This window comes from Callospermophilus lateralis, chromosome X, assembly GCF_048772815.1.
Source record: "Callospermophilus lateralis isolate mCalLat2 chromosome X, mCalLat2.hap1, whole genome shotgun sequence".
Taxonomy (NCBI): Eukaryota; Metazoa; Chordata; class Mammalia; order Rodentia; family Sciuridae; genus Callospermophilus; species Callospermophilus lateralis.
Genome location: NC_135325.1, coordinates 101,682,273 through 101,826,451, shown reverse-complemented (window position 1 = coordinate 101,826,451; position 144,179 = coordinate 101,682,273). Strand labels below are relative to the sequence as shown.

Below are 144,179 nucleotides of genomic sequence, written 5' to 3'. Positions count from 1 at the left end.
GATGATTGCAACCCATCCTGATCAAAACTGTTCTCCCTGTCTTCTTAGGCTGTGTACCTTATGGGCAAAGCCAAGCCTGGGAATTATTCATCCACTTCTACTTTCCTTTGTGGTGCTTCCCTGGTGACTAGCAGTGTTAATTTGTAGCTGCAATTTGCTGGAATTTTCAGCTGTTTCACTGGTTGGAAGTGACTAACACACAAAGTGGAGCTACCAGGGTAAAAATTGTCTCCAGAGTTTTTTCAGCTTCAAACTCTAAGGGCAGAGCTAGCACTTACATTGAAGCAGGTCAGCAAGATAGTGGGGAAGGCAGAACTCCCCTAAAATTATCTCCAGAGCATTTTGGACTGTGTGCTTTGAGGGCAGGGTTAATACTGGCTCTGTGGTGAATCTCCAAGTGCTCCCTGGAGTAGAGGGAAGCAATACAGACACTACAGATCTGGCTGGGAAGAAGTTAGCAAAACTTAAGATCTCAAAGATATTCTCATGAAAAAAATATTCAATAACATGAACCACCAGAGAGAGAAATGGCATTTAAAATCATGATGTAATAGCAGTATACACTCATTAGAATTGCTAAAATTAAAAAAGCTAGCAAAACTTAGTATTCATGATGGTGTGGGACAGTTTCATTTCTCATGCTCCCAGTGGGAGTGGAAAATGGTACCTTTGACAGTTTCATGTACCTGTAATACAAAACATATACTTAACACTTACCATAGGACCCCAGAAGTTCTTCTCCTAGCTATTAGTTGAAGAGAAAATAAACATGATGAATATACAAAAGCAGGTATAGAAATGTTTTTAGCAGTTCTATGTACAAGATCCCCAAATCTTGGAAATTACTCTTATATTCATCAACTGGTGAGTGGATAAACAAACTGTTTCCATAAAATATGATAGTACACAGAAATAACCAAGGAATATACTACAGAAACATATAACAACATAGATGAATTTATAAAACATTATACTTATTGTGGAATGTATATTTGTGTTCCTCCAAAATGAAAATGTTGAAACTCTAACCTCTTGGTGTAACTGCATTTGAAAATGGGACCTTGAAAGAAGCAGTTAAGGTTAAATGAATTCATAAGGGCATGCACTTGTCTCATAGGATTAGTTTATTAGTTTCCTTATATGAAGAGACATCAGAGATCCTCCTTGTCCCACCTTCTCTCTTCTCTAGGCATGGCCACCCTTGAAAAGCCATGTGAGGACTATTATGGTTGAGAAATGAGGTGTCCCCCAAAAGCTCATGTGTGAGAACATAAAATTACCTTCAGAGGTAGCATGATGAGATTATGAGAGTTACAAACTGGTAAGTGGATTAATCCTCTGGTATGAATTAACTAGGCAGTAACTGTAGGCAGGTAGGATGTGGCTGGCAGAAGTAGATCACTGTGGATATGACTTTGGGTTCATATTTTGTCCTTGGTAATCTTTTTCTACTTCCTGATTGCCGTATTCTGAGCTGCTTTTCTGCACCACACCCTTCTACTCTGATATTCTTCCTCATCTCAGGCCCGGAGGTACAGAGTCAATCATGGAATGAATCTCTGAAACCATAATCCAAAATAAACTTTTTCTTTTCCAAGTTTTTCTTATCAAATCTTTGGTTACAGTGACAATAAAGCTAACTAAAACACGAACATAGTAAGAAGGCAGCTTCTGTAAGCCAGTAAATGTGTCCTCACTAGAAACCAACCCTCTCCAACCTTGATCTTGGACTTTAAGCTTCCAGAATGTTGATAAAGTAAATTTGTTTTCTTAAGCCATTAGGTATATGTTTTTAAAAAATGAAAACCTGAAGAGACCAATAAAATGCTTGTAAAATTAAGCCATATACAAAAGAATATATAATGTGTCCTTCTACTTATATGACGCACTATAATAGAAAAAAACCTATAATTACACAAATAAGATCAAGGATTGCTTGAAACTGGTGATGAGGGAAAGGGAATTGAATAGGAAAGGGGATAGGGAAACATTTGTGGATGATGGGAATGTGCTACAAGTAGTTACACAGACTTATGCATTAATTAAAACTCAGAAATTTACTCTTATAGTGGGTATATTTTATATGCAAATTACACTGAAAAAGTTTATTTGAAAAAAAAAGTAACTCAAATTGAGAATGAAAGGAAATAGATTATAGAGATCAAAGAATGAAATAATGAAATAATCACCAAACTTTCTCATTTTCATGATATATCAAGATCTATTTGTGAAAGAAAAAAAAGATTAAAAATATCCATAGGAATATGATGAAGATTCTTAAGAGCTTGAAAAACTTACCTATGATTAACAATTGAGAGAAACTGGGTTACTCAGCCTAGAACAGGGAAGACATGAGAGTGAGATAAGAAAAAGGTAGATATTTCCAAAATTGGATAACTGCCATGTCAGAAGGGAAGTCTGTGGAACTGCAGAGTAGATGAAAGTTTAAATGGGCTTTCAGGTTCAAAATGACAAAGTACCTTCAAATAGTTACGGTTGTCTAACAATATGCATGACCCCAATAATAAATGATTTGTTGAGAATAAGGTAATGCCAATTACTGTCATTTAAAAAATATTTTTGAATAATTACCATGCAGCATATGAATAATGTAACATATCATTAAATTTGTGTCAATATGACTTTGATGTTTTATTATGACTCTAAACCTTATTTTTGCATTCTCAATTTTCTAATTCTTATTCATACAAAGAATGATTATCCACTCATAGGTTAAAATAATTAAAGAGAATATTGCTTAGTAATATACTCTTGTTCAATGCTGTGGAAGAAGTTAAAGATTCACTGGACATTTCTGATCTTGGACTTTAATTTCTGTGATGTGCTAAATTCAAGTACATATTACATCAAATATATATAACTCATTGTAAATATTTGAAAAAAATATCATCACAGGCTGGTAGTGTTATAATGATACCACAAATTAGAAGAAATGTTATTACAATAAATAGCTCAAGTTATTCGTTATAACACTTTGTATTACATTGTAAATTTTGGCTGGGTACCATGGTGCATGCTTGCAATTCCAGCAACTCTGGAGGATGAAGCAAACAAATCACAAATTCAAGGGTAACCTCAACAACTTAGTGTGACCCTGTTTCAAAATTAAAATAAAAAGTGCTGGAGATGTAGCTCAGTAGTGAAGTTCAATCCCTAGCACCAAGATAAAAACAAATTAAAATTTTAAAATACAGATTTACTCAGACCAGATGTCAGGAAAAAGAAAAATAGCTGTTATTTTTTATCACCAGAAAGAAGATGGTAAACCATACTTCAGTTGCGCAACTAATTTGATTGTTACTCTTATTTTGAAGTTACACAAAATTTTCCAACAAATGTAGATGGATCATATATATGTATTTACATGAGTCACAATATACTATCCCACATATGTTTCTGTTTAACTCTTGTCTGTATCACTTTGACCATTTTTAAGTATACAGTTCAGTGTAATTATCACATTCACATCATTGTGCAATCTACATTACCATCAACCTAAAGGACTATCAACATCTTGAGAACTGAAAACTCTAAACTAATTTAAACAATACCACCCTGATTCCTTTTTCCCAAATCTTGGAAACCACTTTACTCCTGTCTGTATGATTTTGGCAAATATTGTAACTCTAGCAAGTGGATCATGCAGTACTTGTCTTTTTGTGAATGGCTTATTTTATTTACCTAAAAATTCTCAATTTTTATCCGTGTAGCAGCATATGTGAAAAAAATTCCCTTTCAGGTGTGAATAATATTCCATCACATGTATGATACCACATTTTGTTATCTACTCATTCACCTGCAAATGCCATGATTTTATTGGCTTTTAATGCTGAAATAATATTCCATTGTGTATATATACCACACTTTCTTTATCCATTCATCTACTGAAGGGCATCTAGATTGGTTCCACAGTTTAGTTATTGTGAATTGCTCACCAGGGACAAATTATGAACCTTAAAGTCATGCCCCTAGTGATCTACTTCTGCCAGCCACTTCTTACCTGCTCACAGTTACCACTCAGTTAACCCATAAGAGAACAAATCCACTGATTAGGTTATACTTCTCATAATCCTATCATTTGTACTCTAAATCTTCTTTCATTATCTTGCACATGAGCTTTAGGTAGACACCTCAGACTAAACCATAATACCAACCCTTCCCTCACATGAAAGGGTACAATTGAAATCATTGTTATATGTAAATATGGGCCAAAATTATTCATTTTTAAAATTTTAATTTTATTTTAAAATTTTAAAACTTTTTATTTTAAAATTTTCATTTTAAATTAAAATCATTCACAAAGATTTTAATCACTATTTCCCCTATTCTTGCTTAGTTGATAGCCTTACTTCCAATTTCACAAAGAATAAAGAAGTAATCAGAAGTGAATTTCCACAATTCTCACCACCATCTTTCTACTGTACCACCTATCTGTACCCAATTACTATCATCCCTTTCATAGATGAACTGTGTTTTTAGAAGAGGCTAACCCTCTACTTGCCTACCTGTCCACTAGACCCTGTTTCTTCTAGCATGCTAGAGGACAAGCTTTCAAATGTGTTCCCTAGTTACTCCCACATTATTAATTTTCCCTGTTTTAGTTTTAGTCAGCTTTTTCACTGCTGTGACTAAAAGATCTGGGCACAATATTTTTTTAAGGAGAGAGAGAGAGAGAGAGAGAGAGAGAGAGAGAGAGAGAGAGAATTTTTAATATTTATTTTTCAGTTTTTGGCGGACACAACATCTTTGTTTTTTGTATGTGGTGCTGAGGATCGAACCCGGGCCGCACGCATGCCAGGCAAGTGGGCTACTGCTTGAGCCACATCCCCAGCCCCTGGCCACAATAATTTTGAAGGAGGAAAAGTTTATTTGAAATTGCACATTTTCAAAAGTCTTAGTCCATAGAAGGCTGGCTCCATTCCTTGAGGCTCAAGGTAGGCAGAACATAATGGCAGAAGAGTGTGGTGGAGGGAAACTTCTCACAGCATGATGAGGAAGCAGAGAGAGAGGTTGCTACTTGCCAGATGCAAACATATACCCAAAGTCATATCCCTAATTTCCACTCCCTCCAGCCAAACTCTACCATATCAGTTTCCATTAAATTAATCCCCATCAGGGGATTAATTCACTGATTGGGTTAAGACTCTCATAACACATAATTTCTCCTCTGAACTTCTTGCATTGTCTCACATGTGAGTTTTTGGGGGACACCTCACATCCAAACCATAACAGTGTGTGTGAGTCCATCTAACTACAAACATCCTCTTATCTCAGGGAAACATCAAACCAAAAAAAATTCATGACCACACATCCCTTTAAGTTGCCCTCACATTTTTCTTCTCTTGACAACAAAACTCTCCAAAAGAATGTTATTTTACTTACTACCTTCAGTTATTCTTCCATTCATTTTCCTCTGGCTCCTAATCCAATCTGGTATTTGTTCCTGTCATTCCAGTCTTGAATTTTGTAACAAAAGTCACCTACTACCTTCACTTTACTATCCATTGTTTACTTCTCAGTATGTGTATATCTTGATCTATCAAAGATGTTTTATATAATTGATCACTTCTTCTTCTTGAAGCACATATTTCATTTGGTTTCCGTTTCTTGGTTTTCTTCCCATTTCACTTATTGTTTTCATGTCTTATTGGTTCTTTTTCTACTCTCTGGCCTCTATACTTTGGAGTGGTCCAGAGCTTAGTTCTTGGGACACTTTACTTTTTTGTTTATCCTTATTTTCTTGGTGACTGCATTCAACTTCAGGATTTAAATGTTATCTATATGTTTATCTCATATGTTTAACTCCAAAACTATATGTACAACAGCCTAGCTGATCTATTCAATGTGATATCTGTTACACATTGCAAATGTTATATATTTAAAAGTGTTCTCCATCCTCAAAGCTACTCCTCAGTAAATAATAATTTCTAGAATTGTTTAAGTCAAAGTCTTTACAGCCATCTTTGGTTCTTCTCTTTCAATCTTATCCCACACTGTACAAATATTTGCAAATCCTCTTGTTTCTACCTCCCATATCCACAAACAACATCACACTGTCACTACTGTGCCCACCATGATCAAAGCCATTTTTGTTTCTCATCTTCATTATTACAACAGCTACTCTATCATCTATGTTTTATTTCTCATTACAACATCCATATTATGTCATTCCGTTCTGAAAACCTTTTAATGGTTATCTACAGCAATGAAAATGGGGTCATATGCAATCTGGTTCTTTTTAACTCTCTGATATCATCTATTACTCTTCCACTCACTCTTATTTGGGCACACACACCAACATTTTGCCCCATGAATCTAGGTAGTATACTCCTGTAATTAGGTCTTTGCCCTTGCTTTTCCCCCTGCCTATAATACAGATAAATGCAGATACTCTCTATCCCTTCTCTGCTTCATTATCGTTTCTAGCATTCATAAGCAATGACTCCCTATATATTTTACCTATATGTATTGTCTTTCTTCCCATTCCAGAATATATGTTCCATAAATGGATTTTTGTTTGCTTTACTCTCAGCTACATTTTCTTTGTCTACAACCATAATTGAATAGTTACTAAATAAATAATTATTGGGTAATGAAGTGTTATTTAAATTTTTTTTTGAAGAGAAAATGATCAGTAATTGCATGCAAAGTTTTGGAGTTATTGTCCCATTCTCTTCCCCATATCTTAATATTAAAGAATACTTTATATGCAGTAAAATATAAAGTTGAATTTATGAGAATTTTCAAATATGTATAATTGTGTGACCACCATCACAATCAAAAGAGAAGAATTGTATCATCCCCTAAATAGTATCATTCCCTTTGAAGTCTACTCTTCTTCCACATTTCCAGGACCTGGCAAATAGTGAGATTTTCATATTGTTTTGAAATAATGTCATATAAATGGAATTATATGCTATATAGTCTTTTAACTTTTGCTTATTTCACTCAGAATAATGCATCTGAAATATACTCATGATATTATATATATCATGTTATCACAGGTATTGCTTATTTAACCATAATTTATTCATTTTCAATTTGGAAATTTGTATTCCTTTTAGATTTTAATGATTACCAATTTATATATATATATATATATATATATATATATATATATATATATATATATATACATATATATGTATACATACATATACATATATATTTTTTGTATCAATTTAAATTTTCACTTTATTTTGCTGAAACCTATGGTTAGCTTTCTGAGTTATGCAGTAAGCTTATGTTTAACCATGTAAGAAATTTCTACTTGGAAAAGCATTTAAGATCATGCTCATGAATATCAGCTCAACATTCTTGAAATTGATATGTACAGGCATTTTTTTAATTTAAATTTTAATTTTTTAGTTGTTGATAACCTTTATTTATTTTTTTTATTTATATGTGGTGCTGAGAATCTGACCCTGTGCCTCACACATGCTAGGCAAGTGCACTATTGCTGAGCCCTAGCCCCAGCCCTGAAAGGCATATTTTTAAACTTTATGTTATGTGTGTAGTAATAACTAATTTTATAGATTTAATTCATCTTTCTTTAGTGGGTAATAATATTAGACATAATTTCATAAGTTTATTTTCCATTGATGCATTTTTTATTTTAATTTTTTTTTCAAATTCTTTGACCATTACTTTTTACTATTTTTTTGGTACTAGGAATTGAAAGGTGTGCTTAACCACTAAGCCACATCCCCCAGAACCTTTTTTTTTTTTAATTTATTTTTTTTAAAGAGAGAGAGAGAATTTCAATATTTATTTTTCAGTTTTTGGCGGACAGAACATCTTTGTTTGTATGTGGTGCTAAGGATCGAACCCGGGCCACACACATGCCAGGCGAGGGTGCTACCGCTTGAGCCACATCCCCAGCCCCCCAGAATCTTTTTAAAAAAAATTTTGTTTTAGTTGTAGTTGGACACAATACCTTTATTTTATTTTATTTTATTTTGTGGTGCTGAGGACTGAACCCAGCACCCCACATGTGCCAGGTGAGCGCTCTACTGCTGAGCCACAACCCCAGCCCCATCCCCAGAACCTTTTTATATTTTATTTTGACACAGGATCTCTCTAAATTGCATAGGACCTTGCTAAGCTCTGAGGCTGATTTTAAATTCATGATCCTCCTGCCTCAGCTTCCCAAGCTGCTGGGATTATAGACATATGCCACCACACTGGCCTGGTCACCATTTCTTAATTAAGTTGTGTTCTCTTTATATTACTGAGTTTTGAGAATTCTCCCTAATTCTGCATTCAAGTCCTGTATTAAATTTATGATTTGACAAACATTTATCTTAGTGTGTTGCCTGACTTTTCACACATTCCTAATTTTGATGAGGTTCAATTTATTCTTTATTCTTTTAAGGATTATAATTTCTAATCTTTTCCTCAATTAGTCACAAAGATTTTTCTCTTGATTAAAAAACATATATGAGTCAAATGTAGCCATGATCTGAATTTTGTGATTTTTTTGGTCTAAAGTTGAATCCAGAAGCTGTCAATGGAAAAATAAATTAATCAAATAAATAAATCACTTTTCTTTGGATATTTTTAAAAGAGCATATATTTTATTTCAATAATAAATATTAAATTGTTTTTCATTAACATGATAGAATGTATACATTTATTTCACTGATTTAGAACCTGGAAAAGACACATTCAAAATCGGTTAATATAAATAAAGTGATAAATGTTTGGAAATTAAAATTTACTTTAGATGTATCATTCTATTTTATTTTTCAAGTTTTAATTTTAAATTTTTGCTTTTTGCAGGTTATTGGTAGCTTTCTTCTTATTCTCCAAAACATCAAATAAAAAATTAATTTACTGTTTGCAGTCTATACCTGTAATAATTTTCTCTTATAAATATGTACATTCAGGCTGGGGGTGTGGCTCAATGGTAGAGTGCTTGCCTAGCATGTGTGAGGCACTGGGTTCAATCCTCAGCACCACATATAAACACAATGAATAAAATAAAAATCCATCAAAATCTAAAGAAATATATATTCAATTTTATATACATATTAGAAAGGGGAGACAATATTGTAACCACAATTAGGCAATAATTCTGGTGTTCAGATTCCTTACTATAGAGTTAATGACCAGCTCAAGGAGTCATGAAAAGCAGATAGAGAATGATATTTAACTATCCAACAACTCATTAAATGCCTAAAAAGGACCCACAATGCCAGGCATCATTGCCATTATGAATGTCCACTGCAATAAAAATAACATTTGAAGTTTATTTGCATATATATTTCCAAGTTAATATAACTCATTCTTTCAGAAAAAAAAATCAAAAATATTTCTGGAGCTTTGCTCTGTCTCTTAGCATTTTTGTTCTTCACTTATAATAAACCAACCAGTTTCACTCAGAATAAAATGTTATCTTTATAGTTAAATTTTAGGTGACACAGCAAAATCAGTAATGAATCTTAGCTTGTAGAAATTCTACTTCCAAATGTCAGAGGACTAAAATTTAATTTTAAATATGTTCCAAAGATATGAAACAAATATTTTATTTTAGAGGCCAAATAATGAATAGTTTAAAATGAACACATCTAAAATAAAGTGGAATGAATCAAATAGTCATTGAGTCATAATATATCAGTTCCCTCTTTACACATTCCTAAATTCTAAGACAGCCCCTACCTTTGGGGAAAAAGGAAACAATTCTGCCTCAGTTTAGACTAGATTTGGAAGTAGCTAAAAAAAGATCATTCACTTTATTTTCAATGTGACATGATGATAAATACTGTAGTTTATTGTTCCAAGAATGGGAAGTTGTGATCTAAATAAGAATTTATAACCTGGTATATACATTAAATATTACCATTTGTATATAATATTGAATAATGTCTAGAACAAAAAATATGTAAAACACATTATATATGCTCACTGCTCCCCTAAAAATCAGATCAATTATTAAGATTTTATTAATTGGCATGGAATGTACTTATTTTATATTATTCTCCTTTATATCTACCTTATTTTATTATTAAAATTCAGTCTGTTTAACAAAACATTTATAATTTATTAATATTTATTTGAAAAATGCAAGACAGATTTGGAGACAGATGGAGACAAAACTGTACAGGAAAATCATCAGCAGAATATATAGTGGATGAGTATTAGCCAACAAGCTAAGATCATTCAAATTATTCAAATCAAGGCAAGGAACAAAAGAGATAAAAGTTTTATTTCTTCTTTTACCGAAACTACCTGTAAATAATTTAGATATTTTTTATTAAAAATTTAATATTCAACCTTATTTTTAAAATGGAACTAAAAAAAATAAAGCAGACTGAGATAATACATTTTATCAAGTCATTACTGAACCAGTAAAATATTTAGATTTACTATACATCAAAATCAAGTTATCTCAGAAGGTAAAATATAAAGTTATGAAAAGTTAAACTTAGATATTCATGAGAGGGCAATCTAATGACAATTAAGGATGAATAGTGATAACTTTAACAATTATTGTACATTGAGCCCTATTATTTACTAGCATTTTATTTATGTAATCTCTCATCATACAAGTCTTATTATTCCAGAATTGTTTTTTCCTTTTTTTAAAATCAACATATATTAAGTTACATATTAATTGGATTCAGCATGATGATATATACATGTGGCATGCATTGATCATATCTGACCATCCTTCTTCTACCTTCACTCCCCTCTCCCCAGCACTCTTTAAGTCTCTAGTAATCAAGTAATCACTATTTATATTTAGGTTGAATTCTATTTTTAAAAAAAATTCCACAAAAAGAATATATAATAATGAAATTCTTGTCTTTCTGTGTCTGGCTTATTTCACTTTGATTATTTTGTAATCTTTATCAATTTGTAGATCTCTACTTCTTTAGGAACTGTTACTGGAGTTTTTCTAATATGGTCATAATTTACTTATTCTTTTGCTCTTTGTATCTTTGCTTTGTTACTGAATATTGTAAGAAGCAGCCAACTTTACAATTCTTTCCAGAGTGATTCTTTCCAGAAGACCTTCACTAATCAGCTCATCTGTGGATTATTAGAGCCTTTTAGACATTTTTTGTAAATAGTTGGCCACATTCTACTCCTTTTCCTTCCTCCTGTGGCAGAACTTTCAGAATTTTGTCCTTTTTTCCTAATCTCATAGAATTTTTCATGTGTTAAGAGTAATCTTTTACTTTTCCCTAAAGTAGTGTACTGATATTGGTATATTTGATGCCACCTTCACATCCTTTCATGCCTTATGAAGAAGAAAAGTCAGGATTGCTCACTTTCTTCCAATCTCAATAAGTAGTGCTGGGTACTGAGAGCTACTCTCCAGTTAAGATGGTACACTGAGAAGACAGGATGTTGGGTACAAGTTGCATTTTCTTCCTCTCTCCTAAGGAAGAAATCTCAAGATTGTGTCCCACAGTGGTGACTTGGCTGTTGAGAATTGCAGTGATTGACAAGATTTGCACTATTAAGATTCATACTTTCAGGCTGTGATTGTGGCTCAGCGGTAGAGCGCTGGCCTAGCACGGGCGGGACCCGGGTTTGATCCTCAGCACCACATAAAAATAAAAAAGGCATTGTGTTGTGTCCATCTACACCTAAAAAATAAGTGTAAAAAAAATAAAGATTCATACTTTCTGTTGAGAACTACAACATTGGTTGTGATCTATGCCGAGTGCTGGGAGATCACACTAGCTGTTTGAAGAAATACTGATTACTATAAATCACATGACTGCTGCAATCTGTTTCAGCCACTGCAACTTCACTGGAAATTGTGACCTGCACTGGATGCTAGGTGCTACAGGTGCTATAGCTTCTGGTAGATGCCATGTAGTTTCTAGAACCCATACAGATAGAAGTGATTCACTTTCAGCAGCTACAATTTAATTCAGTTCTTGATTCCTGTGTTACTGGTGGGGGCTCTGATTGTTGTTGGGGGATTTGCCAATTACTGGAAGCTCCACCAACTGCCAAGGCTGCATGGCTTCTGGGGATTGTGCATGATGCTGAGAATCACCTGTCCCTCCTCTCTAGCCTTACCTACCCCTAGATGTTCCAGCTATACCATATCCCTAACCATTCTAGATGAGGTGATACAGGAGTGGGAGTGGGTCTTTTGGGTACTTATACAACTGTTGTGGACATCGGGTACAGCCCTTACACTCTCTTTTCCCTAGAGAAGAAATTTAAGTTTAAAGTGATCTCTGTTGATGTTGAACTATTCCAGTTTGGGGAATGTGAAGTTGATGCTTTCAATACCCATTTTAGTGGGGCTATTTTTGGTCCTGTACTATTCTGGGGTGCCAAAACTTCTTCTGGGGTTTTCCTAAAGATACTATGGTGTATATTTGATTGTTAAACCAGTGTTTATGTGGGGAGATGAGAGTTAGTACCTCCTGTTCTTCCATTTTGATGATATTACTCCTCCAGCTGTGGTATACTTTAAATTGTACAATAAATGTAAGCATGAAAATGATTACAAATGTGATATGATAAAGACAATGATAGCTGATCTGTAAAAGGAAATTATTAACAGTAATCTATCATCGAGTATATATATATATATATATATATATATATATATATATATATATATATATATTGCACACTATATTATGTATAATGTATCCTATTTCATACAGTTTCCTTTTAAACTATCTATCCTATTTGTCCTCGTAATTTTACTTTTACTTCTCAGGTCTTACATTCTTATTCTTAGTTCAGAAAATACAACAGTAGTAGCACTAGAGTACTTGAGACTATAAGGTCTGATTTCTTCAGTTTAAAGACACATAAACATTCAGAAACACAAGAAGAAAATCATGTTGCATTAGTGATTTTCAGTTTTGTGTCCATTTTAATTTTGTCACTGGATTTTTTTTTTCTTGTCTTTCAACTGTAAACCACAGTGCATAGTTTTAAGCAGAAATTCACCATCATGTCCACTCTAGGCCCTCTATAATTACTATTGTTTTTGAAATGTGGCACCTAAAGATAAAACACAAGTTCAGATACAGTCAACAGTAAAAAGAAGGCTGTTAATGTCTATGATATAGACATCATAATTTTCATTAGCTTAATATTAAACATATATTGGTACTTTTCATAAATCAATGATGTAGTTGGTTATGTGGAACTTTTCTACAAAGAAAATCTATGAAATTTCTTTACCAATTATAGTCCAGCCAGCAGTATATGAGAATTTTCACACATCCTCTTCAATTCTTGGTTCTCTCATACTTTTTCCAATTTCATAGAAAAATAGTATCTTATTTTTATTTTAACCTGTATTTTCATAATTCCTAATGACAATTCAGTTTTTCTTACAGGTGTTTTGGTCTTCTTATTGTTTTATGCAAATTCTTTATATCTTCTGAATACTAAAAATTTGTTTGATCCATAGCAAATATTTTCTGTTAGTAGCCAGCTAGTCTTGTAAATTTTATATATATTGGTTTCTGGTGTTGTGTCCATGTTTTCAAACCAGGTGAAGTACAGGTTTTGGCTGGGTGTGGTAGTGCATGCCTTTGATTCCAGCAACTCAGGAGGCCTGGTAGGATTGCAAGTTCAAGGCCAGCCTCAGCAAACTAGTGAGGCCCTAAGCAAGTTAGTGAGACCCTGTCTCAAAATAAAAAAATAGTGCTGGGGATGTGGCTCAGTGGTTAAGCACCTCTGGGTTCAATCCCCACTATCAAAACAACAACCACAACAAAACAAAAACAAAAACAAACTCAGGGTTTTCTTCATGAGTTGTATGTTTTTGTCTTACATAAGAAATCCTTTCTGATAGGTTAACATAAAGGGCCAATCAAATATATATTAATAAATGAATGAAAGGGAAGAAAGTTTAGTAGGGTAGATGAAGGAGAATGAGAGGGAGGGAGGATGCTAGGTTAAAGGGGGAGGAAAAAGCGGGGGGACCATGAACTGAAATATATTTCTATACATGTATGAGTTTATTAGGATGAACCCAACTACTATGTATTACTATAAAGCTCTAATAAAAAAAATTTAAAAAGAGAGCATTACATATAATAAGCAGTATAATATTGTCTCATTATATAGTGGAATTTTTTAATGTTCTCAAAGTATTTAAATTAGATAGAATTGGAAAGCTAAAGTGACAGGCTATATAGTGCAACAGATGACTAAGATTCTTCAGGACTAGAGAATTAGGTTTAAAAAAAGGAAAAGAAATCCTTCCTTATTGCATATGTTAGTGGTCAGAAAATGATGGCAGGGAGTTACATACAGACAGGAAACAACTTATTTATGAATAACCCATGAGATATATTTTTTTTTTTACATTTTCAGAATTCTAAAAATACATGACAGCAACTGTACTTAGCATCTAAAGTCTAAACTATTGAATATCTTTTTACCAAAAGTTGTACTGACTTCTTCCATCCAGTATCACAGTGTTCTCCTAATATTTATTATAATGGTTTTAATCATTTTCATGTGGAAAACTTTAAAACTCCTGTATTTTATTTGAGATACATTATATGAAGCAACCTATTTTCCCACTGGAGGGCCAATTTCCCTGGTATGATTGATCAATAGTTTCTACTTCCTATTGATTCATAAACCATTTCTCTCACATACTCATAAATTTGAGTCTATTTCTAGTTCTTCATTGTGTTCCATTGGTCTCTTTTTCCATTGTTGTACTAATATCACACTTTTAATTAGTATAGCTTCATGATAAGTCTTGATTTGTGGTGGAACCATTCTTCTATACATGTTTCTTTTCAGAATTGTTATGGCTATTTTTGCCCTTCACTCTTCCATATAAATCAGTTTAGAACTAATAGGTTGCTGTGGTTCTGGTCACTGATGTGGTCAATTAGTCACTCAGCTACCTTGTTGCAGTGGGTAGAGAAGTGGAATCAACACACAGACTCTGGGAGCTGGTGAGAGAGCTGGCTGGAGACCCACCTCAGGTCTTTGTCCAGTAGCTCAGTTTCTTTTTGGAATGCACACAACTGTTATAGGGTTCGAGTGGGGAGTGCCTCTAAATCATACACAAGCAAGATAGTATCCATAAGCCAATCATCTTCTGCCTAATGTAATCCGCACTATGAGGATGCTCTAAACATTGCTGTCATGGCAGAAAGCAATCTGGAAGGGTCTTTGGCCCTTACTGAGTCAGAGGTTTCAGGCCCTGAAGCCCCTGACTCTCAGTTTCCTGGCCTGTTAGTTTGGCAAGGCTAACCCCAAGTGCTGAGGATGTGGTTTCACCCCATCCTGCAGGCCCTCCTGTCAGGCCTGAACAAACGTGGGTATTTCAGGCACTTCTGAGCTGCTCCTAGCTTCTAGCTGCGACTGAAAGTTATTCCAACATCTCCTCCCTTTTTATTAAATTTTTGCCAAAAGAGAACCATGATATGAGAAGAAAGGAAAAGGGAAAAGCACAGAGATAGGGGGAAGAACCAAGAAAGAGAAAGGGGAAAGATGCAGACATGGCCCATTCCTGTAGCTGCAGTTGTTTCCTGCTGTGGTGAGAGGGCAGCTGCTGCTGACTAGGTCTCTGTCTGTCACTTGGGTTCTGATCTGAGCTGGACGTGGGGAGCAAAGCAGCCATGGGGACAGGAGACCTCTCTCAGATGGGGTGAAGACTTAGGCCTTTGCACAAGTGGGGGGGTGAGGTTCTGTGCCTCACTTCTGTTGGTCCCCAAGTTTTCTCCTGATGGCCCCTCTGCGACTGTGCCTGTCTTACGTTGTCCCTCCCTTGAGGAATCTTACACATCTTTGACTAACTAGCCATCCTCTGGGGCCAAACAGGGTGATGTGGAGTGTGCAAGGCATTGTCCCTGAGAGAGATCTCTGTCTCCTTGAGAGATAATGTCCCCGTGGCCTCCACGCCAGCATTTACCTTAGGATCAGGAAATTCAGGGTTCTTCTCCATGGAGGGCCCAGCTCACAGCACTGGGCTGATAAGGCTGCATTCAGGAAGGGAGTAGAAAGTCCATAGACAGACAAACAGTAATATAGTGACAGAGCTGAGAGACACAGATATGAAAAGGAGGGCAGTGCTAAGACTCAGGGCATGATCCCTCATAGAAAACTGGCCCTTAGTTGGTACTACTTAGATCTTGTACATAGCCACCATCCATACAGATGCGGGGGAATCATTATTTTCCTTTTGACTTTCCTTATATGCATGAACTAACATACCTTGTTTTGTTTCTACTTTGTTGAGTCTTTTTTGGAAGCATCTTAAAATAACATACACTAAAACAAGAAAAACTATGCCAATACCAGGGAGGATCCAATTAGTAGGGTCAATTAAAGCTGACAGTTTATCCCATAGAAGCTGTAAGATTGAGGGGTTAAGAATTAGCCCTGCTCTGGTTTCAGTTAGGCTGAGAATCTGAGCATGTAGCATCATAGTGAAATTTCTAAAAGTCATATCCCAAGGTCCCTTAAGTCTACTTGCCAGTTCAAGCTGAGCTTCTGTTACATTTCTTATGGAAACAGAAGTTTGACAAACATACAGAAATTGAGTACTGCAGGGTACTGTAATATTCAACTGAAGCATATCAACTTTCTCATCAATTAGGTCAATCTGTTGTTGTAACATTAAGATACCTCCTTCAAGTGCAGGTTTAGTCGCCCCTGGGTGGCCAGGGCTTTAGTGGAGCACTGAACTACCTGATTAATGGTTGCAGCATTTGCTGTGGACTGGGTCAGAGCTACACCAGTCGTGGTAGCTACTGCGACCGTAGTGAGGGAGGCAGCTTTAATGGCAGCAGTAATCCCAAAATCTCGCCTAACTCTGGGAAGAGAAATATCTTTCGTAAAGTGAACCTCTTGAATGGAGGAGTCATCCTCCATTGGAAACCATAACCTGGGGGGTGTTCTCATTAGCACTACTGTCTTCACAGAGGAATTCCAGCAATTGGTTAACTCACATTGGGAATCATCACAATTAAGACTACCATTTTTGTGATTTTGGGTGGAAGTTACAAAGAAGAAGGGTGGTTTAACCCATACATGGCCTTTAGTAGCACGTTTAGCTGAGGGTTTTTCAAAAGAACCATTAAACCAAATGGCACCCATGGGGACAATAGGACTGATATCTATACATTTGTAACCACCACATAACAACTGTTTACCTAATTGCAAAAAGTCTCCTGACTGGCTTTCTTTTATATTTTGAGCATTTGTTCTCCAATCTGTATGGTATTTAAATATTAATGTATTTGTTTCTGTTGAAAATTCCATTTTCCGTCCACCTTTTCTATAGGGTCTGGTCCAACTAATAAGCTCATCAAAAGTGAAATAGGGTCTGGAAGGGAGAGACAATCTCTCCAAGATACAGCTCTGAGAGGTATACCTTCATTGATGTCCTTAAATTTTCTCCATGGACATCTCTGCAGAAAGGGTTGGGGCCAATAACATGAGTCTTTAACATGAGGGGGCATAGTCATGCCACTAGGCAGATCACTGACAGAGACTACTTTTGCTTCTCCTTCTAAGGAGAGTAGCTGAAAACCTATAATGCCTCCTATTCCTGGCTCCCAAAGAATATCATTGTGAAGGCAAATTGTAGACTGACACAACCTCTGTGCCCTAGACACATCCCTTAATATAGTAAAGGCCCATGAATGATCAAGTGAGAGTGACATATTCCAAAGGTGCCTTGCTATTGGGTCAGATGTAACTGGGCATCATGAGGAAACATTAGTAGCAAACAAGAAAGGCAATACAGTACCATCCAAACCAACAGGTAAAAGAATCCTGGCATATGGAGCCCCCACCCACCAAGCATGTACTTGCGGGCTAAATGACAGAATGATGCACAGTAGCATAAAGGGGGTCCTTTTCTGCGTTGATGGAAAAGGAGAGGAAATGCAATTAAAGTCCCAGCAACAGCATAGATTGTTTTCAGTCAGTTGGGTGTGGTCCTTTTGGACAGGTGCAGGGGAGCGATGAATGCAGCAGTTGCAGTTGTGGCTGTGAGGACCATAAGTCTTATGATGATGTTGATCCGGGGGGCTCCTGTTGTCCTCCTGAGTTTTTATCTTGGGAAGCATTCTGCAAGATTTGAGAGAGAAGTATGTACAACATCCTGATTGTGATTAATTGAGCATGGATCGCTCTCTTGGTTTTTTAATTGCAGTGGCATGAGTATTTTGCTCACTGAAGGGTTTTTGCCACTAGGTGGTGCTCAAGGCTTTCCACTAGAGGAGAACTGTCCCACAGACAGCCATTCATGAGTGATCACTATCTGCAAAGCAATTTTCCCCTCATGGGACATACTTTGAAGTGTGTCCGTTTTGCTTGGACAGGCCAGCATAGGGCCTTGAGTTATCAGGCCGTTAGGCAGAGGCCTTTCTTCCTCCATACTTACCAGTTGTGTACTTACCTGTGAGTTGCAGGTTATAATTGCACACATAAGCAATAAGAGAGTACCAGGACTCTGGTCTCCCGCAGGTGATATGGTCTGAGCTTGATCTGATAGGGCTTTGATATCACCCCAGATTATCTTGTGAGCCCTCCAGTGGGGTGGTTGTGATGATCTTTTTCTTTCTTTCTTCCAGGCTCAATTTCCAGAGCTTGGCAAATCAGTGACTGATCTGACATTTCTTGTTGATACCCAGATGGGGTGAGGCTCCTGTTAACATATGTAAATCCTCCACCCATGGTTAAATGGAGCCTAGGAACATCCCATGCATTTGTTATGGCATCCTTTCATGAGACCATAGGTAATGGGAGGACTCTGATAGGGGGGCCCATTGCATATGGGCTGCTATTTCAGTAGAAAATTTTGAAATTGAAAGAAAATTTAAAGCAAATAAGATTATTTTCAAGGCATCATGAGGGGACTTAGTATAGTTTCTTTTGTGTTCTTACTATAATGCCTTGAGTCTAAGGGATATAGGGAATCCCAATCAAGTAATGTATATGCCAACCATTGCAAATTGCTTCAAATGTCTTGTTAGTATAGGTTGGCCCTTTGTCAATTAATAGACATGGGAACATCCATAATTTTAAAACTTTTAAGTAGATGGAAGATGACTTTTTTTTTTTTTTTTTGCATCTAGGGCAGGGTGTCTTGGGGCCAGGGAAGCTACCATTCTTAGGACAGTACTGTTTAATATGGCCTGGCTGATTATAGCCCTAGCAAATGGGATCAGATCTTGGTTGGGAAGGCCCACCATTTTTGTGAACTGATAGTTTGTTAATGGCAGCTGTTAATGCCTGAATGGGCCCTGAAGAGGGGGCTATTTCCTTTGTAGCAGAGATACATTTTGAAAGGGATTCTCTGCATATTGGGAGGATTGCAGTTCTAATTCCTGTAGTCCCATGCCAATTGTTTAACTAATGAGCCTTGAGTAGGGCCTGGATTACTCTAGATAAGAAGTCAGGAAACCATTCATGGGGGCCTTGGATCATATTCCTGAACAATTCCTCATATTTTTTTTAAGAGTTCTTAAAGCAATGTCTTTGACTTGACAAGATGCCAAATATAGGGGTCCAAGATGTTGACATGGAGGGCCCTGACTAAGTAAACAAAAGATGTGTTTAGGGTCCAATGTCTTGTGCTAGTGGGGGACTTCCTTGACTTGTTAGATCAAGGCCTTATACCTACATGGTGTCTCCAGAGTGGAGTTCCCTTTAACAGAAAACCCAGGTTCCGAATTCTGGGAGGACCAGTCCCTTATGTGAATTCAACAGGTGAACCAGGGGGAAGGAGGGGTCATAAGGTATTGCCAGTCCTTATGACGGTGTGTGCCTGAACTCAGGGTACCAATGGTATGACAGGGACAAGGAAAGGGGGTAAAGGAGGGGGTACCTTTCTCACCTTCAAGGAACCCTCAGCACACGGAACACAAATGGGGTCTACTACCTGAAATCAACAGGATGGCCAATCCCGAGGTGCGAGGGTGCGAGCAGACATGTTGAGGCACCAAATTGCTGTGGTTCTGGTCACTAATGTGGTCAATGAGTTGCTCGCTACCTTGTCGCAGAGGGTAGAGTTGCAGAATCAACATACAGACTCCAGGAGCTGGTGAGAGAACTGGGTGGAGACCCGCCTCAAGTTGTCATCCAGTAGCTCAGTTTCTTTTTGGAATGCACACAACTATTATAGGGTTCGAGTGGGGCGTGCTCATCAATCATACACAAGCAAGACAATATCCATAAGCCAATCATCTTCTGCCTAATGTAACCGCACTGTGAGGAAACTCTAAATATTGCTGTTGTGGTGGAAAGCAATCTGGAAGGGTCTTTGACCCTTAATGAGTCAGGGGTTTCATGCCCTGAAGCCCCCGACTCTTGGTTTCCTGGCCTGGTAGTTTGGCAAGGCTAATCCCAAGTGCTGAGTATGTGGTTTCACGTTTGTCCGGCCTGAACAAACGTGGATAGTTCAGGCACTTCCCAGCTGCTCCTAGCTGCTAGCTGCGACTGAATGTTATTCAACAATAGGTCTAGTCTATGAATTTGTTTTTAGGATTTTAATTAGAACAGTATTAAATTTACAGCAATACTAGGGAAAAATTAACATTTCATCATATGGCATCTGTCCAAATATATTTCTAAGAATACCATAGTTCTAGAGTTTTTTGCTATTATAAACAAGGACATATATTTTACTATTACAGTGTCAAATTAGTCACTGATAATGTCTTATATTGTTATAAACCATTATTGGATTTTGTATTCTTCAAATTTGATAAAATATTTAATTGTTTATAGAGATTTATCAGTAGATTCTCTTAAATTTACAATTTTAAGATAATTTCAATGGTAAATAACAATTTGGTTTTTCTAATTTCTGCAAATTTATTTCTTCTATTCCTGAGTATTAGTTAGCCTGTTTAATAAAATGTTGTATAGTATGACATTAGCAGGAATCTGGTTTGTATTCTGATTTTCATTGGTATACTCGAGATTTCTCATTAGGTATAATGTTGGGCACAGAATTTTGGTAGACATGGCTTATCAGGTTGGTGAAAATTCTTTATATTTATAATTAAAAATAATTATTTAAGTATTCTTTATGGAAGATTTTTCTATTTTGTGAAACTTCCTAAGAATGAATTTCCCACTTGTTTGTTACTTTCCATGGCACTCACTTTCCTATCTTCTGTGAAATTTTACAGGTTTATCTTGGATAAATCTTACATCTCTTGTTTAATTTTTGTGATTCTTTCATGTTTAGAATTTTACTCTTGACTCCATCAAGCCCACCAAGTTCTCAGAATAAAACTGCATCTCAACTATTTGGTGAATTCCCATTCTTGAGGAAAATTACAGACATGGTTCTGAAGCAGATGATGATTATCACTCTCCTGCCTCTTTTGTCAACAGATTGAAACTGGCAATAACCACTTAAAGTGACTACAGAAATTGGTAACAATGTTGTGAGGAGGTAGGAGACCCCATGCCCCAGATACCCAGCTTCAATCTCCAGAGAAAACGGAGAGTTTTAGTCTCTCTGAATATGCAGAGCTCTGTGCCACCTATCGCTGCTTATAGCCTCAGAGAGCAATGTACCCAAATACTCCATTTACAGATCTATCCCCTCTGTACCAAGGGATGATTCTGATCTCTTTCTGGTCCATTGATGCTTATGCTATTTTTGAGCATGACTTTGTTATTTGAAAATATTTTAATTGCCTAATATTTTGTAAGTTGTTTGGAGAGAAAGTGATCTTTAATTGTTTTGTACAGCATAATTATTAAAAATTTCAAACATGGCAAATTTGAAAGAAATATATTTATTTAAATGCTTAGCACCTAGATGTTACTTACCATTGCAATTTTACTAGTTTTATCATTTATCAACATCTCTTCATGATTCTATCCATCTCTGTTACTTAACTTTTCCCAACTTAGGAAGGAGCATAATATCTCCTCTAACACCTCAGACCTTCAATTATGATGCTGGTTCTTTCATATATTTATGAATCTTTAATTTTAACTCTAAAATTCATATCAAATATAAAACATCCAGAAGTTTAATTTCTAACCAGTAGCCAGTGTTCCTGTAAAAATATAATTCAGATCATGTCATCCCCCCAAGTTATTACATTGGCCTACATTGTTCTATATGATCTTGCCCCAGGGTATCTCTCTGATCTCATCTCCTTTCACTGTTTTTGTTCTTTGACCTCAAACCATGAAGACTTTGATGTGTCTTAAATACACCAGGCAGGACACTATCTTGGGACTTTGAAACTGGAGTTTTTTCTATTCAATAATCTCTTCCCCAGATTTTTGCATGGTTTGCTTCCTCTTTTCATTCAGATCTCTGCCTAAAAAATCAGACAACTTCTCCAACTTTCCTTGACCACTCTCTTCTCTTACCCTGTTTATTCTTCTTTATAGTTTGTATTATAATAAGCCTGTACTTATTTTTATTATTTATTGCATTAATTTGAATGCTAGCTTCGGAAAAAACAGAACTTCATTATGGACACTGCTATATATGCAGCACCTGTAACAATACCTGTCACATAGTAAAGGCTCTATAACTATTTGTTGCATGAATAAACAAAGTATACAACTTAACTCTCAATGCCTGTGCAAGATTGGTGCAATTATTCCCAGTGTTTCATAATCAGTAAAGACACTAAGATTCACAGAAATTAAGTACTTACCTAAGGCTATGTTGCTAATAAGGAACAAAGCTCAGTAATTCTGTTATGTTGTATGTCTTCCCAGAAAGCTAAAGTAACCAAAATTTTATTACAAGTAATAAAACTTGTAACTTCAACTTTTTACTTCAGCTTCTGCTGGCACCTTGATTGTGGACCTCTCAGACTCCAGAACTATGAGCAATAAATTTCTGCTGTTTACAAAATACCCACTCTAAACTATCTTGTTAAAGCATCCAGAATGAACTAAGACAACTTCCCTGATTATCCTATTTAATTATCCAACAACCATTCCCAACACTCTATCTCAGTATCCTATTTTATTTTTCCTTATGTCAGTTAATTCTAGTTAGAATTACATTTTCTGGAGATGCAGCTCAGTTGTAAAAGACTTGCCTATAATTATGTTTTATTTTTATTCATTTAGTTTTGTTCTTCTGTCTTCATTCAAAAAATAGAAATCTTGTCTGTCTTCTTATTGCTATATCTCTAGCATGTGGAATAGTGACTGGTACAGGAGAGATATTTAGGAATAATTATGAGATTATGATGATGATGATAAGATGACAGTAATTTGTTGCTTTCTTACTAAATAATATGTACTATGCTGAACTATTTATCTGTGTTATTCCTTAAAACTCCCATGAGAGAGAGAGAAATGATTTTTATACCTATTTTGCAGACAATAAACCAAGAAACAGAGTACCAACAATTTACCTACAATCACACTGCTAAGGAGTGGATGCATGCTAAAAATCCAGGCAATTTAGTTTGACTGGTAGTGTTCTTAACCTCAATTTAGAATGAAAGAATGAATAAATAATTTAGTCAGTGGGTTTTCTACAATACATTGTCTCAGAATCATAATCATATCTCCATTTTGCATTCCAACTTAAGTGGAGAGACACATTTAACATTGGGTGGAATAATTGGTTCTGAGTGCCACAGAGAAAAGTACATTAGAAGAAGTTGTTTCAATTCAGCTTTCCTTTGAATTTTTAACTTATATTTAAAAACATAATTTTATTCATTCCACTATGAAGGGCTTCTATGTTGCTTCCACAGTTTAGCTATTGTGAATTGACCTGCTATGAACATTGATGTGGCTGCATTCGTATAGTATGCTGATTTTAAGTCCTTTGGGTATAGAACCAGGAGTGGGATAGTTGGGTCAAATGGTGGTTCCACTCATAGTTTTCTAAGGAATCTACATACTGCTTTCCAGATTGGTTGCACCAACCAGCAATGCATGAGTGTGCCTTTTCCCCTACATCCTCACCAACATTTATTGTTGTCTGTATTCTTGATAAATGTCATTCTGTCTGGTGTGAGATGAAATCTTAGAGTAGTTTTGATTTGAATTTCTCTAATTACTAGAGATGTTGAACATTTTTTCATATATTTGTTGATTAAATGTATATCTTCTTCTGAGAAGTTTCTGTTCAGCTCCTTAGCCTATTTGGAGGAACTTTGATTGGGCAAAGGGGAGGGAGGGTGGGGAGGGTGTACTGGGACAGGAAAGATGGTGGAATGAGATGGACATCATCACCCTAGGTACATGTATGACTTCACATATGGTGTGATACTACATTGTGTACAACCAGAGAAATTAAAAGTTGTGCTGCAATTGCGTACAATGAATCAAAATGTATTCTGCTGTCATATACACCTAATTAAAATAAATTAACAGGATTTGATATAATGTTTTGGTATATGTTTATTGTGAAATATTTAATTCAGATTAAACATTGATCACCTCAATAATTTCTTCATAAAATAATACACATCTTTTTTCTAGTTTTTTGAGATATACTGTATATAAATATAATCTATAGTTACCCTATTGTTCAATAGAATACCAGAACTTCTTATTCCTGTCTAAAATAAACTTAGTACTCATAGCCTCTGACAATCAGTCACCATTCTACTCTTAACTTCTATGAGATTAGTCATTTTAGATTCCACATATGAGTGATAATGAAGTACTGGTCTTTCTGTCCCTGGCCTATTGAACTTAACATAATGATTCCTGGTTCCATCCATATTGTTGAAAATGACAGACTCTATTTTTTTATGGATGAATAGTTAGTCCTCTCTGTAAGTGAATATTAATTTGTGTGTGTTTCTATGTGTACCACCTTTTCTTCATTAATTCATCAATTGTGGAAACTTTGGTTGATTCCATAGTTTGGCTATTGTGAAGAGTGTTGCAGTGAATATGGGAGTGTGGATGTATCTCTTATATACTGATTACTTTTCCTTTGAATATATTACAAGTAGTGGGATAGCCGAATCATATGGTAGTTATATTTTTCATTTTTAGAGCAACCACCATACTGTTTTCCATTATAGCTATAATTTACATTCCCAGCAATAGTATATAAAGATCTCTTTTTCTCCACAGCCTTTCCAATACCTGTTTTCTTTTGATGTTTTGCTTGAAGCTATTGCTATTGGGGTGAGATGATATCTCATTTTGGTTTTGGTTTGTAGTTTCCTGATGATTAGATATATTGCCATTTTTTTTTCATATAGCAGTTAGGCTTTTGTGTGTGTTTGTGTGTGTGCATTTTGAGAAATATCCACTTAGATTTTTTCCCATCTTTAATAGGGTTTTTTGTTAATATTTTTTTCTGTTCCTTATATATTCTGGATAGCAATCCTTTAATATATACATAGTTTGAATATATTTTCTCCTATTTGGAGAGGTTATCTTTGGTAGGTTGTCTTCTCATTCTGTTGTTTCCACTGATGTGAAAATTTTTAGTTTGATGTAATACCATTTGCCCATTTTTATTTTGCTTCCTGTGTTTACGGGGTCTTGCCAAAAAAAAAAAATACATCCATTCTAGTACCCTAAAGATTTTAGTTTTTTGGTTTCTAGATCCTTCTTTATTTTCCCATTGAAATTGCCAAGTTTCCAGTTTGCCTGTTGGTGAATCAACTTTATTCTGAGAAAGAAGGAAATCAGGGATATAGTTACTTTTACATCTGCATATGAATCAGTTTTTCTTTAATTTGCATGTCAGAGATTTTGGTTAGGCAACTAATTTATACCTGTAGGTCTCTGTTTTGATAACCCTATATTTGACCTTCTCTTTCTGTTGCAAGATAGTGAACACTGCATGCAGTAACCAAATATTCTCTTATCCTAAAACTTGTAGCCATTTTTCATTGAATTTCACTTATAGGGTACAACTGGAAATATGCTAAGAGGGAAGAAGCAGTTTACAAGCCTGCTTTCATAGCTCTTCTCATAAATCCTGACTATGTTTCACTTATAGTGACTCCACCAATTTCACTTTCTGGCAATTGCTTCCTCTTACCTAATATCAATTACTGCATTAAGACCCTTTTGTTGTAAGTAGCATAAAACCAGACCACACCAGCTTAAACATAAAAGGGGGAATAAAATGCTTGGATAAGGAATAGTCCCAGTAATCTAAAGGACAGGGATTTACCTAGGCCTCAGAAAGGAACCGGGGCCAAAAAGTTTTCAGAAGTGTTAATCATCCAGTTGTTATTTTTTATTATATTTGATTATCTGTTTTATTCTCTTTCTCTCTTCTGCTTCTGTTCAATATACTATACCTGCCCCTCAACTCCTAATGTACATTTTACATTTCCAGGTAAAGACTTTGTTAATTTTTAATTCCAAATTCTCCAGGGAATAATTCTTATTAGAGAATTGTAATCAGGATTCCTCCATTATTTCTAATAGCCATGATCAGGACTGTATGATCCTAAACTAGTAAAATGACTTCTGTAAGCTCCCTCCACACTTGTGTTAGTAGCAAGTGTAGAAGTAAGCTCTTTCTAGAGAAAGGTAGATGGACTAAGGATGTATATCAACAGCTCACTATTTTTGATCTGTATGTCAATATGCCTTATTTAAGAAAATAAAATTGACATATTTCTAAATTAAAAATACTGGTAAAATAGATTATAGTTAATCACTAATAGTTTTCTTGTAAATTATGAAGCTATCTCAACATATTTTACAATAAAATGTACTTGCATATCATTTTTCAGGAATTCTTCCATTTCACAAAATGAAATTCATCTTTAGAGAATTATAGGTAGTGATGATAATGATCCACTTCCTAAGGAACTAGGTAATATTATTTTATTCTATATTAAAACTGTAACTCTGTAAATTTATTATTATTATCATTCCATTATTCTATGGAGTTAAGGAAGGGGATTTTGGGGGAAGATGAAGTACAGAAGAGAGAAAGGAGGAACTACAGAATAAAATTTACAAAATTATCTATATACATGTATGAATATGCCATAGTGAATTCTACCTTTATGTATATCTGTGAAACTCTAACTTTTTAAACATAGTTTTACTTTAGGTGAGTGACACAATGTCTCAAAAATGAGTACTTTATTATTGTTTACTTTATTCATGTAAAGGCAATATCTAGATTGGAGTACAATTTGGGCAATTGTTGCAGAGATCAGAATACACCATTAGACAGGTTGTTCATGTTGATTTTATTATGCTTATGTTATGCATCTCATTTTTCTCCTCAGTTGTTTGAATAATTTTATGTAAATCAGCATTCTTCATTCATCCTGAAATCCTCATTTTCAGATCCAAGTCTATATTTTGAAACAAGTACAGCTTTTAGAAGCTTTCAGAAGGAAACTGAGATTCATACATGATTTTAGGAACTACCTAAATACAGATAATTCTTAGATATTGCACATCCAATGCAAAATTATCTTTCCCTGTTTTATTCCACATTGTCAGTCCTATAGAGGAAATTTATCTTCTGTGTTTAAATGTCATTTCAAATTTAATATACTCTCCAATGTCCTACCAAAAATTACCCCTTACTAGTTTTTTCATTGCCCAAATTGGCTCCACAACTTTCCAAGCTTCCCCAATTTTTTCTTTCATCTTTTACAGAATACCATCTAACATTTCCCCCCTCCCAAAATCTATTTTACTTTATTCCTTCCATTGTATAAATTTTTTGTTTGTGATGAGGAGAACTGATTTCAGCACCTCATACATGCTAGACAGGCACTCTACAAATGAGTCTCACCCTCAGCCCCGTTCTACATTTTTTTTTTTTGCCAATTCTATGATCCATATCATCAAATTCTTAGGTTATAGCAGTAGTGCCATCTCTAACATCTCTCTATTCCAACATATGCAATAAATTGTGAAAAGCATCTGTGGAAAATGCAATTTTCATTAGCTTACTCCCTATTTACATTACTTTTAGAATTAACATTAATAATAATAATAATAAACATATGCTTGCATATTACTTTATGTTCTGATTCAGTTTTAACTGCTTTACATATATTGATTCTTTTAATTTTCAACAACCAGAGGGTAGAATACTGATATTAGTCTCAGTTTGCTGAGGGGAAAACTAAGGAACAGAGAGGTTGAGGATAAGATTTCATAGCTAATAAGGAAGATTTTTCTGAATTAATTTTTTAAATTCTTCTGCTTATTACTCTTAACTGTTTACTATATTTATTCCCCATACTCTATCTTACTAGTGTTGTGTCTTCAAGAGCAAATACAGGTCCCATTGAAAGGCTCTTCAAACAGAAGGACCCATTAGTAAAGACAGAACAGTAAATGGAAAATATGAGCCATCCAAATTACTTCATATATTGCACACTTGCATTTACTCTAAGACAAAAGGATTTTCCTGGGTTTTTACGTCAGCGAGATATGCCAATATGCTTTCAACTTTGGCCTTGACAAATCTATCCCTTATTTAAAAGGAAGTGAAAATACTAGATTGTTACACAGATTTACAAACAGAGAGCTTTAGTTAGCAGATGTTGATGTGTCCATAACCTCTCCAGGTTCTTTAGTAGCTGGACTCGGAGAATGTGATGATTGCCATTGCATGACACTCTCCAATTTGTGACTAACTTAAACTACCCCCTGTTCTTGGGGGGGGGGGGGACAAGTCATCTGTGAAGTAAATGATTGGTCATATCAATTTTATGTTTCAAAGTTCCCATTTGCAAAGACCTATCCCTGCCAGCTCCCCTAGAGAAAGCTGTCTAACTCCTACTCCAAATTCCCTAGAGTCGGCACTGTTAGCACAGAGGAGTCCTTCCTTAGTCTGTACCCGGTTTGTCCCTTGGCTTACTTCTAAAAAATGTTAAGTTTCTTACCAAGTAGCCATAGATGAGATTGGAAATTAGGTGATCTGAACTCCTGAAGAGATGCAATAGAGCAAAGTAGAGAGAACAAATAAAAGCAGATAGGACTAGGTTTGATTTTAGTCTCTTCCATTTACTACTACCACTAAAAGCTATCTAATTTCCCTGAGTCACATATCACATCTGTAAAATTGGGGATAGGTTCTAATTTATGCACAGCTATGTAGATTAAGTGACTCACCACATGTAATTTACCTTACAAAGTGCCTGACATTTAATAAATGAAGAATATTATATAAAAACTGTATAATTAAAAATGGGTGCATATTGCAATTTCCATTTGAGATGTAAAAATCTGAGAGGAGAATCATTTACTTGGCCCCTTATAATACAAAAATGAAGCTGGGCAAACTGCAAGTTCACAAGAGTTATTGATCTCATCAAAATGCTGAGGTCACAGGGTAGGCAACATATCTGCAGTCTAGGGAAACTCAGATGTGTACAAGGTTAGATAGGACAAAAGTAGTTTTTTACATGAGGCAGACACAGTTGGGCATCAGTAAGATTTCAGTCAAAATTGATAACAAACTGGTAAGATTTAAATTGTGACTAGTGAGAGAATATAGAGCATTTTAGGCAAAAGATGTAGGGAAATGTGCATTCACTTGAAGGCTGTGCTTTACAAAACTAATGAGGTTAGAATAACAAGAGTCCAAAAGAATATCACTCATTATAAAGGCCTGGGGGGAAGAACAACAGCAAGTGTGGGAAAGACATGGGAGAAAATCCAAGATCCTGCTAACATCATATTAAAAAACACTGAAATGGTGAGAAAAATGGCCACAAACACTGTCCATTGTCAATCATAGGTTATTCTTTTTTATTTTATATTTTTGGAAAATTCATGAGGATCAAAATGTTTTCAAAATAAATATTTTATTCCACATTTTCAACTTGGCTATCTATTTTTTTTTTTGTTATTATGTTTTGAGTATTCTTTAAGTATTCTGGATAAGTTATTTGTCAGATATGTTATTTGCAAATATATTCTCCTGGTCTGTGATTTTTCTTTTTCCTCAATGTATTTCATGCAACAAATTATATTAATTAAAAAATAATATATTTCAATATTTTGGAGTTATTTAAAGCTCAACAGCAAAATCTTGGTGGTGTATATTCTATGGATTGGGAAAAATATATAATAGCCTCATTATAACATCATCATGCAGAGTAGTTTCACTATAAAAATCCTCTGTATTATGCTTGTTTATTCCTCACCTTACTAAATGCCTGGAAATCAATGAACTTTATATTCTCTCCATAGTTTTGCCTTTTCTAGAATTCATGTAGTTGGTATCATATATTATGTAGCCTTTCCAGATTGGCTTTTTTCACTTAGTAATATGTATGTTCTTTTTCACCGGTTGAACTGCCATAACTTGGTAGTTCAATTCTTTTAGTGTTGAATAATATTCGATTATCTGGATGAACTAACATCTATTTGTCCATTCACCTACCTTGTAAAGGTAAAATTTTTAAGCTGATTCTAAGCCGCAGAGCCAGAGTTAAAGTGTAAAAGATCGGACATTGTGAAGTTTCTAAACTGCAAGGCTTGGGTTGTAAAGTAAAAGACCATTGTTATGTTTATTATTGTTAAATTCCTCGGCTACCCCCGGAGCCTGTGATCTCTGTAGCTGTTAGGACAATACCCGAACTGCCCAGTAAACATTCTCACTGGCTCCTCTGGTGGTCTGATAACTTGGGACTTTGAGTAGCCTGGCACATAGGCACCTCGGGGGCCCAGAACCAATCAGTTTAAATGTTCACCCCACTTAAAAGTAACCAATCACCCCCGTCCAATCTGTTCCCGCCAATGAATGTGCTAATCATGACTCAGAGTTGTTGTTCAATTTTCCCTCGCCTCCTGATGATTTGTTCTGATGTATGCAAAGCCCCCCCCCCTCTCCAAAAAGTGTACTTAAGCTCTGCCTGACCTCTGCTTGGGGCGCTGGTCTGCTCTATCTTCCTGAGTGAGCCTGGAGCCTCAGCATGCTGAATCAATAAAACCCCTTCTGCCAATTGCATGGAGCCGGTCTCTTGTGGTCTCTCCCTCTGACGCTTCGCCGGACCCTTACAACCTAAAGAGGAATAGTTTTTTTTTTTCAGATTTTGGTCATTTTTTTTGCAGAGATAATTTTCAAGTCTGTGTAGATCCCAATAAGCCTGATTGCTTGTTTGTATGACAAAAATATGTTTAGGTTTGTAAGAGATTACTTAACTGTCTTCCAAAGTGAATGTACCAGTGTGCATTCCCAGCAGTAGTGAAAGGGAGTTCCTGTCACTTCACATTCTTGCCAGTGGTATTGTCAGTGTTCTATATTGTAGCCATTCTAAGAGTTGTGGAGCAGTATCTTGTTTTAATTTGCATTTCCGTTATGACATAACTATAGCATTTTTGATGTCTTTATTTGCCATCTGTATATCTTCTTTGATGAGGGATCTGTGAAGGTTTTGATCAGGTTGTTTTTTTTATTTTTGAGTTTTGAAAGTTCTTAATGTATTCTGGAAAAGTCTTTTATCAGATATGCCTTTTAAATTTTTCATTTTCAAATTATTTCCTATTTTAATTGATGAACATAATTTTATATATTTATGGCTTATAATATGCTTTCATATTTATATATACTGTCAGATGGCTAAATCATGTACATTAACATATGTATTGCCTCACATGATTAGTATTTTTCATGATGAGAACACTTAAAATCTATTATTTTAACAATTTTCAGGTGTAATTAATTATAGTTACCATGTTTTAAAGTAGATATTTGAGCTTAACTCTTCTTGTCTACATGAAATTTTGAATACTTTGACCACCATGTGCACAGTACTCCTATAGCTCCTGGTAATCATGATTCTATCTTGTGAGTTAAATACTTTTTAGATTTTGCCAGTAAGTGAAATCATGTGGTATTTGTCTTCCTGTGCCTGTTTTATTTCACTGAATTTGATATCTTCCAGGTTCACCCATATTATCATAAGTGACAGGATTTTTTGTGTGTGTGTATGTGTGTGTGTATATGTGTGTGTGTGTGTGTGTGTTTACAGGATTTATATATATATATATTTAATGTGATATATATATGCACACATACAGAAATATAGGCACATATATATTTTCTTCATCTATTCACTCATGGATAGACACTCAGTTTGATTGTATATATTGGCTCTTGAGAATGCTGCTATAATGAACATGGGAGTACAGATATTTGACAGACTGCTTCTTTTTTATAGTTACCAGGTATGGTTGAATCACATGCAGTTCTAGTTCTATTTTCATTTTTTGAGGAAACTCCACACTATTTTCCAAAATGGCTGTACTAACTGACATTCCCACCAACAATGAACAATTGTTCCCTTTTCTTCACATCCTCACCAGCACATTTTTTTCTCATTTTGATAAATAATTCCAATAGGTACAATGTGATAGCTCATTGTGATCTGCATTTCCCTAATGTTTCCTAGTGTTTAGCATCAATAGGCCTGTTGGCCATTTGCATGACCTCCCTTGAAAAGTTCTATTCAGGTTCTTTGCCCATTTTTAAATTCAGTTGTTTTGTTAATATTGAGTTGTTGACATTCTTTATATATTTAAATATTAGTCTCTTGTTTGATGTTTTGTCTGCAAATGTTTTCCCATTCTCTAGGCTGCCTCTTTACTATGTTGATAGTTCCCTTTTCTGTGCAACAGCTTTTTTAGGTTGATACAATCCCATTTGCTTATTTTGCTTTCATTGCCTATATTTTGGGCATCATGTTTTGTTTTTTTTTAAATAATAGCTGAGAACTGTCAAGAAACTTTTTTCCTGTTTTATTCTACTAGTTTTATGATTTTAATTTTTAACTATTTAATCCATTTGCACTGGTTTTTGTTTATGATGTGAAGTAATGGTCTGAATTTCTTTTCTACATATGGATAGGCAATTTTTCTATATCACTTTTTGAAGAGACAGTCTTTCTCTTGTTATATGTTCTTGATAACTTTGTTAAAGATTAAGTAAATGTAAATGAGTGGATTCATTTTTAAGCTCTTGATTGTATTCCATATGTCTGCCTTAGTAGGCCTGAATCCTGGATCCAGGGGTATGGAACTGGGTCCTGGGTCCATAGGAGTCAGCTTGGTACTGGGGTCCACTGGGTTAGGCCTGGAGGCAGGGTTCATGTGAGTATGCTTGAAGCCTGGTTTCATGGGAGCTCATTAGATTCTAGGGTTTACCATTGTGGGCCTGGATCTTGGGTCTGCTGCAGCAGCCTGGCCCAGGAGCCTGGCAACACAGGGATTTTTCTGTTACTGGGGCAGAGCTCATGACTGGATTCACACGTGCTGTCCTACTTTCTTGGGCCATTGTGGCCAGCTTTGAGCCTGAAGCTATGAGGGGAGGTCTGGAATATGTAGTTATGGGGCCCAGCCTAGCTTTGGGGCAGACATGATGTTAGAGTCCACAGTAAAGTCAGGTGCCCACTTCTTCCTCTTTATTGATATATAAAGCTCACCATTTAAAAGGATCCAATTCAGTGTTTTCTTTTAGTATTTTAACAAAGCCATGCAATAGCAACTATCATCTAGTTCCAGAAAATTTTCATTAACCTGAATAAAAACACTGTACTTATTATAACCATTAGCAGGTACCCTTATTAACAGCCCTCTTCAACCCCTTTCTCTGTATCCGTAGGCAACCAGTAATCTACTTTTTCTCCATATGGATTATCTTATTCTGTACATTTCATATGGTCTTTTGTGTCTGACTTCTTTTACTTAGATGATGCTTGTAAGGTTCATACAGGTAATAGTGCTGAAGAATGTGGAAAAACAAGAATCATAGTTAAACCAAAAGCAACACTATTATTTTGAGCCCAAATATACTTTACAGTCCCAGTAGTGTCCTTTGTAGATTTCCTTCTTGGGAGAAGGATGTTTAGAGTCTGGTTTTAGCCCAGTTTATTTTCTCCTGAAACCAGTTACATATTTTACTTCATGCTCAATCTATAATAGTCATGGAGTACATTTGTTTCATGAAAGAAAGTAAAAGGAATGAATTGGAAAAAAGACTATTATTTACTGAGGGATTATTATTTCCCAGGATTTATACATACATGATTGTATTTAGTGTCATAAAAACTTTATGATATAAGTAATTGGTGTATTTACACTTTTATGAAAGCATGCCCATATTTATACAATCAATAAATGGAGGAGTTATGTAATACACACTATATTCATTATAATGCAACATATCCAATCAGAATTTTAAAATATTACTGATAAGTAACATAAACTAAATCAGAAACAATAAGAAATATAGCATAATAACAATATTATAAATGGAATAAAACTAATTATACATTTCTCAATAGGTTTGTACTACCTAGTTACACATCACAGTTGTAAAATAAAGTTATTATTGTAGACTTCTTTTTAATAATTGGCTCCTCTTGAATTTACCTGAGCCCTGTGCTCTTGTAAAACAGAAATAATCAAATATTCATTATTCTTTCTCTTCTAATAAAGGATTTACTTTAAAGACCCACATTTTCTGAATACGACTTAGACACTTATAGATAAGACATATGGAGGGTCTGGGGTTGTGGCTCAGTGGTAGAGTGCTCATCTAGCATGTGCTAGGCCCTGGTTTCGATCCTCAGCACCACATAAAAATAAATAAATAAAATAAAGATATTGTGTCCAACCACAACTATTAAAAAAGAGATATATGGAATGTTCCCCTTGCTTACCTAATACTATGATTTGGATTTTGGATGAGTGTTCCTCCAAAGGTCCATGGGTGGTGGGAACGTATTGCGTCAGCGTGCAGCAACCTGGCAACCTTGCGACCTTGTGTGCCTCCTCCATCTTGGAGAGGGCATAAGTGCAGAGTGTGAGCACAGGTGCTCACCCAGATCCTTCAGCGGGTGCCAGGAGAAGGACGCGGGAGCTGTGGAGGAGTTAGGGCCTGGACCGCGTTCAGCAAAGATCGCGCCATCCTCTCAGGTGGAGCTGCAGGCTGAGGCTCTTTGTTGGGAAGCGACCCCTCTCATGCTCCGTAGCAGGAATCCGGCGACTCAGGCCAGAGGGCGTGAGGGGCCCTGAGCGCGGCCTTCCTCGACGTGCTTAGGCGGACCCGCGGCAGATCTCATGCTCCTCCAGAGAGTCGGCAGCGGCCCCAGAGGGGACGTCTATGGAACATTATTTTGGCTTTTCATCTTATAAGAGAATCATTAAGCAGAGACAAGATTCAGTGAATGAGCGTGTGTTTTGGACATTGGACTGGTTGAGCCCATCTCTATTTTAAAAATGTCTCAGAGGAACCTGGAACTAGTGATCGACTTTCTGTCCCACACGCTTTCCCAGAAAGGATACAGCTGGAGCCAGTTTGGCCACGAGGAAGAGAACCGCGTTCAAGGCCCAGAAAGGGCTGAATCAGAAGAGGGGTCCAGCAATGCCACCAACGGCAACCCATCCCGGCATGGGGGGGGGGGGCAGTCCCATGGTGAAGCAAGCGCTGAGGGAGGCAGGCGACAACTTTGAACAGCGGTACCGGCAGGCATTCCGTAACATGACAGAAGAGCTCCGCCTCACCCCGGAGACAGCACATCACACTTTTGAACAGGTAGTGGACGAACTCTTCCAGGATGAGGTAAGCTGGGGTCGCATTATGGCCTTTTTCTCCTTTGGGGAAGCACTGTGCTTGGAAAACATAGACAAGGAGCTGCAGGTATTGGTGAGTCAAATCGCAAGTTGGATGGCCACTTAACCTGAATGATCACCTAGATACTTGAATCCAGGACCAAGGTGGCTGGGACACTTTTGTGAAACGCCATGGGAATAATGTGGCAGTGAATAGCTGGACTCACTTTCTGCAAGATCATCCTGTGGCATCATTGTGTTGGGTGGCTGCCCATCAGGTACAGGGATTTAGGGACCTCACCCCAGAGTTAAAGGGGAGATTAGGGAGCTGCAGTAGGAACTCTGGGGTCTTCTCTACCTCAGGAAGGAGTGGCAGGAAAGAGACCTTGGTGCACAGGACAGTGGGTGGGGGGCCGATTGGAAGGGCCTCTCTTGCCTGATCAGGTAGATATTTCCCCTCTGTCCAGCCTGAGCATCAGGGCTGCCAAGGTCAAAGTGACCTGGCCAAGACCCCTTCAGGCCTCCCTGGGCTACAGCCTTGTCCTGTCTCATCCCTGCGGGTCTCAGCACAGCACTGGCAACTCCAGGCTTTCTGCTATACATATTCCTGTCCCTGGCCCCTCAATGGCATGTCGTGCGGGTGGCACTGAAGCGGCCCATGGAGTTTGAAAGGGCGCTGAGGCGGGCAGTGGAGTTGGGCGGGGGGTGCTGAAGTGGCCTGTAGTGTTCCAGGCAGCTCTACTGAGCCCCAGTTCCCTGAAGCGGCTGCGCTCCGCCCTTCTTCCCGGCCCTACTCTGGGCCTTTATTCCTTGTGAAGATGAAATACTATTTTTGTTAAGCATGTGTGTATTCATGTATGAGGAGCTGCTGACTTTCTGTGCAGGTGGAGAGTTGGTGCCTGGAGATTGGCATCCTAATGCTCCTTCCCCTGCCCTGGTCCAGGAAGCCTGTCCCAGGGGTCTTGGCTATTGAGGGGCACCTGTTCCTCCTCCCTCCCCCACTTGTCGCAGCTCTTTAAATGTCTCTGTGAAAATGAAAGTGCAGTTCAGTAATAAACTATGTTAGTTCAGTGGGAAGAAAAAAGTTAATATTAGAAGCTGAGGTATACCTCATTGTTAGTTTATTACTACCTAGAATACATGCAGCCCTGGGTCGAATCCCAAACTCATGCAATGTGAATGCTGCTATCATTGTATTTGGCAGAAAACTTGCCAAAGTCAGTAATAGGGTCTTGAAAGCTAAAGAGTAGTTTAAATATTTAAACATTATTTCTGTAGTTTACTATTTCAAACTTAATTTTTCCTTCAGAATTTGTAAAACTGAGCTGGGTTATAGCTCAGCATAACACCGCTTGCCTCACATGTGAGGCACTGGGTTTGATCCTCATCATTACATAAAAATAAATAAGATAAAGATATTGTATCCATTTTTAAAGAAAAATGCTTTCCTTTAAAAACAGAATTTGTAAAAGCAAATGGTGAGCTTTTTAATCTTTGTAGGATTTGGATGATGTTAGATTTTTGTACTCTTTGTTGAAATTAGTGCTTATTGGGAAAAAAAATAAAATTAAAAATTTTAGTCCTGTAGACAAAACTAATGGAAGGTACTGTGGGGCCCAGAGGGAAGTCTTTAGGTCACTGGGGTCCACTGAGGTCGCAACATAAAAGGAGATTGATTGTTTGAACTTGGTCTCTTCCTTTTTCTGTCTTGCTCTGTTTCCTGGCTTATGAAATGGTTTGTTCCACCCGAAACTCCCACTATGATGGGTTACCTCATCAGAAATCCAAAGCAAAGGGGCCATTTGAACATGGACTGGAAACTCCATGGTGATCTGAAATAAATATTTTTTCCTCATAAGTTGTTTATTTTGGTCATTTCATTATAGTAATACTAAATTGATTAACACACCTAGAACAAAAGATGTGAAATTTTACATACTCAAAAGAACAAATAAAAAATTTAAAAACACAATTACCTCAAAAAAAGATCAGATGCAGATAATGTAAATTCCCATGTTTTGTTGTCACAAAAATGATTAGTTGAACTAATTAGTCTCCACTAATAAATGGGTACAAAATTCCCTTTTATTTAACAAAATTTAAGCTTCTCTATTCCCACAGGACTCTTAACTTTGACACATCCTTAACCTTAAACAACATTAGAATCATAGAATTTGGACTAACTCCTCACTAGGGTTTTTCAGAGAAGCAGAAGCAAGTGTGTGTGTGTGTGTGTGTGTGTGTGAGAGAGAGAGAGAGAGAGAGAGAGAGAGAGAGAGAGAGAGAGAGAGAATTGGCTCATAGAGTTATAGAGGATGAAATGTACAAAATCTGAAAAGTGGGTTCACAAGAGTACCACTTCAGTTACCATTCAGTTAATCCCTATGAGGGGATTAATTCACTGATTGGGGTTGAAAGAGGCCGCACTGCACTAAGAATGGAAGACACCACATGACACAAATCACCGGAGAGGTTCCGTTTTATTACAAAAGGCTGTGGACTTATATAGATCTAAGCAGAGGTGGCAGGGCTTAGGTAAATGACGGGTCGCCCATTTATTGGTAAGTTCTTCCAGATGTCAGTTCCGGAGCCCAAGAAGTTAGTTCTTATTGGGGCTAAGGTTTCCCGCCAGCGGGATTTGAATATTGGCACCTATGGGAGAATTGGCACCGACGGGAGAATTGGCACCAGCGGGAAAGGGAGAGGCAGGAAGAGAAGCTCCTCAGACGCCATGTTGGGGTTTTTGGGGGTGTGGCTGCCATTATACTTTTTCCCAACAGGGGTGAGTTTTAAAAATCAATAATATCTCCTGAACGTTCTTGCATTGTCTCACAGGTAAGCTTTTGAGGGATGCCTCATATCTAAACCATAACAAGATTCATGGAATAACTCATGCTATATTTCAAGTTAAGAGCTTTGAATGGTAAAATTTCCTTTTTCTTGGGTAAGGTCAATCTTTTGGTATAATTGAGACATCAGTTGATTAGATCAATCTATTTTACTCACAGTCTACTGTCTTAAATGTTAATATCATCCTAAATATTCAGAATAATCGTTGAGAGAATATCTGGGTACTATAGCCCATAATACCTTTCCTTAAGGACTTCTGAAAAACTCGTTAACCACAAAAATGAAGATCCCTAATGAACTGTTGAATGTTGAATCTTGCTTTTTTTTTTTTTTTTTTTTTTTTGCCCTTGTTTTCTCCTCCCTGTAAAAGTCACGGGGGTGGTGGTGGTTGTGAGTCCCGTTGAGGAGCCAGAGCTTGGGCTGCAACAGCCGCCCCTGGCCCCTGGCCCCTCAACGGCCTGGCTTGGGGGGCGGAGCTGAAGCTGTCCGTGGAGTTCCAGGCAGCGTTGCTGAGCCACAGTTCCCGGAAGCCGTGGTGCTGCGTCCTTCTGCCCAGCCGCACTCTGGGCCTCAGGACCCCTGATGCGGAGCAGCCACCACCGCTTCAGATGCAGACCCCACTGCCGACTCTCCAGCAGCCCATCCCACCTGGCTGCCAGCGGCACCAGAGCAAAATTTTCAGAACATAAAGCAAGAATATAGTCGTTATCAGAGCTGGTGACATTTAGAAGTTGTTCTCAATAAGAATGAATCTTGTACTTCAGAAAGCCAGCCTCACTCTAAAGCCAGATTTACAGATAGGTAGTTAGTGTAGTTAGGTGAATTGGGTCTAATATGGAGTATGATAAAGAAAATGGAGGCCATTGTTGAGAATGGAGTCCAGGAAACTAGAGCAGCACTTGGAGAAATTGAAATGTTAATGTCTCCAAGGCCCAGAGCCCATCCTAAGGAACTGTTCATGAAGCAGCTCCCAGCAAACAGGGAAGTGCTAATCCTGCCCAGACTACTCCTACAGTCCACCTAACTCCCACCTTTTGGGGCTTCCCACCTGCATTCTATCACTGCAGGATAAAGGGGAACAAAAGACAGGAGTGTGGGAAAGCTGAAAGAAGACCTTAGCTATACAAAAGGGAAGACCTCCCCCTTCCCCGAATTCTGCCTTTCAGGTCCCCTTCTTCCTCTGGGGAGAAGTCTTTTCTGCTGCCCTTTAATAAAGCTTCTACTTTCCACTGTTACACTTGCCCCAGTGTGTTTCTCTGGTGTTATACTTCAGTATTGGGGAAGCAAGGACGTGTTACTGGTAAACAGTGATAACAACTCCTCAGCATTAACAGCACCTAGTTCTCCAAATTCCTCCTGGATGAAGAAGGACCAACCCACCTTTACCCTTCCACAAGTTAGAATACTATGTGAGAGGCTTTTAAAAGACTGTGAAGATAAAATTCTGAAGGAGTATGAGCAAATCCTCACAACACCAAAGTAGCAGAACAGTATGAATCTTTTGTGAAATTCACATATGATCAGATTGAAGCAAGATTTACAGATAGGTAGTTAGTGTAGTTAGGTAAATCGGGTTTAATATCGAGTAAGATAAAGAAAATGGAAGCCATTGTTGAGAATGGAATCCAGGAAACCAGAGCTGCACTTGGGGAAATTGAAATGTTAATGTTCCCAAGGCCAGGAATCCACCCTAAGGAACTGCTAATGAAGCAGCTCCCAGCAAACAGAGGTGCTAATCAAACCACCCCAGTCCCTTCCTGCCCAGATTACTCCTTCAGTCCACATATTTCCCACCTTTTGGGGCTTCCCACCTGCATTCTATCACTGCAGGATAAAGGGAAACAAAAGACAGAAGTGTGGGAAAGCTTAGCTATACAAAAGGGAAGACCTCCCCCTTCCATGGATTCTGCCTTTCAGGTCCCTTTCGTCCTCTGGGGAGAAGTCTCTTCTGCAGTCCTTTAATAAAGCACTTGAGTTGGCATGCTTCTTTGGTGTTATACTTCAGCATTTGGGGAAGCAAGTAAACACTGGTAAACAGCGGTAACAAGATTATGAGGTAATAAGGGGCAATACCAACAAGCTCTATATCCTGAAGCTTTCTTGAATTATCTGGGTACCAAGTTTGACCTCAAGAGATGGCTGCTGTACACTTTTTGCAACTGGTTTGATATCACATTTCAGCTCCAAAACTTTGCATCCTGAGAACACTTAAACATTTCTGCAGGTCCATTTTATACAACTTGAAATACCTTAAAACTTCTGGTTGCCACAAGCATATCTAACTTTTCTGCTCATCCAAAAAACAGCTGTGCCCTATTGTGATAGATTTTCCAAACAAAAATACCTGGAGCAGCAATTTAGTAAAATATGCCTTCAATGGCACTCAACAAACGGAGTTTTCCCAAGCGCAGTTCTGTAAGAAGTGTGTGTGGAAGTGTGTGCATATGTGTGTATGTATATTTTAAGTTATTTGTATTGTGCAATTTTTTTTGATCTTGGGGATTCTGCTGTGATTTTGATGCATGACAATTATGGTTAAAAACATTTTCTTGGTCTATATAAGATCATTAATGTTTTGTGACCATATAAGTTGTAACAGTGCATTGTTTTATGTGTATGTATTATTGTTAAATACATGGACTGTTTCCAGGCACAGAATATGAATCATAAGTTAGGATGGACATTAGATGTGATTATGATGATATCGCAAAGGTCTGCAGTCCTAGATCTACAAATGTGTGGTAAGAAGTTAGAACAAACTGGAGACAGGTCATTGACACATGGACTCTATCTAGTCGTATTAGAAAAAAAAATCTTTTGACTTCAAGCCTTAAAATACTCCATGGAGTTGCCGCTCACCTCATTCATACAATCAAAGAGCTCCCTGGACACTGAACCTTTAAAGGGAAACAGTCTCTCCTGGAGCAGAAGCATTGGGATTTGCTCGGGAATATAGTATTGGTGAGCAAGGGACTGGGCCAGGCCCCACCAGCACTGCTACTTGGGAGGAACCACTTCACCTTTGTATTAGTTATTAAAAGTACAATTCAGATTTTTGGTCAGGTTCCCTCAAATTCTTCTGAGGTGTCCATGTTCAACTGCTTAAGCTTTGTTTTGGCAAACCCCCCCCACCCGAAGTTGCTTATAGGCTGTTCTTCACCTTGTTTCCAAGGCTGCAGAGCAGAAAATAGCCTCTGTTTTGAGGAGGTGGAGTTAAGTATACATTTATTTTTCACTGTGACTTGTTCAGGACCAGATTTTACAAAATGCCTAGTTTTCTTTATTGTTTCTGTTATGCTCGAATTCGGGAACCCCAAAGACCACCAGAGACCCAAGAGCCATGCAAGCAGCAAAGAGGTGATTATCGCGACCTAGCTCGGTCCTCCGCGCGCGCACACACACACAGCAACTGGTGACGCTGAGAGGCCCGGAGCCCAGGGTTTGCAGCATTTTTATACATTCTCTGGAAAGGGCAGGGACTTCACATACATCATAGCCTCTTTTAGCAAATCATCACACACCGTGGGAAAATCAAATAACTCTAAAACATGATTAGCACATTCACTGGCGGGAACAAGTTGGGTAGGGGTGATTGGTCAGTACAAAAGGGGTATTTGTTTGAATTGATTGGTTTAAGCCAAGAGGGGTGTACATGCTGAACTACATGGTTTCCCAACTTGTTATCAACCACCATAAACTACTGGGAGGGTCATCTAGCATCCCAGGTATTTCCCTGTCTCATGCTGATTGGTGGCTGCTAGGGGGCTGCTATGGATCCCCACCTAGCCTGACTGAGTCAAGGACACCTGGCGCAGCAGATCTCTCCTGTTATTTGTAGATAATCAACTTAGCAGGGTGGGGATGTGCCTAGGAGTGCTCTGTGGGTTTTTCCAAGGACAAAGGCCATGTCCCTCCCTTGGACAGGCTTTGCTCTGAGGTAGAGGCTGTTTTTTCATTTCTGGAAAGGAAAGTTCTATTAAAATTGTTTTAGTTTGAACATAGAATAGTTTTTTAAATTATGGCTTACTTTGAAAATTTTTGAGTTTAATTCAAATGTATGCCAATACCTTCCAAAGTAAGGTAATATTCAGAGACAGTTGTTCTGATCAGATGTCTTAGAGAAATTTCTTATTAATGAATGTCTGACTTAAATCTAACCCAAAACTGCAACATTATTCTTTGTACATTTTCACTATAAAGTGTTAACAAGCTTAGTTGCAAATAAAATACTGTAAGGGTCCGGCGAAGCGTTGGAGGAAGAGACCACCAAGAGACTGACTTTATGCAATAAGCAGGAGGGAGTTTATTGAGGATCCGATTCAGCCCGCTGAGGCTCCAGGCAGGCTCGCTCAAGAAGGGAGAGCAGCCCAGAGCCCTGAGCAGAGGTCAAGCAGTGCTTAAGTACACTTTTTGGAGAGGGTGGGGGCTTTGCATACATCAGAACAAATCATCATGAGGCGCGGGAAAATTGAACAACAACTCTGGGACATGATTAGTACATTCATTGGCGGGAACAGATTGGGCAGGGGTGATTGGTCTCTCCTAAGCGGGGTACACATTCAAACTGATTGGTTTAGGTCCTGCAATGCCTACGTGACATACTACACAGAGTCCCAAGTTATTAGGCAACCCGGGAGTCAGTGGAAATATTTACTGGGCAATTCAGGTATTGTCCTAACAGCTACAGGGATTACAGGTTTTAGGGATAGCAGGGGCACTTAACAATACTTGGTCTTTTACTCTTTAACCCAGGCCTCAAAGCTTTACAATGCCCGGTCTTTTACACTTTAACTCAGGCTTTGCGGCTTAGAATCAGCTTAGAAATTTTACCTTTACAATACTTAAGCTATTTGTTTAAAAAAAAAATAAAAGTCATGTTTTTAGTCTGAACTTTAAGAAGTTTTATAGTCAGAGCATTATCCTTATTTTAACAGTCCCCCTTTCCCTATTGCAATAGTGTTTCTGAATGAAGTTTCTCTTTATCTAGGTCCAGATTTGTTATTTTACTTGACAATCACATGTATCAGAAAAACTTATGAATCCCAAATTTGACATAATTATAATTCTATTTTATATTGGTTATCTCTGAATATATTTCTGAATTAGGTAGTTCCATTATTGATTAATCAAAATTATATAAAAGTAGATGACTGAACCAAAGTGAAAGTTCTAAGGATTTTTTTTTAGTTTTTTAGTCATAAATGGACACAATACGTTTATTTATTTATTTATTTGTTATTTGTTTATTTTTATGTGGTGCTGAGGATCAAACCCAGTGCCTCACACATGCTAGGCAAGTGCTGTACCACTGAACCACAAACCCAGCCCTCTAATAGTTTTTTGAACTCGTTTACATATAAGCTTTGACTAGACTTAGGTACCCTAAAGTTCTTTTTTAAATTCTGCTGGTGGGAAATGAATATAAACTACACTTAGCCAATGTTAAGGCCTTTTCTGAGATTTATTCTTTGACAGTTGACAGAAATACTCAAAAATTAGCATTTTGGTAAAACCTTTATTTGCTTAAGATGCCTCTTAGCCAAAGAAACTCTCTGTACAAAAGGATTAACCTATTGACAATGACTTTCTACATCCAAACCCATTGAATAACAAGTACTGAATATGTTTACCTTCCTAATGCATCACAATTCACTATGAAGCTGGCTTTTTTGAAAAGGTCAAAATGCATGAAGGGCTGAATTTTAATAAGGAGACATACAGAAATTTAAAGCTGAGTAGAATTGGGCTTGTGAGTACAAATACAAAGTTAATTATATGAACCTAGGCCATATAAATGGGTAACAACCCCCACCACAATAAGAAGTTTTTTAGGGTACTTTATTTTTTAGTGAAGCACTAGTCCACTGTCAACCTTACTATTTGTTTTCTTAGATAAATCACTATATACTGTTCCAAAGACCTCAGTGACTGTGGTGTTATTCCTACACACCAAGTTTTAAAATGTTACTATGTTAAAAGACCAATAGACTTTATATATTAAATATTTTCACTTATATTCTGTTATTCCCTACAGAAAATGCCACTCTTAAATAGATAGCCCAAGAAAAAGATTGATGAACTTGCAGAATTTTATTCTGACTTTTTCCTGGGCAACTCCTTTCCTGGTCTAATTTATGTGGTTTGGCTAAAGCTGATTTCAAAAATGTTAAGGATAAATATGCTATTATCATAGTGCATCCAAAAAATGTTTATCAAGACTTTCACTTATAGGAAAAGTGGGGTGATTTTTTAAAATTTGTATAACTAGCTTCTGGTACAGAAACACTAGCTCTTCTAAGGGGGAGAAAAAAAACAGACATTCCCAAATCCATAAACATATCTCTTTCCTGTGACAGTAAATGTAGCCTTGTAGTAATTTCCTAATTCAGTGGTAACTGATTAATTACTTATGTGATAAGACCAGAACTCTGACTTTGGACATTAATTCCTCAAGATTTTTAAAAAATATTTTTAGTTGTCAATGTATCTTTATTTATTTATATGTGGTACTGGAGAATTGAACCCAGTGCCTTACACATGCTAGGCAAGCACTCTACCACTAAGTCACCACCCCAACCCCTCCTCAAGATATTTATAGAAAAGAAATCAGACTTATTTCCCTCTTTTGGTAGTCTCAGTTGTGAGACTATTCTGTGGATTGCACCATGTACCTAGTTAAGCCGTTGGATATCTCAGTATGTACAGTGCAAAACTCATATTCCAATATACAAAAAGATATGAGTAAAATTAAAGACAGCAAAGTTTAAAAGGCACATTTACTAATCAAGTTGTATATACTGTTTGTGACATATATCATCCAACCCCCTTCAGCAAAACATGAACTAGCTAAGAAAACATACATACCTGTCTGGAGCCCTTACTTGTTAACACTGACCCATGATTTCAAAACAGCTGGCTGGTATGAAATGTTAAATCTGTAATCCTGGAACAGGGATTATTTTTGGTAAGCAAAGTATCTTAAAAGGAGGACAAATGCAGAATCTTGTGGGTTTCTTTCTTTCTTTCTTTCTTTCTTTCTTTCTTTCTTTCTTTCTTTTTTGGCACTAGGCTATAAAAAGTTGAGCTAACTACTTCAAAATTTGATGGTCATGGAACCATAAAACCATTTTATAGGCTGTTCACATTTTAAAAATAAAATTTTCTGCATATGCCTTCACACTATTCTATAGAATTTCTACTTTTTAGTATTGTAAATGACATGACACTAAATCTTTTAAAATTATGAGATGTGTATAAAATTATTATACATATTTGTAAGATTTAACTAGGTCTTTGAAGAGAGGCTTCTCTATTTAGTTAAATCATTTTTATTTCACAAAATTATGAAGTGTAAGGGATCGGCGAAGCGTCGGAGAAAGAGACCAGCCTCATGCAACACGCAGGGGAAGTTTATTAGGATCCAGTTCAGCGCGCTGAGGCTCTAGGCAGGCTCGAACAGAAAGGGAGAACAGCCCAGAGCCCCGAGCAGAGGCTAAGCAGAGCTTAAGTACACTTTTTGGGGAAGGCGGGGGGGGGGGGGGGGGGGGTTGCATACATCAGAACAAATCATCACGGGGGCGCGGGAAAATTGAACAACAAATCTAAGAATTGATTAGTACATTTATTGGCGGGAACAGATTGGACAGGGGTGATTGGTTACTTCTAAGCGGGGTGACTTTAGATTGATTGGTTCTGGGGCCCCAGGTGCCTACGTGCCATTTTACACAGAGTCCCAAGTTATCAGACCACCAGAGGAGCCAGGGAGAATGTTTACTGGGGCGGCTCCAGTATTGTCCTAACAGCTACAGAGATCAAAGGATCCGGGGTAGCCGAGGAATTTAACATATCAATGGTCTCTTACTTTACAACCCAAGCCTTGCAGTTTAGGAACTTCACAATGTCTGATCTTTTACATTTTAACTCTGGCTCTGCGGCTTAGAATCAGCTTAGAAATTTTACAAAAGCTCCAGAATTTTCAATTGTATTTCAATGACAAACCATATCTGAGATATGTAGCATTCCACTTGTGTGCATGTGTGTTAGCGCGCACGCGCACACACACACACACACACACACACACACACTCTCAAATAAAACTCAGTGTTTGGGACTTTTAACCTAAAACATTGAAAGGTGGATAAATGGCTAACAGAATTTTCTCAGAGGTGTTCTGTTGTGTCCAACCCCAGCCAAGTGTTTTGTCTACATTATGACCCACTGTACCTAAAGGGGTAATAAATAGAAAATGATACATTATCCAATTTCTATCTGTCTGTGGCTCATATTCTAAAGAATATGTAGCATCTCTTGATACATTGTTGAAGTAAGTGTAACTTCTACTGACAAATCATCAGACACGAGCATTGTATAATTGTATACCAGTATATAAAACACATGAAATAGACTATGTCTGTAAAACTTTTTTAAAAAATACACTAAGATTCAGCAGTGAAGAAGTAGTTTTTCATCAAGCTAAATCCAGAAAATTCCTCTTAACCTATTCTAATTGCCTAAAATTTATTTTTATATTTCTGCATATCTGGATAGATATGTAAAGTGAAATTGAAAGTAACAAGGGGTCCAGTTCTCTTTTTACTTCTGCCATCCAAATTTTCTGTTCATTTAGAAATTTTCTTATTATGAAAAGTTGTTCAGTCTGTCATATTGGCCTGGTTTGAAATAGCTATAAATGTGCCATATAAATATAAAAATAATAAAGAACACTAAAATGCAGGAATTAGGAAAATTTTAAATTATTTTAAATGCCATAATATTTTTTATAAATGCAGACATAATCATGCTATATTTTATTCCTTTTAAAACATTGGGACTTATTGGGTCAGAATAACAAAACTTGATGTACCAAACCACAAAATGAACTGGACTCCAGATGGTAAATATTTTAAAGCAGAATGCTATAGTTACCACCCAAATGAGAACTATCTTTAATGAGAACTATCTTTATCATTATCCTCACCAACATGTTTATTTCAGAATAAAAACTTGATGTTACTCTTCTAACTTGGAGAAAATGGACTTAGTAGCAGGTGGCTCCAAAAAGGTTGGACTCTAAAACACAATAATCTCTATTTTCATGTTAGTGACAAGTATAGACTATATAGCATTCATAATTATGCTGAAAACTTTTTGCTGAAGGACTTCTGTGGTTATGGGTCTGAATTTGGCTGACTTTTCAAAGAGCTAGTTATTTTAAAATAAACTCTGCCAATAATTTTCTTGGTAGTGAATGACCTCTTTGTGATAATGAAATCATATACAATTATCAATTCCAAACTATTCATACACCAACTGAGGCTTCACAGTACAGGCTATTCTGTTCAAGTGTAAAATACTGTTTTATTTATTCTCTTCTCATTAAACATACAGTGTGTTTAAAGGTACACATCAATTATTGTAATGTAGAAGTTAATGGTGAGCAATTAACTCAAAATTCTCATTGGTTTTTTGCAATTCAATAGAAAGGGAAGGTCAAAAAGAGGTGAGAGGTTATGATTCTAGTTCTGTGCTACTCTAATTGTGTGACTTCCTAGGGATTTTTTTTCTTTTTACCAAGCCTCTTAGGTCCCTCTCCTAGGTGTGATTGAGAGGCACTTCCCAGCAGACATTTTAATTTTTTTTATTTGTTCTTTTTAGTTATAAAAGGCAGTTGAATATATTTTGATATATTTATACAAGCATGGAATATATCTTAATCTAATTAGGATTCCAGTTTGTGTATATACACAATAATAGAATTCACTGCTCTATATTCATATGTGTACACAGGAAAATTATGTCAGATACACTCCACTGTCTTTCCTATTCCTATCCCCCCTTCCCTTCATTCCTCTTTGTCTAATCTACTGAACTTCTATTCTTCTCCTCTTTGCCCTTGTTATGTGTTAGCCTCCACATATCAGAGAGAATATTTGCTATTTGTTTTGGGGGGATTTGCTTATTTCAATTAGCATGATAGTCTTGAGATCCATCCATTTACTAGTGAATGTCATAGTCATTCTTCTTTATTCCTGAGTAATATTCCATTGTGTATATGTCACAACGACTTCTTTATCCATTCATCTGTTAATGGACATCTATATTGGTTCAATAGCTTGGCTATTGTGAATTGTGCTGCTATAAACATCGACATGGCTGTGTCACTGTAGTATGCTGATTTTAACTCCTTTGGATATATACCAAGGAGAGACAGAACTAGATCAAATAGTAGTTTCATTCCTAGTTTTTTTGAGGAATCTCCATACTGTTTTCCAGAATGGTTGTACTAATTTTTAGTCACACCAACAATATATGAGTGTATCCTTTTCCCCATATCCTTGCCAACATTGCTATTTTTATTAGAAAAGAGGAGGTCAAATTGTCACTGTTTCCACATGGCATGATGCAATATATAGTTAAAACATAAAGATGCCTCCAAAAACTATTATAAATGTACAAATTTAACAAAACTGCAGAATAGAAAGCTGACATACAAGTGTTATTACAGATCAATAGTGAATTATCAGAAATAAGAATCAAGAAAGCTACCCCTCTTCCAATAACTAAAAAAAAAAACAAAATAAAACACAACGAAAACAAACAAACATAAACTACCTAGGAATAAATTGAACCAAAGAGGTGACAGATATTTATAATGAAAACTATAAAGCACTGAAGAAAGAAATTGAAGAGGACAAAAAGAAATGGAAATAATCTAGGGGCTGGGGTTGTGGCTCAGTGGTAGAGTGCTCGCCTGGCATGTGTGAGGCACTGGGTTTGATCCTCAGCACCACATAAAAATAAAATAAAGAATATAGTGTCCACCTAAAACTAAAAAAATAAATTCACATTTTTTTTAAAAAAAGAGATGGAAATCTAAATATCCATCAATTGATGAATGAATAAAGAAAATGTGGGCTATATTTACAACAGAATACTATTCCATCATAAAAGGATGAAATTCTGTTATTTATAACAACATGGATGGAAGTGGAAGTTATTGTGCTCAATGAAATAAGTAAGGCACAGAAAGATAAATACTGCACAATCTCACTTATATGTGAAATCTAAAAAAGTCAATCTCACAGAAGTTGAGAGTATAATAATGATTACCACTGGTCAGGAGACTGGGAGAAGTGGTAATTGTGGAAATTATCAGTGGATATTAAACTATAGTTAGGTAAAAGAAGTTGTGATATTCTATTCTGCAGTAAGATGAATATAGATAATAACAGTGTATGATATATTTTTAAAACCACGCAAAAGGGATTTTGATTATTTTCACCATAAAATGATAAATATTTGAGAGCATAAATATGTTTATTCTTATTTGAATATTACAAATGTATACGTATATTGAATCATCACATAATATCCCTAAATACATACAATTTTTATGTATCAGTTAAAAATAGGAGAAAGGAAATTTTAAAATGTCACTAATGAGTTTATGCAAGACCTCTCATAGAATGGTGACAAGCATTAATTTGGGAAAATACTAAGACAAATATTTCAAACTTTGAAATTCTAACATTATAATCTAACTAGTAAAATGCAGGTTCTTATTCACTAAAATTCTTTATTAACTTCAATAAAAGGAGAGGTTGAAACAAATAAATTATTTAAGTTGATAAAAGAATGCAAGCAAAGCTCTAATTGATTAACTTTATACTTGGTCTTTCCTGCTTGGATCATTTCCCACTCTCTTACTTAAGTGTTGAGAACATATCATCTTCACTGGGATGTCTATAAGGTGTCATGAAAAGAATAAGTGTAATGATTTTTTAAACAAAAATATAAAGAAAGAAGAGATTGTTCTAGGTATGAAAAATGCTTCAGAGAAGGAGTACACTTGTACCAGAGAAGAATAGTTTTATTCTAGAAGAGAATATGAGCAAATGAATGCTAAACATTATCTGCCACATCACAATAGTTCCAAGTAACCAATGAAAATTGTTTTTCGTATGGCCTCTATCTTCTATCCTATAATTTTACAAATATATACACACATTTTAAATTTATTTTTTAATGCAATCAAAAAGCATTCATATTATGCTCATATTTTCTATTCTTTTCACTCAAGATGTCCTGGGGTGTCACTTTAGGTAAATTTGTATAAGTATAGCTACACTCGGGCTAGGGTTGTAGCTCAGTGGTAGAGTGCTTGCCTTGCATGCATGAGGCCCTAGGTTTGTCCCCAGCACCACATAAAAATAAACAAATAAAAATAAAGATAAAAAATATATAGGTACACTAATATAATTGATTACTTTGCCCTTGTAATACTATTGTTTTCTCTGAAAGTGTCTTCTTGGGACTATTTAGGGTGATGGTGGAGTTTCTTATAAAAAATGGTTGAGATAATTGTGTCATTGGCACAGTAGATAATGACTTTGCTGCTCCAAAATATATATGATGATTATAGATGCATTAGGGTGATTTTTGGCCTGTCACTGGCACTCTTGGTAAAGCAAGGTAGAAATAGTCATATTCTGTGGTGTTTTCCCAAATAATCATCTGCAATACAGAGGTTGCTACTTTTAATATGAAGTAAAAAAATTTCAAGGTGGTATTTTGAGAGAAACCATGAAGATTTTCAGCGATGTAAAAAAAGGAATGGTTCAAATGGCTCTTTAATATAAAGGCATTTTTTGAAAGAGGAAAATACTGAATAATGACATGATTTACTGAAAGGGCATCTGAGATTGAACATGAAATTCAAATCACTGAGAGCTTGTAACTTCATAAATTACAGAAATTTAATTTGGAAAACAGAAAGAAAGCTTTGGAAAAGGACTAATACAATGTGAATGATGTATAGTACGTGATTGGTCTCTTATGTTATTCTAAAAACTTCCAGTAAATGGAACACTTTTCAGAAATGAAAGCCGAGACAAAGAATCAAATTGATTATGTGATTACAAATGATATAGCATTCTTATTTATGACTTCCAAATGAATAGCAACTGATTATACCTATGGATTTTGCTTTTAAGAATAGTAATGTCACTTTGTAGTATTTCAATGAACTTCTGTTTCAACAATACATGACTAAAAATGAAATTCAAATATGAGAAAACAATGAAAATCAACAGTTGACTTTACCAATATCATAGAAGGCAAAGAAATTTGCCTTTTAAATCCTTGATATATCATGTTTTTCATTACTTCTAACAAAATTAAGACTTCCTAACATATTATTGACAAACCAAGTTGAAAACCTATCATAAGAATTATAGTATTTAATACTGCCACAGCCAGCAATAAAACCCTAAATATCATATGATTTTAAAGTTAGCACTAACCTCACAGATTCAAACAAAAATTAGAAGATGTGCAATTTTGTACATGATTCAGATTTTATGGAAAAAGGGAAATCACAACCCTTATTACAATCACAAAAAAACCAATGCTTCATAATTCTAAGTAGATAGATGCAGGGACAATTATGTATATTTCAGTAATATTTTACTTATGCATCACCCAACCAAAAAAATGAATCAATGTAAGCTGCCATGAAATATTTAAAACATGTACTTCCATGCCTTCAAGAAGTTGCAAATTAGTAGAATTAAAAATGACACACAACATACAAGTAAAAATACAATGTGGAATGTAATCCCATCTACACAAAGGAAGAAATAAAATTCCAGAGGAGGGGAATACTACTTTCAGCTTGTTATAAGTTGGGCTTGTTGGGAAGCAGTCTTGTAGACAAAGATTAGTGTGACAGAACTCTACCGGACATTTCTCTTGGCAATAATATCCATTGAGGGGAAGAGAAGGAAAAAGGATCGGGCAAAGAGAAAAACTGGACTGCAAAAGCTGACCTAACAGTGGATTTCAAAATAGGAATGGCCCTTCAGAATTTTTCTGAAGTTGAGTTAGGGACTGGTCTTTCATAAGTTCATGTCTATAGGTTATTGGATGCAAGGACATGACCTTGGGTAAATAGACTATCTTTGATGAGAGTAAGTCTTGGAAAAGAATATTAGCAACACTTTAAAAAAATTTTTTTAGACATGCATGACAGTAGAGTGTATTTTAACATACAAAACTGGAATATAAATATCTTATGAGATATTTAGAGATATCTTATTCTAATATGGATCCCATTCTTGTGGTTGAACATGTTGTGGAGTTTCACTGGTCATGTATTCATATATGAACATAGGACAGTTATTTCTAATTAATTCTACTGTCTTTCCTATTCCTATCCCCTCTCACTTCCCTTCATTACTCTTTGTCTAATCCACTGAGCTTCTATTCTAGCAGTCATGGCAAGGGAGAGTGATTAGCAGAAAGATGGGTTATGGGGACACAGCACAATGTTCACTACACAGCTAGAAAAGCCAAAGTACACTTTGGGGAATCTTATTATTAATTCTCTCATCCAGCCTGATTATTTTTTAAGTATTTTTTTAAAGAGAGAGAGAGAGAGAGAGAGAGAGAGAGAGAGAGAGAGAGAATTTTTAAATATCTATTTATTTATTTATTTATTTTTCAGTTTTCGGTGGACACAACACCTTTGTTTGTATGTGGTTCTGAGGATCAAACCCCAGCTGCACGCATGCCAGGCGAGCACGCTACCGCTTGAGCCACATCCCCAGCCCAGCCTGATTATTTTATGTGATAAAACAAGTGTGGCTAAATTACTTGTTCAAGTTTACAGAGTTAAAGATGAAATTGAAACTAGAACTCAACTGTTCTTTCCATCACTTATCCCACTACGCCTAAAACTTTCACTGTGAAGTTAAGTCAAGTATAAGTAAATAAAAACCAAAAAACTAAAATAAAAATAAAAATTTAATTAAAGTTGAGTCAGTCAACTCATTGAAAAAGGACAGGAAACTCTTTGGGTTTACATAACCTATTTCATTATAAGCAAATCCCATGTAAATACAGCTTAAATTTAATGTTTCTGAAAAATGCAAGAAACATTGAGATAAAGTAGTTGAAAATGGAGTTGTTAAGAAAAACAACAAACATAATCATCATCATTCCAAATCAATGACATTATATCTTTAGATTTCTTTGAAAAACGTGATGGATTAGAAGTCTCTACATGCGTGCTGGAGTTGTAACTCAGTGGTAGAGCACTTGCCTATGACATGTGATGCGCTGGGTTCTATCCTTCGCACCACATAAAAATAATAAATAAATAAAATAAAAGTATTGTGGGAAAAAATAAGTCCCTACATGTTTCACCATACATATCCAAATTCACATACATGTATACATATTATTGTTTTGATTAATATGGCCAGGTAATTCAGAAAGGAAACATAAACACATGCATTGATTTTTTTTTGTTTACTACAATTGACTGATTTTTGCATTGAGTCAGCATAAATATGATATTTATACAAGTAAAAGGGTTCATGCCACAAAGTTTGGGGATATTAATCTGACACTTCTTCCTTTTTCAGGTAGCTGTTTCATACCAAGATTCCACATCACAAAACTATTGAATATGTCTCTTACCTTTTTAACCTATGCTGACTTTTTCTTTTCCCTTTAGTACCTCTCCCCAGCACCAACACAATTTGACTTTTGTGATGCTTTTATCTGTAAGTAGTGGAAAACTCAGGTTGGAAATCTCAGATGATTCATTTAATGTGCTCATCATTTTGCACCCCCTATATCCAAATCTTTCCTATAATCATTACTAATATCCAGTGATCTGTCAATTGACAATATCACATCTCTCCTTGATCCTCACACTGTCATTATTCATACCCCTTCCTGGATTATTTTAATGGTTTGTTAACTAATTTTTCTTCTGCCCCTAGCTCTTCTCCCTTGAATACCTCTCATGAAGAATGCTATGACATCAATCTTTTTAAAACAAACGTATTATTAATTAAATTTCTCTAAACCTTCAGAGGGGGGGACTTTCAATTTAAAATGTTACCTGGCTGACAAAACTTACCATTGCTTTTCCTGATTGTTCAAAAAATACTAAAAAAAGGAAAAAAATAAAATTAGCAAAAATAAATTCTCAGACTATATTTTAGTGAACTTTCAACAAAAATTCTAAAAGGTCTGATTTTTTACTTACATTAACAAATTGGATTAATTATAAATAATTTCTGGATTGCTTACCTGTGTGTCTATAAACAAATTAAATCTGTAGGCTGAGTGATACTTTTAGTTGCCTTTCATTCTGTGGTCACTAGTTTAGAAATTCAAAGTCCATCAGGCATCAGAGCTCACATTCCTAGCAGCTTTGGAAAAGCATCAACAGATTTTCTAGGGGTCTACTTTTTGACCCAAATATTTTACACGTTATGATACTTTTTCACATATGACGGTAATCAACCAATTTCCAGACAAGCAAATATTTCTATTATACCATCCGTGCCTTCTTAAAAATTATTTAAAGTTATATAATATTCACTTGAAAAATAATTTGAAATTTAGGAATCAGGATTGAGAAAACTATGGTTAAAAAAGTGTCTACAGTTTTACTCTTAAATAATTTGTCCAAATTTGTATATCTCGTCAGATCATTTCTGAAATCTGGCAGTTAAGCTATTCCTCTTCTATACCATTGTGGTTGTACAACATCAAATCTGATTGCATATCCAGCTAAATATAATGATGACTAAAGCAACCACTTCTCAGACACTTTCTCAAAGAACTAATTCCATTATTAAAATATGGTGTCAATAGAACTAACAGCATTTTCAATTCTACTTTTCCACAAAGTAGCACAATATCTCATTTTCATTGCCAAGGAAATAGAGTTGTGAATTTTTCTACATATTAATAATGAATGCTTAACTTCTGGGAAAGATAGTGAGGTAACTTCTAACCACATCTTTTCTTCAGATATCAACTAAAACTTTCAAGGCAAGACAGCATACTAAACATCTCCCCTGGAACAAACAAAATGTAGCCTGAAATCCAAAAGTTGGCACTCTGGAACAGAAAGAGAAAGCTGCAGAAGTCCTCTATTTTTAGTTCAAGGAGAAGGAAAGGCAACATCAACAGTTAGAAAGAGTGCTATGAACTCTGGTTTGTGTTGCTTCTCTCCATTGTGTTTACCCATCCCCTAGATAGTCTCATGTAGGTGGCAACAGAGACCTAGGTAGCCCACAGGGTTAAAAATAAGAGGTGGAGTGAAGCAATTTTATTTCATTTTTTTCCCTTATTGTACTTCAATCCTTAGTTCAGGATGTGGGTGCCATTGTGAATTAGGCATTAAATGGGGTAAATAAAGTTCCAGTTTTCTGGATGCTGGTCCAAAATGGGGAGCCTCAGGAAACAATTGAGCTCGGGGAAGATAACGGAGAAAAAGAATTATGAAAAAGTGATTCTATAAATAAGTTTATCAAATCTGGGATTTATCCTTGAGCTGCACATGTAGAAAACTAGACCCTATTCTGAATACTGGAGACTTTGATACCCCAGAATCAACAAGTAGAATATAACCCACATCCTATACTGAGTACTGAGTAAGTTACCCAAGACACATCTAAATAAAAAATTCAGCAAACTCCAAAAAGGTCAAGTTCAAAGAAAAACATCCCAGATGTATCACAATTTGCTGAAAACTATAAAAAACAATTTGAATGCAGACAAAAAAATTAAACTGTAGATGAATGTCAAGAACTAAATTGTATCTCCCAGCTCCTCAGAGTGTAACTGGCAAGAGGTATTTAAGATAAAATGTGGTCATTAAGTTGGGCCCTAATCTAGTATAAACTGTGTTTCTATAAGAAGGGAAAATATACATACATATATGTACGGAGATTTTCAACAAATCGTGTTGAAAATGCAGGGAGAAGGGCTGGAGTTGTGGCTCAGTGGTAGCATGCTCGCCTAGCATGCATGAGGCACTGGGTTTGATCCTCAGCACCACGTAAAAATAAAGAAAATAAGTCCATCAACAACTAAAGAATATTTTTTTTTCATTTTTAAATCATCTTTATTTACAAAATATTACCCTGAGAATTATAATTCCATTTAGCTTCAATTAGAGCAAAAGTATAATCACTTAATAAGTAATAGCAGTTACTTAAAAACTAAAAATGAGAATAAGTCAAATTACTTTTGAAGAAACATCAAAAACATCAAATTTCTTGTTGTGGTTCTGGATGTTTAGTAGCAGGCTCATTTGTAGGTGAAATCAGCCCTGAAGGAAACTCACTTCTGTTTTCAAAATGGGGGTCTGGAGAGAAATCCATCTCTTGGGGGAAGGAAAACGCCTCAGTGAATAGACATTTTGCATTGGGGAGGGAGCGGGTGGTGGGCCCGGTGGAAAATAATCTTGAGATGCTTCACAAGTAACAACTAAAAGAATATTTAAAAAAGAAAGAAAGAAAAAGAAAACGCAGGGAGAACATGCCCATTAACAAGCTAAGGATAGAGGCCTCAGAAGAATCCAACAATTCTAACACATTAATCTCAGATTTCTGACCAATAGAATTGTGAGGAAAAAAATGTTGTTTAAGCTACCCAATTTGGGGTAATTTACCAATGAATGATGATAATTACTAACAGTGAATTTCACATAAAAACCATTGAAGCCAAGGGAAAGTGGCATAGTATCTTTCAAAATGCTGAAGGAAATGAAATTTCAGCCAGAATTCCATCCTCAGGAATTTGGGTGAAATAAAGACACACTAAAGTTAGGGAAAATAAGAAATTCCATCAACAGAACAATCTTACAACCATTGCTAATGTCATATCTTCACACCAAAGGGGAATGACACCAGGAAAAACCTTAGAATATCAGAAATGAAGGAAAACTAAAAGAAACTGTAAATATAATGTCAAATGTAGTAGGGTATTTTTCTTTTCTTGGGTTCTTTAAAATACAGTTGACATTTGAAATTAAAAGTCTAATATTTTTATAATGTTTTTGATGCATACATAAAAATAAGTAAAATCAAAATATAAGTGGAGACAGTAAAGAAACCTATTTGATGTTGACCTTTTTACATTTTAATTGAAGTGATAAAATACTAACTTTTTATGCATTGTAAAAATTACATATGCATATTACAATGTGCAGAGCAATGACTAAAATCTTGTATTGAAAATTACAATCAAAAAATTAGAACAAAAGTCTGAAAGTATTCACATATCTAAAACACAGAAGGAAGGGGGCACAGAAAAATTAAATCCAAAAGGGCCAAAAAAAAACAAATAATAAAATAATAAATGTAAATCCAAGCTTATCAATAAACACATTAATTTCCTCAGAAGGCTAAATATTGTTACTATATAATTCAGCAACTCCACTCTGTGTTGTGTACAAAAAAGAGTTGAAAATAGGTGTTCAAATATTAACTAATACATACATTTTGATGGAAATATTATGCCAATTAGCCTAAAAGAAGAAGTAATTCAAATGTCCATCACCTGATGAATGAATGAATAATACAGTATATTTTTTACAATGGAGTACTGGTCAGCAAGAAAAATCATGAGGCCATGATACAGGTTACCACACAGATAAACTTTGAAACATTTTGTAAGAGCAAAACTAGCTAATAGAAGCCAGTCACACCCCCCAAAAGCACATACTGTGATTCCCCTTACATGAAATGTTCAGAATAGTCAATATATAAGAACACAAAGTAGAATAATGACTCCCTAAGACTGGAGGGACTAAGAGGAAGTGGAGAGGTGACTGCTAATGTGTATAGAATACATTTTTGAGTTGCTAAAATGTTCTAAGGTTAATTGTGGAAATGATTGAGCAATTTAGTTGTTAAATCTACTAAAACTATTGACTTTTATATCTTAAGTGTATAAATGATATGGTATGTGATTTACTAATAATATTGCTCTAAACATGAACACATAAATTGAAGTATAGAGATTCTTCAGTGGATAAAGAAAACATGACCCAACTTACACGATCTACAAGAAATCCAAAATCAGATAACTCCTGGACATATTATTGGTTTATATTTTTAAGAATCCATAATAATTTGAAAACATCATCAGTTAAAAATGCACTTAATGCACCTAACCTACCAAACATCATAGCTTAGCAACATAGTGTACTATAGAATATTAGTTGTTTCCACTCATGATCTTAGGGCTCATTAGAAACTGTGCTGGCTGCTCAGCATAGTGAGAGAATATTCTATCATATTTCATTACCACAGGAAAACATCAAAATTTATAATTTGAATCAGTCTCTGTTGAATGTGCATACTTTTTCATTGTCATAGAGTCAAAGAAATTGTACATCAAATGACTATATGCCAGCACTGTCAATATAATGATATAGGTGGTTTGAATATAAAGGGATGGAAAATATTCTATGCAAACACCAAGTGAAAGAAATCTGAAATGACTATATAAATATTAGGCAAAGTAGAATTTAGTGGAAAGAAATTTTCCTGGGGGTAAAGAGCAATAATACATTATGAAAAATGGGTGAATTAACTAAGACATAACAATTCTAAACCTGCATGCATGACAAAAGAGTATTCAAAATTCATGAAGCAAAAACTGACAGAACTGAAAAGGGTAATGAACAATGAAAATTATAATTGACAATATAAGCAGTCCTTTCTAACTAATTTATATTTTAGTAGACAGAAAATAAGCAATGATATAGAAGAATGAACACCAGCATCTTCAAATTTAATCATATTGGCATCTACTGAAAATTCCAAACAATACAACAGGATATACTATTGCTTGAAGTACACATGGAACACTCACCAAGATAGATAATTTCCTTACACATAAACCAAATCAAAATAGATATAAAATAATAAAAGATAAAAATTATTCTACTTAATAACATCAAATTGAAGTGGAAATCATAATCAACAATATCAACAAAACTCAGCAATATTTCTGAGTATGCATGCTTCTAAATACTGCCCCAAAGAGAAAGTCTAAAGGCAAATTTAAATTTAAAATTTATAAAATATTTTAACTTGAAAAAAGTAGAAAGTTTGTGGCATACTGCTAAAACAGTGTTTGAGGGAAAGTAATAGCAATAATTATATATTCAAAAATAATGCAGGTCTCAAATAATTACTCTCCTATCTCAAGAAACTACAACAGCAAAGGCTCATTAGAAACTGTGCTGGCTGCTCAAAAAACAAAAAAATAACACAACAAAGCAGAAAGAATGAAATAATAAAGATGAGAACATATTTATGAGATTGAAAATACAGATTTATAGACTTTAAAGTCCATAAAGTTATAAATATTTATGATTTCCTTATAAATTTCTAATTGCATTCAGTTTCTAATGATATTAAGTTGCATACAAAGATGTCTATTACATTTCTAAATATCACAAAGTGACTTTGTAACAATAATAATGACAGTAATAATAATCATTCTTTAGCAAAACTTACTTTTGTTTATTATAGTCCATGTATGTATTTTCTGACTTCTGGCCTTTTGTCCATATTGCAAGCTTGGAAGCAATTCACTTGAATTTCCGAAATAAAGCAAAACTTTAAATTTACAAAAAAAGAGAAATAGTCTCAGAAATGACACAGACACTGGAATTAGCAGACAATGACTTTAAAACAATTATCATAAATAAGTTTAAGGAATTGGAGGAAAATATGGACAATGACTGAAGAGAAGAGAGATTTCAGCACAGAAGTTGAAACTATAAAAACCAAATGGAATCCTAGAAATGAAAAAATGTAACATGTAAAATGGAAAATTTATTGGGGGGGTTTAAGAGAAGATTGAACACCACAGAAGAGGGGAGCAATGAACTTGAAGACAAGTCAAAAGAGAATTTTAAAAATTGAAGCATAAATAAAAGAAATAATAAAAACATCAACAACAAAAAGAAAATACAGAAACAATAGAGAAAATTAAAACTAATAGCTGGAGTTCTGAAAAGATTGATAAAATTGATGAACATCTGGCAATAGTTAAAATGAATAAAAGACCTTGGATTACTAATATCAGAAATTTAAAGACTATGACTATAGATCCTATAGACATTAAGTGCTATATGAAAAATTCAATGTATACATATATTTTTACACATTAGGTAAGTATCCCAATTCCTGAGTTCCTCTAACACAGCAATCTGAAAAAGAGATCAAGATGGTGGAGTAGAAGCAATATGTACTTCTTAGCTTCTCTGCAGTTTGGAACACTCTTGGTGAGTGTTCCATGTGTACTTCAAACAGCTGCATAATAGTTAATCATCAAGGTTGATGAATGAGGAAATGATCTAGGCTTCAGTATTGGACAGTCAGAGGCTTAGACACAGAGATTTTGGTTATTAGAACTGAGAGTCAGAAGTTGTTAATCAGAGCTGAACCTGCACATGTGACACTGGAGCATCGTGGCGGTTTGTGTGTGGGGGGGAGTAACACAAAGAGAGGCATATTTAATAAAATTGTTACAGAAATATCTGTAGAAGAGAAATTCAGTATGAAATAACTCATCAGGGATCTGCAAAGTTGGCTTGTGCATGAGAAGTGCTCCAATATTTTCAACTTAATATCAAGAACTGTGGTGTACTGTGGAGCCATTTGCATGCTTAAGCTTGCAGCTTTGGGAAACACAAATCACTACATCTTCTCTTTACCTGGAGATCACAGCAAATATCTCCAAAGAGATACACCTATGAATCTATATGTTTAAGTTATATTTGGAGTGAGATTGCTGCAAGGTAATCTGTCAGGAATAGAACTAAGCCCTCTCCACTGCACATTTTCCAATGCACCAAGGACTACCCAAGCACAAAGCTACCACCTGTGCCAGAGGGTGATTTGTCCACCAGGCAGGGGATAACCTGGCACCATTTCTTCTGTGGCTCTAGGGGACCACCTGAGCTGGGCCCTCCATGGATCCTCCTGAGCCACCTGGGTTCATATTGGAGGAGGATAAGGGAAAAATTTGTGTATAACTCTAAGAGCATGATGCTTCTCTCTGCACATTGAAGACTATGTAGGGCACAAAAAGCCACTGCCTGTGCCAGGAAGGGATTCAGCTGCAGTATGTCTGTTGTCTTTTGGATATTTTCATGTCACCCCAAAAGCTTATGGTTTATATGGGAATGTTCAGAAGTGAAACTATTACATTACCATAACTATAATTTCCAATGGATTAATATTTTGAGTGGACCACTGTAGGCAGATGGTGAATGGCAGGAGGAAGTAGGTCAATGGGGTGTGCCCTTGGAGATTTTATCTTGTTTTACCTTGGTTCCTTGCACTCTCTCTCTGCTTCCCAGCTGCCATGAGCTGCACAGCTTTCTTCAGTCATGCTTTACAACCATTATGTTCTGCCTTATCTTAGTCCTAGAGGAATGGAGCTGATCATGGATTGAACTTCTGAAATTATGAGCCCAAACTAATCTTTAACTCTTCTAAGTTATTCTTATCAAGTGTTTTGTCATAAAAAATGAGAAGTTCACTCAGTCACTTGGAATGCCCTAGTGACATCCCTTTTGTTCTGCCAGCGAGCATCAGCTTCCAGACTTGTCACAGACATTCTAGAGTAACTTAGTTTTGCAACCGAGGAGGGAAGGGGGAAGACTGTGTGGATAGTCTGGATTCTGAGCTCTGCATAGGAGTTTGAAGCAGAATACTGATCTGCATGTGTTTCACACACCATCATGGAGCCATTTGGTTCAAGTATCACTTCCATTGCCTGTTGGGGTTTAGACATTTGCCAAACATACAAATATGTGGCAGATTTCAAACTGGAAGAACCTGAAAGAAGCCTGCCCATATTATTAAATAACTTGACAAAGAAGAATTTTCACTTTTTAGGTTTGTTTTTAACTTCACTTGTACTGTCTTCTGTGTTGGTTTGTTTCCCATCAGTATTGACTATTTAATACTTTAAGTACAGTGTTTTAGTCAGCTTTTACAAAGCTATGATCAAAGGGATTGACAAGAACAATTAGAAGAGAAAAAGTTTATTTTGGGGTTCACAGTTTCAGAAATCTCAGTCCATAGAAGCCAGCTCCATTCCTCAGGACTGGAGGTGTGGCAGAACATCACGAAAGAAGGGTGTGGTGGAGAAAAGAAGGTCAGAACATGGCCACCAGGAAGTAGAGAGAGATGGAGCTTTGGTTAATGAAATTGTACAGAGCATATTCAATTGTTATTGTATGTTGATATATGTTTTTCTTTCAAACTCTCAATATTAATTTGGATTTTTCTCTCTTCTCTCAAAGGAATAGGGGGGATTGAACATTGCACCTTGATCATGTTGAATGGGTACTTTCATGCTGAGACATATCCCCAACCTGGGGCACAATGTGAAAAGAAAGCAGAACACTAAAAAGACCCTTACTTAACAAGGGAAAGAGATATCCATTCCAACAGATAAATCTCAACAAAGAAATACAGATAAAATGAAAAAACAAGTCAATAAGATGCCCTACAAAGTTCACAACTCCCCAATAACTGAATACATAGATATCAAAGAGGAAGAAGCAGGACAAAAATTTTAAAATTGTTAAAAAAATCAATGAATTCAAAAAGATACAAATAAACAACTGAATTAAATTAGTAAGTCCATACAGGCTATAAAAGAAATGTCAATAAAGAGAGAGATTCTGAAGAAGAACAAATGAAAATGGTAGAAATAAAATGCACAGAAAGTCAAATAACACCTCAGAGAAAAGTTTCACCAACAGACTAGACAGAGGAAAGGGAAGAATATCAGGCCTTAAGCACAATATAGATATAAAATATGAAATAGTTTTTTATATTTCTTCTTTCTCAAGAGCTAGAAGTGTTAAATTTGGTCTTTAAATGTTGGTCTGGAGCTTTTGTTCAGAGTTTTTTTCTACTTTTTTTTTTATTACTCTCCAAATATTTTATATATTACATAGATATAAATATATATAATATTTATAAATTATATATATATAAGATTATATAGATTATATGGACATAGATACTTTATACATTATATAGATATAAAATATTTTATATAATACCTCTATAAGACATATTTTATTCAGGATAAACATCTCACTGACAAAAATATTCAAAGTGACGATGAAAGGATGAAAAATGATATTCAGTGCAAATGGAATCTGAAAACAATAAGGAGTAGCTATTATTATATCAAATAAAGCATACTTGAAAGCATAATTACTCAAAAGAGACAAAAAGGACTTTACATACTGATATATCAGCATTTTTAGAAAGACCTTCATACCCGTGTCTATCAATGCACAATTTGCAATAATTTAGTTATTAAATTTGCATAGGTGTCATCAACAGATAAATAAATAACAGATGAGTATATAATGGTATATATTCAATGGAGTATTATTTAGTTATGAAGAAGAATAAAATATGTCATTTTTAGGAATATAGATGTAGCTGACATTAATCATTTTATGTGAAGTATGTCATGCTCAGAAAGACAAATGTTACAAGTTTCATTTGTGGAATCTAGAGGAATAACAAAAAGGAACCTCATGAATATAGAAGGCAGACTATTAGTATATTGGGGGAAGGGCAAAAGGAGGTAAGGGAAATAATGAGGGAGGGATACTGATCAAAATTATATTGTATACATGTATGAATATGTCACTATGAAACTATTATGAACCTAACTATACTGTAAAATTTTATAGTAAAGGTTACAATAACAAAAAATTAATAATATTAAATTATTCATATTAAAGAAAAGAAAAAACCTCTTAAGTTCTTACTGTGTGTCAGATATCATGATAAGTTGTTACATACACAATATCTCATTTAATCCTCATATTAACAAATGGCTTAATTAATTCCATTATTATCTTCATTCTACAAATGTGGGAGCTGATTCAGAAATTTAAGAACCTTGTGTGAAATTACAAAACTAATCTATGGCAGAATTAAGATTTGAACTTAGGTCAATTTGACTCCAGATTCCATGTATTTAAGCACTTTGTCACATTGTGCTTTAGGAAACAACATTATATACACAGTATGATGTTAATTTAATAGTAATGTAAGCATGCATGCACATGAGTATATGTATAGATGTAAGGGGTAAATACTGGAATGAAATATTCAAGATATAAAAGTAGTCATCAACAAGGGTCATATTATGGGTGATTAATTTTCTATACATTCTGTATTTCTCAATTTTTCATTGATGAATAATTAATGAATTAACTTTCATTAATCAATAAAATATTAATAATATAAAACAAATAAAAGTAAATTAACATAAAAGACAATGATCTATCAAAACATTCCTAATATTAAATGAATAATTGCAATTGTCTTATAATCATTAAAGAAAGTAAATTCATAATTTCAAACATCCTTGGTGTTATGGTTTAGATCTGGAATGCACCCTACAGGCTCCTATGTAGAAGGTTTGGTCCCCAATGAAGCAATATTCAGAGGCAGGTATTTGGGAAAAAGAATGTTTAAATATGAAGGCTCTGGCCTCAGTAATAGATCAATTCATTCATGGGTCAGTAATTTGAGGGTATTGTTAAAAGGAATTGAAAATTGTGGGAGGCAGAGTCTAGTTGGAGGAAGTAGCTCCTTTCTCACTCTTTTTCTCTATTTCCTGTCTGAAATGAGATAAGCATCTTTCCTACATCATGCCCCTCCACCATAATGTTTTGCCTTACCTCAAGCTCAAAGTCAAGAATCAGCTGTCCATGGACTAATATTTCTGACTCTCTTAGCCAAAATAAATCTTTCCTTCACTAAGCTGTTTTTCTCAGGTGTTTTGTTCTAGTGATGAAAATCTAACTAACACGGTTGGTAAAGAAATTGTCAGGCCCAGCTAGTTTCACCAGTACAAAGGGAGAAAAAGACTAGATACAATAAAATGTTAAAGAATCAAATTTAAATGTACTCAAACATAAATAACGTGCTATGTCCAAGTGGATTTATCTCTGGAACACACTAGCCTGTTTCAATATTTGAAATTCAATCAATAAGTCAAGTATTATATTAACAGACCAGAGGAAAAAAAACCAAATAACACATCAATTGCTCTATGAAATGTTGACAATACTCAACACATTTCAGGATATAAATTCCTAGCAAATTCTTTAATATAATAAAATTCATTTGCACACACTCTACTGATCATAATACCTACTGATAAGAGACTGGTTTTCCACAATGTTTTGAAGAAAACATGTTTTTCTACTCTTACCATTCATGTTAAACACTTTTTTTTTAGTACCAGGGATTGGACCTAGGGGTGCTTAACCACTGAGCCACATCCCTAGCCATTTTTGCTTTTTATTTTGAGACAGGGTCTCACTATGTTGTCTAGGGCCTCACTAAGTTGATGAGGCTGGCTTTGAATTCACAATCCTCCTGCCTCATCCTCCCAAGTTGCTGGGATTACAGGTGTGCACCACCTTGCTTGGTTGATTGAACATTTTATTAGAGATGCAATACAGCAAGAAAAAAATAATGAGGATATATAAATTCAAAAGGAAGAAATAAATCTGCTCCTATTTTCAAATGACTTTATTATTTTTAGAAATTCCTAAAAATATCCACAATCATGACCTCTTGGAACTCACAGATGAATTTAAAAAGGTCATAGTATACAGGGTCAACATGCAGAAATATATTGCATTTCTACATATAAATAAAGCACAAAGAAAAATCAAAATTATATATATATAATTTGTGTGTATAATTATGTGTATTTATTATATACATGGACAAATAGATATATACATATAGTCTGCATTCATATTTATGAATTCTGTTATATGTGGATTCAACCACCCATGAATTGAAAATATTTGAAAAAAATACCATTAATACTGAACATGTACAGACATTTTCTTGCCATTATTCCCTAACCAAAAGAGTCTATAATTATTTACACTGTATTAGGTATCATAAGTGATCTGGAGGTTATTTAAAGTATGTTGGAGGATTTGCATATATTATATGCAAATATGATGCCATTTTATATAAGGAACTTAAGTATTTTGAGATTTTGATATCCACAGGTTGTCCTGAAATCAAACTCTCTATAGAAAACAAGGAATGACTATGGATACACACCAACACACACAAACATTCACACAAACATGCATACATGTATATGCATATGTGTGTGTGTGTATATATACACACATGTACACACACACATTTATGCAAAGATCTTATATCTTGTTTCTAAATAGTTAGATATAAATTTAAGAAGACATATGGGATCCATATGCTGAAAATTATACAATGTTGATAAAGAAATCAATGCAGGCCTGAATAAATGGATAGATGTGCTATGTTCAAGGATTAAAAGACTCAACATAAGGAATATATGTGTATCCCTAAGTCAAAACCCCATTAGAATTATTTGTAGAGATATTCATATGTGGAAAAGCAGAAGAGTTTAAGATACTATAGATAAAAAGTAATAGGATTTGAGAAATTACACTACCCAATTTTAATATTCATTATGAAGTTACAGTAATCAACTGATTGTAGTGTTGCTAAAAGGAGAGGCATAATAAATTAATGAAACAGAATATACAATCTATAAATAAACCCAGAGATATGTTCCCAGCTGATTTATGACCAGGGGGGTAAAAGCAATTGAAAAGATAAACTATGACCTTTTTGACAAACAATACTGGGGCAATTCAAGACCAAAAATAAAGAAAAAAAACGTTAACACCTCACTTCTTATAAATAATGAACTAAAAATGGATTATAGATCTAAACATATATTTACATACACCATATATGTATCTCTGAACTTAAAACTAGTGTTAACAGAAATAGAAGTAAGAAAATATTTTTGAATCGGGGTTAGACAAGAAATTTTTAGATAAGACACCAAAAGTAGGATCCAGAAAGTAAAAATAATGGTAAATTTAACTTTGTAATAATGAAAAGAAAAATTTACTTTGTAAGGACATGGTTAACAAACAGATGAGCCAGGTGCAGTGGTGCATAACCATAATCCCAGAAGCTCTAGAGGCTGAGACAAGAGGATCACTAGTTCAAAGCCATCCTCAGCAACTTAGCAAGGTACTGGGCAACTCACCAAGACCCTTTCTCTCTATAAAATATTTTAAGGACTGGGAATGTGGCTCAGTGGTTAAGCATCCCTGGGGCCAATCCTTGGTAAAAAATATAAAATAAAATAAACAGATGAGTTATAAGTTGGGAGAAAGTATTTGCAAATAACATATGTGGCAAACATCTTGCAAGCAAACAGTACTAAAATAGACAGCACAATATAAAATGAGCAAGAAAACTGAATAGATGCTTAAATAGGATCTAGAGGTGGCAAATAAGCAAATGAGTGATACTCAATATCATTAACCATTAGGCAAATGCAAATGAAAACTGCCAGGAGACATCAGGACACACCTATTAGATTTGGTAAAAAAAAAAAAAAAAACAGAAAATAACAAGAGCTAGAGGGAGAATGAAGATCAAAAATGCTGATATGTGAGAATACAAATTGGCATAGTCAATGTGGAGAGAATTTGACAGTTTATGAGACTACAATCAGATTCCATAGAATTTACCCTTCAAAAATGAAAATAGGTGCTCATTTAAAAACCTGAATGAAAATGTACATATCATCTGCACTCATAATTGCTAAAATCTCTAAACAATAAAATTGTTTATCATTATGCAAATGGTTAAACTGTAGATGATCCAAAATGAAATACCACTCAGCAAAACGAATGAACAAACTATTAATACATGCAATAAGTTGGATGGACCTGACATGCATTAAATTGACCAAAAGAGACCAGTCTCAACATTGTTATACAATATATAGTTACATTTATATGATCTTCTCAAAATGACAATATTATAGTGATGGAAATACATCAGTGATTGTCAGTGTTTAGGGATGGACAATGTGTATAACTAGAAATAGATAACCTGAGAGCATTTGGGTAATAGTTCTGTATACTGATTTTGACACTAGTTACACAAATTCCTTTATGTGTTAAAAACTCATGAAAATTGTAAACTAGAAAAAGTCATTCCTGAAAGATCCAAGATGGTGGGCCAGAGGAGGCATCATTCTGTGTAGCTCTGTGACATGGGATTAAAGTAGTGAGAATACTGCTTCTTTGTGAGAAATAGAGGACCCCCCATGGCTGTTTCCACACAGGAATTAGAGCTGACATGCCTACACTGAGCTCCAGGCCTCAGTGTCAGAGTAGGTCTCCCAACTACTCACCCATGCAGGACTACTGGGTGCCCCAGTGTGACCACAAGCATCAGCACCTACACAGCACTTTCAGCCCACCCAAGCAGAAATCCTGGATGCTGCTCCCACGCAGGACACCTGGCAGCTACCCATGCACAGGAACTCTGGCTGCCACTTCCTTGTGGACCTCCATGTACCAAGGTGGGGCTCCCCTGGTCACCTCCATCTTGGGACTTTGCAGCAACTGAAATAGTCCCCTACCTGTGGTAGCCACCTGCACCTGGGGACATTGCACAGGCTCTGAAGACAGCTGACAGCCACACACTGCATGCCACAGAGCTCATCTCTGAACACATTATCCAACGCCATAGCCTGGCTCCCCCCACCCGACTTAACACCCTATCGCTAAAAGCAGCTACCTCCATCTTGGATCACATTTATCACCATCTTTGGGGGGGGCAACTTCCAGTTTGGAACTCCAGCTGGCTGGGCACCCATAGTTTCTAATCACCCCCTTTTCCCAGCAGCCACTAACCCAGCACAGTGACTGCCCAATACAAAATAGCTCTCAGCGGAAGGTGTGACAGGTATGTAGCACACAAAGCACAACACACAAAACCCCCAGAGAGAAAAGTTTCTTATTAGAAAGTAGAAAGGTAGAGCGTGAGTGTGACACAGTTTAGAGACTAACATAGAGACCAGTAAATGTGAGGTCTACAGGTGAGATAAGGAGATAAGACCAGGTACCAACATCATATGAGTGGGTCTCAAAGGAAATCCTTGAGGTGCAGTCTCCTTTCGGGGACTGGCACATATTACTCCCCACTTCCAGGTGCCCTCTGCCCAAAACCAACCCCTCCCACCCTTGTTACATTCACCATCTCGAGGGCAGAGATACCAGCAAAAAGATAACACCACCTATTGGATGAGAAGGGAAGCAGGAAAGAACCAACCAAAACAATCCCGGCTTCTTCCTTCAAGATTTTTTTTTCTCCCTCTATTCTCCCGCCCTCACATGCCCAAAATATGTGAAATCAAGTACTTTGCATGAATTAGGATATTGAGGACTGGGATGTCTGAAAAGTATATTACAGTTGTGTTGTATATTCCTTTTTTCTTTATTTTTCTTCTTCAATTTTTACTATTTTAACATTCTTTAAGTTTTCCTTAGTATATACGTAAGATTGTTTAATGTACTCTACTGTCTTCCTATTTACTTGTCGACCCCAAATTACTTCCTCTCTCTTCTCTGGCTACTAACTTTCTTGTTTAGATTTCTCTTTCACAGTTTCTAAGATATAATTACTTTGTACCTTCACCTCCTACCTCCTCAGCATATCATTGTACACCTCACCTCTGGTCCTGTGTCCACCATCAGATACTGTAAACCCTTATGCAAACCTACTGATTATATTGTAGATAATAATTGAAGTCACCATTTCTGTACATTATGACCAAACTTTAAACATCTTCATAGCACCTATTTGATTTAAGCTTGTATATCATTTATATTGGGACCTGTTAACATTGTCCTTCCCCTCAAAGGAGAGATATTGGAACCCTACAGGGGCACTATAATCCTATAGTGTCAAAATGATATTGCCTCAGATCCACAGTGCTAGAAGGGAATACACACTAGCCATATGAAAAGACAAGGGAAGAAGCAGTGCCTTAAACAAATCAAGATACCACATTATTAGAACCCATGGCCAGCACAGCAGAAGAAATGACAGAGAAGAAGTTAAGTTCAGTATTTACATAATTAAAATTTTCTGTGATTTAAAGGATGAGATAAGAGAGTAAATACAGGCAGCAAATGATCATTTTGATAAAGAGCTACATAAGCAAATATAGGAAACAAAAGACCTTTGATAAGGAGATAGAGGTTCTAAAAAAAAACCAAACAAACAGAATCCTTCAAATGAAAGAAATATTTCATCCTTCAATGAGTGAATACACTTTATTCTCATCAGCACATTGTTCCTTCTCTAAAATAGACAAATATTATGCCACAAAGCAACTCTTAGCAAATAGAAAAATGTAGAGATACTGCACTGCATTCTATCAGATCATAATAAAATGAAATTAGAAATCAACAGTAAAATCATAAATAAAAACTACTCCAACACCTGGAGTCTAAATAATATGCTAGTGAGTGAACAATGGATGAAAAAGACATCAAGGAGGTAATTAAAAATTCTTAGAGGGGCTGGGTTGTGGTTCAGCAACAGAATGCTCACCTGCATGTGTGAGGTGCTGGGTTTGATCCTCAGCACCACATAAAAACTAACTAAATAAATAACTAAAATAAAGGCATGTGTCCAACTACACCTAAAATATATATTTTAAAAAGTTCTTAGAGGTAAATGAGAACACTGATACAACATATCAAAATCTCTGGAACACTATGAAGGCACTATTAAAAGGAAAGTTCGGGAGTTCATGACCCACTTGAATCAAATGTATGGAAGATGATATGTCATGAGCTTTGTAATGTTTTGAACAACCAATAAAAAAATAAATAAAAAAAGGGAAAGTTCACTGCATGAATTTCATTCCTTAAAAGAAGAAAAAGTCAACAAATAAATGACCTAACATTACATCTCAAAGCCCTGGAAACAGAAGAACAAATCAACACCAAAAGCAGTAGAAGACAGGACATAATTAAAATCAGAGCTGAAATCAATGAATTCAAAACAAAAGAAACAATTGAAAAAATTGGTAGAGCAAAAAGTTGCTTATTTGTAAAGATAAATAAAATTGACAAAACCTTAGCCATGCTAGTGAAGAGGAGAGAGAAAACTCAAATTATTAACCTATGTGATGAAAAAGGAAACATCACAACAGACACTACAGAAATTCAGAAGATAATTAGAAATTATTTTGAAAACTTGTACTCCAATAAAATGCCAAAGGCAGTGACAAATTTCTAGAGTCATACAATTTGCCCAAATTCATGATGATATACATAATTTAAACAGATCAATTTCAAGCAATGAAATAGAAGATACCATCAGAAGCCTACCAACTAAGGAAGACCTAGGACCAGTTGGATACAATGCTCAGTTCTATAAGACCTTTAAAGAAAAACTAATACCAATACTCGCCAAATTATTTCATGAAATAGAAAAAGAGGGATCACTTCCAAACTCATTATGAGCCCAAAATTACCCTGATTCCAAAACCAGGCAAAGACACATCAAAGAAAGAAAACTTCAGACTAACATCTCTAATGAACATAGATGCAAAAATTCTCAATAAAATTCTGACAAATAAAATAAAAAATATCAAAAAGATAGTGTACTATCATGATCAAGTGGGGTTCATCCCAGGGATGCAAGTTTTGTTCAACATATGGAAATCAATATATTTAATTCATCACATCAATAGACTTAAGGATAAGAACCATATGATCATCTCAAGAGGTACAGAAGAAGCATTCGACAAAATACAGCATCCCTCTTCATGTTCAAAACACTAGAAAAACAAGGGATAACGAACTTATCTCAACATCAGAAAAACTATCTATGCTAAGCCCCAGGCCAATATCATTCTACATGGAGACAAATTGAAAACATTCGCTCTAAAAACTGGAACAAGACAGGGATGTCCTTTTTCACCACCTCTATTTAACGTAGTACTTGAAACACTGGTCAGAGCAATTAGACAGATGAATGAAATTAAAGGGATACAGATAAGAAAAGAAGAAGTCAAAGTAGCACTATTTGCTGATGATTTGATTTTATACATAGAAGACAGGAAAAATTCCACCAGAAAACTTCTAGAATTAGTAAATGAATTCAACAATGTAGTAGGACATAAAATCAACACTCATAAACAAAGGTATTTCTGTATATCAGTGACAAATCCTCTGAAATGGAGACAAGAAAAACTACCCTATTTACAATAGCATCAAAAACCAAACAAATTAATTAATTAAATAAAAAAATCCAAAACAAACAAACCAACAAACAAAAAACTTGGGAATCAACCTTTCAAGAGAAAGACCCATACAATAAAAACTACAGAATGCTAAGTGAAGTTAGCCAATCCTTAAAAACCACGTGCAGAATGTTTTCTCTGATACAAGGAGGCTCATTCATAATGGGGTTGGTATGGACCATGGGAGGATTAGATGAACTCTAGATAGGGCAAAAGGGTGGGAGGGGAAGGAAGGGGATATGGGATAGCAAACATGGTGGAATGAGATGGACATTATTACCCTAAATACATGTATGAAGACATGAATGGTGTGACTCTATGTACAACCAGAGATATAAAAAATTATGCTCTGTATGTGTAATATGAATTGTAATGCATTCTGCTGTCATATATAACCAATTAGAATAAAAAAGTCAAAAAAGAAATGTTATTCATTTTTCCATGTACAATTCTTTAATCTGATTAAAGTTGAATAAGTTTTTAATTTAAAAAAGTAAAAATCATTCCCACTGACTGATAATTTAAATATTAAATTGAAAATGAAACATCATATATTCACATTTTAGGTAACATGACAAAAATTGCACTTATAAGAATAATTCTTTTTTTAAGAAGACAAAAGATAACAAGTGATGGTAAAGATACTAAAAAGTTAGAAACTTTGTGTACTGTTGATGGGAATGTAAATTCACATAAGCATTTTGGAAAATTGTTTGGAGGTTCCTAAGAACATTGAAAAGAGAAATAATAGGCATGGTGGCACATGCCTGTAATTCCAGGAACTGGGAATTGAGACAAGAAGATCTCAAGTTCAGAGCCAGGCTTGGCAACTTAGCCAGGCCCTAAGAAAATTAGTGATACCCTGTATCAAAATAAAAAATGAAAAGAGCTGGAAATGTAGCTCAGTGGTAGGTCACCATTGAGTTCAGTCCCCAGTACTTAGAAAAAAAAAGGATGATATGGTCCAGCAATCACAATTTTGGGGGATATACATGTTAAGGAAATCAAATCAATTTATTGAAGGGTAGCTGAACTCCCATGTTTATTGCAGTATTATTCAAAATAGTCAAGATATAAAATAAATCTAAGTCAATCAACAGATGACTGGGTAAAGGCCTGATGGAAAAGAAATCCCATTATTTGTGACTCTGTGGATAAAATTGGAGAATTTTAAGTGCAATAAAACAAGCATAGAAAGGAAAATACAGTTATATCTTACTAATATGTGGAACCTAAGAAAATCACTTACAGAAACAGAATAGAGTAGTGGTTCCAGAGGCTAGGGATAGAGAGGACATGGGGAAAGGGGATATACTGGATGAAGATCACAAAGTTTCAGGTAGACCTGAGAAATAAGTTCTGGAAATCTACTGCATAGTACCATGATATATTACTAGTAATAACATATTGTGTAATTGAAAATTGAAGAGAGTGGATTTTAAATCTTATCACAGAAACAATAATTATGTGAGATGATTCATATGACAATGACCTTGACATAAACTTCTGCAAAGTCTAAACATTGTGTTGTACACCATAATACATGTAATTTTTATTTTTCAATTAGAATAATAAACTAATAACTAAAATAAAAATGCAAACAAGAGAAATAAGAGTAGTGATTATAAGAAGATATAATTTTATAGACAATTATAAAGATAAATTAATATTAAAAGTTCTAAATAAATGATTGCAAATTTTTTTATTTTTTTATTTTTTTTGCAAATTTTTTTAAATTGATGAGTTTTATATTCCATAAGTTATAGCTTTCATGAGCTTATATGTAGAGACAAACATACATAAACATACCTACATCAATATATATAGAATAAAAACAGTAAAATAAAGTATAACAATATTAAGTCTCAGCATACTTTCTCAGTATTTGAGTTGTATAGATAAAATATTTAGGGATATAAAAATTGGAATTATGAAATTGTAAAAGTTTAGTAGACTTAACATTTACTTACAGGAGGTACGTGAGATTTTTATGGACCATGGAACTGAATCCATAAATCAAATATATAATAATTTCAAATTAAATATTAAGATGTTAAGTTTAGATATTGAATATTCAGTCCAGTAAAGAATTGAAAATTTCCAATCTATTTTAAAGCTTTAACTTTTGTCATGAAGAAGGGCAAATTTTTTTACTAAAATCCCCATAGTTATAGTCTGCTGCTATCTGTTGCTGCTACTCTGGTTAATCCTAATTGAACTATGCCTTCTATGTGTCAAATGTCCAAATGTTGAATGTCTTCAGAGGTCCATTGGTGAGATTTTTTTGTGATATTTTTAAGGAACTTTTCCTCTATATACTTTCCTAATTAAAAAATGTATAGCTCCCATGTGAATTATTATCTCACTTCCTTTAGCTCTACCATCTGTTTTACAACCCAGAGTTTCTTCTTCGTGAGAACTCTATGCCTATCTATATAGATAGCTTTTTTGTTGGGGCACCAATAAGCTCCCTCAAGCTTACCTATTTTCTTCAGTGTTGCCTTTATCCTGTGGAATCTCAGGCCTATTTACTTGCCCAAGTAACTTTATTCTGTTTTGTTAGGCACACGGAAGAGCAACAAGTTTGTTTCTATGTTGACATCCAATTGGACTATTAGTTCAGATTTCACTTTCTTTTAGATAGCCCTAATGAGACACCATTACCTAGTGATATGGTCTCAATGTTTGTTTCACCCCAAAATTCAAATATTGAAACTTCAGGAGGAGACTAGGTCATGAGGGAAGAATCCTCATATATGGTATTTGTGCCTTTATAGAAAAAGTCTGAGGGAGTTTATTCACCCTTTCCTCTGTGTAATGGTATATAGACTAAGGCACTGTCTGTGAAGAATGGGCATTCATGGGACCCTAAATTTCCTGGCACCTTGACTTTGAACTTCCCAGTATCTAGAAGTATGAGTAATAAATGTCTGTTGTCTATAAATTACTCAGTCTAAGGTATTTTGTTATAGCACTCCAAATGGCCTAACACACTTAATTGCAGTATTTTGTTGATAACTACACCATTTTCCCAAGGACAATATCAAAAAAGCTACTGTAACTTATCCTTAACTTGAGGAATCATTTTTGCCTTCTCCATTGATTTTCAAAACTTAGGGGATATTCAGTGATAATTGACAGTAGCTGTTTCAAAATTCCACAGCAATAAGATCAACTTATCACTCTTTACACAGAAATGTATGAATGTCTCAAAAAAGTTGGAAAGTTGGATAAACATGTTAGAAATTTATTTAGAATTCTATATTACATATATACCAAATTTTATTCAATATATATTTAAAATATAAATGTAAAATTCCATAAATTCCAAGGAAGGAATATATGTGGAAAGCAAAATTATCATATCAATATTTGGTCCTTGATGAAAATACAAATTAAGAAAAATGTGTAATTTTAAATGTTCAATTCCGCCATATAAATACAATAGACTATTAACATTGAAGAGTGTTATCTTTCTCTCTCATAAGAGGTTGAGCCTGTCTTTGTTGCTCAGCAATCTATCATAGTCATCCATTTTCTTTTTTATCATTAATAACTTATTAATTATACAATGATGGGTTCAACTATGACAATTTTATATATGTATATCGTATACTTTGATCCTATCTACTCTCCCTACAACCCTCATGTTTCCTGCCGTATCTCCCACTTCAATGCTTCCTTCTTCCTCTTCCCTATCACAAGCACTTTTAAAAGACATGATGCTTTCTTTTAATATTTGAATAATGATCAATTATATAGTTGTCCCAAATTTTATATAACTTGGATAAGTTGGTAGGTAATTATTGCTTCCAATTTTCACTATTAAACCCATGTTCAGGACAAATTTGGAGAGGAAAAATAGCTGTCTGAAAGATAACAAACATTTTTAAGTGCTGTTTTTCTTTTTCTAAATACCAACTTGAGTTTCACAGAACATACAGATTTACAAACCCAACAACAATGTATGAAAGTTATTGTTTCCTCATCATTGATAATAGCTTATTAATATTTATTTCTATTATTGACAAAGTGATAAGATAAAAAAGTTGATGTGTTATTTTAATCTTATTTTTGTACTTCTAAAAGTATTAAATATATTTATTTCAAAAGTTTACATCATAATCTTCAATCCAGTTCAAATTTATTTTGATATAAAATGTGATCTAACTTGATATTTTACAAATGGCTAGACAATACTATTTATTGGCTAATCTATTGTTAACCTAATGATGTGAAATACAATATTATCATATAATAAATTCGTATTCTATACTTGTGTTTCTGGGCTTTTTATTCTACATCATTATAAAATCTAATATCGCTTCATAATGTTTATTTAAGTTTATTTTTAATTTTTGAATATTCATTTAAAAATTTCAACCATAATTTTCCAACTTTGGTTTGTCACTTTCTAAAAAAATGCCCTATTGGAATTTTGATTTGCAATTTACCAAATGTATCTATTATTTTGAGGAGAATTGTTCATTTGTATATTTTTTGGAGATTATAAGGTATACGTTTATTTCATAAACTTTAAAAAACTTCACTAATATACCATATAATTCATTCATTTGGAGTGTAAAATTCAACATTTAAAAATATGTTTGCACAGCTGTGCATCTAGCATAGCTATTTAATTTTAGGGCATTTGTATGAATCTCAGAAGAAACTTTATACTCAATAACATTTGTTCCCTATTTATTTCTAACTCCCACAACCTTAGGAAATTACTAACTTTTTTGTGTGTGTCTATAGAAGATTTTCTTATTCTGGGCACTTTATATAAATATAATCATAAAATATATGGTCTTTTGCAACTGGCTTCTTCTTAGCATAATTTCAAGATTCTACTCTAGCATCTATCAATCCTTTAATCCATTTTTTGATTCAATAATATTCCATTGTGTGTATATATATATATATATATATATATATATATATATTGCTTATTATTTATCCATTCATCAGTTGACATTTTAATTGTTTTTACTTTATGTCTATTATGATTATTGCTTCTATGGACATTCACAAACTTTTTTGTTGATGTGTGTTTTCAGTTCTCTTGACTATATACTTAGGAGTGATAATGCTAGATCATTTGGCCATTCTATTTTTAACTTTTCGAGGAACTTCCAGACTGGTTTCCGAAGTGCCTTCACTATTCTTTGTTCCCACCAGCAGTATATGATAGCTCTGATTTCTTTACCTTCTTGCCAACACTTCTTATCATCTCTTGTTTTATTATTCTTGTTAATTTGAGCATGGAACATCATTTTATTGTGGTATCCCTCCCTCCCTCCTTCCCTCCCTTCCTTCCTTCCTTCCTTCCTTCATTTATTTATATCAGGGATTGAATTCAGTAGTACTTTACCATGGAGCCACATCCTAGACCTTTTAAAATTTTTTAAATTGTTTTAATTAGTTATACATGACAGTAGAATGCATTTATGCACTTTGATATATCACACATCACACATAGATGGGATATAATTTCTCATTTTTCTGAGTGAACATGTTGCAGAATCATATTGGTCAGGCAGTCACATATATATATACAGTAATAATGTCTGTTTCATTCTACTATCTTTCCTAACCACACATCCCCTCCCCTTCCCTCCCATCACTTCCCTCTACCTAATCTAAGGGAACGCTATTCTTCTCTTGTGTCCCCCCATCTCATTGGAAATTAGCATCTACATATTAGAGAAAACCAGACTAACCCTTAAATTTAAAACAACCATAACATTGTCATTTTTAGAGGTGAATATAATTAATGATTAGTACAATAATATGTTAATAATTGTATCACACAATCACATTGAAAAAATAGCCATCTAAAATAACACAATGATTCTTTGTGGTTTTATTCTATGTCTTGGGGACAAATATGAAGTTAGGTATTATTATCAGTTACTTAAAATTATTTATTACCCTTATAGGTGCACAGAATGTTCTGTTATAATACACAGAGAGCTTTATCCCAGAAAACAAGTTATTTGGTTTCCGTGTCTTTAAATTAGAACCGTTAAATTACATGTTCCTCATGTTCTCTTCTACACCAAATCTATGATTTTACTGCTTTTCTGGATTGTATGAGCCAAATAACTATTCATAGTATATTTTTATGTCACCATAAAATGATAATTACTATTAACTTTATTAAACATTTTATTTACAGAACTAATTATTATAAGTTCAGTGCTCTACTAATCCTTTTGGATCACTGATAATAAAATAACCTCCTGTTTAATACCAAGGTCTAATCCTTAATAGTACCATAAAAGTTACTAGTGAAACACAAAACCACTGATAGAAATGAGGAAATGCCATGCTCAACACCTACCTTCGGAACTAAACACAGAACCAATAAAATATTTCCTAAAAAAACTGATATAGATAACTGCTTTGAATATGGCTATGGAAATCCAGGAAAGATAACAAAATGTTCATTTGGAAGCACTTTTAGATAAATAAATATACACACACAAACACACACACACACACACATATATAATGTATATATATGTATATATATACATACATATATATACATAATATATATTATATATATATTTGTAGTTGTTGATGGACCTTTATTTTATTTTTTATATGTGATGCTGAAAATCAAACTGAATGCCTCAGATGTGCTAGTCTAATTCTCTAACACTGAGCCACAACCCCAGCCTATGGAAGCACTTTAAATAAAGTATAGACAATTAAGCTATTAATGGGACCACAGGAAAAACCTACAGCTACCTACTACCACAGTTGTCATTGAAACCATGGAAAAATAAAAACACCAAATCAGCTGATTTTCTTAATGGCTATGGAGAATAACTAAGAGAGATAAGTCACCAATATTATGGTGGTTTATAAGATAGGTTCACAAATTCTTTGATATTCTACTTCAAGAGGCTAAGGCTAATTTTCCTCCACTTGAGTGTGAACGAGAGTTAGTGACATACTTATATGAAAAGAATAAAATATTTTCTTAATCCTTACTCTAATTCACAAAAGCACTTCAACTTCTGAATTCCTTCTCTCTCTCCCTCTTTCTCATTCTCTCTCTCTCTCTCTCTCTCTCTCATCTCATCATTCACTTTAGATGATGCCAAATGCTTAGCCTCAAAGACACTCATTCAGAGTTTCTCATGGTAATAAAAAGAGACTTTCAACTAAAAGCCACTGAGAAATTTAAGGACTCCTACCAACAATCATATGAATAAACTTGGAGGTAGATCATCTAGCCCCCTAATTAATCCTTCAAATGACTGCAACCCCGGCTGGCATCTTGGCTAATATATGTATTTTTCCCTCAAAAATTAGTCTTTTAATATGGTTTTACTCTGGATTATTTTGTTGGTGACTTTTAGAAATTCTTTAATAAAGAAGTATTATTCATACAAAATAAGTAGCTTCCTACTAAATTTTTATTCCTAGGCACTGATTATTTCTTATTCCCCCAAGACAAATAATCATTTCTAAAACATTTGGTATAATTTAGTATTTCTAGAATCATAACCCTGGCTGGAAGTGTAAGAACCAAACAAAAAGTGCTTTTAGATATCACAGAGGCATAATGTTACCTATCTGTAAATAAACCTTTAAAAATGCAGATAATTGCTTTCCCAAATGAAAGCTACTTAAAATGCACTCCCCCATCCATTTTGATTGCCATCATCATTTTTCAAATTGACAAATCAGAAAGCTGGAGCTTTTTTCCTTCCTTTAGCTATTGTATTTATTCAAAGTGAACTATGAACAAGCTTGGAAAAAAGGTAAATTCAATTGACAAGGTGACAGTTGGGCAATGTTATAAAATACTATACCTGCCTTCATCCACCTCACCACCTCACTTTTAAACATCCCTTGTGTTCTCATGATATACATTTTTATTCCTTTATTCTTTTACCTGCAATGTAATAGGAAGCTTTTGCATCTAATTGTTATTAGATAAAAATAACATTGAAAAGTTTACACTGTCCATTTCATTTCTTGGTTCACTAAATCATCACCATAATAAGATTTGTCATATGGAAACTTCTACCTTCATGTAAATACGTGCTGAAATATCAAATACCTCAATGTGTGAAAATTTGAGCTTTCATGGTTTCAAAGAATGAAATGAGGCTATAATAAACTGCCAGAGTTTTTATTTAAACCATTCAAAACAATGCCAGAAGATTTCCAAAAATGTTGGCTAAAAACAATAGTTTATCAATATGAATACTCAAGTTTGAATCCTTATTAAAATAAAGTTGACTTTTAATCACATTGCAAGTCACTTAATCTACATTTATGAGGCTTTTGAAAAGGAAATATAGTAAATGCAGTTAGAATAGCTCATGATATGAGCTCAATAGATGGTACTTACTCCTGCCATCAGTACTGTTGCTGCCCTCATTTCAATTAGAAGTAATGATATTAGAGGCAGTAATGATCTAGTAACTCCACGGTAGTTACTTCTCTGTCCTGCCCCACTCCTTTTTATGTGTGCATTTGTTCAGGAAGGAACATTGTGTTAATTATAGAAGGGCAGTCACTGATGCACATTACCAAGATGATCATTGAGTCTTTATTGTACATAATCAGCAAAAAGGAACCATTTTTATGCAAAACAATGAAATACCGAAGTGAGAACAGAAAATAAGGAAAGCTGGAGAATTCCACCCTACTTTTGCAAAGGAAGAGAAGCTCATATTTCACCTACTGACACATGCAAAAATGCTAACCTATTGTGAGATCCATTGCTTTGAGCTACAAAACATATTACCATTATAACCTACAGAAAGAAGAGAAAAAAGAGAAATCAGCATAAAAATAATCATACAATATGAAGAAGTGTGCAGACAGGAATATACTGACAGTAATTGAAAACAAGTTAGCTCATTGTTCAAACATATTGATAGGAAGAGCAGAGACCAAATGTGAATCCCTCCTCCAAGGCTTAATATCCTACTGTTCTGGGCATTTACCCAATCTATTCTGGCTAAGGGAATGCCTCTTATCCTAATTCCATGAAACAAGTTGAGTTTATAGAGGGACTACAGTTCTCCAAGAGAGGGAATTAAAAGAAACCTATAGACAGATATCTGGGTTATAGGATTCTTTTTTTTTTTTTTTAAAGAGAGAGTGAGAGAGGAGAGAGAGAGAGAGAGAATTTTTTTAATATTTATTTTTTAGTATTCGGCGGACACAACATCTCTGTTTGTATGTGGTGCTGAGAATCGAACCCCAGCCGCACGCATGCCAGGCGAGCGCGCTACCACTTGAGCCACATCCCCAGCCCCTGGGTTATAGGATTCTAAACCTGAGGGATCTTCAGTTCAGTTACTGAAATACTCTGAGGTTTCTCTTTAATCACTCAGTCTCTTTGCCCTATTATTTTACCTAGGTAATGTTACCAGTAGAAATCGAGTCCATGTTCCACGGAGTTGAAGAATGAGCACCATGAACACCAAGGTAAGCAAGCAAGAGAGTTTATTTAAAAGAGAAAGAAAGCTTCTCCAAAGATAAGGGGACCCCAGAGCTACAGGAGCATGGTTGGGGCACAGCTTTACCTTTTTATGGTTTCTGGAACTTCCTTTCTCTCTATGCTTCCTCCCCTGTCCGCACCATCTACACTAATTATTATTGGTGTCCCTGTGTCTATTGTCAGTCTTAATCTTTCTATTGAAAATGTTTACTTGATAGGGTCCTTAGTTTCTCTCCACTAGCACTTTATCAGCTTAGGAAGGTGATGGTAATTTTGAGCAATAACTCTTTGTTCCTTCCTTTGAAAAACAAATGTCCTTTGAGGCCCCCTTCATTGACCGCCACTATCTCCTCCTACACTGACTGCCTACTTCCCCTATTTCAGTAAGATACCTTTTTTAAATTCCAAACAATGCACACTCCTATATGTCATAACAAACACTCCTTCAAAAGGCAAACTTTGTGTTTTATAATTTATCGAAAAATTAAGCTCCAGTGTCATCTAAGATCAGAATGAAAGTGAGATTTAGGTAGAAATGCAAGAGGAATTTAGAGTCCAAGAGATTTATTTTTCTCTGTCCTCAGCATTTCTGAAGAATTCACAGAAATATTGATATTTGTTCATTAAAAATTAAAAAATGGAGTAGTATTTGAGGGATAATATAAAAGAATTGGGTTTCAGATTTAGTATCATTAGTTCTCAAAACTCTTTCAAAACAGTTTACATGGTAATGAGTTACATGTCCATATCAGCAAACATAGGTAAATTAAGATACTTTTTGTACTTGGCAATAAATTAAAGAGAGGTTTGGGGAGAGAACTTACTTTATTTAAAGTGCAGGTTATTATTAGGAATGTCAAGTGCTGTTCCTGCTATTCTGGTTGAACAAATATTTGTGTAGCACTTTATATTTTATCAAATGCTTTACAATAATTTTATATATATATATATATATATATATATATATATATATATATATATATATATATATATATCATCTCATTTTCCACATGAAAACACTGGAATACTTAAATTTTTCAAGTACTTGTTACCTTAATCATTGATTTACAAAGAACTTTGTTAGAGTGGTCTACCCAAATAGGAACAAACTCCAAGTAAGAGTCATTCTTACAATCACCAGGATCCTAACTGAATTAACAATTGTATCTATTCAATGTAAATGTCTTCTTAAAACATAAATTAATATTTTAAATTAAAAAACATTATAACAACCTCAAGTATACTAACTAGAACAAAATGTGTACTAGGTAATGAATATATACACTTGGCTGAATATTATTTTAAGCATATACGCTACTCTTTGTCTGATGTGTAAATATCAATCACTCTTCACTGGTTTCTAGACTGCATGGTACCTCCACATCTGTCACTATTCCATGCCCCTGTTGTACCAAAAAGGACGTATATTTTCTGATGTGATAATTTCAGGTTTTTCATTTCCTCTTAGAAATCATTTGCAGTTCAGACTTTGTATTATTCAAAGGTCTTTTCCACTTAGCCAGTTTCATAAAACTGACAGTAACTAGAATAAAAAGCTGATTCTTTTTAACAATATTTTAAAAAGCTGCTTAGCTGAGGTTTTACCATCCAACTACTTTGTAACCTTGATCTGTTGGTTACAAATAGAATTTTCTGCCTTTCCTTAAGTACATGAAAATCTTTTACTACCTTTGGCATCTGAATAATTATCAATGTTTAGCAAAGGAATTACTACTAGGAGTAAATGAAACTGCATGGGTAAGGAGATAGCCTGTTGACAATATTATAGTACTAAAGTGTACCAGTATTTTCCTTGTGAATATTTTTAACAAAACAGATGAGTTTCTGAAAATATATTATATATTCCTGATCATAAGAGCATGTTTTTTTTCCTCTGGCTTGCCTTTTGTAAATTAGAGAAATATTCCAGTGGGATGGCTTGTCAGAGAAAGGGGGAAAAGTACTTATTAAACAAAGATTGAATTTTAAATTTTCATCTAAAGTTTATGCAAACCATTTAAAATCCTTTTAAGGAGCAACCATTTTTTTATTTCATTAGTGAAAATATTCAATAATCACTAATTATTATCAAATTCTTGTATTTAGTTGGTGATCAAAAATGACTGTTGAATGACAAAATGTCACCATGTAATCTCATTGAAAATGAATACTTTATGTCACTAGATTAGCATGAAATAATGTGTACCATCTGGAAGTTCACAGGTCTGTCAGAAATTGATAGAAAAAGAACAGACCTGTTTAATTCTAACAATTTTAAAGATTCATTGTTCATCATCTAAATATTTCTTCTTTCTACACTTAGTATATTATTATCAAAAGTCGATGGACTTATACTATTATATATTAATTTGTTCCGTTTATTAATATTTTAACTGACATTATTAATTTCTTAAAGGATAGGAATGAAGCAGCTTTTTTTCTTTCAATTGAAATACCCTCATGAAGTAGGCAGTGTTGTCCTCATTAGATTTGTCTCCATGTATTAGATGAATTAACATTCTTCTTTATTATTTTCTTAAAATAATTATCTCATCTTCTTTGGAGTGCCTGTAAGTGAAATACATCATGTCTTTCAGGTGTGTCCCCTCTCCAATTGAAAAAAAATTTCTGTATTGGATATGGTTGACAAACACTTCAAACCTATAAAGCAATTTCTGTCAGTGTTCTTTACAGTTTCACCTTGTCATAAACAATTGTAGACTTCTTTCAATTTACATCACCATCATGTCAGTAAAGGAAAAATTCTTCTAAAGTCTCCACACGTAAGTGGAGCTAAAAAAACAGCCCTAATGGAGTTTTAAAGGCTTATGCTAGTGTTGAATTTAAAAAGCATCATCGCATAAAGAAGGGAGGTGAAAAAAATCTCCAACATTGGATCAAAATGAATGTGAACCATCCTACCTTGAAGCATTGCTACACAGAACCAAGTCAACAAAAGGATCTAACCCTATGAGAAACTCTTCAGAAGGAAAAGACCAGAAATTAATTAGAGGAATTCCTGACACTTTTTCTTCCATATCATAGTGGCAAAAAGTGGTTTGAATTTGAATTTACTTACCTGTTTCTTCACACCCTAAAGTGGGAAAAGCAATGAGAATTTTTAAAAGATAAGAGAAAAGATGTGAATATCTGGATCACTGATCCTTGAACATATGAGAGTGAATGGTATCCTAGGACACATATCTTTTTTAATTTTATGTTAGCGATCATGCTTCAACTTTTACTTTTAATTTGTTTTCTCACACTATTCACTCAATTCCTAGCAAATAGTTCTTTCTCTTAGAAATATAAATTATTTTAAAATGTTGGTTGTTAAATTCCTGAGACTAGAATAGGCACATGAAATATTTATTTGAATATAATAACTCCTACACTAGCTGTCAAGATAAATCAATTCACTTGAACTTTGACCTGGTTAAACTTAAAGTTCAGGGACAGATTTTCAGCAGAGGATTATTCACATAATTACATACCCAGGAGTAAAAACACTTGACAAATTATCACATAATTCATTAGTAGCTAGTGTTCTACTAAAGCAGAACAGCCAGTTGTTTGTCCTCAGGATATTTACTTGTAATTGAGATTGTGCACCATCACTGATGCAGCTGTTGCCTTTACACATGTGTATGGAGTATCTGCACATTTCAGTCACAGTAACTTTGGGAAAAGAAAAAAATATGATAGAAGGAGGAGGAAGAGGAAGAAGAATCAGGAATAAGTGGAAGAAGGAAAGAGGAGCATAAGGAGAGAAGCGATGGAAAAAAAAATAGAGTATGGTCTTCACCCTCATATTTCTTCAGTGGTAAACAGAGGTTTCAGTCACATCCATGATACTTGCCTTCTGGTGTTCAATCCTTTATGAATTCTCTTGGAATGTAGATGGAACTAGTGACTTTCTTCTAGGCAACAGAATATGCTAAAGGTGGTATGCTACCACATCCATCATTGTGCTATGTTATATAACAATTTGTCTTGCTAGAAAAGTTGTTCTAGAATCTTGTTTTCATGCTGGCTTTGAAGAAGGACACCTTGATTACAGCCTTGCAGAAGATTTAGGCCTGGATGCCTAAACCACAGAGTTTACTGAGATAATACATGTGGGTTTCCTAAACCATTAATTTTGTGGCAATTTGTCTTGCAACCTAGAAAACAAATATTTTTTGTTGTTGTTGAGAACATGAACATGTATTCAAGATTAACTTATCCTTTACTTTAGTAAATACAATTGTCTAATGCAATATGTTGAAATTTTCATAACCCTTCCACAATTGATGTGTGATGCCAACTACTGAGAACTTAAATACTTTTCTCACAAACAATCCTATAAAATACTTGGAAAAATACAGAACCAGTTTTTACTACTATCTATACATATTAATGGACAGTAATTAGTTGTATGCCTAAAAAGTAAAATAAAAAGTTGATATCTAAGCATTATATGTTAAATGTTAAGATATTAAGTTACTGTCAATATTGATATGATTTGAATAAAACCATAAATGTGACAGAAATATAAATCAGTGGGCTTTCTGTTATAACAAATGCCTGAGGCAATCAACATATAAAGAGAAACAATTTATTCTGGCTCACATTTGGAGAGTTCAGTCCATGATATTTTGGCTCTTTTGTGTTGAACCTGTGATGACTCAGCATATCATGGTAGGAAGTGAGTAGATAGTGTTCACTTTATGGCTGGAAAATGAAAGAGAGAAAAGGGAAGACACCAGGGTCCCACAGTCAAATCAAGGAAATTGCCTCAATGACCTGAAGATTTCCAACTGGGTTTCCAGCCTAAAGTTTCCACCACCTTCCCATATTACCATGCTGAGGAATACCCTTTAACACATGGTCCTTTGGGGACATTCCAGATACAAATTATAGCAGAGTAGAAGGGACCTTAGAGATGTTTAAACCTAACTAATTATTTTCAGAGATGAATGAGGTGAAATGACTTAATTAGTGATATGTAGTAAATAAGAACCTTGAACACTTGATATTTTGAACATTCTATCCTTACTCCTAATAATTTGTTATTTAAAAAGAAATGTGTAGCACATCAAATTAATGCTCTCTATTCAGAACATAACCAAATGTTGAACTATACAGGTTAGAATTACAGGTGCCTACTGTATTTCTTGGTTTTCTTTTTATGTTCCTAGAAATGATACATTATTACATTCACAAAGTCTTGATATATCTTTTTCAATCACAAAGTCAACAAGAAGACAAAGTGATGGAGGTCAATCCATTTTTACTGATTTGAGAGAGTTACATATGATTCTTATTGAAAGATATAATGTATAAATTATATAGTGGAATATTTCACTATATTGATTAAACACTGCAGTTTCTGTAAGTGGTTCCTAAGTTTTTGAGTCGATACTGAAGCAGAATAATGTTCATAGTTGCAGTTGGCTTAAAATGATTCTATATTAATCTGCCATATATTAAAGACCATCTGGTATGATGTTCTGCATTAGGTTTTTATCTGTGTAAAAATAATTTTTCCAAAAAAATGAGTTTGCTAGTTATCGTGAGTCTTGTGAAGTAAGTAAGTCAGCAAACACTCTCTAGACACAGTATTTATATATGAAATAATCTTATTAGATAACCTTTAAATACTACAACATTTGGATGACAAATAATCCCTTTTAAGACATTCTGGTAAAGATAATTGATGATGGGGCTGGGATTATGGCTCAGTGGTAGAGCGCTCGCCTCACATGTGCAAGGCCCTGGGTTCAATCCTCAGCACCACATAAAAATAAATAAATAAATAAATAAATAAATAAAATAAAGTTAAAAAAATTATGAGATAATATTATCCACATTCAGAACCCTAGACACACTCTTAAACTTATTTTTCCCTTTATCAATTCATATAGCCCCCTAAATACTTCTGTTCTTTATTGTCTTTTGTGCTGCCCAGGGAAGTGAAAGGAAATGAAGAAAGGGACAAATGGAAAGAGAGATAACAATGGCAGGGTATCACTAAAAATGCATTGTAGAATCCATAATTCCATACCTACTTCTGAGTTTCACATAAACACTTTGATTTGATTTGACCTCTTTGAAAATAAACTAAACTAAGGGAGTCTATTTGGGGAATATCACATCTTGGTATTAATGTTTTGGAAGATATGTTCCATCCAAATAAGCCAAATTGTTCATTAGTGTCCTTGTGTGGTTTATGACCCCACAAGGCATTATGGTGTATGTATGTGCCAAGTAAAAAGCAGTATAGAGCTTGGGAACAAACTCAAAGGTTTTATATCATTTCCATCTTTCTATATTTCTTAAAAATGAATGAACAAACTTTATTAATGCTTTGTCATTACTTTTAAACTATATGACTGAGTTCAACCATTTTCTTTTCATTTCCATTTCAGTTTTTCCAAATGTACTTATAGATAATAAATATGTTGTTGTGGTCCAGCATTGTAAAAGTTGTTAAACTAGTGCTCTTAAACAATATGTAAAATGACATTTTTATTTAGTTGGCACAAACCATGTTTCTAAATTGCTTTTAATATGATAATGTTTGCAGTTTACTATGCCGTAAGTGCAGTTTGGCAGTGCAATGTACATGAATATTTCATCCAGCAAAGGCCATGATTTGGTAATTATAAATAGACCTGTTCAAACAGAAGTAGACAGATGTTTGTGTTTCAGAGCAAATGTTCAAAAGTAAGAGTAGCTGTTTAAAGGCTTGCGGCAAAGCAATGGTATGTGGGATATATATGTGTTATCTTTAGGAAGTTATTTTTTAGGCATCTGCAATATTGACAAGGCAGCAAAAACTGCCAGCCATGGCTGTAACTTAGATTATGTTACCTCTGTAGCCCCCAATTTATTTCTGCTTTTCTTGTCACACTTCCATCTTTGAAGGGAGAGTTTTCTTTTGCTTCAAGCACTATCAAAATTACAAACCCTAATTAAATAATACAGATCACCAAAAGATTTAACCAAGCTGATTGCTATATGATTTGCCACAAGTAGTTTAACAAGCTAGTGCAGTAGATCTAATTTTTTTTAATTATTGAGTGGTATTCACTGGTTATCCTGTCACCAAGATGAAATTATTTGTGTCAAACCAAAGTAAGATTAAATGTTATCCTTCTCCTGTATATACTTCTACTGAAGTTTAAGTAGTCTGAAATTTTCACAGCTATTAAAGCCTATTTCACTGGTTGGCACTTTTTTGTGTCGATTTGGTGTTACTTTATCCTCCCACACTTGATTTGATGAAGTCAATCCTATACATATGGTCAGAACACAATACACAGACAATGATGATGTGACACAGAACTAGCAAGATTTACATTATGGTTATTTACATTAAGACTAAAGTTTGGGGCTGGGGTTGTGGCTCAGAGGTAGTGCTCACCTAGCATGCATGAGGCACTGGATTTGCTCCTAAGTACCACATAAAGTAAAATAAAGACATTGTGTCTACCTATAACTAAAAAATAAGTATTTTAAAAAAGAATAGGGGCTGAGGTTGTAGCTCAGTGTTAGAGCACTTGCCTAGCATATGTGAGGCCTTGGGTTCAATTCTCAGCACCACATATAAATTAATAAATAAATAAAGGTCCATCAACAACTAATTTTTTTTTAAAAAAGATTAAAGTTTAATCAACACATCTACAAGGGTCTCTCTGAGATTATCTCAGGCCCTAAATTGAGCCTCAGAAATATTGGTACAACCTCCATATTAAAGATGTAGAAAATAAGAACCTGAGTAAAAGTATAAAGGTTCTGTTATACCCTTAGCAAAAGAAAAAAAGTTGTTTGAATCTGTTAAATGATCAAATCCAGTCTCTAAATGAGTTTGTACTTGAACAAAAAACACTGCCTTGAGGAGGATTGTAAATTGCAGCAAATCTATAATTACTCAATATTTCCTTGCTTTGACAATAATAGAATCATTTGCAATGAGAAAATTTAACACCATTTCATGATAATTTAGTTCTAAAATTTAGTATTTTAAACACTGCTGGATTAATACTAACTATAAATTAACTTTTTATCCTGTATATTAATTTGAGCAATTAAAATGTATATAAATGAGTTTATAATAGTGACTGCATGAAAAGATAAATATTTCAGAAAGAAAGAACTGTGCTATATTAGTATTTTATGTTAATTTATCAGTGAATTTCATAGTTTGTATCATTTCCCAGAAAAAAAAATAGATGGATACAGCTCTTATTTTAGGGAAATGAAAAAAAAATTGGTGTTTGTGAAAATTGTATTTTTTGGAGTATGCTTTTTCTTTCATGCTGCTTTTACATTACAGTTTTGTTTGTTTCATTTTCACTTCTGAAAAACTTATTATTACACATTTTCTTTGCATCTTTGTTCATATTCTGCTCCAATCATAGGGCTTCTTTGCTCTATTACAAATTTGTTTTCTCCAGGATAAGAAAACAACTTGGCATAGAATTTATCATATGTTTCCTGCTTTGTCTAAACTAATCACATCCTTTGAAAATATCTCTGCATATGTAGAGTTTTCATTGAAAGTGCAATTCAACTTGAAGTAGTTTTGGAGTTTCTTAACAAAACCGGAATTTCCTTTTTTCTATAGGATGTATAGGCAGAGAAAAACATTTTTTTTCAACTAGTTTGGATAACTCAAGGCATTTTTTTAGAATAAATTGGATAAATATTATCTTTTCCACAATATATCTGCATAGAAGATGAATATTTGACATTAGAATATCTAAATGCAAATTTCTAATCCAATAGAACTATTGTATTATTAATATTACTAATAACTGTAGTCATATTTCTATGTAGCTCCATATCTTTTGCAATGTAGCTCAAACCTGTCTTATCTATTTCCTTTCTTTATTATCTTTCATCTTTCTCTCCTATCCTTATTATTTTACTGAACTTTTATTATTCATCTTTGCAAAATATTCTATGTTGCAATTTGCTTGAAAGATAGCATAACAAGAAAAAAATTAGAGTGTTATATGCAGCTTTTCATCTCAAAGTATCCTAAGTCACTTCACAAACTATATGTAATGAGACAAAATCTGCAATCAACCCATGCACACATCTCTCACTAACTTCATTGGAAATTCTTTGCAAAAAAAAAATGCTGATTACAGGATCACTTCGCCTGAATATACACTTTAATCATGTCATTCTCCACTGAAATGTAGTCACTTCTTGGTTTGAACCCGGAAGCTATTTGAAAGCACAATACAACACTCCACATGTTTAGAATAAAAAATGAGATTGTTGGTATTCAAAATAGCAGGAAAGAAGTGTTTATTTAGTTATACTTTGGTTCATACATGTAACCAATGCTACAAATGGCCTCTAGGCATATATACAATATTTATAGAAAATTTCAAGCACTATTCCACAAAGGGAAAGAGGAAGTTGGGTGAAAATAAGTGATCCACTCTATAGTTGAACTTATGTAAATAAGTAAATTCCTAACCTTCCTGGTTAAGCCAGGTCAAAGCAAAGAGTACTGAGAAAATCGATTAAAATGCCAATTGAAAGAAAAGCCATTGTAACATTTCACTCTCAAAAGAATAGGTGGTGGGAATAGAGATACAGAAATAATCTTTAAGGGGACCCTCAAAAATAGCCTCAAAATACTTTCTTAGATCATCTGAATAGTTAGGGAATTCCTTTGTATCAACCTTTCACCATCCTCCAAACTTTAGGCTTCTTCCAGTTTGAAGCTTGCTGATCCATCTGTAAATAATAACACAGTGCTTATATAAAGAAATAGGTTTGTATGATTTTTGTCCTTCTTCTTTTACTGTGTGTAAAGTGACTGCCATTTGTATCTTCCACATCTTGAGTTTCTGGGTTAAACATGATGTTTCCATTCCTACCTATAAAAATTACTCACATGAGTTATTATAGTTACTAAGGGCTAACAAGAACAACTATCAAAGAAAAAAGATAAATGACTTATCTTAAATCACAGGGCTCCATACTGGCATGTCCAGGACTCAAGTTTCAAGTTTCCTACACTTAATTACATCAATCTTTTCCTCTAGAATAACATTATTTTTCATGTATTTAATTAGTGTGGGTTACTGAATTTTATCTAAAATATGAATCTGAAATGCGTTTCTACTTTATTAATATCTTCTTATAAATTTTTATTTTTCATTATTTTTGAGGCAAAAATTAATACAACATAAAACTAATCATTAACCATTTTCAAGTGTACAAGTCAGTGATGATGAATATTTACTCAGTGATGTGTAACTGCAATATCTACCTAGCTACAAAATGATTTACCATTCAAAAACTAAACCCTATACCTTTAAGTAGTAACATCCTTTTTCTCCCTGACCCCACTCCCCTGCAATCACTGATTTACTTTCTGACACTATAGATTAATGTATTGGGAATATTTCCTATAAATGGAATCATACAATATGTGATTCCTTGTGTTTTGGGTTTCCTTCACTCAGTACATTTTCAAATTTTATTCATATTGCTGTCTGTACCAGTATTTCAGTGCTTTCTTTGAATAAATTTTATGGATACACCACCTTTTGCTTATCCATGTACATTTGAATTGCTTCCACTTTTTGGCTGTTATGTATAATACTGCTATTAACATTTATGTACAAGATTGTGTGGGGACATGTTTTTCCATCCTCTGGAATACATACCTGAGAGTGAGATCGCTAGATTGTATAGTAATTCTATGTTTAACTTAATGTGGAACCATTGAACTATTTGATAATGTGACTGTACCATTTTACATTTCCACCAGCAGTGTATGATGATCCCAATATCTCTACATCTTCACAAATACTATTTTGTTTTTAGTTATTATTATGCCTATCCTGTTAGATATGAAGAGGTATCTAGTGGTTTAATTTGCATTTCCCTAATGACTAATTACTATGGGATTCTGTCCATGTATTTGCCGGCCATTTGTATGTTTTCCTTTGAGAAATGGCTAACCAAATCTCTTTAACTATTTTTAATTAGGTTATTTGTCTTTTTGTTGACTTGTAAGAATAATTTATATATTCTGGATACTAGAACCCTATCAGATGTATGATTATCAAATGTTTTCTTGTATTCTCTAGGTTGTTTTTTCTCTTTCTTGATATTTCCCTTCGATGCATATGTCCTATTTTATTTTGACCTGTAAGCTTTTTTAAAATATTTTTTCATAGTGTCTTTGGTGCTCCAACTACTGACATAAATTTTATTTTTAAAATATTTCAATTTGTTTAATTAGTTATATATGACAGTAGAATGCATTTATGCACTTGATAGATCATACATAGATGGGATATAGTTTCTCATTTTTCTGAGTGTACATGTTACAGAATCACATTGGTCATGCAGTCACATATATACATACACTAATAATGTCTGTTTTATTCTACTATCTTTCCTATCCCCTCATCCCTTTCCCTCCCCTCCAATCACTTCCCTCTACCTAATCTAAGGTAGCACTATTCTTCCCTAGTGCCCACCAACCTTATTGTGAATTAACATCTGTGTATTAGAGAAAACATTCAGCCTTTGGTTTTGTGGGATTGGCTTATTTTAATTAGCATGATATTCTCCAACTCCATCCATTTACTGGCAAATGCCATAATTTAACTCTTCTTTAAAGCAGAGTAGTATTCCATTGAATATGTATACCACATTTTCTTTATCATCTATTGAGGAACACCTAGGTTGGTTCCATAGTCTAGCTGTTGTGAATCGAGCTGCTCTAAACATTGTTGTGGCTGTGTCACTATAGTATGCTGATTTTAAGTAACCAAGGAGTAGGATAGCTGGGTCAAATGGTGGTTTCATTCCCAGTTGTCTGAGGAACCTCCATACTGCTTTCCATAGTGGTTGCACCAATTTGTAGTTCCACCAGCAACATATGATTGTACCTTTTTCACCACATCCTCGCCAACATTTATTGTTGCCTGTATTCTTGATGATTGCCATTCTGACAGGAGTGAGATGAAATCTTAAGATTAGTTTTGATTTGCATTTCTCTAATTGTTAGAAATGTTGAACACTTTTTCATATATTTGTTGACAATTGTTAAATTTTACTTTTGTAGTAGCTTTTATTGGTTTCTTTCATAAGCATGCCTGTAATTGTACACAAGTATTCTCTATATTCATCTGACAGATGGGTTTTATTCTGTTATATTTTACTGAAGTTATACATCACAATAAAACAGAAATAAATTACTCAAGTTCCTTGGTAATTCTGTTTCAATTAAGCTGCTGACAGTTGCTCTCCATAAAATTTCTAAAAATTAGATAAAATCAGAATATTTCTGTACTTCTTTTAAAAATGTATTCTCTTTCAAATTATGATGCTTTTTCTCCCTGCTTTATGTGATAAAGACTTAATTTTTAAAGTCTATTTAAAAAATAAATTATTACTGATTTATTTCAGTTTACAGAACGCCCATTTCTGCATTGTATTCATTATCTTTTTTTAAAAAAAAAACACATTCCTTAATTTAATGTGCTTATTTAAAAATTAAATGTAGCCTTGTATAAGGTACTCTTCATTAATTCCAGAGAAAACTTAAACAATCTTTAAATTTTACTTAGATTTCTCTGTAAACAAATGATTTGTTTTAAAATTTTTAATGTTTTCAAAATTTCTACTTTGATACACTTGTTTAAAATGTTGATATTATCACCATAGCTAGTAGAAACCTTTCTTAAAAGGACAATGATGAGTGTTATTCTGAAATAGTTACAACTCACCAAAGGACAATAATATTTTCATCATTATATAAGTTTTCTGACCAGCATGGGAAACAAATTCCTTTTTATTATTAATATGTATTAATTGTACATATTAGTAATATTCAATGTAATACATTATTAGAGTATGCACTGATCAAATCTAACTACACTTTTCCACCCTCATTTCCTACACCACTCCAAATTCTTAGAAATCACTATTCTACCTGCATGTTGACTTTTTTTAGTTAACACATATGAGAAAGAACATACATTACCTGTCTTACTACATCTGGCTTATTTCACTTAACATTATGTTTTCCAGTTTCATCCATTTTGCTGCAAATGAGATGATTTCATTCTTCTATATGGCTGAATAATGTTCCATTATGTACTATATTATCTTTATCCATTCATTTGTTTTTGGCGCCTAAGCTAATCTGATATCTTGGCTATTGTGACTACTGCCACAATAAACATGAACATACTATAATCTCTTTGGTATACTTGTTTTATTTCCTTTAGATATATATCCAGAAGTGGGATACCTGAATCATAATGGTAGACCTATTTTTAATTTTTTGTGGAAACTCCATACTGTTCTTCCTAATGTCTATACTAGTTTATCAACAGGGTATAAGAAGAGTTCCTTTTTCTTGCCAACATGGTTTTGTTGTTTGTTTTTTATAATAATAATTCTGAGTTGAAATGGTATCTCATTGAAGTTTGTAATTTTATTTTCCTAATATTTATTTTCCTGATGGATAATGATACAGAGTATTTTTCATGTATTTGTTGACCATTTGTGTTTTTTTAAGAAGTATGTATTCAGATCATGCGCCCATTTTTTAACTGGATTACTCATTTCTTTGTTGTTTTTTCATATCCTTATGTATTCTGGATATTAACCTTCTGACAGATGAATAGTTAGGGATAGATGAATAGATATTATAGATGAATAGATATTGACAAATATCTTCCCCATTATATAGGTTATCTTTTCACTCTGTTGATTTCTTTTCTTGCTGTACAGCAACTGTTGAGTTTGATGAAATCTTATCTATTTTTGGTTTTGTTTCCTGCACTTTCGGTGTTGTGTCCAGAAAATCATTGCCTGTATCAATGCCTTGTGTTCCACAATGTTCCCCTCTGTGTTCAACCAGTATTTTTAGAGTTTCAGATTTACATTTAAATCTTTGATCCATTTTGAGCCAGGAGGCAGAGTCAGAAAGATTGAAAATTTGAGACCAATCTCAGCAATTTAGTGTCAGTCTTCTGCATGTGGATATGCAGTTTTCCCAGCACCATTTGCTGAAGAGGTTGTCCTTACTCCAATGCCACAGTCTGGCTGGGCACAATTCAGGAGCCACTTGTCAAAAGAAACGAACTTTATTTTTAGAACCACACACCAAACCACACAGCTCCTCAGGAAAAACCTTCAGAGCCCAACTGCCACCACCAGCTTCCCACAAGCCTCTCAACCTCCCCCACTCCTCCTGCTCTTTAGGCTGATAGGCTGGGTCTCGTAGGCAGAGCCAAAAAAAGTCCCCCAATGAGCAGCTCCGTGGTCTGAAAGGGTGGGGAAACAGCCCAATGAGCATCACCGCAGAGGAGCCATGCAGTTGGCAGCTAGGTGTTGCTGGGGCCGCTGTGAGCCAATCATCAGCTGGCAGCTGGAAGTTTGCTGGCAGCTGGAAGTTTGCTGGAGCCCCTTTGGCTGTGGCTCTCAACACTCCAACATATGTTTTTTGGCACCTTTGTCAAGAATTAGTTGACTATATATGTGTGGGTTTATTTCTGGGATCTCTGTTCTGAAACAAATCTCTTGGATTTTTGCTATTGTTGTTTTAAATGGTCTTCCTAACAGTTCTTTTTCATTTGAATCCAAATTATTTAGCTAGTATAAAACAGGGAACTTAGGCATTCAATAGGAGATAATTATATCTCCTTATTGAAAAATCTAACATCTGTACATAATTAGGAAATGTATATTTATCATTTTTATGGTGACAATCACAGGGAGAACATAGTATCCCTTCAGTAGGTGCAAAAATCAATTAGAAATTTGGCCAATGTAGTTATCTTTAGTGGTCTTTACAACTAAAGACAAAGTCCTAGAAGAAATAGAGAAAATGTATAAAGAGTCTGGTTGTGGTACAAATTATACATATCTACTCTGAGTTTGGGACCAAGGGTATAGATATTAGGTTAATAAAGACTTTAGTAAGTCCAGATGTATATTAGAAACCTGTAAAAAAAGATCTTAAGCAGTTGAGGCATCCTTTGACAGAGCAGGATAACTAATGTTCGTGTGTAGTAGGCAGCAAAATAGGTATAAGTAGTGGCTAATATAAAAGTAGTTAGAAAAGGGCCAACAACAATTTTTACTTACCAAAGAAATTGTGCTCTATTTGTGTAATATGAATTAAATTGCAATATGTTGCCATACATAACAAATTAGAATAAAAAATAAAGACTACCACTGATGAGGGCCACAGACAAGTCAAGATCGCGCCTGGCACTTTGCCAAGAGGAGTGGTTTGAGAAGTATCGCCAGCGAGCCATTAAGATGATGGAGATTCCTTAATGACTGACAGCTGTATCTAGTTTATGTTAATTAAGTTAAGCTGTGTGTAATTAGTTGGGTATATATACTTCTCTGTCCCGTAATAAAGCGGCTCCCACTATATCAATCTTCACAAGTTGCTTGTCACTCCCCGGTTACTTTGCCCAGCCAGACTGCAGCATACCACCAGGGCTGGGGCTGTAGCTCAGTGGTAGAGAGCTTGCCTAGCATGTGTGAGGCACAGGGTTTGATTCTCAGCATCATATATAAATAAATAAATAATGAAGGTATTTAAAAAAAGAAATAATGGACAAGTTTGGTCATTAATGATTAGTCAAATCATATACACATATACTATTCATATACACCTGTAGCACAAAATAAATTTAGAAGTAATATTAAGGAAGTATTTTTCTGTCTAGACTCTATCTACATTAAGCTAACATTCTTAAAAGAAAAAAATGATTTACTGCAAATATTCCTGATCTGAAAAAAAAGGTCAGATTTTTGTGATAATTTCTGTTTTGTATTAGATTGAAAGCAACACTGAGCAGAAAATAAAGTTTTCCCACCTATCCCTGCTAGCTCCTACATGCACAGCCTCCCCCATTATCAACACCCTAACCCCCATGGTAAATTTATTACATTCTATGAATCTACATTGACACATAATTGTCTAATATTAGTATTTTACATGAGGGTTCACTCCTGTATATTCTATGAGTAAGCACAAATTTGTCAAAATGAATCTCTACCATCAAAGAAATTTCCCTGACCTAAAAATCCTATGTGTTCTGTCTATTCATCCTCCCCTGCTAATCCTTGACAACCACTAATCTTTTTAGTGTCTCCACAGTTTTACTTTTCAGAATGTCATATATAGATTGAATCATACTCTGTGTTACCTTTTGGAAATGGCTTCTTTTACTTAGTAATATGCATTTAAGTTTATTCCACATCCTGTCATGGCTCTAATACTCATTTCTTTTTAGCTCTAAATAATACCCCCCATCATCCAGATGTACCACATTTTATTTACCTATTCACCTACTGAAGAACATATTGATTTATTCCAAGTTCTGACCATTATTTACAGAACTGTTATAAACATCTGTGTGTAGGTTTGTATATGTTATTATGGTTTGGATATCAGGTATCCCCAAAAGCTTCTGTGTTAATGCAAGAATATTTGGAAGTGAAATAATTAACTTGTGAGAGCTGCATCCTAATCAGTCTCTCCTAGTTTGAATGGACTTCCTGGGTGGTAATTATAGGCATATGGAACATATTTGAAGGAGTAAGTTACTGGGGGCAACCTCTGAAAGAGTTCATTTTCCCTGTGGCCCCTTCTGCCTTCTCTTTCTGATTATCATTAACCATGAATGAAGCAGTGTTCTTCCACCATGCCCTTAACTGTGACATCCTGCCTCACTTTAGGCCCAGAGCAATGGGATCAGCCCACTATGGACTAAATCTCTAAAACTGTGATCTAAGTCATTCTTGTCAGATATTTGGGTCAGTGACAAAAAGCTCACTAACCCATATGGGATTAGATTTTTAATTCTTTTGGGTAAATATGAAGAAGCATAATTTCTTGATCGTATGGTAACAATTGGTTTAGTTTTATAGGAAACCACCAAACCATTTTCCAAAGTGCCTGTACCATTTTCCATTCCCACAAATAGTAAATGAAATCTCCTGTTGGTCTATACATATCCTTGCTAGTAGTTGGTGTAGTGAGTGCTCTGGGTTTTGGCCATTCTATCAAGTGTGTCATGGTATCTTGTTGTTTGCATTTCCTGAGGACATTCAATATGAAATACATGTTTATATGCTTATTTGTTCTGGGTATATCTTCCTTTGTGTGGTGTTTAATGAGGTCTTGGGCTCATCATTTAATTATGTTTTTTTTTCTTGTTGTTGAATTTTAAGAGTATTTTGCACATCTAAGTCTTTTGAAAATATTTTCTCTTAATATTTAGTTGGTCTTTTCAAACTCTTGACAATGTCTTTTGTAAAGGAGGTATTTTTAATTATAATGAATTCCAGGTTATCAATTCTTTGTTTCTAAGGATATGCTTTTACTGATGTATCTAAAAAGCTATCTCCAAAATCAGGCTAAGCAATATGAGCCAATCCCAAAGAACCAAAGGCTAAATGTATTCTCTGATGTGCAGATGCTAATTCACAATAAGTGTGTGTGTGGGGGGGGTGCTAGGGAAGAATACAGGTACTTTGGATTAGACTGAGAGAAGTAAAGGGATGGGAGGGAGATAGGAATAGAAAAGAGAGTAGAATGAATCAGACATTATTACTGTATATTCATATATGATTACATGACCTGTGTAAACTCTACATCATACACAAATAGAAGAATGAGAAGTTATACTCCATTTATGTATGATGTGTAAAAATGCATTCTACTGTCATGTATAACTAATTAGAACAAATTAAACAAATAAATAAATAAATAAATAAAAATGCATCTCCAAACCCAAAGTCATGCAGATTTTTTTCCTATGTTAGTTTCTATGAGTTTTATAGTTTTGGAGTTTATATCAGCTCTGTAATCCATTATGAGTTAATTGTTGTGAAAGGTGAAATGCCTATGGTTACATTCATTTTTATTTTTTTGGATGTGGATGTCCAGTTGTTCCAGTACCATTAGTTGAAAACACAAGCTTTTCTCCAGTGCATTATCTTTGTTACTATATCAAAGAGTTGCTAACGCTATTATGTGGGTCTATGTCTGGACTCTGTATTCTGTTTCTTTATATCTATTATTTTACAAATGCCACACTTCCTTGATTACTATACTTTTATATAATGACTTAAAGTCAAGTAGTGTCAATTCTCCAACTTTTTTTTCTTTCAATATTGTATTAATTTATTTTAACAGGTTTTTGTAGATTACTTATGATTTTCTCTGAGCATGAACATGTCATCTGCAAACAAACTACATAGTTTTTCTTCTTCATTTCCCATATGCCTTTAAACCTTTACAATATACAATGCTGAATGAAAGTGTCAATCAGAATTCAATATTTCATCAAGCATGATATATATTATAGGATCTTTTGTAGAGACTATTAATCTGAGCCAGGAAGGTTCTTCTTATTCATAATTTGCTACGATTCTTATCATACATGAGCATTAAATTTTGTCAAATTTACTTTCTATATCCATAGGGACATTTTATCTTCTTTATTCTGTTAGTATGGTGAAATAAATTGATTTTTAAATATCAAACCAATCATACTCACAATGAGCCATGATGTATTATACTTTATTCAGTTTTACATACTGCTGATCAGATTGGCTAAAATTTGATTAAGTTGATGCACATTAATTAGTAATGATGGGTCTTTGATTTTTCTCTTCTTGTAATGTCTTTGATTTGGTTATGAGATAATTCTAGCCTTATAACATGAGTTGGAGGTTTTCCATTCTCCAATGTCTTCTGAAAGACTAGATGTAAGATTATTATTCTGATTACTTAACTATTTGGTAGAAGTCACCATTAGAATAACTGGGTCAAATGGTGGTTCTATTTCTAGCTTTTTGAGGAATCTCCATATTGCTTTGCAGAATGGTTGCACCAACAATGTAGTAGTCTACCCTTTCCCCACATCCATGCCAATATTTATAACTGGAGAAAAAACAATAAATTTTTTAAAGTAAGTAAATAAATAAACTAATCTACAATAAGGGGGAGAGGAGAATAGAAATTCAATGGAGTAGAGAAAGTGAAATGAAGAGAAGAGAGGAAGGATGGGACAAGGAAAGACAGTGGAATGAATTTGACATAACTTTCTTAAGTACATACATGAATATACCACAGTGAATCTCACCATCATGTACATCCACCAGAAATTAATTTAAATACATGACTTTGAGTAAATGGCAGAAAGATTAATAGAGGAAAGGGATCAGGGTGTGGGGAAAGACAAGGAGAAGGACAGATAGTGGAGACTGAATTAGAACAACCTATATTCCATGCTTGTATAATTATGTCAAAATGGATTCTACTGTCATGTTTAACTAAAAAGAACCAATAAAAATACTGTGTCACAGGCGGGATTTGTAGTTCAGTGGTAGAGTGCCTGCCTCCCATGCATGAGCCACTGGGCTCAATCCTCAGCACCAAATAAATAAATAAATAAATAAAATAAAGATATTGTGTCCAACTACAACTAAAAACAAACAAAACAATACTATGTCACATGAAAAAGAAGATGACTATAGAGAAATATTATTTCTAATTTCTCAGTAATCAAGGGAACATTAATAAGTTTTCTCATAATATTAAAAATATGTTTTTGTTATTTAAAAAATAACCCTCTCAGGCATATTTTTGGAGCTCCCTTTTATTTTTCTGTGAAGCCTCCTTCTACCCATATTCTTCCCTGAAATTTTCAGTTTCTTTGGGCTCTCTTAACTCTGATATCCATCTCCTTGAATCTTTGACATAGAAACTGTCTGAGAAGTCACCCAGGGAGAAAGTCAAAATGGTCATGGTGCTCCCATAATTCATTCATTTTCCTTCTCTCAAAGATTAATAATTACCTTCTATTTTAGTTTGCTAGGATACCATAACAAAATACCACAAATAGGGAAATCTTAAACAATAGAAATTTATTTTCTCACAGTTCTGGAGGCTAGAAGTCCAGTATCAAGGTGACAGTGATGTTAGTTTCTCTTTCAGGCCTCTCACTTGGCTTGAACATGGTCACTGGGTTTTTTTTAAATTTTTTTATACTTGTAGATGGACAGCATGCCTTTATTTGTTTAGTTTTTTATGCAGTGTTAAGTATTGAACCCAGTGCCTCACACATGCTAAACAAGTTCTCTGCCACTGAGCCACAGCCCTAGCCTGAACATGGTCACTGTTTATGCTATGACCTCACATGAAATTTTTTCCATGCACACACATCCATGGTGTCAATTTGGTGTGTCCAAATTTCCACTTCATATAAGAAAATGAGTCACATTGAAGTAGGACCCAACATAATAGCCTTATTTTAACTGATCAACTGTTTAGAGAATCTTATCTTTAGTTAATGTGTCATTATCTTCAACAGGAGGTACAGGAAGTTAGAACTTCAACACATGAATTTGGGCAGAGTAGAATCCAGTCCCTAACAATTCCTTATTAGAAAATGTCTGCAAATATTTTTCACATATTTTATTTATTTTTATAATTGTTTCAAGCATGAAGACAAGCTTGGTACCAGTAAGTTTGCAAGAGTATGCTAGTTAGCTTTTCATTGCCATAACCAAAATACCTGACAAGAGCAACTTAGAGAAATAAAATTTTATTTTGAATTCTCAGTATCAAAGATTCAGTCCAACACTAGCTTATTCCATTGCTCTGGTGCTAACGTGAGGTGAAAGAATACGTAGTGGAAGGGCATAACAGAGGAAAGCTGCTCATCCCATGTCAACCAGTAAGCAAAGAGAAAGAGAACAAAGAGATAGGGACAAGATGTATTCCACAAAGGCATATCCCCCAGTGACCAACTTACTCCACTCAAACCCCAACTGCCTACAGTTGCCACCCTAGTAATCCATTCAAAGTATTATCAAATGGTTCTAGCTCTCATAATCCAATATTTTCATCTCTGAACATTCCCACATTTCCTAACTCATGAGCTTTGGGAGGCACATTAAAGATGCAAATCATAATAAAGGATTTTAATTAAACATTTTATTTTTGAGATTATTACAGACTAACAGATAGTTTGAAGAAATTATACAGAGAATGGGTCATATTATCTCACACCTGTAATCCTAGCAACATGAAAGTCTGAGGCAGGAGGATTGCAAATTCAAGGTCATCCTGGGAAACTTAGTGAGACCCTCAGCAACTTAGAGCCTATCTCAAATTTAAAAAAAAAAAACAAAAGGGCTGAGGATCTAACCCAGTGGAAAATTGCCTCTGTGTTCAATTCCCAGTATTTAAAAAAAAAGAAAGAAAAGAAAAAGAAAGAAGAAATTATACCAAGAGATATCGATATATCTTTCTCACTGATAACCCAACTCTTCCAATGATAATATCTTGGGGGAAAAAACATAGTACAATATCACATTCAAAGTATTGACATAGAGTCAATTTCCATCAACAGAAGGATCCTTCATGTTCCCCTTTTATTACCATACCTCCAATTCTCCCTTAATCTAAGGCAATGACTACTTTGTTTTCCACTTACATAGTGTTAAAATATCAAAAGTGTTATATAAGTGGAATCATACAGAACATAACATTTTTTGATTGGATTTTTTTCACTCAGAGCAGAACATTCAAGAAATATGGGATAGCATAAAAAAAAACAAATTTAAGAGTTATTGGGATAGAGGAAGAAATAGACTTCCATACCAAAGTAATGAGCAATCTACTCAATGAAATATATCAGAAAAGTTTCCAAACGTGAAGAATGAATGGGAAAACCAAATACAAGAGACTTACAAGATGCCAAATATACAAATATACAAAATCACAACAGATACACACCTAGGCACATTAAAATAAAAATACCTAACATACAGAATAAGGAGAGAATATTAAAAGTAACTAGAGAAAGGAATCAGATTACATATGGGAGAAAAACAATTCGATTATGTGCAGATTTTTCAACCCAGATGCTGTAAGCTATAATATCCAGGAACAACATATAACAAGCTCCTAAAAAATGGATGCCAGCCAAGAATCTTATATACAGCCAAATTAAGCTTTAGATTTGATTATAAAATAAAAATCTTCCATAATAAACAAAAGTTAAATGAATTTAGAACTCGAAAGCCTGCACTTCAGAACATCCTCAGCAAAATATTCCAGTAAGACACTTCAAGCTCAGGAAATGCCAAGAGTTAATAAATGGGATGGCATAAATTAAAAAGCTTTTGCACAGCAAAGGAAACAATTAAGAATGTTAAAATAGAACCCACAGAATGGGATAAAATCTTTTATAGCTACACATCTGACAGGATTCATATCTGGAATATATAAAGAACTCAAAAAACTTAACAACAAAAAATCAAATAACCCAATTAACAACTGATCAAAGGAATTAAACAGACATTTCTCAAGAAAAGAAATACAAATGACTAACAAATACATGAAAAAAATTCACAGTCAGAATGGCAGTCTTCAAGAATACAAATAATAATAAATGCTGGAGACAATATGGAGAAAAAAGAATACTTTTTCGCTGTTGGTGGGACTGCAAATAGGGCAGCCACTATGGAAATCAATATGGAGTTTACTCAAAAGACTAGGCATGGAGACACCATTTGACCCAGCTATACCACTCCTCGATATTTATCTAAAAAATTAAAGTCATCATACCCATAATGATACATGCATACCCATGTTTATAGCAGCACAATTCACAATAGCCAAATTTGGGCCCAGCATAGGTGTCCATAAATGAATGAATGGATAAATAAAATGGGGTGTTTTATTCAGCCATAAAGCAAAATGAAATTATGACATTTGCAGTAATGAATGGAATTTGAGACCATTATATTAAGTGAAATTAGCCAAACTCAGAAGGTCAAGAATCATATGTTTTCTCTCATATGTGGAAGGAAGCTAGAGAAAAAAAGAAAGGGGCGGTTGGATCTATGAAAGCAAAAGAAGATCAGTAGAATAAAGGAAAAGAAATAAGAGGTAGAAGGGGCGGAGAGGAGGTATTGGGGAGTGAAATTGGCCAAATTATGTTGTTATATTGTGTGCATGTACTAACACATAACAACAAGTCCCACCATTATGTACAACTATAATGCAACAAAAAAAAAATGTGGAGAAAAGTCTCTCAATATTTGTTTGTGTAGCATATGATAACCATACTATTCTTATTTTTCCTCTGCTATTGTCTGGATCTAATTAATTAATAAATATATTCTCTCAGTTCTCAAAAAATAATGTAATACTGATCTTAGTAAAGGATTAAAGTATGAAAGTTTGAAAATTTATAAATACTGAACATTTTAACAAGCTGCACCTTAAAACTTTCAAAAACTGCTCTTTGTGAAACATTCAAGTATGTATACTTTTAAGTAAAAGAATTATCAATTATTGACTAGAAAAAGTATTCATATTTTTATCATTATGTTTTGGGTTGATCACATTGATCATGGCATCAAAGAATGAAACTTTTTTTTTTTTGCCTAAAGGATAAAACTATAAAATATTTAATACTAATGATAAAAGGCAAGTGATTATTTAAAACATTGTTCTCCTGTTCTTGGAAATCATTTGACAAATGTCATAACCAATTGTTTGGTTTTTAAATATATTCAAAAAAACTCTGTTCATGCTGTTAGAACAAATATTTAATTGTATAGTTATGAAATGTCAGAAATGACTTCCCACAAAATTTGTCCATTTCAAATTTAATATGCATTCCAAAATTCCCTGAGGCCTCTATGCATATGTTTTTTAAAACAGTCATTCACTTTGGAATCTGTAGGTTCTTATGAATTATTGTAGGAGATGCTAAATTAAACACTGAAATTTGAGGCATTCTGGAAAGGAACCATCTGAAAGAATCTTTTCTCTGCTTTTTGGCTACTGATATCAGGAATCCCACTGTTAAATATCAATTTTCTTAAGATGAAAATCACCCTTGGAAGACAAAACTAATATCCTAACACCTTAAAGGTAAGAATATTCATCTATTCATTATTTTTCTAAGGAAGAACAAGGAATCAATTTGAAAATACTGGAGGAGAGCCTGGGGATGTAGTTTAGCGATAGTACATTTGTCTAGCACGTGGAGGCACCTTGGTTCAATCTCTAGCTCCACCAAATAAAAAGAAAAAAGAAAATTCTGGAGGAACACTGAGGGTAGTAAACAGGAATTAAAGGGTTCAGAAAGAATATTGGCCCACAGAAGAAAAGATTCTACTGATTGCACTATATTTGCAAGAACAGGTTGTTTTAGGATAAATGTGAATTTTCATCTACAAAAAAATTCTCTAATAATGGCAGTTTTCCCTTTATATTGTCAATAAAACCCTTATTTTTAATATATGAATAATTTTAACAGGTATTGTGCATTTATTCATTTTTATTTATAAAGTTTTACTTTTATGACTCATACTCACTTTATTAAGTTCTAAGAGCACAATGGAAGAAATGGGTAATCTGTATATCATTCACTAAACATCCATCTTGAAAAAAAAAATCAATACAGGATACTTTACTCGTATTTGTAACACTGCAATGTGCGGTGTTACAACAGGAAAAAAAATATTGATGTTAAGCTTTTTTTTTTCTGTGTGTCTTCAGCTAGGTAAGAAATATAGCCACTTCTCTTTTAAGGTCATATTCATTTTTAATGATATGACTTTTGGTAACCAATAATGGCCCAATATTAAAAAAAAACTGTACATATGACTTAAGTATTAGTTTCATTGGAGAGCCATGCCTTTGTTTTACTGTGCTTATCAAATACAATAAAGTATCATCAAGTTTTCCATTCTAAAAAGTTTTCAACTTCTAATTATGCTTTTTTCACTCTTTATAGAAGTCATTAGTTCTTTCATGCACAAGCAGTTACCCAGATTATTTGTCTTACATTCAAATTCAATCTTTCCAATAATATCATCTAAAATATAGCATTTTAATTAATGTATTTTTCTCCAGATTCCGAAAATTATAGCCAAATATGTTATGGAAGTATAAGTCTACAAAGGATACCAAGCTCTTTTTATTGTCATGTAGAAAATCACTTCTCTCTCCTTTATATATTTTATACAGAATATATTTTATCAAATAAATTGTTCAGTTATATATATACTATATATGGATATCAGCAACTCCTAATAAATTATCTTGAGGTAAGTGGGGCATAATGTTCTCTCAGTCTGTTCTTCATACTTCATGTTAAAGACTTAGTATTTTTTTTTTAGGGGGAAGGGTACCAGTGATTGTCCTCAGGGGCACTCAACCACTGAACCACATCCCCAGAACTGTTTTGTATTTTAGAGACATGATCTCACTGAGTTGCTTAGTGCCTCACTAAATTGCTGAGGCAAGCTTTGAACTCATGATCCTCCTGCCTCCATCTCCTGAGCCACTGGGATTACAGGTGTGTGCCACCACATGCAGAAATACTTAAAGTTTTAAATTCTGCGTATGTGTGTAATTAGCAGTGGGAATGCAGCCTTTTGGTAAAAGGTTATAGTCATGAAAATTATGTCCTTTAACTTTAACTTATGAAACATCCTTAGTTTTTTATTCTTACTTTCAAAACTCAAACAAAAGATTATTCATCCTACAGTTAACAATAGCCTTATGACAACACAGATATCATAGAAATATTATGCAAATTTAAAAGGCCATAGAACATACACGATGTGTTGCCACTTAGATGAGCTTCATACAATAAATGGCCTAAAAGGGAAAGATAATATGTTAAGGGAACATCAGTGAAAATGACAAAGTATGTGCCCCCCAAATTACTTCTCCATAAAGCAATGATAACATTTATAAAATATCATCAAATCAACCTTTTCAGAACTCTGAAACAACCAAAGACATCAATCCTGGTAGTAGCCATTATTTAAGAAAACACACCTAAATCTCAGTAAGAACATCAAGCTTTGTTTTGTTTTAACTTTATTATCATTTACCCCTATCCAGATCAACAATACACTTGAAAACAAATATCCCACTATCATGGTGAAAACTAGCAGCCTGGAAGGCACTGGAAGAGTTATTGTGGAGCTAGAAACCCTCCTAAGCCTCATTCCTAGAGAAATATAATTATCTGATTTATTGGATATTTCTTCACAGGTCCTATTCACAATTATGTCTTCATTTTAGGAATTTACCAAGTGTGAAATCTATTTCCCTAAGAGCTTTGGTCAAAAACAAGAGCAGAAAATGTTTAACATTGTGATTGCCTAAGGCAGAGGATACCAGTTGGAGGCATATGATAGTCTGTCCAGAAATCTTTAAATGAAAAGCATTTTAAATGAGATACCTGAAGGAACTTTGAAAAGCTACAACACATTCCTGGGACTCTACAATTCCATGTGGGCAGGACAGTGCTCATTGTCAGGAATGTGTATATGTTTAAGAAAGATCATAGAAGACCCTTATTTCTCATAACTTGCTGACTTTGAGATTCTGCACAAAGAGGAAATAAGACTTACTAGGTGAGGATTGAAGGTATGCATCCAGAGATGCTTGGAAAATACTGAGAAATCTATGTTATAGACGTTTAAGGAACTCTTCATACAGTCATTGCAGACTACAGTGACCACATAAAATAAACAAACTTTAAAGAATTAGGCCAGAGAAGTCACTAAAGAGTTAAACAGCCAGGTGCAGTTGCACCACTTCTGTAATCCCAGTAGCTCAGGAGGCTGAGGCAGGAGCATCACAAGTTCAAAGTCAGCCTCAGCAACTGTCAAGGCACAAAGCAACTCCGTGAGACCCTGTCTCTAAATAAAATACAAAATAGGGCTGGGGATGTGGCTCAGTGGTTGAGTGCCCCTGAGTTCAATACCCAGTAAGAAAAACAAAAGCAAAAAACAGTTTAAAATAATTGAATGAACCCAGGGGTGATTAACCATGGAGCCATATCTCCAGCTCTTTTATAAAATTTTGAGACATGGTCTTGCTAAGTTACCTATGGCCTCACTAAGTGGCTAAGGTTAGCCTCAAACTTGTGATCCTCCTGCCTCAACCTACTGTGTTGCTGTGATGAGAAGTGTATGCCACCACAGCCAGGTACATTATATTATCTAAAGTGTTCAGTTTTCAAAACACATGGTATAAAAAGAAATAAGAAAATATGGTCCATGGACAGAATAAAAGCAATAAACAGAAACTGTCTTTGAAGAAGCCCAAACACTACACTTACTAGAAAAACACACTAAACCAGTCATCATAAATATATTCAAATTACTAAAATTAACCCCATCTGGATAATTAAAGGTATGTATGAAAATAATGTTTCATTATTTTAAAATAAATAGATACTATAAAAAGGAGCCCAATAGAAATTCTAGAGTTGTACATTATATTAATTAAAATAAAAAATTCACTAGAAGGTTAAATATCAGAATTAAGAATGCAAAGAAAAAAATCAGCATACTCGAAAATAGACCAACTGAACTTACTCAATCTCTGGAGAAAAAAAAAAAAAAAAAAACATTCACACAGTCCAAGAGACTTATGGGATACCATCAGGAGTGCCCCAGAAGGAAAGGAGAAAGGAAAGACATAGAAATTTTTTTATTATTATTTTTTTATTATTAGTTGCTCAAAACATTTTATAGTTCTTGACATATCATATTTCATACATGTGACTCAAGTGGCTTATGAACTCCCATTTTTACCCCGTATACAGATTGCAGAATCACATCGGTTACACATCCACTGATTTACATATTGCCATACTAGTGTCTGCTGTATTCTGTTGCCTTTCCTATCCTTTACTATCCCCCCTCCCCTCCCCTCCCCTCCCATCTTCTCTCTCTACCCCATCTACTGTAATTCATTTCTCTCCCTTGTTTTTTTTCCTTTCCCCTCACTTCCTTTTATATGTAATTTTGTATAACAATGAGGGTCTCCTTCCATTTCCATAAAATTTCCCTTCTCTCTCCCTTTCCCTCCCACCTCTCGTCCCTGTTTAATGTTAACCTTCTTCTCACGCTCTTCCTCCCTGCTCTGTTCTTAGTTGCTCTCCTTATATCAAAGAAGACATTTGGCTTTTGTTTTTTAGGGATTGGCTAGCTTCACTTAGCGTAATCTGCTCTAGTGCCATCCATTTCCCTGCAAATGCCATGATTTTGTCATTTTATAGTGCTGAGTAATACTCCATTGTGTATAAATGCCACATTTTTTTAATCCATTCATCTATTGAAGGGCATCTAGGTTGGTTCCACAGACTAGCTATTGTGAATTCTGCTGCTATGAACATCAATGTGGCAGTATCCCTATAGTACGCCCTTTTAAAGTCTTTAGGGAATGGTCCGAGAAGGGCAATAGCTGGGTTAAATGGTGGTTCCATTCCCACCTTTCCAAGGAATCTCCATACTGCTTTCCAAATTGACCGCACCAATTTGCAGTCCCACCAGCAATGTACAAGTGTACCCTTTTCCCCACATCCTCGCCAGCCCTTGTTGTTGTTTGACTTCCTAATGGCTGCCAATCTTACTGGAGTGAGATGGTATCTTTTGATTTGCATTTCTCTGACTGCTAGAGATGGTGAGCATTTTTTCATGTACTTGTTGATTGATTGTATGTCCTCCTCTGAGAAGTGTCTGTTCAGGTCCTTGGCCCATTTATTGATTGGGTTATTTATTTTCTTATTGTTTAATTTTTTGAGTTCTTTGTATACTCTGAATATTAGGGCTCTATCTGAAGTGTGAGGAGTAAAAATTTGTTCCCAGGATGTAGGCTCCCTATTTACCTCTCTTATTGTTTCTCTCTTTTTTTTTTAGAGAGAGAAAGAATTTTTTAATATTTATTTTTTAGTTCTCAGCAGACACAACATCTTTGTATGTGGTGCTGAGGATTGAACCCGGGCCGCACGCATGCCAGGCAAGCGCGCTACCACTTGAGCCACATCCCCAGCCCCTCTTATTGCTTCTCTTGCTGAGAAAAAACTTTTTAGTTTGAGTGAGTCCCATTTGTTGATTCTTGTTTTTAACTCTTGTGCTATGGGTGTCCTATTAAGGAATTTGGAGCCCGACCCCACAGTATGTAGATTGGAGCCAACTTTTTCTTGATATCAAAACTTTTTGCAGAGTCTCTGTTTTGATATCAAGCTCCTTGATCCATTTTGAGTTAACTCTTGTGCATGGCAAGATAAAGGGATTCAGATTCATTTTGTCGCATATGGATTTCCAGTTTTCCCAGCACCATTTGTTGAAGATGCTATCCTTCCTCCATTGCATGCTTTTAGCCCTTTTGTCAAAAATAAGATAGTTGTAATTTTGTGGATTGGTATCTGTGTCCTCTATTCTGTACTATTGGTCCACCCGCCTGTTTTGGTACCAGTACCATGCTGTTTTTGTTACTATTGCTCTGTAGTATAGTTTGAAGTCTGGTATCGCTATACCACCTGATTCACTCTTCCTGCTTAGAATTGCTTTTGCTATTCTGGGTATTTTATTTCCCATATGAATTTCATGATTGCTTTATCTATTTCTACAAGAAATGCTGTTGGGATTTTGATTGGCATTGCATTAAACCTATAGAGAACTTTTGGTAATATCGCCATTTTGATGATTTTAGTTCTGCCTATCCATGAACAGGGTATATTTTTCCATCTTCTAAGATCTTCTATTTCTCTCTTTAGGGTTCTATAGTTTTCATTGTATAAATCTTTCACCTCTTTTGTTAGGTTGATTCCCAAGTATTTTATTTTATTTTTTTGAGGATATTGTGAATGGGGTGGTTTTCCTCATTTCCAGTTCAGAAAATTTGTCGCTGATATACAGGAATGCCTTTGATTTATGCATGTTGATTTTATATCCTGCCACTTTGCTGAATTCATTTATTAGCTCTAGTAGTTTCTTTGTAGACCCTTTTGTGTCTTCTAGGTATAGGATCATATCATCCGCAAAGAGTGATAATTTAAGTTCTTCTTTTCCTATCTTAATGGCTTTAATTTCTTTTGTCTGTCTAATTGCTCTGGCCAGTATTTCAAGAACTATATTGAATAGAAGTGGTGACAGAGGGCATCCCTGTCTTGTTCCAGATTTTAGAGGGAATGCCTTCAATTTTTCTCCATTTAGAATGATGCTAGCCTGAGGCTTAGCATAGATAGCTTTTACAATGTTGAGGTAAGTTCCTGTTATCCCTAGTTTTTCTAGTGTTTTGAACATAAAGGGGTGTTGTACTTTGTCAAATGCTTTTTCTGTGTCTATCGAGATGATCATATGGTTCTTATCTTTAAGTCTATTGATGTGGTGAATAACATTTATTGATTTCCGTATACTGAACCAACCTTGCATCCCAGGGATGAATCCTACTTGATCATGGTGCACAATTTTTTTGATATGTTTTTGTATCCGATTTGCTAGAATTTTATTTAGGATTTTTGCATCTAGGTTCATTAGAGATATTGGTCTCTAGTTTTCTTTCTTTGAAGTATCTTTGGTTTCAGGATCAGGGTGATTTTGGCCTCATAGAATGAATTTGGAAGAGCTCCTTCTTTTTCTGTTTCCTGAAATAACTTGAAAAGTATTGGTATTAATTCTTCTTTAAAGATTTTGTTAAACTCCGCTGTATACCCATCTGGTCCTGGGCTTTTCTTGGTTGGTAGTCTTCTGATGGCTTCTTCAATTTCCTCCATTGATATTGGTCTGTTTAGGTTGTGTATATCCTCCTGACTCAATCTGGGCAAATCATATGACTTAAGAAATTTATCGATATCTTCACTATCTTCTATTTTATTGGAATATAGAGTTCAAAATACTTTCTAATTGTGTTCTGTATTTCTGTAGTGTCTGTTGTGATATTGCCTTTTTCATCCCGTATGTTACTAATTTGAGTTCTCTCTCTTCTTCTCTTCGTTAGCATGGCTAAGGGTCTGTCGATCTTACTTATTTTTTCAAAGAACCAACTTTTAGTTTTGTCAATTTTTTCAATGGTTTCTTTATTTCAATTTCATTGATTTCCGCTCTGATTTTAATCATTTCTTGCCTTCTGCTACATTTGCTGTTGTTTTGCTCTTCCTTTTCTAGGGTTTTGAAATGAAGTGTGAGCTCATTTATTTGTTGGTTTTTTTCTTTTTTTGAGGCATGAACTCCAGGCAATGAATTTCCCTCTTAAAACTGCTTTCATTGTGTCCCATAGATTCCGATATGTTGTGTCTGCATTTTCATTTATCTCTAAGAATTTTTTGATTTCTTCCTTTATGTCTTCTGTAACCCATTGATCATTCAGTAACATATTGTTCATTTTCTAGGTGATACAGGATTTTTACTTCCTTCTTTTATCATTGATTTCCAGTTTCATTCCATTATGATCAGATAAGATGCATGGTATTATCTCCATACCTTTATATTTACTAAGAGTTGCCCTATGGCATAATATATGGTCTACCTTTGAGAAGGATCCATGTACTGCTGAGAAGAACATGTATCCACTTGATGATGGTTGATATATTCTATATATGTCAGTTAAGTCTAGGTTATTGATTATGTTATTGAGTTCTATAGTTTCTTTATTCAGCTTTTGTCTGGAGGATCTGTCCAATGGAGAGAGGGGTGTGTTGAAGTCACCCATAATTATTGTGGTGTGGTCTATTTTACTCTTGAACTTGAGGAGAGTTTGTTTTATGAACGTTGCAGCACCATTGTTTGGTGCATATATATTGATAATTGTTATGTCTTGTTGGTGAATGGTTCCTTTTAACAGTATATAGTGTCTTTCTTTATCCCTTTTGATTAACTTAGGTTTGAAGTTGATTTTATTCGATATGAGTATGGCCACTCCTGCTTGCTTCCGAGGACCATGTGAGTGGTATTATTTTTCCCAACCTTTCACCTTCAGCCTGTGTATGTCTTTTCCTATCATATGAGTCTCCTGAAGGCAGCATATTGTTGGATCTGTTTTTTAATCCAAGTTACTAGCCTATGTCACTTGATTGGCGAGTTTAAGCCATTAACGTTTAGGGTTACTATTGATATATGGTTTGTACTTCCAGTCATGTTTATTTATTTATTTATTTATTTATTTATTTATTTATTTATTTTAATTTGGCTTGTTTTTACTCTTTGATTATTTCCCCCCACCCTTAACTGAGTTACCTCCCACTGTTGGTTTTGGGTGCTGTTTTTCATTTCCTCTTCTTGTAGTGTTTTGCTCAAAATGCTTTGCAGTACTGGTTTTCTGGCTGTGAATTCTTTTAACTTTTGTTTATCGTGAAATATTTTAATTTCACTGTCAAACCTGAAGCTTAATTTTGCTGGATACAATATTCTTGGTTGGAATCCATTATTTTTCAGCATTTGAAATACGTTGTTCCAAGATCTTCTCGCTTTCAATGTCTGTGATGAAAAATCAGCTGTTAACCTAATTGGTTTACCCCTGAATGTAATCTGACTCCTTTCTCTTGTAGCTTTTAATATTCTCTCCTTGTTCTGTATGTTCGATATCTTCATAATAATGTGTCTTGGAGTTGGTCTATTATGGTTTTGTATGTTTGGTGTCCTGTAGGCTTCCAGGATTTGGCAATCCATTCCATCTTTCATGTCTGGAAAGTTTTCTAATATTATTTCATTCAACAGATTGCTCATTCGTTGGTTTGGACCTCTATACCTTCCTCTATCCCAATGACTCTTAAGTTTGGTTTTTTGATGACATCGCATATCTCTTGGATGTTTTGCTCATGGTTTCTTACCAGCCTTTCTGTGTTGACTATACACTTTTCGAATTGATAAACTTTGTCTTCATTATCTGATGTTCTGACTTCTATTTGATCTAGTCTACTTGTAATATTCTCATTTGAGTTTTTGATTTGGTTTATCGTTTCCTGCATTTCTAGGATTACTGTTTGATTTTTTTTAAATCTCTATCTCCTGGTAGAGTTGATTTTTTGCTTCTTCAATCTGCTTATGTAATTCATTTTCAAAATATTCTTTCATTGTTTGGACTTGCTGTCTAATGACTTCTTTAAGATTCCATTCCATCTGAGTCACATATGCCTTGAGTTCTTTCTCTGTCCATTTTTCTGATGCCTCTAGGTTCTCCTGTAAATTTAAGTTGTCCTGCATTGTTTGTAATCCTTTTTTCCCTTGTTTTTTTCATGGTGTTCATGTTACTTTCCAACTTTGTTTAACTGCTGTGTTTCTGTTTTCTCCTGTAAATTGGTTTTGGTTTTGTATATCTCTGTGGTCTCTCCTTTGTGGTGGGAGACTATGTCTAGAGATGTTGGGCTTTATTGTAATTTAAAGCTAATTCATTAGTTTCATAAAAGGCTTATGGATTCTGTAGGCATATAGTGATCTGTTGTTTGGTCTTAGGACTTTATGTTAAGGTTGGGTGCTATGATGGTATGAAGGTTAGTATGTCTTGGTAACTTTGGAAGATTGCTCTACTGAAGGGGGATATTAACAGGCGAATGGATCAGGGTATTTGGTATAGCTAGGGACTTAGGAGCCCTATAGACAGCCTCAGAACATTCACCTATTTGCATTTAGAAAATTACACATAATGAAAGTCGTAATGCTTGGGATGAAAGTTAGGGGGAAGGGCAAGGAAGAAGTCCTTAAAGAGAAAGAGGGAGAGAAAAATAGGTAGAATAGAGGAGAATGGAAAGAACAATAAAAATTGAAAATGGAAAAAAAGAAAAAAAAAAAAGAAAAGAAATGATAAATGAAGTCTTAGATTTCTATTTTCTTCTCTTCCAGTAGGTGGAGCTGTGCCCTCCGAGCTGAGCTTCTGCCCTCTATGTGCCGGCAGCAATCCCTGTAAGGCGGCCCCTCTTCCCCTACTGGGTGTCTCTCCAATCCTGTTAGTCCAGAGCCGTTTCTCTTCTCTGGCCCCTTCCCCCCTTCCTCCTGCCAGCCAGCCAGGCCCTGCTCACTGGAGGCGATCTCCACAGATCTAGTTACACTTGCAGCCCCCTGAGTGCCCTATTTCCCGAACGACTGAGCATTCTCTCTGTTTGCCGTTCACCCAGACCCCAAGGTTGTGGAGCGGGTGATCTGGGAACTGTCGGCTTAAATTGCCTGGACTCCTTTGGTGGCCACGACCCCGGAAGCTGGCGGTTAAGGCCTTGGGTGTCACTGCTGGTGGTAGGGGGAGTTGGGGGTCGGGAGTCCCCTCTGCTTCCCTCGGCCCCTACAGTCACGCCCACGGAGCTCTGGGGTGAGATTTTTGAAGTTTCCCAGCTGTATTCATGTGGTGGGGATGGGAGTCACACACCTGTTGAAGCGATTTCGCTGGGAAGGGATCCCGTCTGCCAAACTCTGGTGACATCAGCTCTCTGCTATGGTGGGCCCCAGACTCCTTGCCGGAGTGTCCGATAGGAGAGGTGGGTCTGGCCTGTCTCTGGTCTGTCCCAGACTTGGTTTCAGTTCTGGTCCACTGTTTCACGAAGGCTTGGTTAGCAACCTCTTCAAAGGGTCTCTATGCTGCACACGGTATCCCGCAGTGCTGAAAGCCTCCTTCTGCACTGGTCACCAGACAGCAGCAGTCTGCACCTCCGCGCAGGGTGACCGAGATTCACCTCTCCGGGGCAAGCTGTCACCTCCAATAATCCCAAACTCCTCGTCTAGGTCTCACTTCAGCAGAATTTTGCTGGGAGTTTCTCAGCAGGCAGAATCCGAACTTTCTGATATGTCCCTCTGTCCACGTGGCTGAGGAGGTACTGAAAGCGCTGCCTCCCCGCCCGCTGCTAGGTTGAGTCCCCTCAGAAAAAAGTTTTTGTGAAACAAAAGATAAAACCTCTCAAATGTGGTGGAAAACATTTAAGTAACATCCAAGAATCTTCAAAATTCTCATTAGGATAATTCTAAAGATATCCACACCTATATGCATAAAAATAAAGCTGTATAAAGAGAAAGTCTTAAATTTAAAACAGCAAGAGTGAATCATCTTATCACATATGAGGGTTGTTCATTAAGATTAACAGTCAATTTCTCATTGGAAACCATAGAAGCCAGAAGAAAGTAGAAAAATATGCTAATATTGATGAAATAAAGATTATCAACCAAAAATTTCATATACCAAAAAAAATCCTTCAAAGGAGAATGAAAATTTTTTTTATTATTTTTTTTAAAGAGAGAGAGAGAATTTTTAAAAATATTTATTTTTTTTTTTTTTAGTTCTCGGCAGACACAACATCTTAGTTGTTATGTGGTGCTGAGGATTGAACCTGGGCCGTACGCATGCCAGGCGAGCGCGCTACCGCTTGAGCCACATCCCCAGCCCGGAGAATAAAAATTTAAGGCATACCCAGAAAATAAAAAAATGAAAGAATTCAATACTAGCAAACCTTCCCTACAAGAAACACTAAAGAGAATGTATCTAGCTGAAATAAATGTGCATTAGTATGCATCTCAAATATGTATGAAGAAATAAAAAGCAAAGATAAACTACATAAAATACAGCATAAATACAGTTCTGTTTTTAATAATTACTTTGTCATATCTGGTTAAAAAAAAAGACATCTGCTTCTAACAACAATTAAAAATATATTTGATAGGCACAAAACGTATACAAGTGGAATTTTATGAAAATAAATGTACAGAGGAAAGTAGGTAATGGAGCTATATTGGCATTAAATTGGTATTAATATGAAAAAAATTTGTAAGTTAATATGTTAATTTAAACCTATGGCAACTACTAATAAAATAACTTAAAAATGGTAAGAGAAATAAAAAATAAAATAATATAGCAGAAACACCTAATTAACACACAATACAGAAATGGAAAAGGGGAGTAAAGGTATGTTTAAAAATTGCCAAATATTAGACATAATTTTTCATCTATTAGAGATTACATTAAATGCAAATAGACTCAACACTCCAATTGAAAGTTAGAGCTTGACAAAATGGACAAAAAATGGAATCAAACTACATACCATCTAAGGAGACAAAATTTATATTGAAGGAAAATTATTTGAAGGTAAAAAGATGGAAAATTATAAGCTGTATAAACAGTAACAAAAGAAAGCTGTAGTAAGAAAGCTGTAGTAGCTATCCCACTATCAGGAAAAATAGACTCTAAGACAAAATTTGTCCGTAGAAATGAAGAAAGATACTTTAGGATGATAAAAGAGTTAATCCATCAGGAGGGCATAAAAATTGTAAACATATATGTACATAGCAACAGAGCACAAAATACATGAAGCAAACCTGACATCACTGAAAGAAGAAAGAGGAGATTCTAGTTGGAGATTTTGATATCTCAGTTTCAGTAATGGATAGAAAAACTAGAAAAAACATCAAGAAAGGAATAGAAGACTTGAACAACATTATAATCAATTGGACTTAACTGATATCTATCAACCACTTCACCCAACACCAGTATAATGTACATTCTTCTCAAGTGTGCAAGGATCATTTTGAAAACAGATCATATGTGTTAAAACAAGTGTCCATAAATTTTAAAGGACTAAATTTACACAAAGCATGTTCCCTGACCACACTATGATTATGCCTTTCCATAGTGGGAAAAATTAGTGCCAATATTCTTTATAACTAGGCTACACAAAAAAATAGTATATGCTCAACTATTTCCAAGTATAATCTTTCCACAGGAATCACAGCATATAGATTATTTCCTGAGCCTACCTCACTTCCCCTGAGAAATATCTAACCATTATTGTGACGGTAAGTTACTATTTCCCAGTATGTTCTTCACAATAATAGTTCCATGAGATTTTAAAAGGTATTGTGTGAAAAAAAGTTTCCATATCCAAATATATTTCAAATAATATACAAAGAGATTCTTTTGCTGTAAGAATTCTTGATTCTTTTAAAACTTTAATGTATGTTATTAGACTTCAAAAAATGATATAATATGCAGAATTTCCCAAACTTTTGAACGTAGAACTATTTTTCAAAAATTATTTCATAAGTCCAATTTTACACCAAAAATAATCTTTGAGGCACACTAAATTAAATCTTTAGAACACAGAACAACAACGAAAACCTGTTATCCCTTTTGTGATTCATAATTCATAGACCTGAAAATGAATTTTGACAGTATTCTCAGAGATTGAAAAGGAAATTTCTTACTATCTTTCTTTCGTAAAAAATGATGAGGGTTTTGTTTTATTTATGAGAATTCTTATTGGCACATGCTATATATCAGAAAGCAGATTGAACTTAAAACTGGAACAGAAAGGGAAGTAGTCACTTGAGCTTTTTAGTCTTATGAAATTACTAGCAGCTTACAAGCTTAGGACATTGGGAAAGTTACATAATCTAACTAAATATACATTTTGTCTTCTTTAAAATATACTGATAAAAATACCTAGTACAGGGGCTGGGGTTGTGATTTAGCGGTAGAGTGCTCTCCTAAAACATGCGAGGACCTAGGTTCAATCCTCAGCACCCCATATACATAAATAAATAAATAAATAATTTTAAAAATAAGGCCTAGTTCATAGAATGGTTTGGAGGAGTAGCAGAGATAAACATCTAATTATTAGACATCTTATTATGGCATAAGAAATGTAGCATAACACAAGCATTTATTCATTTTTTTAATTTCATGATTAGCATAAGTAAGTTCAAAAAATACTTGTGTCTATACTCTAACAATTTCTCAGAAATTGTAGGAGGTATTTATTTTCAGTTATTTTATATAGTTTGCTGTTAAAAAAGGTGGCCATTAGTGAAAAATGCAGGAAACACAATAAAAATAAATGGCTCATGTGGAACTTATGAGCTATGGCAATTCTTTCATTTGTATGAAGATGTACAATGGGAAAATAAAATGTCTTGCACAAGGGAGGAAAGAAACCATTGCCACATATGGCCCTGGCCCAGAGATATGGTCTGAATGTTTGTGTTTCCTTGAAATTCATGTTTTGAACTCCAAACTCCCTAAGTGAAGTATTAGAAGATGAAGTCTTTGGGAGGTGACTGGGCCAGGATGGTGGATTTTTTATAAATGGGATCGGTTCTCTTATTTAAAAATTCCAAAAGAGTTCTCTTGTCCTTTCTCATGTAGGGTAACAATGAGAACATGGCCACTTGAAAAAGAGAACGTGGGCCCTCACCAAATAGTAAATTTGCTGGTGCCTTGATCTGGGACTTCTTAGTCTCTAGAAATGAGAAATAAATATTTGTTGTTTATAATCCACCCAGTTTATGGTATTTTCCTATAGCAAATAGACTAAGGCACTCAGAGAGACTAAACCATAGAACTCAATGTGAAGTCCCTGTTTATTGGGCATGTTCTGTGTGATTAAGCTATACTTTACCCATATTACTTCATTTTATTATCTCACCAGTCTTATGAAGTTGCAAAACTTCTATCTCAACTTTATAAGGTCAGTAGTATTATTCTCTTTCATGATAGTGGGAAAACTGAATGTAGGATAATTTGCTTGCTGAATCATTCAGAAAATGCATTCAGAAGTTATGAAGATTAAATGAGCATATATTTATAAAAACACTTGGAGTAATTCTTAGCACATAATAAGAGCTAAGTAAATGTCAGTTATATTATTCTAACTATGAGACCTTGAGAACAGATATAACAATGATAGTTTTCCCCTATGTGGAAAGGGATAGCACCAGAACTTACCTCATAGAAGTATTATGAGGAATTCACATACATAAGACCTGCACATATGAAGTTCTTTATAAATGTTAGCTATTACTGCTTTATTTTACATATATTGTGTGGAAACTGAAGCACAAAAGGCATTAACTAACTTGTCCAATATCATAAGAGCCATATTAGGTCCACATCAGAATTCAGTAGCTTGAGAATATAGCCTGGACATTTAGCCACCAAGTAGAACTTCATCTGATTAGCAAAGTTGGAGCAAGGGTTCTGTAAAACACCACTAAAATGAATGTATACCCACTGGGAAAGGATGAAAGACCCATGTCATCCACTTATTAACACATCAGACAAAGCTGGTTCTTAAATTTAAGTAATTGTCACCTTGAAAGATCCAGAGAGACTATCCAGAAGAGAAAAAGTGATAGGACTGCGACATTTAATGAGTGGTAAATGGGGGCAATTATAACAGCTACAAGCCTTAGGATATAGAATATGAACATTGTGCCAGAGAAAGCAAGTTCCAAAGAAGAGGTTGCCAAATGAATGGGTTCATAATTCCTTCAAAGACCAATGCATTTGATAAAATATTTCTTTTAGATTAAGTGCTAGGTTCTCAATTTCAATATTGGAACTAAATGTTAAATTTCTGAGCCAAGATAATCTAATGCCCCACCATTGGATCAGAGAAAAGAAGTTGATTGTGTTTAACTCCACAACCAACCCAGACTCGTGCTTGGAGGGAGTAATAAAGTTTAGTTAATATCCACAGATTCTGTGGATATTTGAGTTTGGGACTTCGATTGCCCACCAAGCCAACTTCAAGTCAACAGATTATTTTCATAGTTCCTTATTTCATCTTTTCTCTTTCTGTTGCCCTCTTATGTTGCTTATAACCTGTGTTATAAGCCAAAATTAAGGTGTAGTATTTGTGCTACTTAAACATCTGGTGAAACTTGAAGAGATTCAAATGTCCTTACTGCAAATTCCTGCTCCCAACCTGCTCCAACAAATAAGGCCCCCAACCCTCCTTGTCAAATGAACCAGGTAGCAGTTCCTGCTTATGCCTGAGTAAACAGTTTCAGTTTGCTGCCAGCACATAGAATTATTCAAATAATCCCATCACATTTTCCTTAGGTAATAGGGGTCACATCACTCTCTTGATATTTTAAATGTTGCCTTCCACAATCCTGGCATGTCCACTCTGTTCTTGTGCATAACCCCATTGTATCATTGCATGGCATGCTATGTCATTTTTCCTGAGGCTGTGATTATGCTATTAACAAACTGCTATAGATATCATCTGTCCAGTATCAGGTATCATATATTTGGCAGTCCTTAAAACCCTAGAACATGACAACTGAAACAATTTTCACCATGAACAAAATAGACCAACCATGAATATTACTCAGCATTAAAAGAGAATAAAACCATGGTATTTGCAAGTAAATGGATGGAGATGGAGAATATAATACTAAGTGAAATTAGCCAATCCCCCAAAACCAAATGCCCAATATCTTCTCTAATATAAGGATGCTGATTCATAATGGGGATGGGGGGGAAGTATGTAAAGATAGGACAAAGGGGAAAGAGGGGAAAGGGAGGGGTGTGGGGGTAGTAAAGATGGTGGAATGAGATGGACATCATTACTCTAAATACATGTATGAAAATACGAATGGTATGACTCTACTTTGTGTTCAACCAGAGATATGAAAAATTATGCTCTATTTGTGTAATATGAATTGAATTGCATTCTGCTGTCATATATAACTAATTAGAATAAATAAAATAAAATAATTTTAAAAAGAAAAAAAGAGTAATAAAAAATAATTGCTATTAGTGCACTACAGCCAAACATGATATATTCTGGGGTTCAACCTATGATTAGCAAATGGTCTCTGAGGTTCTCACCTGCAACATTAGTGACAAAATGGTGTCTTATCCAGTGAGAACTTATGTTCCACTTACCAAAGGACAGGCAAGATTTTCCTGGGCATCATGTCTAGCCTCATAACCATCACTATGTGTAAATCACTTGCGATTGTGCACCCCTAGGAAGCATGGACCTGACAAGGACCCATTGTAAGATTTCTAGAAAATTAAGATGCCAACACTGAAGGGAAGAATAAATCAGGGCACCCCAGTTGCCTAACAGGAGTCATTGTGGTTCAGGCAAATTGTAGATTTTCCTGTCCCCTGTGCTGCTGCTTTCCTTACTGCTATCATGTGGGTTCTTCTGATTCCCCAAGATATCAATGGGATCTGTCCTAAAATTAGGTTAATGGGTGCTGAGACAACCAGAAATTCAGGCAAAGCATTACTTCGAATAATTAAGGACAGATCTATAATGGACATGGAAGCTCCAACAGAATGAGCAATAAATTAAGAGTACTTAAGACTTTAATATAAATTGTCTAGGAAAAAAAAATGTGAATCCATGGATCATATTCCCATTTACTATAGTTAATATATCCCAGTATAAATCCCAATATAAATCAAAGCATGACTTTCTAGGATTGAAACCCATTACACAAGATCTATGCAGTGAAGGGATCATTTTCTTTGCTGTTTCTCTTCTAACAACCCAATTGCCCGTGTTTAAACTTGAAAATCATGGCATCTCACAATAGGTTATCAAAACCTTAAAGATGTAGTCCCATCCATTAAGGCCTCTATACCCAATACACAATATTACCAAAACTGCCAATGCATCCAATCAGCAACTGGCATATATTTAGCTATGGTATTTGACCAACAAATTATGTGTGGTGCTTATTTAACAGTCTCAATCATTAATGTCATTAATTTACAGGGGCAACCTCCTTCACTTGTAGATACAACTTCCTCTCATGCCTCCTAGAGTTTCTGGACCAACCAGATAAACATGAGTTGCCCACATAACTTTTTTTCATAAGTAATAGAAATTTATTTCTCATAGCTCTAGAGGCTAAGTCCAAGATTAAGGCACTGGTAGAGTCTCCCTGCTCCATATTTAGCACCTTAATGCTGGATCCTCACTTGATAGAAGGGAAAAAGGGGAGGAACAGATCACTCAAATCTCTTCTATAACATCATTAATCCCATTCCTGAAGATTTCTGCCCTCACAACTTAATCTAAAGGCTGTATGTATCCTAATATTACTTGTTATCAATTAAGTTTCAAAATATGAATTTGGGGGAGAAACAAACCATGCCAAATATTAAATTGTTTTTATAGATTTCTGATACAAGAAATTGCCCTCTGTGGCCATGCCATTAGAGCAATGTGATGGTTAATTTTATGTATCAATGTGGGCCATAGGATGCCCAGATACCTGGTTAGACATTATTTCTGGATGCCCATGAGGGTGTTTCTAGAAAAAAATAGCATTTGAATTGGTGAAGTGACTAAAGCACAGCATTCTCTCAAGAGCAGGTGGGCATCATCAAACCCATGAGGGGATAAGTAGAACAAAAAGGTAAAGAATATTCAATTAATTCTCTGCCCTACTGCATGAGCTATAAATTGATTTTATTCTTCTCTTAACATTCCTGATTCTTAGGCCTACAGATCTACACTACATCTCCACCATTAACTCATTGGGTCTCAGGTTTTCAAACTATACAACCAGCCTTCCCATGCCTCCAATTTGTAGATGGCAGATCATTGAACTTTTCAGCCTCCAAATGCTTGAGCCAATATCTTATAATAAGTCTATTTCTGGATATACAATAGAAAAATACAACAGATAAATAGGTTTTGTTTCTCTGGAAAATCCTGATTAATAAAATCTGAAATTACTCGCCACATACTGATCTCTTCTGGAAATAAAGGCTCTCTCAGACCCTGGACCTATGACCCTTGGGTTATAAAATCAGCACCCTGAAATCTTAACATGACTACCAAGGACTAATTGCTACAGAAAGAAACCAAACCTGGACTCTTAGTTATATTATCCCTGTAGGAATGAATGGTATCCCCTGCTTCAGTCCTTTTCCAAATGCCATGGTGCTAGAGAATTTCTTTCCTCTCCCCCCATCTTGGGATCAATTGAGTGGACAACAATGGAAATTCATGCACTTTATAGATAATATTGCCACCCGTATAGGTGATAGCTCAGTGGAGAGTTGCTGCCATTTCATCTCTTAACCAGAATATCTCTGATGAAGTACCAAACTGAAAAGTCAAAATAAATGACTATATTTCATTCAGCTACAGGATGCCCCAGTCAGCACATGGCCCCACCTGTACCTTTCTGCAAGTTCTTGGTCCATTACCTAAGAGTTATATCCTCTCAGGTAAAGAAATCTGGAAATGTCTTGTCATACAGATAGCCAAGAATATAAATCAAGGTAAAATATGTCTCTATATAAACTAAGGCCCAATACAAGGCCTCAAGAGAATAATCCTTATCACAGCTTCGGATATTGCTGATAGTGTCCAAGGTACTCCAATTTTTATAACTCACAATGTTTGGCTCTTGAAAAAAATATTCAATAGAATTTCCACCTCCCCTATATGTCCCAACAACTGGTTTAATTGTGAAGTTCAAATCCCCTCAAAGAACTCCTATTTAAGTTAAAGGTAGCAAGTGTACTCACCCGTTGGGTGTCACTATTGCCATAGGAATCAGTCTAAATTCTGACAACTAGGGATATGTGTGTTCTATATCAATGCTACACAGACCCTTTAATTTACTTTATTGGCCACTAAGGAGTACACCACTAAAATTCCTGGTCTTTACTATCAGTTCCCATTTGGCCCTCTACATATTTGTCAAATACCAACTTTGCTTCTTAAGGAAGCACTTCCCCTACTCCCTAGAAGTCCCCAACATCAGCAAGGTTTAAAGGCATCAAGAAATCAGTTGTGGTATAAGTCCTAAAATTATAGTTCAATATTATATGCTGCTTTAACGTCTGGAAAAACTGGGCAAACCTCATATGACCTAATTGCAAGTTTCCTTCCCCACTCTGTTCTCTCAGATAAGTTCTTAAACAAATAATTCTCCTTATCAAGGAGACCATACACAATCCCTGCTTATCCCTGTGTGGTATGTTTCAGTTCCCTCTCAGCCTGAACTATTTAAATGAAGCAAGCATATACTCCTATGAGAACCATAGAATTACTCAGCCCTCTAAACACAACAAAACTTGCTTCCTGTAACCCACAGCTGTTGTTTTAGTGAGCTTTTTCAATGCTGTGACAAAAACACCTCACTAGGACAATTTTAAGGAGGAAAAGTTCATCTGGGGCTCACAGACTCAGAGTTCTCAATTCGCTCCTTTCCTCATGGCCAAAGAGTGGTAGATGAAAATGGCTCAGAACATCATCCAAGGAAGCAGAGAGAGAGAGAGAGACAGATAGGTGGGCAGGGGAGGGGGCACAATACCTGACTCTACTCTCATGAAGGACAAAATAAAAACCTCAAAATCACACCCCCCAGGACCCACCTCTTCCAGCCACACTCTACGTGTCTACAGTTACCACCCAGTTAATCCCTATCAGGGAATTAATATACTGATTTGGTTAAGGCTCTCATAACCCAATCATTTCACCCCTAAGCTTTTTTGCATTATCTCACACATGAGCTTTTGGGGGGCACCTGATATATAAACCATACGAGTTGTTAATCTGTTCTCAAATGCAAGATATGTGTGGCAGTGTGTGGTAGGCAGTATCCTTCGTCCACAGGAGATGAGTATATGGGATTAATATTTGCTGTTGATCTCATCCTTTCAGTGTGGGGTGCATTGCACTCATAACTCTAGGGCAAGAATCCCCGCCCCCTTACCAAATGGACAAATGGGTAATTAAACATCCCCTTTCATTTGGGTCACCAATAAGCACTGAAGAATGCCAAGCAACTATCCTTTAAGGAAAGTCTGTTGTCTACCAGGCATAGAAAACAGCAGGGGACAAGAGACACATTTTATTTGGAAGAAGTACAAGCTATGTCAGAGTAAATGTTGGTTTTGTGAGCAAATGATATACAAATGAGTCAGTCATAAGAATGTAGCCTATATTATCTTCTTCTTTGACTAAAGTTGTGAGTTGTGAGAATTAAAGGAGAGTAAAATAGGTGGTTTGAATACCATTTTCCAAAATGTTCTGAAGGAACCTGTGAGACAGGAGGTGAACGACTTAAAAGAGCAAGATAGCAGGTGGATAATGCACAAACACACATTTAAATAGAAATCAGAGTTTTATTTAAACAAAGGAAAATGTGTAAGAATGAGATCAAGGAAGAAAAGACCTGTTATAGATGGAAGAAAACACCATTTTATTCTTTTTGCTATATATGCTCATAGATCCTAATAAGCAATGGGTCTATAAGAGATAAATGATAGATATGAGAAAAAATTCAAAGCATTAATCCCTTGCTTCAATTCATAAAGTTAGGATTGTTTGGGTATTTTTCTCTACCACTATATTGCAATTAATTGCATTTTACTTGAAATGATAAACCACCCTGAATAAAAGGGTCTCTACTTAACATGTGTTTTAGTTTTAATAAATTTTATAAACTATTACAAAGTTAAGATTCCATTGGCCTCTTTTAAATTCATCTCAGGACTGGGCTTGCCCATTCACTTTGAAACCCAGCAACCTAAAAGAGGATCTAAAATAAACTTTAGAAAATTATTGATCACTCTCTCCAACTATTTCTAGGAAGTTGATTCATACATTTTGCAGCAAGTTTTAGCTAGAACTTCAGATGACAACACCATAGTTTCAAAGCAGGTGAATATCTGCAGATCTGGAAGTCAAAGTATTCATTCTTCTTATGAAACTAGAATTGGAGCAAGAAACAAACATGAGAAGCATCGTAATTCTTACCATGGAAGTATTTCTAATGTAATTACAACAATTTCCTTAGTGTCCCTAAGATAGAAGCTGTGATATTGGTGATTGCAAAGAACTCCACTCCTGCCCTACTGTCCCTGAATAAGATTTGTCTTGATTGTCCACATCTAAGATAGATCCACTTTGCATTTTACTTTGCTATAGGAATGGCAAAGAACTTAGGATTTGTAAAAGAAAAAAAAGTAAATGTGCACAAGGCATCAACATAGCATATTGCAAAAGAATAGTAAAACAAATAGTGTTACTTTGACTTTGAAATTCAGATTTGGGAGATTAATAAATGATGCACATTATATTTGAATTGGTTATTGTTTTTCCCTCATCAAGCATCTAACAGCATTCTAAGTACATAGTAAGTGCACAATAAATTCCTAATGATTCCTTTTACTATTGTACAAATAGATTACTGAACAAATTGCTCTCTGTTCATGAGGTGTTTTGTTATTATTCTGCAAGATCCATTCCTAATCAAAAAATACTCATATCTAATGCTAAAGAACATAAACCTTGGCAATTTAGCATGAATTACTTCTTAATAATATTAATATGGATAGGCAGAATTAATATCATCAAAATGACCATACTACCAAAAGCACTATACAAATTGAAATCAATTCTAGTCAAAATCCCAATAGCATTCCTCATAGAAATAGAAAAAGCAATCATGAAATTCATCTGGAAAAATAAGAGACCCAGAATAGCTAAAGCAATCCTTAGCAGGAAGAGTGAAGAAGGTGGCATCACTATACCAGACCTTAAACTGTACTACAGAGCAATAGTAACAAAAACAGCATGGTATCAGCACCAAAGCAGACCAGTAGACCAATGGTACAGAATAGAGGGCATAGAGACTAACCCATAAAATCACAATTATCTTATATTAGATAAAGGTGCCAAAAACATGCACTGGAGAAAAGATAGCATCTTCAACAAATGGTGCTGGGAAAACTGGAAATCCGCATACAACAAAATGAAATTGAACCCCTATCTCTCGCCATGCACAATAGCCAACTCAAAATGAATCAAGGATCTAGGAATTAAACCAGAGACCCTGCTTCTAATAGAAGAAAAAGTAGGCCCTAATCTTCATCATGTGGGATTAGGCCCCAACTTCCTTAATAAGAATCCTATAGCACAAGAATTAAAACCAAGAATCAACAAATGGGATGGATTCAAACTAAAAATTTTTTTCTCAGCAAAAGAAATAATCTGTGAGATGAACAGGGAGCCTACATCCTGGGAGCAAATTTTTAGTCCTCACACATCAGATAGAGCACTAATCTCTAGGATACTTCTAGATACTTCTCAGAAGAGGATATATAATCAATCAACAAATATATGAAAAAATGCTCATCATCTCTAGCAATCAGAGAAATGCAAATCAAAACTACTCTGAGATGTCATCTCACTTCAGTCAGAATAGCAGCTATTATGAAGACAACAAGTGCTGGCAAGGATGCAGGGGAAAAAGGTACACTCATACATTGCTGGTGGGAGTGCAAATTGGTGCATCCAATTTGGAAAGCAATATGGAGATTCCTTAGAAATCTGGGAATGGAACCACCATTTAACCCAGCTATTTCTCTTCTCACACTATATGCAAAGGACTTAAAAACAGCATACTATAGAGACACAGCCACATCAATGTTTATAGCAGCGCAATTCACAATAGCTAAACTGTGGAGCCAACGTAGATGTCCCTCAGTGGATGAATGGATAAAAAAAATGTGGCATTTATACACAATGGAATATTACACAGCACTAAAAAAGAACAAAATCATGGCATTTGCAGGTAAATGGATGGCATTGGAGAAGATAAAGATAAGTGAAGTTAACCGATCTCAAAGACACAAATGCCAAATGTTTTCTCTGATATAAGGGGGGTGACTCATTGTGAGGTAGGGAGGGAGAGCATGGGAAGATTAGATTATTTATAATAGGAAAGAGGGGGGGAGGGAAAAGGAGGGGGAAGGGAATAACAAGGATGGTGGAATGTGATGGTCATCCTTTTACAAAATACATGTATGAAGATTAGAATTTGGGGCCAGCATACCTTATATACAAACAGAGATATATAAAAAAAATGTGGCATACATGTGTATTAAGAATTACAATGCAAAAAAGGGTACATGTATAATGGCATAAGTTGGCGTGAACATACTGTATTTGCAGAGATACAAAAAATTTTGCTCTATATGTGTAATAAGGATTGTAAGGCAAAAAATTTTAAAGAAAAATAAAATAATAAAAAATAATAATATATATTTATTTTCCTTTTTTTTCTAGGTCAGAGGAGGGGGAGTTCTGCTTGTGACTATAGAGAATAACCTAAACATTTAGTTTCAAACCTGTAAATTGTAAACTCAGACTATTGGAAGTCATTTATTATAAGAAAAACCTCATAAACCAGGGAGAAATTAAAATTATTTGCTCTGCTAAGAAGCAAAGAGAAGAGGAGAGGGGAAAATAGAAAGAAGAGGAAAAAATAGAAAGGAAGGGAAAAGAAGAGAGGAGACGAGAAGAAGAAGAAAAGAAAAAATAAAATAAAGATCCTTAGCCATAAGAAAAATTGAGATATCCTGGTATAGATAAACATGTTCTCTTTGAATCCTACAGCTCCAATGACCAGTGAAATATAAAATAGTTGCCAAAAGTGTTCCAAGCTCCAAATGATAAGTTCTAAATTCAAACTTCTGACATTGTATTTCCTGACCTGTACTCTTGCTCTGAATCTATTCCCTTATTTTGCAATATAGTATGTAATATAATAACAAAATTCTATAAATGTGAACAATAACTTTGGTTTCATTGATTTTTAAATACATGAACATATGATAAATAAGACAGAACATTTTGTATAAACTTTAATTTCAGTTCTGTAAAAGAAAAAGAAGATAGGAAAACAAATTGAGATTATGACTGATTTATATTTTTTCTTCACATATTTTTATATTTCCAAAATTTCTAAAACAAGCAAAAAATAACTCACTAAGAAGCAAAATGCCTTATAAGTTCTCTTTGGAGAAGGAAATCAAACAGAGAATTATGTGTTGCTACAATTCCAAAAAGCTTTTGAATTTCAACTTTATCTACTAGGATGCTGATTATCTAAATCACATTTAAGTTTTCCTCATGTGATTACTTCATCTATTATTATCCAATTCAAAACTACTGAAAATGCTAAAGTAACCAGAATGCTTTAGGAAATTGAGCATTTTCATCACTATGTTCTGCTCATGTGAGAAATAGTAAGAAAGATCAAAAGTGAAGACTCTATTAAAGACTTTTTATAAATTTTAGTAAAACAATCTCAAATCCCCAAATTTCTGCTTTCTAGCTATCATGAAATAAACAGAGCTCCTCAACCACGCCCTTCTACCATGAGGATCTGCCTCACTTCAGACCCACAGCTATAGACTGAAGCTCTGAGACCACCATGAGCCAAAACAAACTCTTCCTCCTCTAAGTCATTCTTGTCAGGTGTTTTGGTCACAGTGACAAAAAAAGTTGATTAATACAAAGAGCAAGGACCAAACTGAAAATAATACTGTCTCACTGCAATATTTGTGCAGATGTATGTGCAGTTTCATTCACTATTTAAGTGATTTACCCTCTCATACATATAATGAAGAGCCAATATAATTCAAATTTGTGCCTAGCAAAACTCCAAAAACTCCCTGTTGTGCACCTTTTGAGTAATTGGCAAATGGCTTGATGCTTCAGATATTTTTTCTTATGTAATTTACACTGTTCAATCACTGAATATTTGATTAACCACCTATTGCAGAACCATTACTTATATTTAAAAGGCTTTTATTAAAGAATAAAATACTTTAAATTTTCACAGTTTATCTATTTATTGTATGATTTCATAGAAATTTCTGGTGTTTTCATCACCTATTTCTCACTGGTGGTACTTCATGACTTTGATTTGCATTACTTAATGACAAATGACAGTGAACATTTCCAATGAACTATTCGAACATTTGTATATCTTCTTTAACATCTATACTAGTTATTTGCATGGGTTTTAAAAATTAAGTTTTGCTTAATTTTGCTGGGCACAGAGGCACATGCCTATAATCCCAGCTTGAGAGGTTGTGACAGAAGGATTGAGAGTTCAAAGCCAGTCTCAGCAATTTACTGAGGCCCTAAGCAACTAAGTGAGACCCTATTTCAAAATAAAAATTTTTTTAAAAAAATTAAAAGGTCTGGGGATGTGGCTCAGTGGATAAAGTGCCCCTAGGTTCAATCCTTGGTTCCAAAAAAAAAAAATTGAGTTGTTTGTGTTTTTGTTGTTGAGTTGCACATGTTCTTTATATTTAAGTTTTAAAAATTACACCTGCATAAGATACATGATTTGTAAATATTTTATTTGATTTCTCACTTTTTTAGGATTTCCTATTTTCTTAATTTTTAAATTGTTTGACATACAAAACTATTTATTTATTTTACTACTGAATATATTTTCTCTTTGTTCTAATTAGCTATACATGACAGTGGAATGCATTTTGACACATCATACATAAACGAAATACAACTTCTCACTCTTCTAGTTGTACCTGAAGTAGAATTACACTGGTCATGTAATCCTACATGCACATGGGGTAATAATGTCTAATTCATACTACTATCCTTCCTACCCCTATATTGCCTCTCCTCCCTTTACTTCCCTCTACCTCATCCAAAGTACCTTTATTTTTCCATACCCCTTCCCCTTTATTGTGAATTAGCATCCGCATATCAGAGAAAACATTTGGCCTTTGGTTCCTTGGGATTGGCTTATTTTGATTAGCATGATATTTACCAGTTCTATCCATTTACCTGCAAATGCCATAATTTCATTCTTCTTTAAGGCTGAGGAACATTCCATTGTGCACACATACCACATTTTTTTGATGTATTCATCTGTTGAAGGGCATCTAGGTTGGTTCCATAGTTTAGCTATTGTGAATTGAGCTGATACAAACATTGATGTGGCTGCATCACTCTAGTATACTGATTTTAAGTCATTTAGGTATAGAGAGAGGAGTGGGATAACTGGGTCAAATGGTGGTTCCATTCCAAGTTTTCTTAAGAATCTCCATACTGCTTTCCATGGTGGATACACCAATTTGCAGTTCCCCCAGCAATGTATGAATGTACCTTTTTCCCCACATCCTCACCAACACTTACTATTGCTTGTATTTTTGATAACTCCCTTTCTGACTAGAGTAGTTTTGATTTGCATTTCTCTAATTGTTAGAAATGCTGAACATTTTTTTTCATATATTTGTTGATTGATTGTATTTCCTTTTCTGTGAAATATCTGTTCAGTTCTTAGCCTATTCTATTGATTGGGTTATTTGGGGTGTTTTATTTTTGTTTTTGTTTTTAGTGTTTTTAAGTTCTTTATATATCCTTCAGATTAGTGCTTTATCTGAGGTGCATGTGGTAAAGATTTTCTCCCATTATGTAGGCTGTCTCTTCATGTGATTGATCACTTCCTTTGCTAAGAAGAAACTTTTTAGTTTGAATCCATCCCATTTATGGATTCTTGATTTTACTTCTTGCACTTTAGGAGTCTTGTTAAGTAAATCAGGTCCTAAGCTGACATGATGAAGATTAGGGCCTATTTTTTCTTCTATTAGATGCAGGGTCTCTGTTCTACTGCCTAAGTCTTTGATCCACTTTGATTGAATTTTGTGCAGGATGAGATATAGGGATTTAATTTCATTTTGCTACATATGAATATCCAGTTTTCCCAGCACCATCTGTTGAAAAGGCTATCTTTTCTCCATTGAATGTTTTTGGTGCCTTTGTCTAGTATAGGTTTACTGTATTTATGTGGGTTTGTCTCTGTGTCTTTAATTATGTACCATTGTTCTACCAGTCTGTTTTGGTGCCAATACCATGTTGTTTTTGTTACTATTGCTCTGTAGTATAGTTTAAGATCTGGTATTGTGATGCCACCTGCTTCACTCTTCTTGCTAAGGATTGGTTAGGCTATTCTGGGTCTCTTATTTTTCCAAATGAATTTTATGTTTGTTTTTTTCTATTTTTATGAAGAATGTCATTGGGATTTTAATAGGAATTGAACAAAATCTGAATAACACTTTTGGTAATATGGCCATTTTGACAATGTTAATTCTGCCTATCCAATAATATGGGAGATCTTTCCATCTTCTAAGACATTTTTTTTTTCAATTTCTTTCTTGAGTGTTCTTTAGTTTTTATTGTATAGGTTATTCACCTCTTTTGTTAGATTGATTCTCAAGTATTTTTTTGAGACTATTGTGAATGGGTAGTTTTCCTAATACCTCTAACAGTGGATTTATCACTGATGTATAAGAATGCGTTTGATTTATGGGTATTGAATTTATATCCTGGTACTTTGTTGAATTCATTTTTTAGTTCTAGAAGTTTTCTGGTGAAGTTTTGTATCTTCTAAATGTAGAATTATGTCATAGGAAAATAGTGATAGTTTGAATTTTTCTTTTCCTATTCATATCCCTTTTATTTCTTTCTTCTGTCTAATTGCACTGGCTAGATTTTCTAGGATTATGTTGAATAGAAGTGGTAAAAGAGGGCATCCTTGTTTTGTTCCAGTTTTTAGAGGGAATGTTTTCAATTTTTCACTATTTAGAATGATATTGGCCTTGGGCTTAGCAATAGATAGCTTTTACAAAGTTGAGGTATGTTCCTACTATTCCTAGTTTTCTCTAGTGTTTTGAACATGAAGAGATATTTTATTTTGTCAAATTCTTTTTCTTCATCTACTGAGATGATCATATGATTCTTTTTTAAGACTATTGATGTGGTGAATTATGTTTATTGATTTCCAACCTATGTTTCCAAGGAAAGTAAAAATTTGATATTAGGAGGAAGCTCTGGAAGAGTTGTGCTAAGATAGGAGATTTCTGTCATACTTAGCAACAGTTTTTGACTGCCTCTTTTCTGATAAGGAAGATCTGGGGACAGAGCAAAAGTTTTCTCACTGAAAGTTTCTTTATGTATACTACACTAGCCTGAGTGTGGTGGCGCACACCTGTTAATCCCAGTGACTTGAGAATCTGAGGAAGGAAGATTATAAATTCAATTCCAGCCTCAGCAATTTAGCAAGGCCCTAAATAACTTAAGGAGAACCTGTCTCAAAAAAAAAAATTTAAAGGGCTGTGGATGTGGCTCAGTGCTTAAGTGCCCCTTGGGTTCAATCCCTGGTACCGAAGGAAATTTTTTTAAAAATGTATACTACACTATGAGGCTGAAGGACATCTTTTTTATTGTTTTAATGTGTAACCCTTTTCAACAGAAAACTACATTTTAGCATACCCATCTACTAGTCATAAAATTATGTTAAGAACACATAAACTAGATGGAATCCTGAAAAACACAGTTTTTTGTAAATTTTAATGATCATACCAAATAAAATTCTGAAAGACAATATGGTTCATGATATTCCCCAGAAATATGACCTTGGTTATTAAGAGGTTAGAAAGATATCATGTTATAAACATAATACCTGTCCTTTCTGACTTGTAATGGAAAAGATACAGAAACATTAACAACTTTAGATACCCATAAACATTAGTTAATGATGATATTATGGTAAGTTATCAATGAACTCTAATTTCAAAATAAGTGATTGCTGACTTCCACTCTTGAAAACTTCAATTTGTCTTGCTATCCAATGTTATAATAAAACACTTGTGCTTTCTTTGTCATTAGAAAAAAAAATGTTTACTCCTAGAAAAAACTGGAAAACAAGTAACTCTCTCCTTCCTAAAACAAAATTCATCTGAAAAGCTTTTAAGGCTAAAGTAATTAATTTGTGTCTCATATTTCTTTTGTAGCTGAAAGGAAAATGCCAAGACTCATTGAATATTGGTTCACTTTATATGTTAGAGTAAATTTGCCAATAAAATTGATATAATCCTTAACAGACTTTTTTTTAATCAATTTTAAGTTCTACACCCAACATGCTTATGACCTCATTTCAATACACTAAAGGTTTAATACAATTGAGAAGAAAGGGAAATCGTTAATTTTTGGTCTGAATCAACAAGCTGCTATAATATATCAAGGAAAATTTTGAAAGTTTCTGGGCCAATTTATCTATATATATAATACATTATAAACATCATAACCCATATGAACACAGGATGAAGAAATCTAGGCAGTACTAACTATTATATATAGTCTAACAGGAACTTCAGGGTTAGCAAAGACTTCTCAAGTCAATAGACAACACAGTTCTCACATTTATGGGCATGAAGTGATCAGTAACACAAGTAGAAAAACTCCTGGTACCATTAGGAGAAATATTTGTTTCCCAAAAGTTATTCAGTTATACCAGAAGATGTTATACACCTTAGAGTTCAATAACATCCTCTTCTTTCAATAGATCTTTTTCTTCATTTTAATTTTAGAAATGTCTTATTTTGCATCAAAAAGAGGGAAAAGATCCATTTTGTCATCCAGTCAGTCATTAAAAAAATACTTTCAGTGTATCTTGTGTGACAAGAAAATAAAGAAATAGATGACTTAATTTAAAATCTGGTGAATGGGAGAGAGAAGAATTTAAAAAAATAGGAAGTCATGTGGAGGAAAGGATAGACAGAGACCACAGAGCCTCCTGAGCCTTATAATAAAGATGATATAGTAAGAATAGGATGATCTAAGATTCTATAAATTCTGGACTTCTTTCAGGGGCTGATGTAAATGGGACAAGGATATTCATGTGATTCATTCAGGTGGCCTCAGAGCATACAATGAAAACATATTTGGGATATTGAAGGGTCTAGAAAGGTGATGAACTGATCAAAATTTTAGGCCCTCCCCTCCAATCCTGCCAATTATTCTGGGAAACAGGAGAATCTTGACTTATATTCATGGAGCTCTGGAACTTCCTCTTGACTCTTTTTGAATAAGATGTGGAGATATATACCTGACAAAATAGAACATGCATTTTTAACACTTTAGAAATACCCAACAGTGTATCAAATGAAAATCAAAGGAATCATTTTTACAACTGTAAACAAAGCCTTACATATACCATTTGAGAGATTGAAAGGAGATGTGACACTTTGACAGATTGTCTGTTGACAAATTTTTTTTTTCCTTGAGACATTATGTAAGTTCACGGGACTGGTAATTGCTGGTGGAATTTACTTCATGTCTTACAGATATTTTGTTGGGTAGCACATCAAGAAAATTATAATAATAATGTTTGGTTCACATTTATTCTTGAGTATCTACAATATTTAACTGTCCACCAACATAAAAACAAGTAACCTGGGGCATTGGCAAGATTTTATTGTGGCATTCTTCAGTAACTTTTATATACTGTTTCCTTTCATAATTTGAGACGCAATAATGATTTTTGTTATAAATTTCTTCATAAATATTCCTACTGATGGATGATGCATTTATTTAAGCATCAGTGGACAAATAAAGTTATCCACGGGTGACTAACAACCTTGAATAAATACCACTTCACTCAGTTGCTATCCATAGTACCTAAGAAATGCAATTACATGCTGGGACCTATTATCCCAATTAATGGACTGTTTTATATTCACTGTGCATTATACTTGAAACACTTTTAGAGTCCTGGCCTTCACTTGGCTACAGGCAAAGTAGAAATTTATAACAAATAACCAAGAAAAGACTTTCATTTACTTACCAAGATATGTAGCGTGTAATTATACTTTAAGCATAACTAGGCAGGGCTCAAAAATGCCCTTTGATTTAAACCACAATAAAAGTATATTTTCTAAACTGTGACAAATATAATTTTGTAATGAACAAGTCATTTTGGGTTACTGAAACACTGGAGGTTTTCATTATTAACTATGTCTATCTTTTCCTTCTCACAACTATATGGTCAAAGATTAAACTTGATTATTATTTATTACATTCAAAGATATTCTTATTATTCCAGGCATATGAACCAAAAGAGCAGCAATACACAAAGCTCTTTGACTAGCTAGATGGGTGAACAAATAAAATAGTCTGCTAAGAAGTACACAACCCCTTGTTGTGTTGCTACTTTGTAAAATGTCAGCCTGAGGCTATGTTTTACGGCATTGGAATTTGACCACTGAAGTTTAACTCTACTCCCTCTGGTGGTTTCCAAAGCTGTATTACCAAAGCTATAAAATAAAACACAGTTGTAATTCTTCTCCTTATTGTAAGAAGCATTGATCGCCTCTGATTGTATATTATAGCAAAGGGGCAGTCTATTACATAAATTTATTGCATTTTATTCCTGATAATTACTGGAAGTTATTGAACAAGGCAGGGAGTTATAGCCAGTAAGTTCCTGCTCTAGCTGAGGAAGCAAATCTACAGATATTTAGTGGATCTAAACAGCTGTAAACAACACATCCTGTTTACAGTGTACTAGAAATTTATAATTTACAGTGCATTTGAGGTTATTTTAAGAATCATACTCTCACTTTCAAATGTTTAGACTTGAAATATGAATTATAACAAAATGTCACACTAAGTATATCATCTTTGTTTTTAAACCAATTTGATAACACATAAAATGACAAGTCAACCACTTGGATGTACTCTTTTACTTTCGTAAGACAAATGGGTATTATTAATTTTGACTTAAATTTTTTATATAGTGAACATATATTTTGGGCAATATTTATTTTGCATTTGTTATCACAATTATTTATTAATCTAATCTCATTTTGTTGTAGCAGAAAAACTCACCAATAATAAAAGTATAACTAAATTTAAAAGCTTCAAGTTTACTGAGGAAAAAAGAGAGAAATTAAAATACTTAATTTATTTCTGAAGCATTCACAATAAAAAAGGAAAAATTAGAAGAAATTGGGAGTTGTTATAAGTATGTGTGCATGTTTATATACATATAATTTGTTCTATACAATATATGAAATAAGTTTATGTTTGTACAACAGTCAACAAAACATAGATTGGGAAATGGCTAGTACTATTCATTATCTTATTTATATATCATTAAATCATATAATTTGAATGTCCCCTATCTTAAAATGGAGGACTAATAGCAAATAAATTTTCTCACAAACAGCAAGTCAGAAAAAAGGGTCTTGAGGCACAAGAGAACAAGAAAAGCAGGCAAATTACAGATTACAGTTGGAAGAAGGAAAGGACATTCCTTGAGTCCCATATTTTAGAGCTTTTTGCCTGAGGAAGGCCATAATCAGTGCCACCTGGGGTAGATAAAATTGAATAGAAAAATCAAAACCATAATGATTTGAAGGAACAGATTATTATAACAGATTTATGGGCAAAGACAGAAAATAGAAAGTGAAAAAACAGAGCCACAAAGAAGCACCCTAAACTCAATGTGTAAAATCCTCCTAAACTGCTTCCTGAAATACACATGTGTGAGGCAGATTATAAGAATCCTAGCTACACCTAAAAGATCTAAATATTTCAACTTCATCCCTTCCATTGGGGAGATAAGAGTTCAGCTCAATCAATTGCCTGCTATAACAAAAATAACAAAAGCCAATGTACAGAATTCAGATTTCTCAAGTGTATCATTTATAATGGCCAGTATATAATCCAAAATTATTAAATATACACAAAAGGATAATACAACCCATATTCAAATGAAAAAACAATCAACTGATACTACATCAAGATTATCCAGGTATTGGAATTGGTTGAAAAGAAATTTTAAGTAGCTACAATAATTATGCTCAAAAAGCATAAAGAAAAATAGGCTTGTAAGAAATCTAGAGCTAAGTATGGTGGCACATGTCTGTAATCTCAGCTACTCGGGAGGCTGAGGCAGGGGATCAAAGTGCCAGACCCCAAGCAAAGTAAGATCCCGTCTCAAAAATATAAATAAATAAATAAAAAGGGCTAGGGATGTGGCTCAGTGGTAAAGCATCTCTGGGTTTAATCCCTGGTGCCAAAATAAATATATAAACACATAAATAAATAAAAGAAATTACATACTAGCAAATCTCAGCAAAGAAGCAGAAACTATAAAAAGAGCTAAATGGATATTTGAAGGAAGAAACACATTTCTGTAAAAAAAAAAATACTAGGTGAACTTAACATCAAATAGGAGATTACAGAAGGAAAGGTAAATAATCATGTAGACAGATCTATAGAGATTATCCATATAATAAGCAGAAAGGAAACTGTTGAAAATAAATCTATAGCCTCAGTGACCTAAGGTATAATATCAAAATGTTAAACTTGCACATTAGTGAAGTATGAGAAGGAGAAGAGAAAATAAATCAGGAAAACAAAATATTCAAAGAGAAAATGAAGGAAATTTTCTCAAATTTGGTATAAAAAAATTAGAGACTCAGTACCTCAGCAAGTTCCAATCAAGTTAATACAAGAAAAACCATACCTAGGCACAGCATGTCATTTTGCTAGAAACTAGACATAAAAGGAAAATCCTGAAAGCAACTGTAGAAAAATGATAAATTACATAGAAGGGAAAATTTATAAAAATTACTCTTGATTTCTCATAAGAACTAACAAAGGTAGACAACATTATAGTGATATTTTTACATTAAAAAATAACAAATTTGTTTATTTATTTACTTATTTTTGCATTACGATTCTTAATACACCATTATATCATAATTCATCATATCTCTGATTATATATAAGGTACATATGTTGACACCAAATTCACATCTTCATACATGTATTTTGTATAGTGATGAGGGAACAAATTTGTTTTGAGGGAAATTCTTCAGGTTGAGGGGAAATGATACAATATGGAAATTTGAATCTTCAGAAAGGAACGAATAGCACCATGAGTGTAAATATATCTGTAAATATAAATTTTCCTTTCAGTAATTTTATAAGGCATATACATCTTACAAGAAAAATTAAAATATTTTATTGTGGGGTTTAGAACACACATAGATGTAATATAAATGATATCCAGAGCATAAAGGAATACTAGAATTAAAAGCTAAATTTAACATGGTTGTAGAATACAAGGTTTACATATAAAAATCAACCTCACTTTTATAGAACAGTAGCAATCATTTAGAAAATGAAATCACTTTCAAAATGCAATTGCTTAAAGAAATTGGAAATTTTAATTTTCCTTAAAAATAGGACCATATACCATATTCATGGATTGCAAAGACAATATGTTTAAGATGCCAAATCCTCAAAGTACATAGAGAGATAGGTAGATAGACATATCATTACATGTTTTATAGATTTTGACAAGTTGATTCTAAAATTTGAATCCCAAATGATCTAAAATATATAAAGCAATCTTGCAAAAAAAGGAATAAAGTTATATGATATAAAGGCTTATTATAAAACTATAGGAATGAAGATAATATGGTACTGGCTTAAGGACAAGTCAAGGGAACAGAAATAGAGACCCTAGAAGAGACCCATGTTATATGATATATTGATTTTTTTATAAAGGCACCAAAACAATTAAGTGGGCTAAAGAGAATTTTGTCAATAACCAAGAATAGAACAAGTAAATATCTTCATGGAGAAGATTAATTCTTAAGATCTACTTCATATCTACACAAAAATTTTAATAGAAGATGGGCCATAGCTTCAATGTGAAAAATTAAAAACTATATGGGCTGGGGATGTGGCTCAAGTGGTAGCACACTCGCCTGGCATGCATGCGGCCCAGGTTCGATCCTCAGCACCACATACAAACAAAAATGTTGTGTCCGCCGAAAAAACTAAAAAATAAATATTGAAATTCTCTCTCTCTCTCTCTCTCTCTCTCTCTCGCTCTCTCTCTAAAAAAAAATAAAACTATAAAATGTCTAGTAGAAAACAGAAAGTTTTTGTCATTGAGGTTTTGGCATAGGTTTCTTAGCCATGACACAAAATCAATAGTCATAAAAAGTGATGAATAAAACCTTCTTAAAAATAAAATTTCTGCTCATCCAAAGATATAATTAAGTAAATGAGCAGGCAAAACACAAGCTGGGAGAAAATATTTGCAAAGCACAATCATGTAAAGAACTCATCTCCAAAATAGTAAAAATAATTCCCACAACTCAATAATAAAAGGACAAAAAGACACTTTTAAATGGAAAAAGATAACTCATTAATTAATTTATTTAATTTATTTTTGTGATGCTAGCCATTAAACCCAGGGCCTTGTGAATGCAAGACAAGCACTCTACCAACTTAGTAGAGTGGTACCTAACTCCTAACTCATTTATTTTCAAAAAATTTTAACTGAACTTGTTGCATTATTATTCTCTTCTAATTTTTTTATTTTATCTATGTTAATGAACATATATTAAAGTTAAAAACCTACATGAAATACTTTGGTAAACTCGTCCTGAATTTTGTAGTTAGCATGAATACCTTGCAAGAAACTTTCAGTAAAAATGTGAAAGTTGTGCTAAAAAAAAGAAAGATCTGTTAGAAATAGCTAATCGAATTAATGTCTCAACTGAGTTTATTAAAATAATTGGCTAGTAAGAATGTAGGGCACTGAATGTGTCCTGAGTTAAACAGATATTTTACAAAAGAACATATACAGATGGCCAATGCAGCACATAAAAAAAAAAATGTTTGGCATCATTAATTGTCAAGAAAATGTAAATTAAAACCACAGTGATCTATCATGACACACCCTTCTGAATCATTAGTATTAAAATGACAATACCAAATGTTCACAAAGATATAGGGTGAACAGGAATCTTATATTGTTAGGAGTATAAAATGATATGACTATTCTTTTTTTTCCTATACTGAGGATTAAACAAAGATACTCACACATGATAGGCCAGCACTCTATCACTGACCTACTTCCCCAACCCAAGATGATTACATTTTAAAAACATCTAACAGTTTCTTCAAAAAGTAAACATACATGCACTACAACCCAATGATTTTACGTCTTCATATTTATGCAAGAAAAATGAAAGACAGTATATGGTTTTTAAAAGACAATGAATTTTCAAATCAGCTTTACTCATAACAACAAATCTGGAATAAACTCAAGTGATGATCAGTAGGAAAATGGATACACAGCCAGCTGAGATGGTGCATGCCTATAATCCCAGTGGCTCAGAAGGCTGAGACAGTAGGATCACAATTTTGAGGCTAAGCTCAGCAACGGATGCCTTAAACAATTTAACAAGACCCTGTCTCAAAAAAGTAAAAAGGGCCAGGGATGTGGCTCAGTGGCAAAGGGCCTTTGGGTCCAACCCCCAGTACTGCACCCCCAAGAAAAGGAAAATGGATAGACAGACTAAAGTACATTCATACAATGCAATTCTATTCAATAGTAAAAAGGAATGAACCTCTGATAAATACATCATGAAAGGATTTCAAAAACATTTATCTAAATAAAAGAAGTCTTACAGAGAAGATCAGAAAATCTATGGTAACTTTTATATAAGTTCTATAATAGGCTAACCTATGGTACAAATTTTTAAAAAATACTTTCTTGAGGTGCTAGATGTAGTGATCAACTTAGAAGGAGCATGAAGGAACTTTTGAAGAAAATGTTAATGTTCTATATCTTCATGAAGGTTTGTGCTATTCAAGTGTATGCATTTATCAAAACTCAGGAAATGTTAAGTTGCTATCTGGGTATTTCGTTGTATGTCAATTTTCTCTAAAAAGAAAATTGCATATACAACAACATATTGAACTCTAGTTAATGATACCTATGTTAAAATGCTTATGGATAAAGTGACTGATATAAACTCATCTTGAAATGCATCAAAATAAGGTATTTTGATAGGTAAGTAGAGGAATAGTCAGATAAATAAATATATGATGAAGCAAATATGCTGAAAATTATACTGTAATATTGAGATGATGAGTATATAGATTTTCACTGTGTAATTCTTTCTACCTGTATATGTTTGAATATTTTATTTACAATGTTGGGAAAATATGTTGAGACTTGGTCTTTTGGTTATCAACTACTAATAAATAAACTATCCACAAACCTGATGGATTAAGAGAAATTTTATTTTTCCTCAGGATTTTTAGTGTCACAGATACAGAAGCATTGATTTGATAATTTTGCTCCATATGTTATTGACTAGGGTACTGTGCCATATGCAATTAGCAGATGGACCAATCTGGAGAGTATGCAATAGCTTCACTCAAACTCCTGGTCCTTTTCATAAACAGGAGTCTGGGCATACCTGGACCCCCTCTCCATTTGCATGTCATTTCAAGTTCTTTCCAGCCATGTGATTGCACTTCTTACATGGCAGCTCAGGATTTTGAGAGTCTATTGTGGAAGCTCTCATTAAAGTTATACAACCGTATTCTGTTAATGATAGACCAGTCCATATTTAAGGAGAGGAATATCAAATAACATGTAGCTATATTTAATCTGCCATATTTAGCACAAATATTTTAACTGAAGGCATGATGTTATGCAAGAGTTTGAACTACAACTGACTGCCTATTTATTGACTCCCCATTATATGTGGTCAAACATTAGTGATACATAATTGTAAATATGATCTTTACCTTCAATGAACTTATACTTTAGATCAGTTTAGAGCATAGGTACATATAAACTTGTGATACAATATGATTCTTACTTTATTGGTGGTATTCAAAACATCTGGGGGCATAGAAGAGGTAGTAGGTAGAAATCATAAAAATTTTCTTAAAAGATAAAAAAAAAACTTGATTGAACTAAAAGCAGTATGTGGAAATTTCCTATTTGGGTAAATAGCAACCTCACATTCCATATTGTTATTTAGGGAGAAAATAGGGAGAAAGAGTACTAATTGGAGTCTATCTTTTTGCCCCACTATATCTGCATGTATTTCCTACCATAGCACTTAGATCCTGAATTGTATCTCCCTCATTAGAGAAATATTCCCTTGATGGCAGAAATTACTTACATGTCTCTGTATCTTTGATGAATAAATAAATAATATCAATAAATTTTCATGAAGATGATAACAGAATAAACTCCTAGCAGCTCTTCGGAGTTACTTGGGGATTCAACTCATTGGAATATTTTAACCTGTAACTTCAATTGGTTGTCAAGGCATGTT

General features: G+C 34.6%; 2 pseudogenes; both read left to right on the top strand.

The window, feature by feature from the left end:
• The first annotated feature begins 35,130 nt into the window (after positions 1 to 35,130).
• Positions 35,131 to 35,903, top strand: LOC143638668 (bcl-2-like protein 1 pseudogene; annotated as a pseudogene).
• Positions 35,904 to 38,002: 2,099 nt separating this feature from the next.
• LOC143638667 (akirin-1-like) lies at positions 38,003 to 116,459 on the top strand (annotated as a pseudogene).
• The last annotated feature ends 27,720 nt before the right edge of the window (positions 116,460 to 144,179 follow it).